General features: G+C 47.9%; 7 protein-coding genes across 10 annotated transcripts; 4 read left to right on the top strand and 3 right to left on the bottom strand.

Annotated features, from left to right (window-relative positions):
- Positions 1 to 3,282: 3,282 nt before the first annotated feature.
- REST (RE1 silencing transcription factor) lies at positions 3,283 to 17,704 on the bottom strand. Its single transcript, XM_009980804.2, is given in 5 exon segments — positions 3,283 to 7,659; positions 7,662 to 7,743; positions 7,745 to 8,049; positions 11,119 to 11,202; positions 16,801 to 17,704. Coding segments are annotated over 5 exon segments (2,685 nt in total). The 5' UTR covers positions 17,702 to 17,704; the 3' UTR covers positions 3,283 to 6,346.
- A 17,475-nt stretch (positions 17,705 to 35,179) lies between these two features.
- Positions 35,180 to 43,737, bottom strand: SARAF (store-operated calcium entry associated regulatory factor). The gene is given in 8 exon segments (XM_086612506.1): positions 35,180 to 35,381; positions 35,880 to 35,998; positions 37,859 to 37,967; positions 41,007 to 41,037; positions 41,039 to 41,079; positions 41,082 to 41,391; positions 42,627 to 42,802; positions 43,269 to 43,737. Coding segments are annotated over 8 exon segments (1,281 nt in total). The 3' UTR covers positions 35,180 to 35,355.
- On the top strand, positions 43,678 to 49,176 carry LEPROTL1 (leptin receptor overlapping transcript like 1). 2 transcript variants are annotated; one of them, XR_015222151.1, is made up of 5 exons: positions 43,678 to 43,751; positions 44,220 to 44,295; positions 45,510 to 45,696; positions 46,762 to 47,092; positions 48,719 to 49,176. XR_015222151.1 is itself a non-coding variant. In XM_086611572.1 (4 exons), the coding sequence occupies exons 1-4, from the start codon at positions 43,736 to 43,738 to the stop codon at positions 46,876 to 46,878; spliced, it is 396 nt and encodes a 131-aa protein (XP_086467698.1). In that variant the 5' UTR covers positions 43,678 to 43,735; the 3' UTR covers positions 46,879 to 48,458. The 2 variants fall into 2 exon arrangements, 1 of the variants encoding a protein (XP_086467698.1); XM_086611572.1 differs by lacking the exon at positions 48,719 to 49,176 and having other exon boundaries at positions 46,762 to 48,458.
- A 1,062-nt stretch (positions 49,177 to 50,238) lies between these two features.
- On the top strand, positions 50,239 to 67,121 carry SRP72 (signal recognition particle 72). The gene is made up of 19 exons (XM_086611993.1): positions 50,239 to 50,347; positions 51,554 to 51,674; positions 54,127 to 54,250; positions 55,030 to 55,173; positions 55,946 to 56,057; positions 57,555 to 57,586; positions 58,176 to 58,300; positions 58,391 to 58,448; positions 58,660 to 58,791; positions 59,206 to 59,334; positions 59,845 to 59,917; positions 60,704 to 60,768; positions 61,790 to 61,885; positions 63,018 to 63,121; positions 64,234 to 64,311; positions 64,947 to 65,084; positions 65,344 to 65,381; positions 65,696 to 65,855; positions 66,866 to 67,121. The coding sequence occupies exons 1-19, from the start codon at positions 50,239 to 50,241 to the stop codon at positions 67,038 to 67,040; spliced, it is 2,013 nt and encodes a 670-aa protein (XP_086468119.1). The 3' UTR covers positions 67,041 to 67,121.
- Positions 67,122 to 68,325: 1,204 nt separating this feature from the next.
- ARL9 (ARF like GTPase 9) lies at positions 68,326 to 78,081 on the top strand. Of its 3 annotated transcripts, XM_086611945.1 has the most exons (4): positions 68,326 to 68,466; positions 68,869 to 69,037; positions 72,110 to 72,285; positions 77,599 to 78,081. In XM_086611945.1, exons 1-4 carry the CDS (start codon positions 68,326 to 68,328, stop codon positions 77,776 to 77,778), a joined length of 666 nt encoding a protein of 221 aa, XP_086468071.1. In that variant the 3' UTR covers positions 77,779 to 78,081. The 3 variants fall into 3 exon arrangements, with proteins under 3 accessions (XP_086468071.1, XP_086468072.1, XP_086468073.1); XM_086611946.1 differs by lacking the exon at positions 68,326 to 68,466 and having other exon boundaries at positions 68,981 to 69,037; positions 72,191 to 72,285; XM_086611947.1 differs by lacking the exons at positions 68,326 to 68,466; positions 72,110 to 72,285 and having other exon boundaries at positions 68,990 to 69,037.
- Positions 78,082 to 80,222: 2,141 nt separating this feature from the next.
- Positions 80,223 to 87,999, top strand: SPMAP2L (sperm microtubule associated protein 2 like). Its single transcript, XM_086612505.1, is given in 8 exon segments — positions 80,223 to 80,228; positions 81,945 to 82,006; positions 83,020 to 83,160; positions 84,722 to 84,842; positions 85,141 to 85,260; positions 86,372 to 86,503; positions 87,026 to 87,201; positions 87,812 to 87,999. Coding segments are annotated over 8 exon segments (873 nt in total). The 3' UTR covers positions 87,927 to 87,999.
- A 1,664-nt stretch (positions 88,000 to 89,663) lies between these two features.
- Positions 89,664 to 93,005, bottom strand: HOPX (HOP homeobox). Its single transcript, XM_086612238.1, has 3 exons — positions 92,980 to 93,005; positions 92,569 to 92,745; positions 89,664 to 90,286 (listed from the first exon to the last, which is right to left on the bottom strand). The coding sequence occupies exons 2-3, from the start codon at positions 92,710 to 92,712 to the stop codon at positions 90,209 to 90,211; spliced, it is 222 nt and encodes a 73-aa protein (XP_086468364.1). The 5' UTR covers positions 92,713 to 92,745; positions 92,980 to 93,005; the 3' UTR covers positions 89,664 to 90,208.
- Positions 93,006 to 104,045: the final 11,040 nt, after the last annotated feature.

The following is a 104,045-nucleotide window of genomic DNA, read 5'->3' as shown; positions in this document are numbered from 1 at the left end:
TTGTTTTTTTTCTCCATGATTGCAGGGCTCAGGGATGCTGAAAAGAGCGCAAAGAGCCAGGCCAGATGAGAGGGCAGGTGAACAGGTGCTGTGCTGCCCATGTGCTAGCATGTGCCATGCAGCGAGCGTGGGGTGCATGCCTGCAACGCCGCAGGTGCGGGTGTGCATTAGGCGTGTTGCACAAGCACATGCCATGCTGCGAGCGTGTGCTCCTCAAACCTCCACTTAAAAATTACTGCCCCTTGGCAGCGTCACCTCCTGAGTCCCTGCTTAAGGCACCTGTGCCAGCACTCAGGAGGTGGTCCTGCCACTTTGTAAGCAGCCAGAGCGTTGCTGATGTCTCTGTCCTCTACATCCCCACCAAGGGACTGGTCACCGTTTTCCTTTTCCCACTCAACTTGTTGCCCAACTCTCCTTTGTCTGTTTGTGATGGAAACAAACCCAGCCACAAACCTCACCTGTGCCGTCAACTCCAGCATGGCCTCTGCTGCAGATGACAGCAGTTTGAGTGCTCTGACCTATACGGAGACCGGCAAGTGACAGGTTCAGCTGCCTGCCTTGAGCCCAAGGGTGTCAGACCACTGCCAGGACACGGCCTTGCTGCAGGTATGGTGCTTCCAGCAGAGGAGGGAGATGCAGGGAACTCAGTTTACCAAGCTGGCCACGGGAAGGGTTTTGTCCTTCTAGAATTACCTTTTCCTATGTATAGGTGATTCGTGAACAAGGTAAAGCCGCTTGTGTCAGCATGGCTAAGCTTTAAAACCAACCAACCAAAAACCAACCACCAAACCAAGATCAGGAATCTAGCATCTCGGCTCCTTCAGAGCATCAGCAAAGCCTGTGTAAGGCAGCTGAGTTGAGACACAAGCTTGCTCTGTCCCCACACAAGGCAGTGGGAAGGTAAGCCATCCCCTGCTTGAGCTCACTTATCTTTTGGGCATCTGGGTGCGTGGGCAGGAGCTCACACTGGCCTGCAAGCTGCCGTGAAGCCGTGCGCTTGTGCTCAGCTACCCAGTTCTGTAAAAAAGCAACTTAGCGTGGAGCAGCTTCTAAGCATAGTTTCAGCCTAGCAGGTTTTATCCCAGTTTTCTAGCAGGAACAAACTGGTTTTCTGCCAAGGTGCAAGGAGTTAGTCAAAGATAAAGATGAACTGACTGCAGGTTTAAGGGAAGATGTTTTCTCAGGTTGCCAGCCCGCTTTGCGTTCTCTGGTTTCAGCTAGCTTGTGCCCAGAACGTCTTTCTGGGGGTGGCGAGGCAGCACCAGCGGGTGGTACAAAGGGCAGGGCCTCCTCTATTGATCGAGTTTGAGATCATTAACTCAGACAGCCCAGGCCACCAGGCACATGAGTACCCAGCCCCTGCCGTCTCTCTGCCACACTCGCAGAGCATCTCCCTTGCAGCCTGTGGGCAGCCTTGGGTACCACTCCTGTCCCTTGTCCTCACCCCGGCTTCACCATAAAGTCCATACACGCTGTCTACAAGACTTTGAGGGGAGTAAACCAAAACCTGCCCCTTAGCCAGGTGATGACAGCCCCTGCCACCCTGCAGCCCTCCAAGGCTAGGTCCCGTGGTAGTGGTGCGCCTGCTCTTTGCTGCTTGACTACTAACTGCACAGCTCAGAAACCCAAATTCTCAATGACAGACTAAGACTGCTTGGTGAAGGAGGGCATTGCTTACAAGAAAACATTAAATCAGAGAAAATAAAAACTCACTTCTTATGCCTCTACAGCATCCCAAATCGTTCAAAGCTGCAGCAGCTGCATATACAACTTTCCCCACAATTTCCATGTTTTTTGCCTTGATCTCTTGGCATTTCTGCGTTAGCAGAAGGTAAGAATGACCAAACCCTAGAAGGCACATTAGCACCATGGGCTTATGCAGCTCAGGTATTCAGAAAGGGCCAGGCTGTCAGAGATGAAAAGTCTCCCTCACAGGCTAAATGGGATTCTGCAGCTCCCAAGACATTTTCAGTATCTATATAGACAGTATCGTAGCCATAGGGATGACAGGTGACCTCATTTTTACAGACCTACTGTTAATTCTCCAAAGGAGACAGCACTAGAGACCTTTTTGGAATGCAGAAGGAATTGCCACCTGCATTACCTCTGAAACTCAAATTTAAAAGCTACAGCTTCCCTCAAGTTGTATTTCTTCTCACGTCAGGGAATATGCATTTCATGCCCATCGAGCCTGTCCTGCCATGTCACAAACAGGTCCAGCATTAAGTTTGAACCTCATCCATATGAACGCATCTCCCACTTTGTGACCTGCCCTCACTGAAGCAGGCAGGGAAATGAATACAGTATGTCAAAATGGAAAAAGAACGTATTTCTGGAGCCATTGTCCCTGTCTGCAGTCAAGTCTGCCTGTGCTCGCACACGGCATCTACCTACTGGCTCCCCCAGACCGTGCTGGCTTCAGGTCTCAAAGAGCTCTCTCAACCACGCGCTTGCGCGGCTCCTGCCTTTAGTTACGACCGGCTTTCGTAGCCATTAATAAGAAGGAGATAGAAGCTGCAAGTTCCTTAATAAAGTTTATTTAATCATAACTATGCTTAGGAAAATACACTTGTAAGGGTTAATAGAATGCAATTTAGTTTAACTTTATACTACAGTTTGGACAAAAGACTTCTTATACATGTTTTAGGTAAAAACAGGATGTATGATCTGGCTTGTTTTACATCTATTACAAACACAGAAAAGACTGTCATGCACTACAGTAGAGACAGCATGAAAAAAAATTACCTTTGGTTTAATTCAGAGAATACAAGTATTGCACTGTAAAAGCATCAAACATGGTGCAACTAAACATCATAAACATGTTTCCATGCCAGTTTACAAAAGTTCGTTAGCTAGTGTAATTTTAGAGGGGGAAAATATATGTACATACAAAACAATTCCATTAGCTATTTGGATTCTGTTAATATTGTATGCATGCCACGTATCTACACAACTGACATTCAAGAAAACTCTTGAATTTGATTTAATACCTTTCAGCTACATTAAATCTGTTGAAATCAAATAAATCTGTTGAAATCAATGACATTACGATATCTTAACTGGCCTGTCAGTTGTTAAACATTCTTCTTTTTTAAACGACTAAAGTTCCAGCCCAGATCATCAAAATCCAGAAATAGCAATTACAATACCATGGATTATTATTAATGCCTAGCTACCCACTTCTAGATCATTTCTCAGGGCAGTTGCTTTGAGTGTATAGATTCATACAGCAAAAGCCCCAAACACTACATTGCTCAACCGAGGGCTGGCAGTGTAGGGCTATCAGTATGCTAATCCTTCCAACCACATATCGGAGGTTGAACATTTGTACAGGTATTATTGCCAAGAAACACAAAAATCCTAGCATTGGCAAAACTGACACAAAATAATTTAAGAATATTGAAAAAGAACAACAAAAAAGGCATTGTTTAAAGGCAGATACGGCAATGTAAGACCACCGTATACGGTGGGTTACCTGACCGGCACCACCCCTCAAATACTCAATATTAGCAATATCTAACATTTTAGGTACACAAAATGCATTACACATCCTTGCTGCCTTACCATAACAGACTCCCAAATCTTGGGTCTTAACCAAGCAGAGAATTCCAAAACAGTTCTGCACCAACATTAGGTATTTCAGGACATCGTTGATGGGTCTCAGATAGAAAGAATCGACTTTTCTTCTTCTCAATATGTTAATAATTTATTTTCAGTTTCTAATCTTGTGGTAAGAAACACTGTCGAACAGGAGCCGATCGTCATCTTTGAAGAGTTCTTGTCAGATCAAGCACTGAAACCTTGACTGCTTCCCAGAAACGTGCAGCAGAGTTATCTCAGAGAACCACATCTTTATCTCATAGAGAGAGATTTAAAGTCAGTCAACACCACTATTTTAAGAACAAACCAGAAAATTATCAAAATTATTTGAACACAGCTGAAGTCCTTGAAGTCTCTCACAAGATGGCAAAGGCTCTTCGCAAGGATTTGAAGGGAGCTATATAAAACCTCTACACGGTACTGGAATTCCCAGCATCTGCTCACATCGCTCACAAACGGTGGCAACATTATATATAAAGGAAACACTGTTATGAAGAAAAAAAAATACATCTAAGACTATTACAACTGGTTGTTTAGGAAAACAATTCAACTAGATTTATTTTCTTAACGATTAACATAAATATAGTTGCAACTTGATCTTCAGTTGACAATGATTGTCGCAGCCAAGGTAAGGACTGAACACTATCTAAGCACACAAAAACTCACTATACAATTTATTTCTGCCACGAGGGATGCCTTCCCTCTCACGTCTTTGGCCTCCTATTACCAATCTCTCCCAAAAGCAGAAGCAATGCAGCATTGCTGCTCTCTGTTCATTCAAGGCAGTGGGTTTGTTTGGAGCGGATGATGTCGCGGGGAACATGCAGAGAAGAATAGGGTTTATTCCAGAGCTTACATTGGGAGTATTTGCCATAAAGTGCTCTGACAAATACTGTCTGAACTCCTCAACTCCACTCTCCAAATAACACCTGCATCCAAAGTTGCTTCTTTGGAGTTGACAACCAGAGAAGCTGCCCCCAACCATTCCCACTGGAAGGTGGCTAATGACAGCCAGAAGAGAGCACAGATGGGACTGGAGGGTTTTGCTTTTTCCCTGCTGGTTTGGATTTTGTTTATGTTTTGCCACTGGCTGGCTACAAGCAGTAAGCATGCAGTCTCTCTTGTGTTTGTGTGTGCCAGAAATTAAATCTGTTTAGAATTTAAAAGTCCTGGTATGACATTTCTTGCGTGTAGACCTGAGATGACAATGTGATCACTTACGTGTTTCTCTCTGCAAAGACGCAGGATGATTTTATTAAATGAAGCTTGAATGAATAAGGAGCAGAAATTCCTACCGTTTTTAATGCCAGGTTTGTTGCTTACCAGTTGATTTATCTGTATTTGTATTTTTGGCATGTGAGATGATAGGTTTTGATGAACCATACCTATATCAGTGCTACTATTTTACTTTTTTAAGCTCTTGAAGCTTGACTGCTGTCCAATACAGAAGTGAAAAGGTGTGTGGGGGAAAATAATCATCTGGACTTGCAGAATCTGCAGACCGTTTCCATTGAGAGTGAGTATCTTCCTGTCTGGTGATCCCAATTTATAAATTAGAATTTATTACTCTGTTTGTGTATTCAAAATATCAGAAGTCGCATTTTCCTGATAAAACAAATCCTACAAAATAGTGTTTTGAAATTGCATTGGTATCCTTTTGCTCAAGAACTATACAATTTTAAAGCCAGTCAAAAATATATAGCCAAGCACTTCATAATTTCAGCAACTTCATGCACAACTAGTAATACCCCAGGAAAACAAGAAAAATCTGCAGCAAAGAGAATCACAGCAAACTGTCACAGAAAAGTGTCCCATGGTAAGCAACGAATCTGAATGCGTCCAAATAACAAAACAACTTAAACAAAACCAAACATGCATATATAAAGTGTACATGTAACTGCACAAGCACTATTCCTAAAGGATTAAACTGCATAGGTAAAAATCAAAAACAATGTGCAATATTTTAAGCCCTTAAAGCACAATCAAAAAAAAGCAATTCCTAAAAATAACAAACTTGCTCCCCCACAACAAAGCCAATTACATATCATAGTAATTAAGATATTAATCAAGACAGAGGTTCTCCAATCAAAAGTTGGAAGGACTACTCCCAAATTTTGGCTCACCATTCAAGCTTAGGGGATCTGAAATGTACGTTCACAATTATAATTATCTTAAACAGTTATGTTCATCACTAGCCAACTTTGATTTCTTTTACAAAGTGCTCTTTTATGTAATAGAAGCTATCTTCCTGGTAGAAAAAACGTCAAGTAATTTTACACTTTGAACATAAGACACATGAAGAAGAACTAAAAAAAAAAACAAACAAACAAAGGGGAAGGGAAGAGGGCAGAGAGAGAAGGAGTTGGCTGCTAGAACAAAAAGCAACTAATGCCAATGGCTCCATCCAACTTGTGTATTGTTAGCTACAGTCTTGTTCCTAAAACTCAATTTATAAAAGACTTGCATAAGCTAATAGTCAGCTTACACTGACTTTACAGGACACAGCTGCATACACCCTACTTGCCTTCTCTAATGAAGAGATCCAATAGTTAATGAGTTCACCATTACACAACAAGTTGTCCAAAAATATTTTCAACTTAAAAAAAACCCAAAACAACCAAACCAAACCCCAAACCAACGCAGACACTAAAGCAAACTGTGCTTAAAAAAAAAAAAATAAATCTACAATATATGTACATAAGCTGTATAAGATCTTACAAAAGATTTCCCCGAACCACAGCTATTTCTACTCCTGCCCTTTTGTTGCCTTCTCAAGATAGTACACATTGACTAAGTGACGGTTGAGGTGCTTGCTGTATTCACCTTCCTTTTTAAACGAGCGGTCACAAAAAATGCACACATAGTTCTCCCTGGCCACCGCAGTCTCTGCAGCTCCTTGTGACATCTTTGGACTTGTTTCCTCTTGTACGGAGCGAGCGCCATTTAACCCCGAGTCATCGCTTCCTTCGGAGATGTTGTCACTTATGTCGCTGCCTTCATGGCTGTGGATGCCCTCGTCCTCATCCATTTCCTGAGATTCATTCGCTGCTGTGTTATCCGGAGATGGTAAGGCCAGAGCTACTTTAGGGCTTTGCGTACACCCTTCTGGGGGCGCAGGTGCCAGCACGGCATCTCCTGTTGGCTCTGTGCCTGGCAGGCACGTCTTAGTCAGGTCCATCGGGTCTGAGTTACTCACAGTTTCCGCCACGCAACTTTCCTCTGGCGCCTTCTCAGGCGCCAGATCTGGTACCACATCCATAGGCACATCCAAGCCTTTTTCAGGAGACGCTGCATGGGAAGATTCCTCGGGGCAAGCGTCTTGCCCTCTGTCCGCCTTTCTCGCCTCCTCTTTAACACCAACAGTGTCTTCGCTGTCTCCTGCTGCAGCAGGCATTTCTTGGTCCTCTACCTCAGCATCTGTGTTTGCATCCTGAGTTGGCAGATGAAGCTGCCCGGGGTCCTGTAGACAGCTTCCTTTGGGATCGGTGCTCTCCCCATTGAGAGCACGGCCACCATCCTTGTTTAATGCCACTGTGTCAGTGGGATCTTGCTCCTTCTGGTCACTGCCTTCAGTGTTAGGCTTCACACATCCATCATCTTCTGTGATAGGACATTCGTCTGGCATCTCCTCATCCTCGATCTTCTCCTGATTGAGTTTACTGCTTTTCTTACTGTGCTTATTTTTCAGAGCTTTCTTTTTTCTGTTTTTCTTGAGGCAAGAATTTTGCTTTTTAGGCTCCTCCTCTGCTACATCATCACTTTTTTGAGTTTCCTGGCAGTCTCTGGGTTTAGTTTCCACTTTCTTTTTCTTTTTTGTTACTGCTGAGGTATCATTTGCAGGCTCTTGCTTTGAGGAAGTTACTTCTGCCTCTGCCTTTCTTTTGATCTTCTTTGTTTTACACGTTTTCTCAGTATTTTTCTCAGTTTTAATATCCACCTCCTTGTTTTCTGAAGCTGATTTCCGACTTCTGGTTGTCACCTGGCCTGCAGAAACATTGCTTGTCGGCTTCTTTTCCTTTGCCAAACTATCTTTTTTCTCCACTTTCACAATTTTCTCATTTTCTTTGCAGCTGCATCCCCTTTCGTTTGCTCCTTTTCCGCTTTGTCATTAATGCTCTCAGAAAAATCAGCTTCGCTCTTTTTAGGTCCGTAGCTTTACCTTCGAAACATCCATGGTGATGTCAGAACAATCAGGATGCCTGGATTTGATGTGATACTGCAGGTTACATTTTTTAGATGCTGCGTAATCACAAACAGGACAGAGAAACTGGCGCGGATTGACGTGGAGCTCAACGTGCTTTTTGAAATTGCTGCGGTCAGCTGTTTTGTAGTCACAGTGCGGGCAAGTCAGAGGCTTCGGCCCATTGTGAACCTGCCTTGCGTGACGGGTTACTTCATGCTGGTTTGAGGCCACATAGCTGCACTGATCACATTTGAATGGCTTCTCACCTAAGGAAGGAAGGGCGGAAGGGAACGATGGTGATTATTAAGCATGGGGGGTGGGAGGGAAATCAATTCCCACTAATACAGATACAGAAGTATGAAACTCAAAAAGAAAACAAAATTATCCATGCGCCTTTAAAAATAAGTAAAGTCAACATAAGAAATCCACAAATCACAAACACATTCACAAGACACCAAGAACAAAATACAAAAAAAGAGAGAATAGGCAAGGGTTGGGAGGAAGGGGATCCAAAACCAAACAAGCAGTAACAACGTCACAGGTTCTGGCTATGCATACATACCGGCAGAGATCTCTCTACAGTAATATTAGCAAATGGAATCCATACCCAACTGGTCCATTGAATGCATTGTAGAAAAAACGGAAATGTTACATTTGATGAATAACAGTTTCACACAAACGTTTCAAAAAAGTCCAACTTTACACAGATTTAGCATACTTCATGTTTGCATTGAAAAGGAAATGAGGGAAAAGCAGCTAGCAAAACCCAAAGCAAGTGAAAGGGACACGCTGCTCCGACGATCTTTACCTCTGATAATTCAATTCACTGTTATGCTGTGAATGCTGTCCCAAAACACATGACATACTGGCTGCAGGCTACTCTTGACAAGCCAAACATATGCAGCCCAAAGCCATCACATTACTACCGAAATCTGGATTTACAGTTTTGCAATGACTCTTGCAGAAGTGTTCCTGAAATGTCCTGCTTGGTGCATACCGCTGCAGCAGAAGTGGCTTTCCATTTACACATCAAAGCAAATAGGAAAAACACTTCTAGCACAACTCGAGCCCAGAAATACTTTGAGAACATCTGTGCACATGTAAATTTGGCTGAGGAATTTGGGATGCTCCTGAGCTCTGAATCAGCATCTCAAAACTGACCTGCAGAACTAAAGTGTGCCACTTCCTAAGCAAGTTGAAAATCCACTCTCTTCTGCTCACAGTACAATAGTATTTCTCCCAACTCTGCAACCCGCTGCCCCAACACTGCCCATGCACAACTCAGGAGACCAGAGCAGTCTGCAGCGAAATGAAGTCACTGTGACCGTGGTGTCTGGTTGCGTGTTAGCCACATGGCTGATCCGCAACGCCCTCACAAACTCTCTAGAGGCTGTGCTGCCTCCCTGTCAGGAAGGATGGGGACACTTGTTTAAGAGTCTAGATGATTTCACATCTGCCTGCAGCATCTCTTTATTATTTAAAGCAGGGTTACTTTGATTCTCTGTCATCTTCAGTCTATCTTCTTTCCCTCCTTCCTTTTTTACCCCCCACTTCCTGGAGACATTTTCCACAAGTTTAAGCCTAATGCGCTTCACTGGTCATCCTTCTTGCAAGTATGGACGTTTACTGTCTACACTTCAAGGAACAGTTCCATGTTACATAGAACGAGGACAGGAACAGCCTCTCTTAGATGCGCTTGAACAAGTACACAGCACTCAGAGGTGGCTGCAACAGGGCAACTCAAAGGTTGTATGTGAAGAGTTTTGTCTTCGTCACCTCTACTAAACCTAGGGGTTTTGTTGCACAAGTGGAAAGGACACGTACCAAGACGGCTAACAATACAGCTGCAGTTGTGCAGTAGGCTCTGAACAACTGTCATTCACTGCCTGACGTTTGAAGAAAGCTCCAGCACCAGTCTGCCTTAAAAGGCCAGCCTGTGAACTGCAGGAATCCAGAAATTGCCACAGAAAAGTTCAGCTGCCTGGGCAATGCAGCAAGACATGCAATAGAAGTTATGAGAGCTATTAATAAAGCACTCCGGATAGCAAGAGTCTCATGTGCACTCCCACTTTTGTCAGCACAGCTCACACCCTCCTTCCCAGACCTTTAAGGGCCAAGGGCAGATCCCACTCCTCATCTCCTTTGGATCTGGGACTTCCTTGCACAGGCAAGGGGAGACTAAGATGTTAACAAAATGGTTTCCAGGCTTAGTATTGACCAACCATTTGCAAATTCACATTTAGCTCAGAGATTCAGCCAAACATTATTTTTGATTCTGGAAGCAGAGTATTTAATTCACAAAATTCTCAAACCAAAATACTGGCATAGCATTTTAAAGGTAACTATCTTTAATGAGTCCAAACTCTGCCTCCACTACAGTTAAAATTGCCTGCCTTCTGGTTTCAATTAAAAGCCTCAATAGAAATTGAAAGAATTACTCTTCAGCAGACTTTCACTACTGTTTGTTAGGATTAGGAATTCATCTAGGTCTGGTCAATTCCAATATTTGCAAACCAAAAGCACAGGCTGAGATCGACCTGAGCTCCCCTAGGAGGGTCACAAAGGAGAACTGTGCTTGTATCTAGCATACCTATACTGCTATAACTCACAAAAATGCTATTAATCCATTCAAAAAGAGATTCGCAGGAGAAAGAGAGCAGGAGATGTTTGTAACACCACAGCTTATGACCAGTAATGGGAAATAAAGGCTAGTGAAAACTGCTGATTTGGCTTTTAGTGCCACAAGATCGAGTCGCTTGTGAACACTCTCTGAGTTCACTCTTCTCTGTGTCTGCTTGCCATAAGCAGACACTAATTTATATCTTTCTGCAATACTAAGCAAAAGCTAAGGTTTCCCTCAGAATCCCTGGATGAGATGAGATCGCAGACACCACAGGGGAGACTCAGCTGCTCAGAATTTTTCCAGCTTCATTGATTTGAACTGAGTTACAGCAGCAAACAGACGAGAATAATCTGCTCCTGTATCATCACAATGTTGTATTTGCTACTAAATTACTAGGACTACTCAGAATACATTTTGGAGAGTAAAAGGGAAAGAAAAAGATATATTCTCCTGTCATCACTTTTATTCATGACACTTAGCATTTCCTTAGCAGGTAAAGACAATCTTTCCTGTTAAAACAGGAGCTAAAGCTCAGGCTGTACTGGATGAGATGACATCTCACACAGACCTGGGCAGCCTGCAATAAGTGGCCCTGCTTGAGCAGGGAGGCTGAACCAGATGACCTCCAGAGGTCCCTTCCAACCTCAACCATGCTGTGACTCTGCGGACCACCCCCTCCTCCTGAGTCATGCTGCTGCCACCCCTTACCAACCTGAGTGGGTGCGCATGTGCCTGGTTAAATGGGTCTTCTGAGAGCTGGAATAAGGACACATAGCACATTGGTAGGGTCGCTCTCCTGCAAAAACAAACAGCAAATTAGTTACTGAAACACAGCCGATTCCTGAACTTGGTTACCAAGCCCTACATGTGAGGCTGTCACTGAAACCCAAACTGTATTTGAGGGCACCTTATCTCTCAGCAAAGAGGCACGGTGAGAAGCATATGCCCAAGCTGGACCAGTGCAATATGTCATGACTTGCGAATGAGGGTAGTGAAGGGGTAGAATATGACAGAGGCATATGCTCATGGCCATCTGGGGTCAGACAGCAACCTCAGGCAAAAGGTGATGAGGACAGCCATCTTTACAAAGCCCTAAGCCACCAGCGCCAACTTTCATACAGTATTTTCTCTCAGCACTCAGAAGATGCGCAAAAGATACAGTCCCTGTAAGAAACCAGGTATGTTCTTGCTTCACATAACACCTTACCTGAAACCTCCATGTTTAATTCAGATGAAGATGGGGAACAACCATCCACTCAGCCCAGACCTGCATTTGCTGGAACACAAGTGCAGACAAGAGACTGGATCTCTACTTCTGAAGTTTTATGGGCAGAGTGAAAATAGCTTTGAGTGTGGAAAAGCACGATGCCCTGCTCAGTGAAATTATGCTACTAGCAAAAGCTCAAGTGTAGCAGCAACACTTACTTTGAAGACTCAAACCGCTCTGTCAGCAGAGTCATTGTTTCTGGAGAACTAATGGAAACTAACTTGTCATAAATTAGGTCTCCACAAGGGACAGTTAGCTTGTGTAACTATCAGTAGGACACCTGAAAATCCTTTTCAAGCGAAGACAAGCCCCAGATAAAGGCAGACAGTTTTAGAATTTAGATCTTTTAGGCAGGTCCAGATAAGTACCAGGAGGGTTTGCCCCAAACTGCTAGCACAGCCAAGAGATCTCGGCTGCCTTGTCTCCACTACAAGTTGTAAAAACAGTTTTTAGTCTCGGGTGGATACCCCCAAAAGAAGAAGGGAGTGAAGTGAGGAAGGTAAAAGTAAGTGACTCGATTGCAATATTTATTCAAGTTACAGTTAGAACTACACTAGAGCATTTTGCTACATCGGTTGAAGCATACAACCAACGTGCTCCCCAAATCACTGAGACCAGGACGTCAGCAAAAGCCCTGCATCCAGGCTATTTGCTCACTTTCAGAGGCATAGCTCCATCTGCAGCAGCAAAGACCCTCATCTGCCAGCATGTGATGTGAGGCTCGGCCGCAGGCCTTTGCCAAAACAGCACTAGAAGCAGCCTTTGTAATGCAGACTAATCCCACATTTCTTCCTCCCATCAAACGTTCAGACTGTCGTTCTTGATTAGATCAGTAGTTTAAAGGTAAATTCACCCTAACAACCATACCCCCCCCCCTTCCCTTTCCAGTTACAACTAGGTAGGAGATTGGTGCAATACACACAGTAAGATTAAGTAATGTACAAGGGAGGGGTAGGCCTTTTGTTATAAAGAAATGGCTTTGGTTTTAAATGACTCCTTACAATCCGAAAATATGTGACCAAAGGTCCTTGAATATTCAGTCATGTTTCTTCCCATTACCTGAAATTTCCTATCTTTTAAGTTACCTATAACATTACCAATGTGGAAAAGGCTTTCTTTCAGGTATTTTATACAGGGCACAGCAACAAAACATATTAGATTTAAAGTATGACGTACACCACTAATTTAAAATGTGTTATTGTAACTTGGGAATTAAATGCCTGAACACATTGTAAAGGCTGTTTTATAAAATGCTATTTCCCAAAGGATTTTTATTGCAATTTTACAGGCTCATTATATGCAAACAAGCCACCAAACAAACCTCTCCACAAGACACTTAAAGAATAAGCCTCGACCTAGCAAAAGCTTAAGCAGGCACTTAGCTCTACACAAATGAACAGGCAGACAGGCATCAGTGAACAAGTTTAAGATCATCTCTTTATAAAGCTTTTCTTGTAACGCTATTAAAAGTTCTGTCTGCTTGAAATGAAACTGCTTCCACCAAACTTCTAACACAGTGGCAAGCAAGAAAAATCCCTTTATGACAACCAAAATCAAAAAACAAACACACAAACAAAACCCTAGGACTGCTTGAAGTAGAGGTCTTATTTATATAGCCCTGCAGATTATTTTCAATTAAGTTTTCTAGAAATTGCTTCTAAGAAGTAAAATGGAAAAAAAAATCAGAACAATGCTGCACTGTCTTGCACCGTAGTACAGTTTCAGCATCATCAGTGTGGTCAGTTGATGGGATAAATCAAGTCAAAACTTGGTCTAACACATCTAAGGAGCACAAACAAGTCCAGGTAGATCTGTCCCTTCACAAAGGCTTTTCTCTGCCCCATCAGCAAAAGAAGGGACAGCCCTTAACATCTCCAGCCACCTCCTCCTGGGCAGCAGATAGGCTCTTCTAGATGTACCTCTCCTAGCTGACAAGTGTATTGACCATCTGCAGGGTCCTTAAACCACCCCTTTGCCCAACGTCCCCCATATTTGTCAGCAGCCTGCCACACAAGCTGCAAGGTATCATCCAGTACAGGGCAAGTTCATGGACAACTGCTTTCTAACACAGATGCCAGCAGCAGGCAAGCAGATAACTTCTGCCTGCCCTCCCATGGTCCCCAAACATGCAGAGGACAGGTATTTTTCAAACCATGGAAGGCACTAGCACACAGGCCCCCTCCCTGCTCCTGGCCATGTGCTCTAGCACTTGCGGGTGTCCTTAGCAAGTCGATTCATTTCACTAACCAGCAGAAAACCAACCTGAGGAAGAGCAAAAGGAATATTTTACTGCCATTTTAGTTAGATGAATCAACCAGTCCCAGGATACGGGGAGAAAACTGAGACTGCCTTTCTCCAGCAGCAGCAACAGGGTATTGGATCCTGTAAAACTGAAATCTATACTCAGACAGTGCTTCAGAAAAATGCATGGCTCAAGCACAGCAGAATCCAATTCTCTGCAAGGCGGCATTTTCCCCACACAGAAAAAGCAGGTCAAGTACAAAAAACAGGAGAGAGAAAAGTATCTATCCAAAATTATGGAATCTATTAGCAATCGGGAAACTAAAGAAACAAACAATTTCAACTTTCTTCTTAGTATTCTGAACCCATAAAATAGGAAGAAAATGCAGTATGCATGTATTCCTCTCATCTGTTTTCAAAAAAATATTTTTCTTAAGTTTTAAATGAAAACTATAATCCAAAGATATTTTAGTATTATTCAGACAGTTTTTATTAAATTCAATACTGTTAAGTTAACAGTCTGCAAATACTTTTGACAATAAAATCTATGTGGGTGTTATTTCTGTTTTTTTTTTGGGGGGGGGGTTGGTTGTTTGGAGTGGTTTTGTGTATTGTGGTTTTGTTTTGGGTTTTTTTGGTGTGTGTGTTTGTGGAGTTGTTTTTTTTTTTTTTTAAGGCAATTAATTACCCATTAATACCAGCAGAAACTTTTAGCCTGGTGTACAAATATACCTGTCAGTAGCTTATTCATTCTTCTAATACTCTTTCTTCAGCTTTAACACTCTTTCCCACAAAATCAATGTTAGTAGAAACAAGGCACTTTCCTAAATGAATCTATTAATGCATTTTGAAGATTTTTATCAAGTGAGAACTGGCTGAAAGATCTTAACTTCCAGGTAAGAGCTAGCAAAAAGACAACTACCAGGGTGGACTAAAAAATGCTAAAATCATAATCACTCATTTCAGTTTAATTAAAATAATGAAAAGACACGGCAAACCGAAGAACCAGAAACCTTGATTGCATCACTCTTTTTCAAGGACAAATGAGGAACTGGACAATACCCCACACAGTTTAAAATGCTTAGTATTTTTTTTTATTTTAATACAGTTCACTGGTAAATCGGTCAAACGCAGTATATCAGAGTGCTTCCTCAGCAAACATGCTTTCATGGTTGGTTCCTGTAAAACTCAACAAGAGCTTTCAGAGATCAGAGGGGGAACCTAATGTCATGCGCAAACACAAGCAGGGATGAATTTAAAGTCGAGACAAATGTAAAACAGACAGGCACCACACCATGGGCTCACATTTGGCCATGTAGTTTTCTCCTAGTATTTTGTCATTTTTACCTGGTCTCTTTCCTGTTATCTCCCACAAGACACACGAAGAAAACAAACTGGAGGATGAATCACACCATTTTCCTAACATCTCTCACAATAATCTTTGTTTACTTGTTCGGGAAAAAAATATTTAAGACAGGACTGATTTTTAAACTGATAGTATCCTCTAAACAACAGCACGTGGCTATTGTTAAGAGAAGAACATGCCTTAACATACCAAAAAAATCCCAGCAGACCCTCCCAACTCGGCCAAAGCAGATGCTAAAGCATGCTGACAACACAAACTTCTGCACACTTGAGCTCAAGCCCAGCCCCGAGGCCGCCCGAGTCCAGCCCTCCCCTTCCAGACAGCTGCAGACAACTGAACCGAAGCCTCCAAACCATTCATGTCACTGCTGTGACAAAACGCAACTTCAAAGGAGAAATTCCCCAGCGTTTTGCTCAGCCGGCACAGCCTACAATAAAGGGGAACCGAGTCAGGCCAGCACGCCAGAAGACGGCTAGCAACTCTGCCCTCTCCTCAGAAAGCCTTGACAAGGTGGAAATAAAAGCTTCTGAGAAGCTGCAAGAAAGGTCTGAACTGTCCTCCTGCTCCACAAAAGGGATCCGGAGGCAAAGCAGCTGTACCTCACTGCCCGAAGGGGCAAGGTGGCTACTACATCCCCTCCTACAAAGGAGTCTCAGGTTTGGCTACCCTTCAGGATGCCCCGTGCAGCAGGCTGGAGAGGCTCTCTGATACAAAGCAAGGCATTTCCTAAATCACCTGTGGTCCCAGCTCACAGGATGGCAGCAACACTGAAGGTCCTCCGATTCCACTTGGTGTAAACCAGAGTACAAAAGGGCCTCACGCTTTTCCTCGAGATTACAAACCAAGGTTAGCAGAAGACAGGAAATCAGGCCAAAGCCTCTCTCCAAGGCTTCCTACAGGCCAACAGAAGTATGTGTCTACTTCTGGCTACTGCAGTGATGCAGACCCTAGAAGAAACGAGGCCCCTGTACATCAAGAGGAGCTCATTCACTAGGAACACTACTCAACTCTTATTCTGATTTTGCAGATGCTGGAGGGCTCCTTTGCTTGCGTGTATCAGCTCTTTCTTCTCTGAAATTACAGCTTAGTCAAGTTTCAGCTCAATCTGAATGTACCACTTTCAAAGCTACCTATGTGATTTAGGCACCTTTTGTCAACCTGCTTATTTTGTTTTTACAGTACATGAAGCGTTAGTGTTGTAGACCCTGACAATCATCACAGGCACAATTTATCCTGCCCTCTTCAAAAAATTAGCTTAAAATTACTGAACAGGATGCTCTTTGTCTCTTCTTGGGCCCCTAACATTGAGAGATTTTCTCAGTCCTCTATGACTGCAGGCTGGAGCTCAAACCAGAGCCACACTTCCATGAGGCAACAACCTGATAGTACTAAGACAAGAGAGTGCAGAGCTCTATCGGGGCGGAACGAATCCCGCAGAGAGAAGACTCTCAGCTTGCTTTGTTCATCACAGTTTCCCAGTACTCTTACCAGACTTAAATCAAAAAAGATGAAAGACTTACCAGTGTGAGTTCGAATATGTTGAATATAATTGTTCTTCCTGTCTGAAAAATAGGAGCATTGTGAGCAAGTATACACTTTCCTGGGAAAATGATTTCTTAGGTGTTTCTTCCAGTGATATTCACTGACGGTAGTGTACGTGCATATGGTACACTTGTAGACTCTCTCATTTTCCCCTGCTTTGTTGTGATGCTTCAAGTGAGCCAGATAGTGATCATATCTGTTAGTGTTATAGCCACATCGATCACAACGGATTGGGCCCTTAGAGAAATCCACCTCTTCTGCGGTGCAAGAATCAGACTCCTTCACCTGGGCTTGCTTTTCTGCATTTTCTTCCACAAAGAATTTCTTGGCACTGTGAACCCTGATATGATGCACAAACTCCTCTTCAGACTCTGCCTCGTACTGGCAAGGCTTACAACGAAACGGCTTGCTCTTCAAGCTCTTACACTTGTCCTCTGTGCTTTCTGGAGTACTCGGTGCTTCCAGTGAGACATCTTTGTCCACACTGGGAGTCTTAGGAGATGGGCAAGCAGCTGCACCTTGGGTTTCCACACTAGGAACTTCAGGAGAGTTTAATTCCTCATTTTCAGGTGCCTCACGGTCACTCTCCGTAGCCTGGGTATCTTCCATACCCTCTCCATCACTATCTGAGAAGTTGCTGTCCCCCACCGTTGTCAGTTCTGCCATTTGCCTCTCTTCTCCAACCAGGTAATCACAGCAGTTGCCATTGACTTCCCCCGTCAAGGCCACGTTTGCCAACATAATAAGCTGAGGAGCTGCCAGCTCAGCTTTAGAGAGGTCATGTAAGTCATACATGTCGTTGGACAATGCCATACCAATATTACCACTGCCAGGAAAGAGGCTGTTCCCACCAGACTGTCCCAGCACTTGAGTTGCCATGGCAGTGATTCTGTTGGAATAGGAAAGGAACACCTGTAAGCACCCGAGTTGTGGAAAAGCCTCCTCCGCTTCGCACTGACCAAGCAGCCCTCCAGTTAACACTAGAAAACTAAACTTTTTCACCAAGACGCTGGGGCAGCGGGAGGCAGAACCCGGGGCGAGGGCTCCCCTGCTACCACAGATCACCCTGGGTCGGGGGGCAGGCGGGGGTCCCGCTCCTCTCCCGAACGCGCTGTTCGGTTCCGCCCTACGCGTGGCGCAGGATTCCTCCGTGCGGAGTCCGGGCGGGCGGGGGGGGCACTGACAGCGGGGTCCCACGTCCCCGGTCCCCCGGGGCTCGGGCAAGGCTGCGGGCCAGAGCGCTGTCCGCTCCCACGGGGGCCGCTGGGACCCCCAGCCCCGCCATGTCAGACACCGGGGGCGGCGCGGGCGGCCGCGGGTGGGTGCTGAGGCCGCCGGGCCCCGCCGAGGGCCTCCGCCCGGCTGCCGGCCACCCGGAGGACCCCGCCGGGCCCACGGCCGCCAACAAAAAGGGGCGGCCCGGCCCAGACCGGCCGCCGCGCCCCCCCCCCCCCGTCTCCCGCGGCCCGGCGCACATCCGCCGCGGGAGGGCGGCCGGGGGAGCCGGGCCGGGCCGTGCCCCCGCCGCCGCCGCCCTCCCTCCCTGCCAGGCATGCGGCCATTTTCTGCCTGCCCACACAAAGCGGCCTCCCCGCGGCGCCCGCCGCTGCCGCCCCCGGCCCGCCCGCCGCCACCGCCCGAGGGCCTGGCCGGGCACGGCCGCCCCGCCGCTCCCCCTGCCGCTGGCCCGCGGGGACGGGAGGCGAGGCGAGGGCTCAGCTTCCTTCACCCCGCCGCGGAGGGAAGGGCAGGGCAGTGCAGGAGCCCCGATGCAGGGGCGCGGAGTGGGGGAAGCGGCTCGGTACCGGCAAGGTCACGGCGGCCGCGCCCACCTGGTGCCCGGCGGCGGGAGAGCGAGCAGCGCCCCGGGCCTCCGCCCGGGCCCGTGGCCTCGGGCTGCGCCCGGCCCGCCCGGCGACGGTGTCGCCTTCCGGCGGCGGCGAGGCCCGGCAAGCGCCCCCGCGGCCGGCGCGGCGCAGGCGGCGGCCGCGGCTCGTTAGCCGTGGTGCTGATCCCCCCGCGGCCCGGCCCGCCCCGCCGCCGGGCCCGGCCGCCCCCGCCCGCCGTCGGCCGGCCGCAGATCAGCCCTGGACAGCGCCTCTCGCCCGGCCCGGCCCGGCCCGGCCCGGCCGAGCCCAGCTCCTCCCTCCCCCAGGCCCGGGGCCCCGCCGGGCCCCACCGCACTCAACCGGCGGCGCGGGGCCCGCCCGGCCGCGCGCGGCTTCTGCGGGGCGCGGGGCGGTGCGCGCGAGACGGGGAGGCGCTGCTGGCGGCGGCAGCGCGGCGGGAGGCGCCGCGCATTCCAGCACACAGCGCGCAGCGGCGGCACCGCCCCGCGCCGCCCCGCCCGCCCCCCCCTACCGGCGCCGCGCGCTCCGCCCCGCCCCGCCCCGCCCGCCCCCATCGGCGCCGCGCGCTGCGCTCCGCCCCGACCCTGGCCGCGGCCTTGAGCGGGGGTCGGGGCCTGGAGCGGGGGAGCCCGAGGCCGACGGGGCGACCTGAGGGCGGGGGATGAGAGGGAAAACCGGGCTGTGGCAGCGGCACCGGGGGCGGACGGGTCACACGGGAGAAGGGGGCCCGGCAGGGCGGAACCCCTCCCGGCAGTGGCGTTCGTGGCCTCCACCCAGGAGACCCACGGAGAGGGTCCATCCTCAGGAGCGGAACCGGCAGCCGGGGCGGGGGGGGGGGCTGTCCGTGCCCTTCGTCCCGTTCGGGGAAGATAAAGCTCGAGTGACCCGTGCCTCGGTGTTGCCCGTGGAGTCGCCTTCCGCACGGGCCAGGCAACTGACTGTTATCCAAATTGCCCTTAATGTGTAAAGCACCTCGAGCAATTGTAGGAACCTAAACCTCAACAGTGACTCCTCTTGGTTCCCAAACTAGGGAAAAATCCCAACGGGCTCCTGTTGCAGAGCCTGGCCACGTGCTCACTCGCTGTAGCAGGTCCCTGCGACGGGGAGCGCGGGACCAGTGGCCAGTCCCGGTTGGGTCGACAATAAATCCCCATCCTAAATGAGGAACCCAAACTTCCTAGTAGTTCTTTCTTCTCTTGGGTGCCCGCGTGGCTCTTTGGCATTAATATCCGAAAAGTCACCTTGGGCCCAAAATTCTACAGGTTGAGCCCATTTGTACATCGCAAACCATTCAGCAGGAGCTGATGACACTGGGAGGCTGCAAGAAACCCTCTCCTTGTTTCATCTGGGTTTCCCTGCCCATGGCAGGGGGGTTGGAACTAGATGATCTTTGAGGTCCCTTCCAACCCAAACCATTCTATGATTCTATCTTGCCAGCTTCAAAACCTGCAGAGACGAGGGCAGCCTGCCTGGCTGGCAAAGCGGGAACTTCTCCGCAAACAGGGAAAGCAAATGGGGCTTTTCCTAGATAAAATATAATCAAAGAATTCAAACTATGTCAGGAATTGTTGAAGATAAAGATATATTGTCAGATATTTTGTCGAGTATTTAAATGGGGTATCTAATGAGTGTCCTCGATCTGTTCCTGTTTAGGCTGTATCTCAACAGGAATTTCAGCTCAGCTCAGCCCAGTTGGTGCTGATAGTCCTGGGCAGCTGGAAAGTTGTGGAAAATTTTGAAGCTTTTCTCCTAGGTGGCTGAGGGATTTCCTATGCTGATTTCTTCCCTGGGTTTTGAAAGTGGCTTCTTTCCTAACCGTTGTCAGTAGACGATATGATCGAACCAATCTCCCAAAGGCTTTAAAGTGGGGTTAGAAGAGTTCAGCTTCAAAGAAACTGCCCAGTATTTAATTTAGTCGAGTAGAACAGGTGCTGGAGTCAGGCTGCGAGTACCAGACCGCAGGATGCAAACCACAGCCTTGTAGCTCCTCCAGAGGCACTTGTAGCTGTGTTTGTCAGAACCCAAGCCCACCTATCTACTCAAATCGATATTTAGACAGACACCGAGATTTTAGGACTCACTCCAAAATGTGATGAATACACTTGCGGATGGTGAGTAACACCCTTCCCAGCCCGGACGGTGGAGGTTTGGATGTGCACCAGATGCACCTTGCTGCCCTCCTTGCCAATGCACCTGTGTCAGGCACGCGCTGTTACCCTTCGGTTTCAAAGACCGCCGCGGTCTGGTCACAAGTCAGCTCTTTGCATCTTTTTTTTCAGTGTCTGATGAAGACCTGTGGTGCTTTGGGTTTTACGCTGGAGGGTTTGTTTTTCAGGAAAGTATAAAAGTGGACTTCAGTGCTTTTTTAGCTGTGACGTTGCTCTTCCAGCTTCCAGACAGCTTCAGAGTAAAACTGAGCAAAGCACATAAATATCCTAAGAACCTAACTTTCTTTCAACAAGGCTTCATTTCTAAGTAATTTTAAAGGAGTTTTGAGGTTTCCCACCTCTTGAAAAATCTGTAAATGCCTTTTTCCAATTTGTGTTTCTAGAAGTGTTTCTTCATTGTGTAAGGTTGTTTTTTTTTTTCCAAGACTCATTCATTAGCAGTTACAGAAGTGCCAGCTGTGCTTGCAAACCTTCCCAACTGGCCCTACTTCTGCTTAAGTATCTCTGGATCCCAAGGGCAAGCTCCTTTCTCCAACCCCTGTATATATTGCCTGCTTGTCATTTTCTTCATTGAGAAGAGGAACTCTGTAATACAGGTATGTTACGGATTTATATATTTTTTTACATTTATATATGTATTTTTATATATTATTTTATGGACTTATTTGAAAGAGGCTGCCCTAAATTCTCAACTCTAGGTCCCTTGCCAAAACATCACATTCTTGCACCCTCTGTGTGTCTTTTCTCCTGCTCTGAGGATAATTCCCCCTAGTTCAGAGGGCGGTGCTTGGACCACAGCTGGGTGCTGGTATTAACACAGGCTGCAGCTCTGAGCTGCTTCTCAGGCAGAGAAACTTGAGCACATGGGAGGACAGACTCACATGAAAGCTTTGCCTTTCCAAAAGATACGGGTGCAACTGGCTCAGACTACTTGACTCTGAAAAATCTGTCGTGACTTTTAGTCCAGCTTCTGTGAGCGTTTTCGACATCGCTGTTGCCTACCCCTCTTCCTGAAGACCTTGCCTTATCTGCAGACAGCTCTTTGCTCAATGCTCTCCTTATCCCAGCCGAACACAAAAGATGAGTTTCCCCAGTGAAAAGGTCCTTAGAACTCTAAGTTGAACATTGCCCCTAAGTCAAGTCTGAGCTATTCCCAAACCCCCTTTGCTCTAGGGGCTGTCCCATCAGATTTATAGGTTAAAACTCAAGTTACACCACTCCTTAGCTGCGCCAGCAGTCAAGTGCTGTTAGTTCTCCAGTGCTTTCCAAAAAATCCCGCATGTGCACCCCAAGAAATCTTAACAGCTCACGGAAGTGGCTACAGCAATTATTTTGTGGTCGGGATGCTTTCGAGCAGCTTGGATGTAGAATAGTTCTGCAGTGAATATGTATCCTGAAAGAAATGATCCACATCAAAGCCTGTAATGTCTGAAAAAAAATGCAATAGTAAATAAAATCTCTTGCCAAAACAAGAAACGACATTAACACTAAGACAGCTTGTTTCCATTCTGGATCAGCTGGGGAGCAGGGAGTTGAAACTGGGTTTGTAATAGAAAGCATACTTCAATATTAACATCCATCTGTTATAAAAATAAAGGTGCTGCGTTTATAACTGCTAAAGCATTTTAAATGACTCGAGGTTCCTAAGGGAACTCAGGTTCTTTCCTTTGTGTATAATTTCACAATTGGATTTGACATAAGTGCCCTTTTAGGTTCATTCCCTGGAAGCGTTGGTTTTGGGTTTTTTTTTTCAGTGTCTGGTTTTCCTCATCTGTTGGGATTATTTTGAGTGACCAGATTGCTTAGGCTTCTCTGAAAGCACCACTATTAATGTTATCTTAATAGTATTTTAATGTTTATCACTTCAACAGAGATCTCTTCAGCCTTTCAGAAACCAGTCTGACCAGATTTCTCAACTTTTGTACTCTGCAAGTACGCCAATTTGCTGTAACTGTCTGTGTGAATGTTGTAACAATGTCTTTATGGTTGCAGTGTTCTAAATAACTTAAATACTAATTACTTCCTTGCCAGGAAAATAGACCCTATAAGCACTTGTTTTAAGAATACAATGCAGGCTCTACTGAACTACTAAAAAGCTATTCAGATATATACACTTTGCAGTGTTTTGCTCTTCAAGGACTCTGTTTTGGTGCTAATGGAGAAGAAGCATTGCTGCCTGGGTTAAAAAATGTCTCCATTTGTTTTGGTTTGCTTCATTTGCTGTGTATAACACATCTGGTGTTTGAAGGTTGTAATGGGCCAAAATTTCAAGCCCTATGCAGCATCACTTGCATTTCAGAAACTCTGGCTTTAATCCTTTTGAATAAGCTCTTTCTACAGCTTTCAGGATATGCAGGTCTCGTGATGAAAGAAATCTAATAAATTATTTTTTTCAAATAGTAAAACTCTGTGACTCGTAGCCAGTCCACCACGGCACCTCCTCCTTCCTTCCAGTGTGAAGGTTCCTGCATCTGTGTGGTGAGCAGGATCGGGAAAAAACACATATATTAAAACGACCTCTCCAAAAAGCTCCTCTTTGGTCAGCAGCGTTGGCTTATCCCACCTTGCAGGGTCAGTGGAAATGCCATGTTACCTCTTCTGCCTAAAAATGAATGTAATGCAGGGTCAGTTTGTGAGAATACCAGTTTACAGATGGTTCCAGACTTATCTACGTGTTTTTAGCTCTTTCAGAAAAGCACACAGAATAGATTGCATTTGTTACAGTTTTGCTACCTGTTTGGGTGGCAGTGGATACTGTGAAGGAGCAAACTTCAGCGAAGCCATGATTTCATACAGTACAAAATAATCACACTCAAGTAAGGCAAAGACTCTTCAGATAAGTACTTACTGAAAGTCATTTTTTTGCTCACAGAGCATTTCTCTACAAGCAGTCGGACATAAGATTTTCTCGACACGCTGGAAGGGAGGGATGCCATCCAGAGGGACCTTGACAGGCTGGAGAGGTGGGCCCGTGTCAACCTCATGAAGTTCAACCAGGCCAAATGCAAGGTCCTACATCTGGGTCGTGGCAATCCCAGGCACAAATACAGACTGGGTGGTGATTGGATCGAGAGCAGCCCTGAGGAGAAGGACTTGGGAGTACTGGTGGACGAGAAGCTCAATATGAGTCAGCAATGTGCTCTTGCGGCCCAGAAGGCCAACCGCATCCCGGGCGGCATCAAGAGGAGCGTGGCCGAGAGAGGTGATTCTCCCCCTCTACTCTGCCCTCGTGAGACCTCACCTGGAGTACTGCGTCCAGTTCTGGAGCCCCCAACATAAGAAGGACATGGACCAGTTGGAGAGGGTCCAGAGGAGGGCCACGAAGATGATAAGAGGGCTGGAGCACCTTTCCTGTGAGGACAGGCTGAAAGAGTTGGGGCTGTTCAGCCTGGAGAAGAGGAGGCTCCGGGGTGACCTTATAGCGGTCTTCCAGTACCTCAAGGGGGCCTACAAGAAAGATGGGGAAAGGCTGTTCAGGAGGGCCTGTTGTGATAGGACAAGGGGTAATGGTTTTAAAATAGAGGGAGGTACATTCAGATTGGATATTAGGAAAAAGTTTTTTACCATGAGAGTTGTAGAACACTGGAACAGGTTGCCCAGAGAGGTGGTGGATGCTCCATCCCTGGAGACGTTCAAGGCCAGGTTGGATGAGGCCCTGAGCAACCTGATCTAGTTGGAGATATCCCTGTTCCTTGCAGGGGGGTTGGACTAGATGACCTTTGAAGGTCCCTTCCAGCCCTAACCATTCTATGATTCTACTTATTTTCACATAGCCTTTCCAAAATGTCTTTTGACTCCTAATGTATGCCTGTTACCAACTGCTGTGGCTGTGATTTTACCAAGTGGTAAATCCAGCATTCAGGCTCCCGCTGCCAGACCTAACCCACCATAGCCACCTGTCTCAAAGCACAAACATGGCACGAACACGTCCTGTCGAGTCCCATTTGTTTCAAGATTCTCTGAACGGTTAATTTTGTGCCGACAGACCTTATGCAACTCCCGTTTATGTGGATGGGTTTTCAAATTATTTCAGACCACCGAAGGGAGAGCCGGTAGGTACCAAGTGCTGTGGAAAACCTGCTCTCAAGTTTGCCGCAGAAGCTGTGCAGTCAGGTGTCAGGATCAGGCATGTAGCACCTAACCCTCTGCAGTGATTCCCAGCTTCTAAACCAGACAAATAAAGTTGCCCAAGTAACTGTTTGGAGAGGAGTGTAATGTTGTACTTGGAGTTACAGTGCCACAGCCTAAACAGAGGTGCAGCTGCAACACATAAAACTTTAAAAGCCTTTCTTGTATGGGAGAAGAGGAGATTGTGCTGGTATAACTGGATTTGGAGGGGTACGTCTTTTGTCTTGGGCGATGGCAGGGTAGGGAATGGTGCGTCTGGTGTTTGACAACAGTTTTCTGGGTGAGCAGCTGTTTCTTAAGACACAGCCCTCCGTACTTTGCTACTGGCTAATTGACAGCAGCAGGATTACGTGGGGAGGAGAGAGGATGTAATGGGCAAGTACTGGGTAAGAGGAAGAAGGGAGGAGGAAGGCCCTCTTTAGAAAGAACATGCTGTTGCGCAGTGGGGCTCAGCTGACCACAGGTCCTATCCCTTGTTTTCCCCTTCATTCCCAGCAAGTCAGATTCTGTGCTGCATGGCTGCTCTCAATAACTCTCCTGCTGGGAAGAGTCTGGCTTATTCACCTCAGGCTCAGAAATTCCACCTAACTTTCCTAAACACCTCTGGGTTTAACCCAACTCGCTCTTGCTTCTCACCAGGCGTCCTGTACCCCCTGGCTTGGAAGTATCACTCAGCCAAACACATTTGGGATGTTCACCCCATCTTTAATTGAACACGTGTTCTTCCGTTCCCTCCTTCACTGAGTTTTTGCCATATCTTGCCCAGCATAGGAGACGCTGCCTGCTCTGGCTACCTCCCGCAGCACAAGCTCACCCTTTGACGACCAGGCAGTATTTAACCCTAAGTCTGACTTTCTGGAAGAGCTGTACCTTTCTAGTACCAAGGACAAAAGAGGTCAGAGATTGGAAAGTAGTGAGGGGAGGGCACCCTAAATCATGCCGAGACTTAAGATACATCCAGCATTAGATACAGAGATGCAGTAAAAGCATATTTGGTGCTTACTTCAGTGCACAGTTGTTTTTTTTTTTCAGAAGACATGAGGATGCAATCTCATTGTATCAGTTCAAGTCACTGTTCACTTCAGCCCAGCTCTCCAACCTTTGCTGTTTGCAACAGCGCAGCTACACAGGGGGAGGCAAATGAAAACATAGCCTAGATAAACATATAAACTATGTGTCCTTTCCACTTTGCCTCCAGTAATTGTTCAGTCAACAGAAACATCGTTTCACCAGCCTGAAATAATCCCTAAGAATCAGTGAAGTGTATGAGCATTTCCCAAGCGTACTCTCTGCACAATTCCCTGGAGTTTCACAGGGTTTTCCAGACAGTAAACTTGGTGGTGCTGCGGCTTTCAGCTCTGGGAAAGCCGCACAGGGCAGGGCACCCCGAGGGTGGTTTTTGCCTTCTAGCCCCAGGGTAAGTTGTGAGGTTGCAGCACAGTTTCAGGAAAGGTTTCACTGGTGCAGCCGTGCCAGTACAGCACTGGCTAATGCCTAGATTTAAGCAAGGCCTAATATTTCTTTTAAACATGGAAAATTCAATGCTCTGTGCAGAGAAAATGTCTTTTCCATTGTGTCCTCCTCTTTTTTTTTCCAATGGGAAGCCAGGAAAAAAAGCACCCCAAACTGATAGCTTTTGGTGAGAGCTGCTGCTTCTCCCATTGACCTAGATGGGCAGTTCAGTCTCAAACCCAGTTACGATGTTTGCCTTTTCATTCTTTCTTTCGAGTATCTCTGCAGCTCATCTCGGACTAACAAAACTCTGCCCACAAGGTAAGAAAGGAACTGGAAAACCTGCATCCCACCCGTCGCTGCAGGGTGATCCCTGCTCCCAGCCCTCTGTCTGGGAGCCGGGCAGGATGGGGATTGTGCCTTCCTGGGGCGATACAGCACCCAGTTTCCTCTCCCAGTCTGGGCTGCAGCCCTGAAGCGCTACTGCAGGACTGCAGAATAGGGAAACCAAGCCAGTCCTGTTAACAATTCCCTTGCCAGCCAGCCCACCCACTCAGAGACCTCCTCTGGAACAGATGCAGTTGGCATTTGAACTCAGTGGGCTTCAGCAGCAAGGCAAGTTGTCAGAGAAAAATAAGCTGAAAAAGCTTATTGAAGAAAAATAGTGAAGAGAAAGCTAAATTCAAGCCCCGTTTCATGCTAATAAAAGATATTTCTTCTCCCTACAGTTCTCACCTGGCTTATAAAAGTAGACTGTCATGGCTAGAACAAGCACCTGCAGCGTCCCTGTCTCGGGTGGAAACGCAGACTAGTGCACTGAGATTTCATTTGCTGACATCTATGAGGCCTGTTAAGATCTATGAGATCTTGAGATCCATCTTCTGTAGATCTAGATGTTATGTGACCACTGTAATATAGCACAGACTACAGCTCCATCTCTTAAAAGGCAAGTTAAGTATTTAGTAATTGGCTTTTTGTTTATTTAGGATGTCCAGTAAAAATGGCATAGTTGTCCAAAATGTTGACTATGCATTTTCCTTCGATTTCAGTGGGAAATCAGACCACTTACTGAGATGAAAGAATGTGGATTTTCTTTCATCACCAAGATCTTAACATTAATGTTTCATGCACAAACTTTCCTGGAAGACAGGTAATAATGTTACCTGCCCTCATCTGGCACTTTGAAAAATTAACACTTGTTTCGATGTTGAAATAGTGCTTTGCTGCTAATTGATGTCGAGTGTTTTACTGCCCCAAATAGATAAGGAAGAACACCGTGTATTAGAATGCGAAGGACAAGCAAACACTAGATGGTGATTTATTTGAAGGTCGGCAGCAAACAGAGCATAAATTGAGTTAGCCAAGACTGAATTTACACTGAACTTTTACTCATTAGCGTGGTGAAACCACACCTCCAGGGGAGAAAAAGCCCCCAGCCCACCTGGGACCACCCCTATCTGAGGATGCATGGTAGAGTATCCATGTATTATCCCTTTAAATGGAAGCGTAGAATTAGTAGGCCAACCAGTGCCAAGGACTGAGCATGAATAATGTGTTACCTGCACCCCTTTAAGAGTAGAAGTATTCTCTGTGCTGTGGAAGGTGTGCCAGCTTTGCAAATTACCACCTCTCACCCCTTTTCCGCGCAGAACTGGAGCAAAGCCATACCTTGGCTGTGCGCGTGGGTCAGCTCTCCCGGCACACCGTGCTGGGGACAACAGTCTACCAGTGTGGTCTGCCAGCGCGAAGGTGTCTGATGCAGTAAGGGTATCCTCTTATTCAAACCATCACTCTAATAGAAACGCTGAAATAAAGGGATGCCAACTATTGTAACTTTATTATTGTTTGGTCTACATTTAAATTTTCTGCCAAGAACATATATTGTGACAGGAATGCAAAATACCCGTGCTCTTCTCTCCTTCCACATACGAAAGCTCTAGTGCAATTGCAGGCATGCTGTTAGCAGAATTTCAGTGAACTGTCCTGGGAAAAGTGCCGAATCCTCAGCCAGCATTACCTTTCTGTACCAGGAGGCTGTGCCAGGAGACTCCTTGCAGATAAGGATGTAAAAGCTGTCACATTGCCTTGGAGGAAAGCTCCGCCTCCCGCAGTAACCTGACTCTGATGGAGGCCGTTAACACCTTCTGCCTCTGGAATTCAAGATCTAGGGATTTTTGAGCCAAAAGTCACATAATGGCTCAGCTGCTGATGTGTTTACCCCCTAAGAAATCGTCTGATCCTTTCCACCTCGTCTTTGGTTTTGGCCTTTAACAATGTGCCGCAGTAAGGAGTTTCCTAAACCAGAGAGCCTGTATTTTGAGCTGCACGTATCTCTGAGCTGGTAAGATTGTGAAAACATATGGTTAGGCCATACATTTGGGAGGAGAGGATGAGAACAGCAGGGACAGCCTGACCCAACAGCTGAATGTGTGAGTGTCTTCATAAGCCACATGCAGACTGGAGGGTGCAGCTCCTTCAGTGTGCACGGAGCACGAGAACACCCTCCGGTATGTCGACTGGCTTCGCTAGAGCATCCTACATCGCTTTTCAAAGTCGTCTGTTGCCGACTGTTCCTTGCCCTTGCTTCATTCGTCATTCCAGGGCATGAAACATTCCTGTAGCTCAGCTGTCCTTCCGGGCCTCTCCTGACATGCTGTCCAAAGGTCATCAATACAACCTTCCCTCGCCACAGCCTCTTGGCTTGGAGGGTCCGCCAAGCTGAGGCTGAGTGGTAGCACTCATTGCTCCACGAGGCCACTCAGGTGCTTGAGCAACAAAGACTGGAGAGGAACAGATGCCTCGGTAGCACACTCAGGCTAGAAACGCTCACCGGCTCCTGTCTGGGACTCCTTGCTCTTCCTGGGCTGAACGCTGTTGGAGACTGTTTGTGTTGCGTTTCTTTCTCCGCTGCTGCAGAAAGTTCTTGTTTCTCCGTTACGCACAAAGCAGCCTTGCAATGTAAAACTCAGTTATCTGTCCAAATCCTAACTTCTCTTAGCAGCTGCATCAGCTGAGCTACAGGAATGCATTAGTATCTAGGGTAAAACTGGGTCACTTGATTCAAGCCTGGTCTTCCTCTCATCGCTTATGTTTGCACCGTTTCAGCTCTATACACGGCTACAGCCTAATCCCCAGCTCCTTGTTAAAAAGGAAATAAATCCTTCCACCTGTTAGGAAGGACAGCGTGTAGAATTGAGCAGCCAAGCTTGCCAAGAGACAATTACACTGCACTGTGACCCAGGAAGCCTGGCTGGTTTTTAATAGTCAGGATGAGGATACAGGATTTGCCTACGTAAGGAAAATAGCCTTGCTGCTGACAGGAGGTGTCAGCAGCATCTGACGATTGGTGCTGAACAGGATCTTGACTCAAATGCACAGACAGGAAAAACTTTCTGTTTCAGCCTACTTGGAGCTTGATTTTTGACCTCTATTTTGGAGACGGCACAGATCAGTTTGCTTCTCTCTATGCTTGCAATCACATGACTTTCTGCACTGATCTGACTTGTTACTGCTGCCAGTTCTTTGCAGGTCGTCTATCAAACTACAGAGAGCCCCAAACAGGTCCAACTTTATTGAACACCAAACCTGGTACAGTCCTAAGTCTCCCACTCTTGCTGGAGTGGTGCAGAAAGCACTGGTGGAATTATACAAATCTACAACAATAATAAAATACTCCTCCTCCTGGAAAAAGATAAAGTATTCCCAGTGTGAAGGTCAGCTCTGCAGAATTGTTCCATCTCCAACATTTTATCTACATTCATTACGCTTTTCCTTTTTCCTCAACCGTAATTCTTTTCTGTCCTTTAAAGCAGATGTGATGCATTTACAGCTGCTAAATGACGTGAAAACGACTACAGGAGTAGACTGGGAGATGAATAACTCTCATTACTCAGCAGCGGCAAACGGTGTTTTGGATTGCCGGTTGTTCCAGTGCTGCCTTAATAAATACATCCCCGCATGCTGATTACAAGGGCACACGATGCCTACAGAAGATGGCTAGCAGGGACCATGATCTCAGGGCCATGACTCAGAGGACGCTGTACAATGACATCCGAGTACAGCTGTAGAGCAAAGACTGCACAAGAATCTCAGTGCCAGGGAAGCCAAGGGAAATCCAGTAAATGAGCAAAAATTCCCTGTGCGGTAACTTGGAGAACCTGGTCTTTAAGCAGGTGGTGATTTGTCTCTGCCAAACTTCACAGTGGATAGTTTGAAGGCTATGTCTCAGATGGTCCTCAGAGCAAAAAGTGCCAATACATATCACTGATAATTGCCCTTAGGAATTCTTTATGGATGCAGGATGAAACTTTCAAGCCCAGTAAAATAATCCTGATACAACTGCAATTAGAGCTGCCTGGTAGTTCCTGCTGTTGTGTGAGAAGAGGGAGCAGACAGGACGTATCAGAACAAAGACTTCACTTGCAAGCCTGGCTTTGGCTAACGCATGTGTAAACTTGCTACCCTTCACCATGCTTGCTTCCTTGGTGCTTTTTCCATTTCTGTCCTTCTCAGCTCATTCCAAGACACACGGCAGTGGGAAAGAAACACGGATGCAGGGCCAAGTCCCCTTTCTTGTGCTTGGCACTAGCACTGGGGCATTTTCAGAAGCATCTGATACCTTTAAACATACACCTAGCTACAGGATTTGCAACGGCATGCCTGTGGAGCGGCTGAGCTAGCACATGTTAGGCCAGCTTCCTGGTTATACGAAACAGCACAAGCCTTCTTCATTCCTCAGGTAGGATGGAGAGGATGTTTTCAGGTCTTCACGCTGTCAGTTCACCAGTCTCTAATCTGCCCCAGTCACCAGCTGCCAATACTGTACCCTTGACAAAAATTCTTCTCTGGCAGAAGGCTGAAAAAAGTTATTTTCACAGACATACTGCCCACCAAGGTCAATTCACAGCCTGATGGTTTGCTCCATTCCCAACTCAATGTACTTTTTGCAAGTGCTTGTCACTTCCTTGCTGAAGAAACATTGACACTCAGCAGGAACAGAGGGAACTATAAGATGGAAGGCAGTGGGAGAGAAGAAGTACAGGCCACACAAAGGGAATCTGCTGATTATTTTCATTAGAACTAGCAAAATACAGCTGCAATAGAAACGGAGATGTCAGAAAGTAAAAACTACTGTAGTTGGACACGGTATTGCAAAAGTAAGAGAATCAGCCCAGAGGAAGGTTTCAGCAAAATATGCTGATGGATATGGAGCCTCTCCCAAGCAGCACTTAACCCTGAACTGCCCCAATAGGTACAGGAGCGTAAGGGACCTGACATACGTTTCATTACATGCAACATGAGACAACAGCATTGTCTGTTGGTACAGACTGCATTGCCATGAGAGGGTTGGTGTGGTTTTTTTTTATTTTAGTGATTTTGCTCTATACTTTAGTGTGGAGCAGCTAGGCTATTTCTGTACCAGAATCACTGATTGATAGTTAGTCTGAAATTATCAAGAACTAATATTAATTCGCTTTAACTAAGGAGGGAAAACTACAACAATTGTAATTGGTGCTAAGTGGACACACTGTGTACAGACGCTGCATTTTCAGCTTTGAGATGGCTGTGCAGGCAGGTATTGCTTGCTACTTTATTCCAGCAATTTCTCTGTGCAACAACTCCTAGTGCTGGAAATCATGCCACCAGGGCTTAATTTCCTTTTGGGAACCTAGCAATGTAAAGTGATGATCACGGAAGATTCTTATTTTTAAAAAAAACAACATACCATCTCGCCTTGCTGGCAAGTCTAACACACACCTTGCACTGAGAGAAAAGAGCAAGTTGCATAGCATGACAATCTGCAGAGCTAGCCAAGATCTGACCTGGGAGCTGAGTCACAAGACAGAGTGGCATGGAGAAAGCTTATCTCTGTGCATCTTTTTTTCTTTCATCACATGCTTCGGGGGAAGTCAGCTGTAAAACCAGAGTTTCGTTCCTGTAATGAGCTTTAGCTTTTTGTGAGGATGTAAGCCATGTCACAGTGTAAGCAGAACTAGTCCCAGGTGCCAAGTAGAATTGTAATTATCCTACAACAGCATTTAACAGTTTAAGCATTTACATATGCCTTGCAACTATGAAGTTGCTGTGAAGATGCTGCCAAAACCCTGTCCGGGAGCAGAAGGAAGACTAGGTCCTTCCAGAAGACACGTTCAGAAGAAGCTCAAGGTCTCTCACCAGTACGACCTCTCAGCTGCCTTCCATGAGTTCTTTTCTTCCAGAAGCCTCACCAACATCCCGATCAAAGATCAAGGAAACTTTGATATCAGAATTTGCAGGCCTCCTTTTAACCCTACATTACACTGCCAAGAAGCTGAACTGCCTCTGTCTGTACACCATGTCTCTGTCAGCAGTGACACATTCTCAGTATAAACAGCAGATCGTCAGCTGCTACATCCAGGGTAGAGTTCTGCTATATCCACAACTGGGAACAGTAGCAGCGATGGTTGAAAGGCTCAGCTAATCGCTTTGTAAAACCAGGAACTCGCCAACATAATGGAGTTTTTCTACAGACTCAGATGTGGCAACCTTCATTGACAAGAAATCCTTCATTCCTTTACATCGTCCAGTATTTTGTTATTGAAATCCAATCAATAAAATAACTCTATTCCCAGTATTGTTCTATTTTGTTGCAACAAAACATACAGCTTACCAGCTCTGCATCTGGGAATAAAGGCTGTTATTACATCGGCTGGGAGCTGGTGATGAGACACAGCCAACCCTGAAAAACAGACAGCGCCATCCCTGCAGGCCTCAAGAGAGTGCTTTAAAGACAAGAATACTCCTTACTCACTTATTTAATTACTTTGACAAAGAGAAGGGGCAAAAATATTCTACAATCAGATTCAGAAACTATGGTAATTAATCAGGTTTATGCATCAAATTGCATTTCATGCAGAAACCACAAATACAAATGAAAACATTGTCTAAAACATTTCGTCATGTTTTAAGAGCAAACTTGAGCTTCAAGCTACCCCGTTAGCAAAAATTTCAGTTTCATTGTTACGTAATTAGTTGGCAAAGAGTATTGACTGGGGCAAGTTTCAACCTGAATAAACTTAGAAATAAGTAAAAACTCCACGTTTAAAATACATTATTTTGCTATGGTCAAAAAGATAATATTTATCATATACTTTTCCTCATAAAACTTTCTAATAGGCCATCAGTAAGGTCTGTGCCATTTCCCTGCTTTCTAGGTTGATAGACAGGCTGTTAATGATTTTCCCCCTAATCCTCAAGCAGCTCTGAGCAGCAAACCACTACTTTATCCTCAAGTTATCAATTTTATCAGATTTTCACATTTTCAGAGCAAGCTCTGCAGTTCTTTGTAGCTTCTGTTAACTTTCTTAAAGATTTCTATGTATTTTTTGTTTTGTTGTTGCTTAAGCCAAACATTGACTCGGGCTTTATCAATTGAGCCAATTATTTCTGTACTCACAAATGGACAGAGTTGCTTTTTGATGAGTAACACTGAAGTCACTTTCCTAGACTAACCATACCTGCTAAATCTCCTTGTGGAGAAGCAGCTTGTATCAGCAAAACAGAGCTCTTGCTTTTGCTGTCATAGTTTACATCAATTCCCAGACACAGTGTTTTCACAAGGATGAGAGCTATGCTTCTCAGGCTGCTGCCAGCATAGAAAAGCTGCACACACACACTTCTAAACTGTATTAGGGTGACTTCTGGAGAAGACCCAGTGGTCAAGCCGCCCATTTTTCACTCTTCCCACCACCCCCACTCCTGAGAAATTTCTGTTTTTTCAACAATGCCTGTCCCAGGGCAGAGACAGTCACGCAAGAACTATATGACACTTCACAGAGCACAAAATGTCATTACAGAACAAAGCAAGGCCTCTCCACTTTCCACTTCTTGGCAGCACTTTCTTTTTAGAAAGTACATTTGGGAAAGTTTATATCCCATTACACCTTGAATTTCCTTTCTCTGCCTAGTCTCAAGGCCTGCTATCTTCTAGAGATACTACCAGCTTTGGATTAAGAATGCTCCCTTCCCGTCTGTGAGAAGCACTTTTGGTTTACTGTGTCCCGGACACATCTGGCAGGACAGACAGGGACTGAGATGTAAGCCAGTTCACATCAGAAGTTTTCACAGCATTGCTAACATTCGCTGTAAAAGGAAAAATCTGGAGTCTCAATGCGTGCAAAGTGTCTGTAGCCACCTGAATTTAAATTATCTCAGTCTTCCAGAAGAAGGTCCTAATTAGAGAAGGTACATGTTGTTTCATTTCAGGTTATTATTATTTTTTTCATAATTTACACACAAAAAAATCTCCCGGGTTTGCACAGCCACTTGGATGAACCCTAAAACATGGAGTGTCCTTGAATCTGCAAATTTTGGCTCCAATACTCACATAGCACAGGTACAAACGTTATATTAGTACTAGTCTCTCTACATACAATTTTGTTCTTTTACACTAAGGAAAAACCCCAACACCCATCTGAGCAGTTGACTGCAGTTACAGTAATGTTCACATGAATTTTACAAAGACAAACAAAAGTAGCTTCAAAGAGCAGCACTCTTAGATATCAGGCGGATTACACACAAGATCTTTCACATGCTGGATCACCAAGAAAAAGAAAAGAAAAACTCAGATTCTGGATTAAATGAAATTAAGCCCAGAACATGAGTAAGCTACTTGCTTTGAAAATCTAGTAAGGCTACCGTTGCCATAATCCCTCAAGTACAGACAGATACATAGGCACAGTAATATCATGCTTCTTAACTTGGATGACTTTATTCTGTATCTTATAAGAAGCTGCTGCTGTGAAATAGTGGATGTTCCAGAACCTCTGATACCCTAAACAAGAGTGACAGCCCACATTTCCTCAGAGAAAGAGAGCAAGTCTTTGCCTAGTCCTTCACACCTGCTTCTGAAAGACAGATTTAGTTCAATCACTCAGATGTAATAACATCAAGGATTTCATCTGCGTTTTGTGCCCCCAAAGCCTGCAAAGGAGAAAAAAAAAAAGTGTTAGCTCCACCACAGCCTTTCCACTGGGCTCTTCCCCATTCTAAAACAGCTTAAAGTGGTAAGCAAGAGGTATTCACATACAGTAGAACAGCAAGCAACTCTTGAGCTAAGTGGCCTGAAAAATATTCTATTCTTGCAGATTAGACAACCTGCTTTCTACAAAGAAATCATGTTTGTACATGTGTGCTAGAGAAGGGCATGTCTAAAGCGCTCCTTAAACTAATGCACCTTGCAGATGAAGACAAACTCGGCGCTGGGGGTACCGTGCCCATTGTAGGCCCATGCGGATTTATGCCCCACAATGCTGCCCTACTTCCACAGGAAACAGCAATAAGGGACATGGTTACATGTCCACCTGTACCAAGTGGAAAAAGAAAACAAAGACTGCTTGCTGAACTGCAACTAACATCTGTGTATTTTTGATAGGTCCAAGTCTCTTGAGCTTCAGGAGATTAGGAGGTCTTTTGCCTTACCAGAAGCAGTTCTTGTTCCTGAACTGCTGTCTCGTGTGGAATTTCTTGACTGCGCGTTCATTGGAGGTGCATCTCTGGGATCTGTCCACATATTGTAAAATGAGGAATGTGGCTGTGCTCTGATGGGAAACAGAGTAGAAGGAAAGCTTCATTAGTTCCCTTATAAAAACTTAAGGAATCACCATTCCAAACAACAAGAGGACTGCATCTCTGAGGGAAAACTGTAAGGAGGCAGTTGTTTCAAAGCTGGAAATATCCCTATTTAATATAATTAACATATATGTTGATAGCAAGGATATCCAGTGTTGTCACAACATCTGTAGACTTCTAAACAAAGTTAAACCTCATTCTTCAGGATAAGCAATTCTAATAGTTACAAATGAGGGATTTTTTCTCTCTGAAATTCTTACCTTAGATTCTGTCAGACAAGAAAGTACATTTGACATCTGAAGCTTAAATGCATTTTGGCAACACCTGTCCCAGCCATGTGGGACAAAAGAAAATATTCCTCTGTTCTGTTAACTCTCTTGAAGGAGTTGTTAAGACTAGCACATCATGACCTTTGACTCACTGATTATTTTCAAAGACTGTTTTTATAAACAAAGAAGCCCAAGTTAGGAAGCTTGTTCATGTATTTGGACTGAAATATTCAGTTAGGCCTCTAATCCTGAACAGAAAGAGGCGGCTACTGAAATGGGGGTAGGGTGGAGGGAAGTATGGAAATAAAGGAACAAACTTGTATGTAGGTAATCATAAATACAATGCTTAAAGACATTAAGACAAAGGTAATGTATTCAAGACTTAAGAAATATCAAGTCAATACAACCTTTAACACATTATACCTGTTAAGAATTCTCACCAGGGTTAATAGAATAAAATATGACCTTTCAAACTCTAACCTCTACTTAAAGTGAATTTATAGAAAATGTATACTGCTGATGGCATCACCATCCCAGTTTCACCTTAACTGACTCTATGAGATCAAGACTGCATTTCAGACACTTTAGAAATTCTCTTATGTCCTGAGTTTTGCTTCCTTAATAAACAGGCAATCCTGGTAAGGCTTCTGTCATTACTAAAAAGCTTTACAACAGAGGAAGATGCTTTAACACACTCCTGTACTCATACTCTCTTACTCCCAGCCTTTCAATATATAAAAACATATGCGGTTATATTTAATCTGTTACATTACTGCACTCCTACAGGATTAGACTTGATAAACAGGCAGTTATCTGATAAACAGAGGAAACGCCTTGGGCTCAAAAGATTCCCTACAGGAGCCACAGGAAGCCACACATTTCTCTAGTGAAGCCTAAAATGGCAGCAATTGCCCCCTTTCAACTGTTTATCTAAACCTAATGCATTTTAAATGTATAAAAGCGTTCAGCAATATGATCAATAAATGTTCACTCCAGGTCTGAAACTGCTTTGAATGCTGTTTGTGTTATGTTTTTTCCAAAACGCTACTTACCTATGACCTAAAAATCCTTTGGAAAACCATGCCTCTTGGATTTCCATACACGGGCCATTAGGAGACCGTAGACTAAAGGCTGTTTGATCTGACCACACTGAGTATCACAGAAGAGCGGATGCCATCCAGACTGACTTTAGGAAAGATGACACTGATACACGAGACCTATCTACACCACGGTTTTATGCTTAATATTATTATCTGTGTTTTAAGGCAGTCTGCAGATGGATGTTTAAAATGCTCATTTTAAATTTGCAGGCCATCACGCCAGGTCAGAGTAACAAGCTAAAGCAGAATGAAGTACTTGAGGACTCCCAATTCTTCCTCCCCAAAAACATGTTTAAAATGTCTCTGCACTGGAGCTATAGATTGCTCCTAAAAGTTCTAGAGGTAGGATTTTCTAGCTTGAATGATACAGGCCTGAAAGCTTAGAAACAATGTCAACACAGTTTACGGCATACCCCCTGAAAGCTTAAATACTTAAAATCTGATAGCATGCATATTTTACCTGTGACTGCCAGTCAAGTAGCCTAGCAAGCCTCCTACTCCTAATCCAGTCCAAAATCCCGGTTGTGAATGGGTTCCATCACTGGAATAGGTCCCAAAGCCGTTGCCTTCTTAAACAAAACGAAAATGGAAAACGTATCAGTTAGTGGCAGCTAATCCTCAGGCCAGCTGTTGCAGCAAGACTCTCCCCTGTTCAATCTAATAGAAAATTAGACAATAACTCCTCCAGATTTTGGTAGATTCTTGATCAAGCTTAACCTGGAAGGCCTCAGTTTGAAAAGCAGGAAAAAACACAGAAACAAACACTAAATAATGTAAAGAGTTTTACGTTAAAAAATGTCTTCCACTGAATCTCACAGCCCTGATGTTTGCAAAACACAGCGAAGAGTCCCTGCCTGCAGATTTATAAACAGACAAGTGGAATTACTTTTTCTTCCATTTCCTTTTCTATGTTTAATCTCCTTAAGGTCACACAGCAGGCCAGAGGCAGATGCAGGAACAGAAATCAAGTACGTAAGACCAAACAGTGAAGTAACCACTCAGACACAGGGCTCCTAATCTCACCCAGAACAGCTGCACAGTTTGGGCCACAGTGGCTCAGCCTGACGGCTAACATTACCGCGCATTGTTTCTGGTAATCCTAGTCTGGAATTTGTTATCAAAAGACATGCTAACTGCAATCACATTGCAAAGTTTTTATCACGCATGAGTCACCGAGCCTGACAAATACCTTGATGAAACTGCAAGCATATCGAGTGGGGTGTGGGGGGAGGAGAGTCACAGATTTTTTAGATGTGACCTGCATAACGCGAGGTTCTGACTCAGAACTAAACGTCTTCCAGTTAGAAACACAAAGAGAAAATGCAAAACCAAAGTGGAACCGTTTTCTGGTCTAGAGAAGAACAAGAATGCAAGAATAAGCTCAACCACAGGTTTAACACATAAGGAGGTGTAAAAGGCAAGGACTGAAGGAGGAGAACATTACGGTTTCCTTGAAAATACACCCACTTAGACAGGTGGAGTAGAGATTTTTTTTATGTAAAAGTTATACAGGGCCTGGTTTGCCTTCAAACTGGTGTGGATTGCTTAAGGTCATGGAAGACAAAAAAAAAAAACCCAAATAAATAATGAGTTTGTCTACATTGGATTTGATATTGAATTTCATTTTGAATGCACTGGGAGAAAGACAAACTTATTGGGATGATACACCCATTAAGCTATGCTGATTTGAAACAAACAAACAAAAAAGTACTTCATTTACTGTAAAAACAATGTTAATCGAGGAGATGAACCAACTCATTTGTTCAAAAGCACCACGGTAAACACTGACTCAGAAAACTGAGTCATTTTTTCTTGAAATATCTAGAGTAAACATTAACGATCATGTCAAACCACTAAGAGAAAAAGCAGAATTTAATTAAGATAGTCTAGCTAAACGAGTTTCACAGGACACATTCTGCACGTTAAGGGGATTTTAAACAAGGCAAATTAAATATTAACAGCAATAAGTGAACAACATTGCTTTTCATTACCGTCCAGATTTTCAAAGACTAAGACATTCCCGGAACGCACGGACATACACACTCGCAGATGTGCTTTTGCTCTGCTGCGAAAATTTAAGGCAGACACTAAATGCAAGAAGTAGCCTAACACTTAATATTTTTAAGCCGGCTCCACATTCAGGAGGTTTTCCTCCTTGCTCGTTTGAAACTTAAGGAGAAATCATTGACACTTCATTATTTAAAATGTCATTAATTCAGCCTCATATGTCTCCCAACGTGTATTTTCAGTGTCTCAATTTTCAATAACAATAAGAAAATATATTTTCAAGGCCCTACCCTTGCTGGATTTCAGACTCCTGCAATGACAACTGCATTGATGCAATTAATGGACAAGGAACAGGACAGAAAAAAAAGAAAGTAACTCTTTATCTGTTTTGCCTGTGCCAAATATGACAGAGCCCTGTGTTACGACCAGGGCTCTTAGTAGCCACCGCAGTAAGGCCAGTGGCAAGTGGCACACACACACACAAGGTCACTGATGCACACACAGCACAGACAAACGGTCTCAGGTCTGAAATAACTACCTGGCAACGAATTTTCAAAGCCACTAGCAATACAGAAGCAGAACCCCTTTAATTTTCTGCTGCACATGCCCTGCGAAAGGGTATCCAAAAGAGTTATACTGGCACCCTCTGTTGGCCGAGTGGTTTGAGCAAACCCGGAAGAAAGCATTAACAAGCTTTACTAAATACAAGCTTTTGACTAAAAACCCTTAATCCTTGCTATTTATTTACTGAATAGAATCCTTTCTCTATCTCACAAAACAAAGAAAATATGGAGATTTTGCAACTTGTCAGAATATAATTTGAGGTCCAGTGCTGTGTTTCACACATTCACAGGGTTAAACAAGTTGGTCAGACATCAGATGAATAATGTTTATTTCCCTTAGACAACTATGACCATCTAAGACAGTCTATTTATTAAGTGACAAAGTCATCAGTTTTCCGGAAAGAAAAAGGCATATTTTCCTAGCACTGCTTACACAATTCCCAAACTCAGACAAAAGGCACCACATGAGATTCAGGTGCTGCACCTCTAATGATAGTTCACAGGCACTGTTCTCTGCTCTGGGAACCAAACCTTTCAACCACTGGGACGACACTGAAGCACCTGTTAAAAAGGTACATGATACTCAACCCATCAACTGCTCTGTGAATGGAATCAGGGTTCAGCAGCCCAATGGCTGAAAGATCCTTTTGTAAGTTTCCAAGCGCTACTTTGGCACGAGTTTGCTTCTGCCTGCGGGAGACTAACCTCTCTTTCAGACTACTTAAGAAAATTATTCTTCCCTGTCACAATCCTTGTATTTCACGGAGTATGAATAGAACACTTGCAGTGCATGGCGAGACAGGTTTTCCAAGGGCAGCTTGCTGCACGGCTTGCCCTGAAAGCCTGTGGGAAACCACCTTCTCATTTTCACTTCTGAACAAAGAATGGGATGCAAAGCTGGCTGCAGCTCTGCAGCCTAATTCAGCAGAGTGAAGTGTCAATGCATTAGTTTTAAGTCTACCCCACCTGCACTTACTGCGGATAAAGCAGGACATCCTGCTTGCTCTTTTGAGTACTATAAAAGGCTTAGAGCCTTACCTGTGAAGCTGTATTTAAAACCGGAGGAGGAGAGGTGCCTGCTGACTCTGCCAGGAAGGCCTAGTGAATCCACACCAAAAATCTGCTGAGGCTCTTTGTTACTGACGAAGAGCTTGTACGCTCCAAAAGCGAGAACCAGAAGAACGATTATAACAATCACTCCAGTATCAAAATCAGAAGAATCCTTCCTTGACTGATAATAGCCAGAGCCAAAGCTTCCAGAGTTCTTCACTCTCCTTTCACCTTCCTCCGTCAGCTCTAGCCTAAACAGCAAACTACAGGAGCCTCTTAAGATGTAAGGATCGTCCGGATAATCGTAGCCTTCACAGCTCACTTCCATTTGTCCAAAACGGTAGGTGTTTTCCAAGTCTGCTTTGCACTGCCACTGAAAAAATAAACACGACACAAAGTAAAACCTCCTGCTCCAGAGATGAAAACTCCCATCTGCTTCCCCAAATATGCTCTGAAATAAAACTGTAATTGCTAACAACTCATCTAAATGCCACAGGGTAAGAAATTTCTGAGCAGCCTTATTTTGAAATGGACTAGGAATCTGACGTTAGCTAAGAATGTTTTTAAAATTCTAGAAGCTAAAAAATCCTGATCTTTCAGAACACAGAGGAGTTACAACACTGGAAGATTTTGTTTTTCTTCATTGAAGAGGTTTTCGAAATACCCCTTCTTTAGGTATAGGAATACTTCTAAAAATAACCTGTGCCCTGTGCAACAGCTACTTAATAAATGCCTGTCCCACGTGAACTGGGTGGCAGCTACAAAAAGATGATATGGAAGCCTGACATGCAGTGCACCCAATCCCATTTGTGCCCACATGGAAATCAAAAGAAACTGCGACAGACACGATCAGGCAACACACAACAATCAGACTGCGATTCTGCAGTTGAATGTATGCAGATTCCTCAGTCTCATGTTTCCTTGAACTATCTGAACTTAGGTATCACCTCTAACTGTAAGTAACGTGCATTTCTTTTGGGGAGAAAAAAGAGTTTCGAAATTAACGATTCAGGACAGCGGTAGCAACTGCCAATTAAAATTTTACTGTACTTTTACAATACTGTATCAGTTTTAACAATTATCTTCAGCCCTGATTCCTGGTTAATCTATTGGCAGAAGCCTCAATAACAACTAACAAAAAATGAAAATGCAAGATTGTTTACTGACATAGTGACATGCAAGAGGAAGTCATCTAGTCTGAAATTTAGTTTTTAAAAGGTAGAGCTAAAGTGATGCAAATATTTATAACCCTTTCTACTCTAATAAAAATTGGAAATCCACGCAGCAATATCGAACCAAGAGTATCCTCTAGGATTCACAAGAGTTTGATTTTATAAACTCAAGTAACATTTTTAATTAAAACCAATGAAGGTTTGTTATGCACTGTTTTTTATATTAGAGCCTTCAGGAATATTTCAAAGCTATACCTACAGTAGATCTGGAAAATTAAAACCCAAAAAGTATTTTGGTCAAGTTTGAGTTGTCAAAGGTCCTCTAACAAAAAGCAAAGTGAACTGATACCCTAGCCCATTACTCTCTTCTCTTTCAAAAGTTATAAAGTCTGGGAGAATACGATTTCACTAAACGTTTAACAAGTTTTAAAGTTACCTGTACATCATAGCCGTCCCAACCTTTGTTGTAACACTGAACAACCTCAGGGACATGGGAACATCCAGCAGCGCCTCCTGTGCACTGTAACTGAGGAACTGCAGCTGTCCGCCGGGATGTCGTGTACTGACCTCTGTGGAGAGTGAGCGCCTGCACCTCCCTCAGCAGGACCCTCCCTGAAACAGGCAGCGCAAAGGTCAGCGTCTGTCCAGGTGCGTTCCCCTGAGCCACCAGTGCCTCCTTTCAGGAAACGGCCAGCAATACAAAGGCCGCAGCAGCGTGCTTCTTCAAGAGCTCTAAGAAGCGTCAGAGGCGCCGAAAGGAACAAGGCAGCGTTCCCTGCTTCCTTCGGAGGGGGCTCTGGGTGGGTTATCCACCACTGACCGCACAGCGGGACTGCTACTGCGGCACACGCCAATTTAGACGGAGCCCGAACCAAAACCCTTCTCGGCGCAGGCCCCGGCGGCCTCCCTCCCCCGAACCAGGCCACGGCTCACCGGGCAGCGCTGCGCAGCGCGCGGGCGATAGAAACCGCCGCGGCCCCGCCCCGCCGCCATGGCGACGGGAGGCGCAGCCGAGGGACGCGGGGCTCGGCCAGCCAGGAGGGCTTCGCGCAGACACCCCCAGCCCCGCGGATCTTACCCGGCTGGTCCCAGCACCACGCGGGGCCCGCGGCGGCGCAGAAGAGCAGGAAAAGCGCGGAGACGACCTGGGCCCACCCGGCGGCAGCCATGACGGCACTAAGGTGACTCAACCCTCCTTCCCAGGCACAGCGCCTCTCATTGGCTGACTCTACAGGAAGGGGCGGAGCCGCTGGTGCCGCCCTGAAGCCCCGCCCAGCAGCCTTCAGGGCCAATGGGTGACGAGGGAGCGGCGCGCAGAGGGAGGGGCCCTGTGTTGCGCGTGACGGCGCGGCGGCTTCCCGCGCTTCGGGGAGGGGGCGGGGCTGGCGCCGTAGGCCTTTCACGTGCGCACTACGTAGCGCGTCGCGTGGCCGGAGCGCGCTCGGCGCCTGCGCGCTCCCCTCCCGGAAGCCGCTCTCGGCCGAGCCTGTTCCGCTTCCAGGCGCGCGCCCCTCCGCCGGTGTGGCTCGCGGGACGGGCGGCGCCATGGCCGGCATAAAAGGTGCGTGGAGAGCAGGAGGGAGGGGTGGCTCCCCCTCCCCGCTTCCCCCGGTGGGATGCGCGGTGCCGAGCGCCCCGCTGTCCGGCGGAGGCCCTACGGTGGCCGGGCCGGCGTGGGGAGGGCGGCCCTGTGGCCCCCGCCGGCGGGGCCACGCCCTGGCCCTCGCAAGGAGGGGTCAGGGGGAAGCGGCCGCATGGCCCGGCTCGGGCGGGAGGAAGGGAGGGGCCGGCACCGCCGTGGGAGCCGGCGAGCCCCGCTCCGCTGGGCGGCCGAGGCCGGGCCGCCCGCCCCGCCCCGGGCCGGGGGTCGGTGGGAGCCCCGCCTCGTCCCGGGGAGAGCGGCGCGGCGGGCCCGCCCTGGGCTCTCGCTGCGGCACGGCCTCGGTCGCGTTATCTGAGGGCTGTGGTTGGCGTTTTATGCATCGTTACTGAGCCTGCCGTCTGTCGTCGGTTTGTGTTCTCGTTGTAGCCTTGATCAGCTTGTCCTTCGGCGGAGCAGTCGGGCTGATGTTCCTGATGCTGGGATGCGCCCTTCCCCAGTACAAGTAACGTGCATTCTCTTCCTCTTCTTCGTGTCCGTTTGCGTGTGTGTAGCTCCAGAACAACTTGCCTTTCATAATTCTGGGCTGATAAGTCCTGTGCGTGTCGGAGGGCTTTAGGTGGGGTTTTTGGGCTTCAGAAGACCGGGGCGGGAAAAAAAGACCATCTAGGACTTAATTTACCATAAAAACGAAGGCAACAGAAGTTAAATTATCAGGCCTGGCTGCGAACTGTTGCAGAATGCACTATCCTAATAAGCCTCCAATGTTTTCCCTCTGTGGCTGAAAAGCAGATAACATCTCCTGAAGGAGATAGCAAGTATGTAGTATCAGGGGAGCATTTGCATTTTCTCTGGCCACTTAGTGGCAGCTGGGCTGTCAGTGACTGTGGGGAGGAACCTTGGCAGTGTACCACACTGGTGATGTCATGTCTGGAGTAATTGCAGCTGCCATCGGTACTTCTGATCTGTTGATTTGTGGCTCTTAGTTCCCAGGAGAAGTGAAGTAGCAGACTGAAAGTTAGCCCTATGGCTTCGATCCTTTGCAAGTGAATGCTGACTTTATAGAAAGTGTTTTAAATTGACTTGCTTAATGTTAAATAAATATCAGATATCCTGTTGATAGTCCTGTTAGTGGCTGTGAATTGCAGCTCTCTACATACATGACTAGCTTTCTTACGCCAGCTTTTTTTGTTATAAAACCAGGGCTGGTGACTCAAACCCTTAGGAAGGAGATCGATATGCAGTCGCCCTCCAAACACTGCAGTAAAGTTTTACTGAAGCCTCAGTGCACCATGGTGGCTGAGGGCAGCACCCCGTTCCCTGCACGTGCACTGAAAGCTTGAGGGCAAAATGATGTGAAGGCTCCACAGAGGCATCTCTGCAATTCTGAAATGAAGCTGACGGGTTAAACTTAAGAGTTAAGCTCATCCCGTGAGGTGGTGTTAGATTCAGGCTTGCTTAGTGGAATCTTGCTTTATGAATATCCCGTTAGTGACCTCTCTGCTGCTGCTGCTGTTGAGGTCAGCTGAAGCTGCTCACGAGCATAGTCTGTTGGATTAATGTCAGCTTGTTCCAAAGCAAAGGATTTGCTTTGCCTGGGCTTGTGTCCGTCTTTCCTGAATATGGATAGTGGATGGGGAAAATGCCTTGCGTTGGTTTTTAACTTGATTTACTTTCTGTTCCTCCTAAAGTTAACTTTTCTTCTCCTTTCTTTTTCAGCCAGTACTGGCCGCTGTTTGTTCTGTTTTTTTACATCCTTTCTCCCATCCCGTACTGCATAGCAAGAAGATTAGTAGATGACACAGATGCTACAAGTAACGCCTGCAAGGAGCTGGCAATATTTCTTACAACGGGCATTGTCGTCTCAGCATTTGGGCTACCGATAGTGTTCGCGAGAGCAGAACTGGTTAGTAACATTTCAATCTATGATTTGTGTTTTTATTTGATAGAAAACTTTGTTCTTTATGTTTTTTTTTAACTGAAAGTAAAGCTCTTATGCACTAAGCAACTCTTATAAATACGTATTTAGGATGCTTGCAGTGGAAACAGAATAAAGAGTTCTTTTGGCTAGAAAAACTAACGCTGGAAACGGAAGCAGGGCATAGTGTCACGAGTGCCAGTTGCTTCGTGTGGTCATGGAATAAACCCCAACAGCCTGTATGCAATGCAGAGAAAACGAGATAGGAGATAGTGGGAAAGCTTGACAGGCAAGTAACCAAATATAAAAACATACAGAATACTTTGAAGGCAATTTGTGGAGTAGTTAGGCTAAAGAAGCATAAATAAACAGCCCATTTTTGCACTCACTCTAAATTATATTGGTGTTATTTGTTAAACTTCTGGGTTGGCATTACATCTTTTCTAGTATATGGCTTTTCACTAAAATCCTTTGAAAGATGACCTTGTTTGTGTGAATTTCACAGAGCACTGCTAAGTCAAAAAACATGGAGTGCACTTTCCTAAAATCTCTTTAGGCAAGAACAGCTGGGACGGTCGGTTTGAATGCCTCACAACGCCCTCTGAGTAATCCACTTACTCTCCTGTGAAAACATGCACCTCCTTTTTCATTACTGGGATATCTGCTGGCATTTTGGAGACCTGCATCCTTAAATGACTGTTTAAAACAAGTCTTACAGCATGGTTAGCAAGTATAGCTGGGCTGCACGTGTTTGATGCTGTTGCCGAGCTGTACTTCCCTATTTTTGGATGTTACAGTAAAACAGGGGTGCCTGCTAGCCAGAACTTGGAACACGGCTGGGAGAAACTTGCCGTGCTGCTTGGCTGACTGGGAATTGGACAAGTTGTTTTGGGTAAACCCGGCCTTCTTGGTGTAGCTACAAATAATGAGACACCACCTTCTTGCAAAGTTCAGCAACAGGTCCATGATGCAATGTGACATTAAGATATTGCCTTTTGTGTCTTGTCAGTGTTCAGTTCCAAACGTGTCTAACTAAATTCCCCTTGTTCACAGATATACTGGGGCGCGTGCGCACTCGTTCTTACGGGGAATACAGTCATCTTTGCCACCATCCTAGGATTTTTCTTGGTCTTTGGCAGCAATGACGACTTCAGCTGGCAGCAGTGGTGAAAGGAAGATGGAGAACTATCACAGGCATCTTGTCATGCAGTGGCCATCCATACAAATGAGAGAATGGGCAATAAAGAGAAGTAGCGTAGCAAGCCTCTTGAGTATCCTAGATACTCCTTTTCACCTTGTTCGTTCTGAGTGTACTACTGTTGCTGACAGGGATTCTACATTTTTTTATGAAGTGGAGAGATGATTGATTTCACTTTTACCTATGGTATGTTTTTAGGTGCTCTCCTGGTTTAAAATTGTCATCCTTCTGTTTGGTGTTTATGTGAAGCTTTAAATCTGGAACAAGAACATTTAAACGTGGCTTCAAAGAAGATTTAAAGATGTTTTTTTTTTTTAAGTTAAGCATTAATACTGTGTTTCAAAATAACTTTTTTTATATGGTGTTTAAATTACAAGCTGAACTGAGGTAAGAGATGTGCACCACCATTGTCAATTGCCAGATCAATAGATTTTTGCTGTATTTTAGCAGAGGCAAGGTGGGGTGGGGAGTACCAATTGCAGATTTTTCTTCTGCCCATACCTCAAACTGGGTGATGAATGTTGATAGCCTTCATTTCAGGAGAAGGCTGAGGAGCAGGTAGAGTTATTTGGGAGAAGTCTTAAATTTTAACACCGCTAGCACTTTTACCTGCTTTGTTAATCCTCATGTGGATGTGACATTCAAATACTCTGTAAATGTATCAATGCTACGACATACAAAACTAAATTGTATTGTAGGGGAAGGGAAAATGATGTTTCAATTCTGTTTTTTTAAAAAAATCTTTTGAACTCTTTGTATTTATAAGTATTGTATGGTTTTGAACTTTTGTGTTAGCTTTTTACCACAAAGATGGTAAAATGTTCATTTATGGAACTACTGGCCTGTTAATTTGAAGCATAGACAAAGCTAATTCCTCCTTCCTCTTTTTAATTTATTTTATACATAGTAAATATATATATAATGAAACAGCTTTTCAAATGTAGATTAAAACTTTGTGTTAAACTTGACTAAGAATGTGGGGTTTTTATTTTTTTTTTTCCCCCTCCACATAATGCAGTTGAGGCATGACTTTTTTGGAAGTCACTGGCTGAACCGGTTTCACTGACTGTTTTTAAGTTCTTATGCACTATCAGTTAGTAAGATTTGATGTTATGTCTGTAACTGTAGCTTGTGTTCTGTAAGATTGCACATGTAGCTTCAAAGATTTAAGACCTGTTTTCTTCATACCTCTCAATTGTCTGGATTTTTCATTTAAAGAAGAAATCTGCCATTGACATTCCGTTGCAAGATAGTTGATGAGTGCCAGTTAACCAGGTGTGATTGTACCACATGCAGTGATAAACTTGACCAAACATACTTCTAAACAATATTTTTGTTCAACTCTCTCTCAAAAAAAAAAAGTCTAGGAAACTTACCGTTCATAATGAAAAGCTGATGATTGCTTAGGTCTTGCTTAACGGTGGGGGAGTATGAAAAGGCACAGAATTGCGGGTCTTGGCTGTAGTATTTTTGCACAGATGTAAACGAAGTATAGAGCTTGAATGTTTGAAGTCAGATAGTGATAGTAGTTACTTACGTGCTGTGCTGGAGGGACTTAACGCCTACAGGCGGGGGCAGCAGGGGCGCAGCTACCTACATGTGCTGCTTTGTTCATGTCATGTGTGTAAAATAAGAGCTCAGTTTTACTTGTGCTGGTAGAGGAACAAACAGGTGCCAAGACCCTAGTGCAGAAGCCAGTCTACAGCAGATTGTCTTTCAGCCATAAGTAAACGCTTCACCAGACTGCCTGCGATGGTGACATTTGGAGGTGTGTAAAAGCTGTAGAATCACTCGTTTCATTGCTTTTTTCAGTGAGACTTCTGCATCCCTGCCCCCAGCATGATGGATGCTTCGGAAAATCTCCCAAGCCAGTGGCTAAATTTGCAGTCCTTGCGGAGGAGGAACGCTTAGGACTTGTACAGGTCTTCTGAATCTGTTACCGACTCCTTTTTTGTGGTCAGGAACTGTGTTTTCTTTCTCATTCCTGTGCTGCTAAGCCTACTTCTCCATGTGATGCTACTCTCTGGATTGCTGGGCCATAGAACTGACCATGTATGCACTGGCTGTGCGTTTTTGTATGTTAATTGCATCACAGCATTACCTTCTTTTGCACACTGAGTATGTGCAGTATTGCTCTGATTGACGAGCTAGACAACTTGAGAGGTATAATCCTTCCATATAATATGCACTGAGCGTTACCGTCCTTGAGGGAAAAACTTTGAACAATAAAAATTTTAAATAGCAACCTGAGTTCTGTATGTTTAATCAGAAGTACTCTTAATAAAAGAGGATTTTGTTTTGAGTAGTAATCGCTTTTTTTCTTTCTTTAATGTGGTTGTCATTCCTGTTGAAGAAACGTCACCAGATTACTCAATAGTCCTTCAGAGTGAGTATTTGTGTTTACTGTGGACTACTGGAGGAAAGAGTGTGTAGGGAGAGGCTTGGTCACCCAGTGCTGTACCAGTTGCACTGGGCTGGCTTTGCTGGTTGTATCTCAAAGCGGCAGTTTATCTTCAGTTTGTGTTTGAAGTATAAATTCTGGTTGTGTTGGCAGCATTATACAAAGTGACCGCCACCTTCACCTTCTGGTGTATTTTTTTTTTAAAAAAACCTCAGCCTTTATAATATATGTAATCATTCATGACACTTCTGAAATTTGAAAACTGATGACTGATTGTAGTCTTTTAGCAGAAGAAAGTAATGGAAGTTGTTGGAAAAGCCTTTTGGGAGGCAATTGCCTCCATCCCCTTTCCCACACACAGGTAACTTTGGTTGTATCTGTTTATTTTATTTTTTTAAGTTTATTCGGGGAGGGGAGCGGGAAGTTGGTTAAAACTTCTTCAGTTAAAACATCAGAGGTGGAGCTAAGCAATCTAGCAATAACCAAAATGCTACAGCTGCACGCCACCTTTTTCATGGAATCAAACTAAACCTGCGATGTCGTGCGTGAGAGCGAGAAGTCTGAGCGGAATGGAGAAAACCGCAGTGTGTCAGCCCAGCAGCTGGGCTCCCCGAGCCTCCTGTCAGGCGCTTCTTCGGGAGAACGCGGATGGCGGCGGGAAGCCGCGACAGGGACTATGGCGGCGGGAGGGGTGCAGGGCACGGCGGAGGGGCCGGGTGGCGGCGGCGGGAGGGGCGCAGGGCACCGCGGAGGGCGCAGGTGGCGGCGGGAAGCCGCGACGGGGACGATGGCGGCTCGAGGGGCCCCCGGTGCCGCAAGGCGGGGCCTCGCCCGCAGCTTCGCGACGTGGCGGCCGGAGCGCGCGGCCCTTCCGCTTCCGGGGCAGCCGCCGACCCCGCCCTCCCGTCGCGCTTCTCCTCCCGGTTTCAAGATGGCGGCGGCCGCGGGCGGCGCGGGGGCGGCGGCGGCGCTGTGGAGCGAGGTGAACCGCTGCGGCCAGAACGGCGACTTCGCCCGCGCGCTCAAGTCCGTTAACAAGAGTGAGTGAGTGAGGGTGTGAGTGCCGCCCGCCGCCGCCATGTCGGCGCCGGGCCGTGCCGCGGGGCCGCACGCCGCCAGGAGAAGGCTGCGTGCGGGCCGGGCGCGGGGCTGTGCCCGGCGTCCGTGTCCCCACCGCCTCAGATCTCTGCCCGCGGTCTGCCTGGGCGCGCTTGGCCTTGCGCAGGGGCGCTGCGGCGGGGGCACGGCTGCGGCGGGGAACGGGGGGTTCCGTCCGTGGGCTCCGCGCTGGGTGTCGGGAGAGGGGCTGGCGGCGGAGGGCGCCCGGCGGCGCCCCGGCACGGCTCGGGAGGTTCTGCTGTGCTCAGGGAGAGGCAAAAGCGGCTGCGGAGCCGAGCGGCGCCGCCGCCCGGGCCCCGCTCCCGCGCCGGGACCGTCGGTTGCTGCCGTTGTGTTATGTCGCCCTCGCTGTGGATCCAGCCTTCAGTTACTCGTGGGTTTGCCTTCAGTTTTGATCGTGAGAGGAAAGAGGGCTTTTCCTCGGGGAATTGAAGCGGTGTTGTGCGTATGGAGCAGCTGACTTGGGAGTAATAACTTGCTCGCGAGCGAGAAGCTACCTTGAGAGGTTTTGTTTTGATAGCTCGGCACCCAAAATGGGGTTGCGGTGTAAGGTATGTTATGGCTAAAAGTTCTCTCTTCGATGTTTGTAGGGAGTAGGGACGCATCTCCTGTCCTGGCAGATCTGACAGTTGGCATGACATGAAAAAATCAAATACCGAAACCTGTTTCTCTGAGTTCTCCCTCACTGTCTTCCACTGGCAGAAAGCATTGGCATAGAAAGTGATTACCTGTCTAGAGCCATACTGGTCTTCTCTATCAGGTGCTTTTCTTCCTGTATATCTTTACGTGGCACTCAGATTTTGGCACTGTGTTTTCTGCCTGGAAGTGAAATGCCAGTGAAAGGTTTGACCAGGTGTGTATGGCTCCTTTGGTGCAGCTCTGTTCTAGGCATGTTAGCACAGCGGTCGCTTTGGGTAAGTTCCGTATTCATACTGGATTCTTCTATGCTGACAGGATTTGTTTTGTGGCCTGAGCCAAAGCAAGCCATACGAGGACCCTTTTAGATTGATGTGACCACTCTCTGTGATGGGTTTCTGCCACTGTGACAGCATGTGGCTCTTACAAAGCCTTAATGTGTCTCGTTATGAGTTATTAGATTGTTTTGGTGAAACTGGTTTCTCCTCCAGTACTGCAGATCAGCAAAGATGATGTGACTGCACTTCAGTGTAAAGTAGTGTGTCTTATCCAGAACGGGAACTTCAAGGAAGCCCTCGGCGTAATCAACACCCACACTAAAGTGTTAACCAGGTGAGTTGTGTCTTCCTGTACTCTACAAAATACGGAACAGCAAGTCCTTGAGAAGCTGCTGCAGCCTCAGTGGAGGGGACTGATAGGCAGCAAAATTGTTGTGGTTTAACCCGGCTGGCAGCTAAACGCCATGCAGCTGCTCGCTCACCCTCCCCTACCCCCGGGGGAATGAAGAGGAGAATTAAAGGGGGAAAGGGAATGAGACTCCTGGGTTGAGATAAGAACAATTTAATAATAATTTAAAATTAAAGGTAGTGATGATAAAATAATAACATATGAATATAAATAAAATATGATGATAATATGTACAAACAAGGGATGCACAATGTAATTGCTCACCACCTGGTGACCAATGCCTGTCCTATCCCGGCAAGCGATCCTGAAACAGATGAGTCCCAACACTGCAATCCTGGACAAGTGAGAGGCCCGCAGAGAGAATGAGACAGGGATAGCACTCTGAGAGACGGAGAGAGTCCCCCCAGAAGAGAGAGAACTCCAGACTTCATGGTCAGCCCTCATCTGTGTACGGGATATGATGTTGTATGATATGGAATATTCCATTGGCCAATTTGGCCCTCAATCCTAAGTCTAAGTTAAAAATTCTAAGAGGAGTTGTGGGTCCTTTGTCCTGGCTATGCTTCCCCCCAGCCTGTTGTGTTCCTGCACACTGGCGAAACATAGGAAGCTGAAAAGTCTGCCCGTGGCAGGGAGGCTGGAACTGGATGATCTTTAAGGTCCCATCCAACCCAAACCATTCTATGATTCTATGTCTCAGCAGCAAGTATAAAAATCAGTGCGCTATCAATGTTTTTCTCATAACAAATGCCATACTGAATCCAAAACAGAGAGCTATTCTAGCTACTAAAATGAGAAACTAACTCTAACCCAGCCAAAACCAGGACAAAAATGATTGAGCACCATAGCTAGCACAAGGGAAGAGGACAGATCTCACGGGGAGTGAAGAGAGGAAGGAGAAGCCCTTGCCGGTTGCAGTAAGCTGTTAGCTTTGCTTGGCTGTCGTCGTACTGCTCCTTGGGGTCTTTTTCTTTGCAGGCCTGAAGGTACTGCTTCAGCTTTTGGGATGGTGCGCGCCCTTTGTGTGTGTTCTCAAACTCAGGACCTTGGAGACAGAACGAGTCAAGCTTCCCGTTTGTGTCATTAAGCAGGCTCTAATTTTCTTCCTAATAAAAATCCTCTTTGTGCAATGACTAGGACGAAAATTGCTACACAGGAATTGCCTGGCAGCAAAATTTTTTGTATATCAGATACCGCTCTTGTTAAGGCACTTCCCAGAAAACTGTGTTGTGATATCAGTGCCATGAAGCATATCCTCATTTATGTTCACATCTGGAAAAAAAAAAAATCAATTACCTTATTCACAAATTCCATCTTTCCTGGGATAGAAAGGGTTTAATTTAAGTTTTTTAGCTTTTTTTTTTTTTTTTTTATTATATGGTGAGGAGGAGGAGTAATTTCTCTAAATTCAACAGACCTCAGAGTTCTCCCTATAATGTCTTTAGCTTGGCTGTACTTTATGTCTGTATCCTGTAGAGCAGGGAAAGTGGAGGTTCTTACTCTGCTTTGGAGTTGTCCTGTCCTGCACTGACTGAGGCTGGCCTACTGCTTTGCTTTAGTTCTCAATACCATTCGTTTTCAGACTCCCCTAATACTCAGCTGGACTGAAATAATTTTAAATAGACATAGAAATGGCTGGTGACTAGTGGCACCAGTGATGAACTAAGGGAATCACTGATTAATTTTCCTTTGGCTTAAGTGGTAACTCAGAGGGTAGGTGAAACATAGCATTCAAGGCTCTGCTTGTTTGATAATGATTCCCTGCTGGTATGAGCTTGCTTTGAAGCTTTTTGTTTTATGTTGACGTCAGCAAACCCTTTTGCTGCAGTTCTGCTGTACTGATATTTCAAAACAGGTTAATGTTACCTTTGGCTTAGTATCAGGCTATAAGAGGGACTGTTTTACACCATTTCCTTTCTCTCTCCGAGTTGCTTGTCTATGCAAGTTTGCAGCAACAATCTTTTGCTGTGATGATATGCTTTCTCCTTCAGAAGGAGCCACATAATAAAGTTTGGCATTGTTTTACCTTTAAGTGTTTAATTTGCATAATCAGTAGGAGGCCGGAGCGGGAGCAGATTTGAAATGCTGTGTGTCTGGAAACACCAGAAAAAAGGAACATCTTCTTTTAGCTGAGGTTTTGATATTCTTTCCCTTTCTACTTTTGTCTAACACAAAAGTAGGTTTAAGGTATTTTCAGCACTCTACAGATACATAATTCAGTAATCTGGAATCATGTGCTCACCTCTGGTGTTTGGCTCTTTGGGAATGTAGCAGTGTGTGACTAATCAGGGCTGCTTAAACAAGTGTGTTCAGGTGGGTGAATGCTGTTGAATGAAGACTGCAGTGCCTACTCACAGCCTTTGTCTTGTTCTTGCAGTGACATTATTGCCTTTGAGAAGGCCTACTGTGAATACAGGTTAAATCGTATTGAGAATGCTCTCAAGACCATTCAGAGTGCCAGTCAGCAGACAGACAAACTGAAGGAGCTTTACGGACAAGTGGTAATTACAAGCTTTTCTTCCTGGTGAGATTTTCATGTGCTGGGTGCCTTGTCCCTCCTCTATTGTGGGGCAAGTATGGGGACAGAATTTCCTTCTCTGTCTTGAAGGTATGGAGAGGTACAGTTCCCAACTGCTCCAACTCCTGTGGAGCTTCAGTCACCCGTTTCTGGAGGCAGAGTCGTCATCTTACTGCCACTGAACAAAAGCAATACATTTGTGACTCCCTCTGCCTGATAATAACCATCTGGCTGAGGACATGGAGGATGGAAGAGAGCTGATGAGATTTATTTGTGGTTGAGCCATCTGTTTGCGTTAGATACCTGTCCAGGAATGATTTGCGAGACCTGACATCTCAGATGTTAGAAATGAAGCAGAAAAGAATTTGTGTTTCTTCCCTGGTTGATGAGAATAGTTTTGTGAAGAATTGGCTGTCTTCTCTCAGCTGCATGAAAGACCATTCATTTAATCTCTGGAGAGGTGGTCTAATCTGGAAAAGGACTGTTTGAGGACAAAACTGTGTAAACTGCTGCTTTTAAGAAGCTGTTTCAGGAGTAAGAACTGTGCTGTTTGTGTGCAGGTGTCTGGCATCATTGCTTGAGTCCTTGCAAATGTAATCTATAGAGTTTGCCCTTACAGGTAGATGCAAATATTAGTAATGTTCAGCTTAAAACATATGATGCTCTGCTGCTGCCAGTCCATGGGGAGGGAGGAAGAAGGCTGTAGTTACTAGCATACACAGGGAAATGCTATTCTAAAGGCTAATCCCTTCCCCCTCTCAGTTGTACAGGTTGGAGCGTTATGACGATTGTCTGGCTGCATACAGGGATCTCATCCGCAACTCCCAGGATGAGTATGAGGAAGAGAGGAAAACCAACCTCTCTGCTGTTGTGGCAGCACAAAGCACATGGGAGAAGGTCATGCCAGTAAGTAAGTGCGTGTGTGTATGTGTGTGAGAATGAGAGCCAAGGAATAAAGGACATGGAATCATAGATATTTAACAGGATAGAAATGGGTTCCTGTCCTTCATGAGTTCTGAGTGTATTGAACGTCACCTAATGGTTTCCCCTGAATGGAAGAATAAACACTGTAATTGTTCATGAGTTATAATTCATCTTTGATCTCTACGAGACTCGTATTAGCAGATGTCACAGCAGAGCAGGAAGCACGTCGCTCTGAGCCCGCATTAGGCAGAACACCCGTGGTGACTAGCACTTTCCTCTGTCTCATTACCCTCTTGCCCAGGGTAAAGCTAACTGCCTGGATCACCCAGCCACGCTTGGGAATATTTTTGTTAATGAGTGGTGCAGATTGTAATGTTCTCATTTTTTCAGTAATCTTTTTCCTTGGAGGTGTGTACAGCATGCTCAGCTTTCTGTTCAGCGCTGTGGATTGGCTTCCTAGTTCGTTAGAGTAGCGGTTCTTACCTGCCCTCTTTCAGCAGCCTGAGTACTCCCCAGGTTCAGGATAGAGTTTTGTTGCTGCCTTGTCAATCGTCTCTTTGTTGTGCAGTGTGAAGGAAGATCCTTTGCACTGTGATCTGTTTGTGAGGTGTGTGCCCTTTTACAATTGCCTCTAAATTGATTTTGCAAGGAATAGTTTGAACGTACATGAAAACTATAGTTTGTGTCTGTTGCCTGTGAAATCTGTGTAGATCAGTTGATGTTTACGCAGTGTTATGTTTGCATTTCACACTAGGAGGACTTGGGCCTTCGAGAAGCTACCTACGAGCTGTGTTATAACAGTGCATGTGCATTGATTGGGCAAGGAAAGTTGAATGAAGCAATGAAAAAACTGCAGAAGGCAGAAGGTAATAACGTGGTGAGGTGAGAGAGAAGATTTGTGTGATAGGCATAGTTACGCACTGTCCATAGGCATGCTTAATCAGAGAGAAAGAGGTTTTGAAAATTTAAAAACTGACCGACAGTAGGATTTGTTTTAAGTTTCCAGATGGTTCCTGACAGACTGCTGTTTTTGTAGAAGTGTTGCTCTGCAGCTCTTTTCCAGAGCCGTGTGGCATGTACCATCTCCTGGCTCTCTCACAGCCCCCTGATTGGCGTTCAATGCCTTTGAGCAGTTTTTTGAAGTCAGAAGTAAACATGAGTGTCATCTCATAGATTTCATAGATTTCTAGGTTGGAAAAGACCTTAGAGATCATCCAGTCCAACCGTCCCTAATCTCCCATTAAACCATATCCTTAAGTAGTTCATCCACCCTTTTCTTAAACACATCCAGGGATGGGGACTCAACCGCCTCCCTGGGCAGCCTATTCCAGTGGCTGACAACCCTTTCAGAGAAGAAATACTTCCTAACATCCAACCTGAATCTCCCCTGACTAAGCTTATACCCATTTCCTCTTGTCCTATCACCCATCACTAATGTAAAGAGCCCGTCCCTCACCTCCCCACCATCCCTTCTCAAGTATTTGTAGGCATCTCCTCTCAAAAGTGTGAGATGTTTCATCTATTTTGACTCCTGGTTTTGTTAGTATATGTATATATATAAACATACTACAAAAAAAAATTCGTGGTCTGAATTAGGTGTGAGATTAGTATAAGCCAATAAATGAGCTTTTTTGCAAAGAGGATTTTATTAATATGGGGTGGAAGGGGGATTTTGTGTGTGGTGTGTTTTTTTTTTTTTAAAAAAAAAGGCTAAGGCAGGTTGAACTAGGAAGAACTAGTTTCTTTCTGATCTAATTACTCTTGCAGATAAATAGATCAGTTCTGTCCTGATTTTGATGATAGAATAGCAGCTCTCCCATACAACTGGTTTATTGAGCATGTGTAATTCGAACCTGTGTGCTGTGATAGGAGTCCTTTGGAGAGCAAAACAAGTGATGATGTGGTGAGGTACATGAGAAAGTTAAGAAGTGACTGGCATCTGTACTGAAAATTGGTGGAATTGCTGCCCCAAAAAGGGTTGTGTAATCTGAATATTTCAGGCCTGCAGCACTTAAAATAACTCCAAAGATGGTGAGCAGTTGCAGCTGAGTGATCTCTATGGAAAAGATCAGGAGCTAAGTTTAAGAAAATTTGTTCAGGAGAGAAAATGAGCGTGTAACTGCTCTCAGAAGGCAGCTTTGGAAGGGACAGCATCTCCTGTGCATTTGATTTCTTCTTTTATCACCTAGTCTTCTCCCTCATGCTCAGTCCCATCTATCGTGAGACTTGTAGTCTCATGTGCCCTTGTAATGCTGCAGAAGTTTCAGGGGTACATGAAAAAAAGTATATGTCCCCATGCTTCTAGTCTTTTTTTTCCCCTAAAGCCTTCTAAACTGTGTTCTTCAATTTGTTTTTCCTTCTAGAGTTGTGCCGCCAGTCACTATCAGAAGACTCTGTAAGTTCTTGGTGTTGTTCTGGAAAGTGTGAACGTGTGTGTGGTTATAAGGTGTACTGCAGATAGCCAGAGTGTAGCCAAAGCTTGCCACTGCTGCTAGTACCCGCTTCTGAGGCTGGGGCAGCAGTCCTGGTTGTTGCAGAGGTGTAGCTGACACTGCAGACTGTTCGATGCTCTGCTCCTTGTACAGTTACCTGTGCTGGTGCAGGCAGGATGGGTACACGTTGTCTGAAAAACCTCACTGTGACCCACTCATGCTGTGAATGAACACACTGAGTGGGTGATACGAAACAGGAAATTTGTAATCACTGTTGTTCGTTCAAGCAGAGGGGCAGAGTCAGTGCACAAGTTAGGGGTATCTTCAGATTCTTGCAGAAGCAGGTGAAGCTTTCTTTTCTCCTGGTTTAACTCGGATATGCTTGTATTTGTGCTGTGGCTACAACCTTTACCTGTAGTGAGTGGCTGGGGTACTCTTCTGCTCATACTGCCCAAGAGAGCTCATAGACATTTGCCTGCAGAATGCTGAAGCCAAGGGAAGAGAGGTGAGATGGCAGCTTTTCCCCCCCTCCCCCCCTTAATTTTCCTTCAGGATGTGACAGAGGAAGACATTGAGGCTGAGCTGGCCATTATTCATGGTCAGATGGCTTATATCATGCAACTGCAAGGTCGTACAGAGGACGCTCTACAGCTCTACAATCAAATAATCAAGTTGAAGTAAGGGCTTTTCTAAAACAAATGCTCAGTCTTCCATCTAGAGAGACCACTGTTCAATAACAATGTGCTTTCTGCTTTTCTTATCTGCAGGCCAACAGATGTAGGACTGCTTGCTGTCATTGCAAATAACATCATCACAATTAACAAGGTATAGAATTACCTTCTATACCTTGCTATAACAAGGTATAGAATTTCAATGCAGCTCTTCCTGGTGGTTACTCAGCCTGCTTCTCTGCTTCTGTGGAGAGAAGGGGGATAATCAGGAAAGACTTTTTCCTAAACGGTAGTTAAATTGCAGACCTGGAGACATTTTCTTTTTCAAGGAATGTAGTGAAATCCGTGATGTGTGATTTCTCCAGGACCAAAATGTCTTTGACTCAAAGAAAAAGGTGAAGATGACCAATGCAGAAGGTGTTGAGCATAAACTCTCCAAGAAACAGCTCCAGGCGATTGAATTCAACAAAGCTTTGCTGGCAATGTACACTAACCAGGTAGGGGAAACTGATCTGCAGTAAGTAGCTTGCGATTTAGCAAACATTTTTCTGTTTGACTAGACAGAAATGGATATGGAGCTGTTCTGTGTCAGAAGATAAGACCACTTGATTTAGGCACATAATTGAGGAGGCAACAAAAAAAAATCATCCCTAAAAGAACAGACAGGCAGTTGTGTAGTGACTTGTGTTGCCGTAGGGAAGGCGATGTGGAGATGATTTAGGAGACAGAAGGGGTGTAGGGGATTCTTAGATGCATCTGAAGTGCTACTAAGAGGAATTGTTCTTGGTTCTGTATACCCATTTCAGGGAAGCCGTCACTACCATCTCTTCTTAGATACCACTGGTATGTTAGCCTTGTGTTGGGTGCTTGCAGAGATTGAGAAAAGTGTATTCTCTTTTCCGGCTCCTCAGGCAGATCAGTGCCGCAAGCTGTCGGCAAGCCTGCAGTCACAGAGCCCCGAGCATCTGCTCCCTGTGCTTATCCAGGCAGCCCAACTGTGTCGTGAGAAGCAGCATGCAAAGGCCGTGGGGCTTCTGCAGGTAGGTTAAGAGAAAGTACTCCTTTGGCCAAGCTCAATTTAAACTTGTGCTTTGTGTTCTTGTGTGCTGTTTCCCTTATCTTGTTTTGTCTGATTTAAATTTCCAGGGTTATCTGACTGCTTATTTTGGTTTTGTTTAAAGCTACTGGAAAGCATTTACACTCAACTGAATGATGCCACTTTTGAAGGGAAATAGTCCCCTTGAACCTCTAATTTTTAGATTTAGGAAGCTGTAGTAAACTTCTAGGGTAAGCAGTGGCCTCTGCTTGTAAGCAGTTCGCAACAGTCTCCTTTTGGAAGGGAGTGAGTGGCCTGGGACAGAAATCTGAGAGGACGATGGGCCACTGGCACAGTTTGAGGCCCTCTTCTGCTGCATGCTGAAGTCCACCTGTGCTGGAAAGCTTCCTTTGGCTCTTGTCGGCTTGCTGTGACTGAGCATGAGATATGATTCAGCAGAGCAGCAGCCTGGTGCACACAGGCATGTTGAATTGTTCTTTCCTCTGACTCTTAGGACTTTGCAGACCAGCACCCTGCCAATGCAGCTGAGATCAAGCTGACGATGGCCCAGCTGAAAATTGCTCAAGGTATCCAGTGTCCTCCTTTGTTGGGAAATGTCTGCACATGATAATGGTACAAGGGGTGAGAAGACCAGGCTTTAAGGCAATCTTTGCTGTAGTCACTGTTGTGACAGGGGTGCAGAGCAGAGATCCTTTCAGTTGTACATTCTATATATATGGCTATGGCAGGATGGAGCTCATAGTGTAAGGTCTGGATGTCCAGGCTTCACAGATCCCTGGCAGAGATCATAGAATCATAGAATTGTCTGGTTGGAAGAGAGCTTCAAGATCATCAAGTCCAACCATTCACCCTGCATTGTCAGGATCCCTAAACCATGTTCCTCAACACCAAATCCACACGTTTTTTAAACACCTCCAGGGATGGGGACTCTACCCACCTCCCTGGGCAGCCTGTTCCAATACCTCACAACCCTCTCTTGTAAAGATGCCCACAAGTTTTGTGAGTAATAGGGCTGAATCTGTTCTGGGGCAGAGAGGTCTTGGGAGCAGCATGGGACTCCCTGATGCTACCATTCCTGTATATAGTTGGACAGCGCAGAGTTGCTCCTGGAAGAGAAGACTGCTAGCCAAAGCTTACTACTGAACCTTTGCAGACTGTGGCAAGGGCAGAAAGGTCCTTTGTGTGGAGGTTCTTTGTTCCAGGAACAAAGGTTCTTTGTTCCTGGAAACGAGGGAGATAGTCTGAGAAGGGGATCATTATGTCCCCATTGTTTACCTTTGGCTGCAAGTTCACTGACAGGATGAAGTATTACTGTGCTACTCAGAGCCTGTTCCTCCCTGTCTCTCTTCTAGGCAGTGTCACCAAAGCCTGCATGATCCTGAGGAGCATAGAAGAATTGCAGCACAAGCCTGGTATGGTAAGCAAAACTCAGTCTGAACTGTGTGAGGTTTTTCCCTTGTAGCACAGCGTTGTACTGCCTGCTCCCTGTTGCTTCTTTCCTGTGGTTTTCACTTGACCTGAGTGTCTGCAGGGAATTTGAGTCCATCTTCTGTGTCTTGGACAAAGGTGGAATTATAACTTGCATCAGGTGGCCTGAACTTAGCCACAGAAGTAGTCTGCCTGTCAGCAGAGATGCTCTCTGCCTGCGCTCCCACTCTTTCATGATTCCTCAGACCTGCATGTTGCCTGAATTTACTTGCATAACATGACTGGAGCGGCTGCTTCCCTGGTAGGTACTATTGGGAAGTTTTTGAAGCAGCTTTAGGACAACAGGCACCTGGGGAGAAAGTGCCGTTTGTTCCATCCCCACAGCATCACCTCGGTCTGCACACATGTCCGCGTCTGGTATTTGGAAAAGCTTGTTGACCTCGAAAATGCTCAAGTGTACAGCATAAACGTCTTGAGCAGCAGCTGACAGTTGCAGGTCTGTTCCAATTGCAAGCTCGAGTGGTCGAAGTAATTTATAGGGGCAGTCAGCAATACCAGCTCCTTGCCCTGGGTCACCTCTAGTTGTGATTGGGGTGTAGAAAAGCAAATGGTGTCTATATCATCTCTTCAGTGCTGCTTTGTTTTTTTTCATGGCTCTTGGGATAGAGAATGGGGAAAGAAAATTGGTTTCTATTGAAACTCTGTCCAGTGGCAAGTAAAGAAAGTGCCAAGACAAGAAGGTCCTTTCTTTCTTCTTCACAGAAGACTTTCTGTGAAGCCTTAAGCTTGTACTGTAGGAGAAAAATTGATGGGTGACATTTCTTTGGGAGGGACCTGGGTAGAAGATCTCACCTCGGTATCCTGCCTGTTACCACAGCTGGTTTTTAGGGACAGTGCAGAAAGCTCATGTGGAGTCTGCTTTTAGGAAATCACATAATTTAACTGCTGACTCTCTGGCTACTGACAGCTTTTGTGAGGATCTGCTCTAAGCTGCTTTTGAATGTTTGCAGGTGTCTGCGTTGGTGACAATGTACAGTCATGAAGAGGACATTGACAGTGCAATTGAGGTCTTCACACAGGCTATCCAGTGGTATCAGCAATTCCAGGCAAGTCAGACCAGAGGACCTCATGCAGAAGGCTTTGTCTCAGTCTTTTCTAGCTAGTCCAACTCAGCTTTTCCTGTCGATGCACAGCCCCACAGCTCATCTCGTTAGGGTTTGAGAGACCTGTTTGCTTCTGTTGTGTGAGCATGCGTTTGTATCGCTGTTTCATTACTTTAGATGTGTTGCAAAAGAGAAGCAGCAGCTCCTGTCAGATTAGGAGAGTAGGGGCAGCGGGTGCCCAGATGTAGCAATCGGACCTTCTTCCTGATTAGAACACATTGTGGAGCAGCAAGCTGCCTTGTCCCACGCAGTTCTGCCTCACATCTGTACTGGTTTCAGTGGGATGGAATCACAAAATCGGTTTTCTGTTCCAAAAAGCTACATTTCTAAAGTAAGCTGCGTTCTTAAGAAGACTGCAGCATCTGATTGGGTGAGAACAAAGTTGATAAGGCACTTTGTTTTAGTTTGTAGCCAGCTGTGGTGTGCAGGTATCCACAGTGATTGAGGACTTTCCAACTTATTTTTGCTAACGGCCCAGATGTTCAACAACCTGCGGGGAGCGTGGTCAGGGTGGTTGTCACCTAGACTGGCAAATGGATATTCCATACCATGTAATGTCATGCTCACTATCAATTGGAAAGTTTGTTGGGGATGTGGTTTTTCTTAATGGTCGCTGTCCCTGGAGGGTTTTGCATTTTGCGTGTTACTGCTCCTGAGGCCTGCTTGCTCTCTTCTGGGATTGCAATTTCAGGATTTTCCTGCTTCAGGATTGCTGGGCTGGATATTGGTCAAAGGGTGGTGGGCAATTGCACCATACATTACTCATCATTATTACTTTCCATTTTATTTGAATTATTAAATAGTTCTTATCTCTACTCATGGGTCTTCCTTTCTTTTCCCAATTCTTCTTCTTGAGCAGGGAGGGGTCATTGGGTATAGAACAGCTGGCCATTGTCTAGCCCTGGATACAGGGTAAACGTAGATGACATCCTTGAGTGGAAAGGTGGTCTACTTTCTGCATGGCAGGGTGCTAACTTGGTTCTCCTTGGCCAGGTCTCAGGGGCATTAAAGCCAGCTAGAGCTGAGCTCCATGCTGTGATAACGAGGAACTAATTACATCTGCTGTGTCTTTCAGCCAAAGTCTCCTGTCCATTTGTCGCTGATAAGGGAAGCTGCCAACTTCAAACTAAAGCATGGCAGGAAGAAGGAAGCAATCAGCGACTTGGAGGAGCTCTGGAAGTGAGTTGAGTGGTTGCTGAACAGGAGATCTCCACCCAGAGAGTTCTGCAAGCTGCCTGATGCCAGGCAGTGTCTGACAATGTCGGTTGGCTGGTAGCCCTTGTTTAGAGCTGATTTTGCACAGAGGCTCCAATGCAAACCCATGTTTTGAAAGGAGAGAGGATCATTCATTTGATCTATAGCTGATGTTGACTTGTCCCAGAGGCCTCTTGTGTGCATTGAGGGTTGCTTTGGGGAGGGGGATGCATCATTTTTTCTAGTGCTGCATAAGCCATGAATGTCTAGGTTTTAGTTTTTATTATGCACTTGGTGGGATTTTTTGGGGCAACTGTTAAGTTGCCTTTGCTACTGGAACCTGAGGCATTTTCATCTTTCATTGTCTGCTTCATGGTACTGTGGAGATGTCTGCACCCTTTGTCCACACCAGTGACGTTTGGTGATGTGCTCTGGGGGAGACCACAGACTGACATGCCTGTCCTCACAGATAGCAGCTATGCTGCAGCAGCAAGCACTGCATGATGATGCATCTGGAATATTGTGTCCAGTTCTGGGCCCCTCAGTTCAAGAAGGACAAGGAACTGCTTGAGAGAGTCCAGCACAGGACCACAAAGATGATTATGGGAGTGGAGCGTCTCCCTTATGAGGAAAGGCTGAAGGAGCTGGGCCTCTTTAGCTTGGAGAAGAGGAGACTTAGGGGGGACCTCATTAATGTTTATAAATATGTAAAGGGTGACTGTCATGAGGATGGAGCCAGGCTCTTCTCAGTGGCATCCAATGATAGGACAAGGGGAAATGGATATAAGCTGGAACATAGGAGGTTCCGCTTCAAAATGAGGAAGAACTTCTTCCCAGTAAGGGTAACAGAACACTGGAACAGGCTGCCCAGAGAGGTTGTGGCGTCTCCTTCTCTGGAGATGTTCAAAACCCACCTGGACGCGTTGTTGTGTGATCTGATCTAGGTGGTCCTGCTCCGGCAGGGGGATTGGACTAGATGATCCTTTGAGGTCCCTTCCAATCCCTGACATTCTGTGATTCTGTGATACCAGTCTTTGGGATGAGTGTGTACCTTGGTAACTTGGTCTTTCTTTTTTTTTTTTCCCCTCCCTACAAAGGCAAAACCCGAAAGATGTGCATACTCTGGCACAGCTCATCTCTGCTTATTCCCTGGTGGACCCCGAAAAAGCTAAAGTGTATCCTTTTGGTGGTGGTATCAGAGCAAAGAAAGAGGCATTGCTTCCTTGGATTTCAGCTGTGTGGGAAATTGAGACCCACTCTTACCTGGAGAAAGGCAAGGAACGTGTCCAGAACAGCTACATGTCCCGGTCAAGTTGTCTGGAGCTACATTATTTCCCTAATTGGTTTCATTGCTGCAGGATCCCGGGACCCTTTTGTCTTTGGCCTTCTTCTCTCTGAGAATTGATAACTGAAGAGTAGATGCAACCAAAACCAGGAGCTTCTCCATCTTTTCTGTTGGAATCTTAAACCTGAGGTAGTAATGCAGGACTGTGCCTGATAAAATACGGCTAAGCTTTCACTGACCTGAAATACCAGGCTCACATACTGCTTTTGCCACCTTGAGCAGCTTTCAGAGGAAGTTGCTGATTCTGTTGCCATATCAAAGGAGGCAGATGATGATTAAGCAGCTCATCCCAGCTTGTGTAGAAAGCTGGTGAGAGCACCGGAACTAGCCCCGTAGGCCTGTCTAGTGTCTGCAATGCTAAGAGACAGAATTTGTTCATGCTGAAGTTGCCTGTTGCTATCTGAGCAAACGTGAATGTTCATCTTTTTGCTTGCTGGTTTGCATCCCTGAACTCTTCCCTTGCAGTCTTAGCAAACACTTGCCTTCCTCAGACACCATGTCACTGAACGTAGATGTTGATGCGCTGGAGAACTCCCATGGAGCAACCTATGTTCGGAAGAAAGCTGGGAAGCTCACTGGAGACAACCAGCAGAAGGAGCAAGGGTAAAGTGGGTTGCTGTAGCTCTGGTGCAGTCATTTTTTGACGTGGCACAAGAACCACACCTGGTGTGGTGGGGGCATTGCTGTAGAAGGCAGGCTGGTGGAGAGGGAGCCTGGTTAACTGCAAAGAACTTCAGGTAGCAGCAGACCAAGTTTTGAGAGAGATGGGAATGGTTTAGCTTCTTCCAGAGATAGTTTTTAGTTGACTTGTCTGCTGTGTCCTTGCAGTGTTACAGTGGCTGTTTCCCTTCTTACTTTTCAGACAAGGGGATGTGAAGAAGAAGAAGAAAAAAAAGAAGGGTAAGTTGCATTTCCTAGCTGTTGACACGACACAGCTCCAGAGAGCTTGCCAGATTGTTTCTTCAAATAGACAGCCTTCAGCTCCCCAGGAGCTGGGGCCCTTTGCTGGGACTCAGTCCCTGTGAACACAGATCTTCATGATAGCTTGTTTGGATGGGGCATTTTTCCACAGAAGTGAGAGGAACACCCTGATAGGACAATGTAGGTTGCTGGGCTCTTTGCACTTCCTGGCTACTGACATCCGGTGTGTATCCCTTGGTGATGCCTCTCTAATGTGTTGACCCCAACATTTCCTGACACTGGATGTTCTGCAGGAAAACTGCCTAAGAACTACGACCCCAAGGCGACTCCCGACCCTGAGCGGTGGCTTCCAATGCGAGAGCGTTCCTACTATCGTGGACGGAAGAAGGGCAAGAAGAAGGATCAGGTTGGCAAGGGGACTCAGGGTTCAACCACAGCTGGCTCCTCTGAACTGTAAGTACCCATTTTGTGGGACTTGGTGTGGGGAATCAGTCCTGGGTGGCTGGGAGGGCTGGGTTTGTGGTCCCTTTCTGTGGCTCTGTCACCACACCAACTGTGGGTAGCACAAGTGAAACCGCTTTGCTACTTGAACCTTCTGCCAGCTGCACTTCTTGAAGATCCCTATAGGTTGCTGAGGACCAAAATGATATGGTAGGCATGCTTGAAGGTGTCAAGGTGCCATTAAAATTCCCATAGTCTTTTAACGTGCTTTTCTTAGCTTTGATGATGAGATGAATTTTGCATGCTTTGTCTTGATATATTTGCTTTCAAGTCTTTTGGGCTGGGGAACCACTAGCCATGATTTGAGAAAACATTATACTTCCTTCTAAGTTGACAGTGATTATTTAGGCTGGCATCAGGGTTTACCATTATGTATGAGGCCTGACAGCAAGATGGTGGCTTGCTAGCATCTGAGAGAAGAAAGTACTTGTGAAATGATAGCAGTGCAGGAATTTCCAGTGCTGTCTGATAGTTTCTCTTTACACAGCTATGTCAAAACAGAAGCATGAAAAGCCTTTTGTGGCACTGTTGGCTTGAGCAGTGTTTGCAAGGAGAGCTGGCACAAAGTTGCCTTTGTGGTTAAGGAGAGAGAAGGGATGTTGGGTTTGCACTGCCTAAGTCTGGGGGCCGGAAAGGCTTCTCCTGTGTTGCATGAGCTGCCACCTGTCTCTTCAAAAGTTGGCCTTGCTTTTGTTGTTGAGGACTTACACTATCTAGTGAACATCAGTTTGAGGGTGATTGCCTGCCTTTTGAGGCACGCTCCCATCATCCATCAGCACTTCTATATATGTTGAAGATTGTTTAAGGTCCTCTTGCATTGAGTGCCCTGTCACACGCAGTGCTACCTAATGCTGTCTCATGAGGCAGCTGCTGCTTTTTGCTGTCGGCTTCCTGCAGCAGTGCTACATCTCACAGGTGATTGTGAACCCACATGGTATCTCTTTCTCTCATCTTCCCTGCAGGGATGCCAGTAGGACTGCCAGCAGCCCACCTACCTCCCCTCGGCCCGGCAGTGCTGCAGCTGTATCGGCCACCAGTAATGTCATCCCTCCCAGGCACCAAAAACCTGCTGGTGCCCCAGCCACCAAGAAGAAGCAGCAGCAGAAGAAGAAGAAAGGGGCTAAAGGAGGGTGGTAAAAAGCAGGATGTGTAACCTCCCTCCCGCAGTAGGTGATGCTGGTTGCAGAATAAAGGTCAAAAGCAAGTGCTGGCGAAAGACTCCTGACATCCGGATCTCTGTCCTGCCTGTCAGTGGTCTGGGGGGAGTTGGGCTGGTACAGGCACCATGATGTGTCTGCTCACCAAGTTGCCTTTCTCACACTTGCCCCACTGTGACTTGGGGTGTTGCCATGAAACTGAAGTGCAGCCCCTAAGAAATCTATCCACGTTGCCAAACATTTAAAAGATGTGGAATAATGAAGAACTTCTTGAAATGTAGTTTTATGCTCCTCCTCCCTATGTTAGTTAAGGCCTTCAACAGATTTATCAACGTGTCTGACTCTGTGTGATGCAAGCACTGTCTTCAATGTCTTGTCCCAATTAGTCATTGACCACAACAGAGCCCAGGCACAAAGGATCTTGGGCTGGATTATACAGGAGAAGATAATCCGAAGAGGGAGAACAAAGCTGTTAGGAGAAAGTGTGTGGTGGCTGACTCGGTGTCCTCTATTTTGCAAGCCAGCTGCCTTACTCTAGTGGGGTTGGCAAGAGTGAGCTAAAACAAAGTGTCTGGTTGTGGTGGTGGGCTATGGGGAAGAGGCTTCCACTTCTCAAGTGGAAGATGTGTCTGGTCTCCTAGCACTGCACAGGTAGCCCCCAAGCATTTCTTGAAACTCCTGGTTTGGTCTGAATGCAGCAAAAACATTTTTCCATGCGTGGACTTTGAATGGGTAGAAATAGCATCTCAGGTGGCAGTCCAGAGTCACTTGCTGCCGCGTGAGTGCTGAGTAGAAAGGATGGTTCTAACTGGCTTGTCTGGGTGATGTCCTTCTTAACCAGCAGCTGGTGACTACAGGAGAGGGACAGCGCTCTCCTGCAGCGATGCAGTTTCTGGAGGGCGATTTTGGGAGAGGAGATACTGGAGGAGAATGCAACAACGTGTTCTCCAGTCGTCTTCTCTGGTCAAACCTGGCTGAAGCGCTGGCTTGCGGCGCGGCGGGGAGCCCGGCGGTGTCCCTGGGAGTGGTGTCCCGGTGCGCCCGGGTAGGAGCAAGTGGGAGCGAGTCCCAGCGGCCGGAGGGCGGCAGCAGCGGTGGGGAGAGCGGCGAAAACCCACCCGCCCCTGAGACCCGCCGCCCTCGGCTTCGTTGGCCCCGGCGAGTTCGCCGCCTGACGCGGAGCGCCCGCCCGGCGCGGGGGGAGGAGCCGCGTGCGCGGGGGGCGCCCGGCTGCGCGGAGCGGAGCGGGCCGGTCCGGGGCCGCCATGGGCGCGCGCCTGCGGCCCGCCGCGCTGTGGGCGGCGGCGGCGGCCGTGGCCGGCGGCGCGGCCGTGGCGGCCTGGGCCTGGGCCCGCCTGCGGAAGCGGGCCGCGCCGCCCGCCGCCCGCCCTGCCGCCGCCGATCAGGTACCGGGGCCGTGTGGGGGGAGCGGGCGAGACTGCTGGGTCGGGGAGCGCCGACGGGGCCGTCCGGGGCCTCTCGGCGGGGCTGCGCCGCCCCCGGCCGCCGCCGTACCCCTCTCGCGCTCCCCGCCAGCGCGGCGGGGCCCTGGGCCGGGCGGCGGGGCCGCCCTCTCCGCTTTCCTCCGCACCCGCGTGCGATCGGAGCGCGGCCGGCGGGTGTCCCTGGCTTTCATGCGCCGTGCCGGTGCCGCAGGAGCCCAGCAGGCACCTTCTCCCTCTTCGCCGTGAAGCGGCTGTTGCTGTTCCCTCCAGACCCCGTGCTGCACCTCCTTCCCCCCGCCAGCCCTGCTGAGCTCCGCGCTGGCCCTGGCCGCCCGGCTGAGCGTGCTGCTCCCCGCTTTGCAGGGTAAAGGACGCAGCAAGCAGATACTGGTGCTGGGCCTGGATGGGGCTGGGAAAACCAGCGTTCTCCACTCCCTGGCAACTAACCATGTCAAGCGCAGCGTGGCTCCCACCGAGGGCTTTAATGCCGTCTGCATCAACACCGAAGAGTCCCAGATGGAGTTCCTGGAGAGTGAGTGAACCTGTTTTAGTACAGAACGTAAAATAAGTTCCTATGCTGTGTCCTAGGAATCAGGCCTGTATTTTAAAGCCTCCTTATTCATAGAATGGTTAGGGTTGGAAGGGACCTCAAAGATTGTCTAGTTCCAACACCCCTACCATGGACAGGGACACTTTCCACTAGATCAGGTTGCTCAAAGCCTCATCCAGCCTGGCCTTGAACACTTCCAGGGATGGAGCATCCACAGCTTCTCTGTTCCAGTGTCTCATATCCCCCAGAGTGAAGAATTTCTTCCTTAGATTTAATCTAAATCTTCCCTCTTTCAGTTTAAAGCCATTGTTCCTTGTGCTATCACTACATGCACTTGTAGAAAGTCCCTCTCCAGCTTTCTTGTAAGCCCCCTTTAGGTACTGGATTTCACTTGTGCCTACTCTGATAATGTGAAATTGTGATTATTTTCTCCTTGAGGATTCTGCTTTCCCACCCCATTTCTTGAATGAGATGATACACTTATGTTAGAAGGGATCCATGTACATTCAGCCCTGTGCTCCAGGGAATTCTACTCCCAGAGAGAGAAGAGTAACAAGCCTGATTGCCAGAAACCAGCCCAAAGCAGAGGTGATGTGGTCCATAGCCATTGTGTGTTGTACAGCTTCTCCTTGGTGCTCATGCCTGGCAAAGGGCAAGAGCAGAAGAGGAATGAATAATAAGATGAAAGAAGAGAGGGGGAGGAGCAAAGCTTTGTACTCTTTTTGTTCCAAAGCTTCATAAGTGGTATTTTCTAGTCTTTAACAGCTTTTGAATGTCTATAGGTTTTCACTAAACTGTCTGTGTTGTCCTTAGCACTGACTTTTGGGTATTGTCTGTGCCTGCAGAGAGCATCTCCTGTGATGGTTTTGGGGTGTCACAACTGTTCTAGGCGCAGCTAGCTGATGGGGAAAGTAGAGGCCCTGGAGTCAGGTCAGTCCCTGGTACAGAGAGGCTCACATCCTAGCCTCATCACTGCCTGCCTTCTGTGGAGGCAGAAGCTGCCCTTTGCTTCCTGCTGTTTCTGCACTGTGCTGTGCCAGTGCTCGACTGGCTCAGTTGGCAGCTAGCGCACAGACGCCTCCGTACCTTTGGCAGCAGGCCTAGAGGAGTTGTGCTGTTCCCAGATAAGTCTTTGGGATGTGAGGACAAGGCCACTAAGGCAGAGTTTCATTCCCAGTGCTACTACTGTAGGAGGCTCCACAGTGTCTTAGGGAAATCATATCTCCAGAGATGCTTGTAGCCTGTACCCTTCTGCTAGTAGGTGTGAGACACTCGTATATCCTACTGGGAGGTGCTTTGCATAGCTGAGCCCAGGGAAACCCACAGTATCTCTGCTCCTGCCCGGGATAGCCTGGGCCCAGTGCTGCACACCCCACAACAGAACTTCTTGTTTCTGAGTCGTCCTTCCCTCTCTGGTCCGGGTTGGTAGTGACCGAGATGTGATGGCTGCCATCTGACCCATGGGAAATGAAATGTCTTAGGCCAGTTTCAGCTGGGTAAATCCATGCCTGGCTCTCTAATCTGGTTACTTATCCAGTCTGTACCATTGCCTAGTCTAGGGGTCAGCAGCCTGTGCTGTGATCACGTGGCACAAGGTGATCAGCAGACAGCAGGGTTTTTATTTTGCTTGTTTAGACAGATAGAAGACTGTTCCATCTTTTTATTTGTACCATCATATAGATAAGTGGATGGTATCTTGCCTCTGCAAGGGATAGGAGCTCCTGGCCTCTGCTGAGTTCCTTCTGGTTTGGAGGAAAAAAGTGTTCTCTGTGAGGTTGCTGACCCTGGGTTATGCTATGCATGAATGCACTTAACAGAGGGAACGGTGGTGAGCCCCAAAGTGTCACAGTACAGAATCAGAGGCATCTGTCTGAAGCGTGATGTGTCAGTCACAGCCCTTTGGCTCTTTCCACAGTGGCAGACTTGCAGTTCTGCCTGCAGATTCGCTGGGGCTCTGAAGTCAGGCACGCCCTAGTGGGAAATGTTGCCTCCCTTTCTATGTTATTGAAACTGCTGAATTGTTTTGACTTAAGTGAAAGCAAAACTGCTTTGAAACAGAGCAGAGTCACTGAGGGCAGTAAAAGATGGCTGACTAACAAGTCAGTTTTCAGAAGAACTGTGTAAGGCAGGAGACAATTACAGGGAACCCCAAACATATTGCCTTGAGAACTTGCTACGTTTGGAGACTCCCCCTTGCCTTTTGGTCACCTCAGTACTCTTAATCGAGTGGTTCTGCAGTGTACCTAGGAGAAGACCTGGAGAACTGAAAACACATCTGAAATACTTTGTATACTGTTGCTACTCCTGCTCTTGTCAGACTCAGCAAAATACCAAACTTTTTTTGTCCCCGGATAGGAAAAAGAATCTCGGGCAACTTGCTGCATATGGTTTCACCACAGAATTGTTGTAAGAACTGGGTTTGAAAGTGGACAGCTTTCCTCTGTATCTAGCAGAGAGGGGATCAGGGGTATGCTGTGCAAAGATTTCTCCCATCACCTAAGGATTGCCTAAAGAGTCTGCTGGGACTTGATTTTCCTCTCTCCCTATGCTCCTCTGCTTATTTGCAGTATGAAAGCTGTAGGAGTTTTGAACTAGTCTCTGGTGTCATACAAATCTGATGAGAGTCATCTCCACCTGAGAGCTAAATTTCTTCTTTGGAAATCGTAGGCATGTGGAGATAGGTTATATGGGGACATTCTCACATGGTGTTTATAGACACTGAACCTCTTTCAGCAATCCCTACTAGCTTGAGAGCAAGAACCAACAAGGCAAAAAGCAATGATAAAGAAACTGAACTCAGAATCCTCTCAAAGTAAGAGCTTAGAATGGATTTTTTTTTTTTTTTCCCCCCAGAGCACGCACGTATTACTTGCACAGTACTTGACTGGGGAAAATAAAGCCATTTCCAGTCTTACGTAGAGTAGCCCAAATACTTTCGAGTCTTTGTTAACCCAGATACCTTGAGTTTCCAGCCCAGGGCCTCCTGTCCACACCTCTGGGAGCAGTGCTGCTTGGTTTACTTGGTGAATATTGTGCTGCTGTCTTCTCTTCCAGTCGGGGGCAGTGAATCTCTGCGTTCATACTGGAAGATGTACCTGCCCAAAGTGCTGTTGCTAATCTATGTCGTGGACTCGGCTGATCATGCCCGACTGCCTGTGGCGAAACAGCTGCTTCATCAGCTGGTGCAGAGCAACTCCACCCTACCCGTGGTGGTTCTGGCCAACAAGCAGGTAAGAGTTCCCTGCTACTAGCTGAGCTTGGGCTGGCAGCAGCTCTGAAAACAGCAACAAAGCCTTTCAAAGGAGGCTTCATGCCTCTAAGGAGGCTACATGGCTGGGAGCTGGGGGTCTTTCTGGGACACCTGTTGACTGCAGAAGAAAAACTGAGGTTGAGTTTTGGATCTGCAGGATGTGGGTCCTGTGCTTGGAGACGATGCAGAGCTGTGGGTGGAAATAAAGGTGCAAACTGCAGTAGCGTTGCAAGGTTTGAGAGCTGCAAGGGAGAACACAGACCTGCAGTTAGGTTTTTGTTCTGAATGCCGGTCTAGAAGTACCACTTTACCTAGCAGCAGCCGGGAAGTGAAGCACTGTTGTTTGCCTTCAGATTGCTTAGTTGCTCCTAAGGCTGCTGCTGAAGCATGAGAGAAGAACATGACCAGGAGTGCGGCGAACAGAGCGGGCAAACAGGGCATGGTGCGTCAGCCAGGGCGCTGCGTGGCAGTTTGCATGGAAGGGCGCTGAGGTGCTGCTCGCCCAGGTCAGTGAGGAATGATGTCCACTCAGCAGAGACCTGCTGCCTCGCTAAGAGCTACACCCACCGTGACCAATGCAACTGCACAAACAGAAGCGCAGTGGAATCACGCAGCCGCCCTGGTGTCAGGCTGCAGGGTGTGCCCTGATATGACACTGGTACAGGACGGCAGTGGTGAGCATTCCTGTGGGAGATGTGCCCAGGTAGAGGAACTCCTCCGACTAGTGACAGAGCTTCACGAGGAGGTGGACAGACTGAGGAGCATCAGGGTGAGTAAGCGGGAGATTGATTACTGGGACAGCATCCTGTCTTCCCTGGGACAGACCCCGCTGACTATAGAAACAAGATACTGAAGGCTTCCTGTCCCGTCTTCACCAGGGTGAACATAACGATCAGGATGATGAGGGGCAATGGCAACAAGTTCGTGCCCAATGTGACAGGCGTATTGCCTTGTTGCCTTAGCAAGTCCCTCACCCTTCCAGGTGACTGTAAGTAATAGATATGAGGCTCTGCAGGTTGAGTCAACTAACCACAAGGAAGATAACTCATTAAGAATGGAAACTTCAATAAGGATCAATCAAAACAAGCCTAACTTAAAAACTGCTCCAACAAAGAAAAAACGTCAGGTCATTGTCATAGGTGACTCTCTTCTGAAGGGAACTGAGGGCCCAATATGCAGACCTGGCCCACTGTGCAGGGAGGTCTGTTGCCTGCCCGGGGTCCGAGTTAGAGATGTGGTGAGGAAGCTTCCAACTCTACTGATTATTACCCGCTACTAACGTTCCAACTAGATAGTGATGAAATTCCCCAAGCAAGAAGCCTGAGAAAAATCAAAAGATATTTCAGGGCCCTTGGGAGACTGCTTAAGGGATCAGGAGCACAAGTGGCGTTCTCCTCAATCCCCTTAATGTCAGGGAATGAAGAGGGAATAAACAGAAAGACCCACCAGGTCAACACCTGGCTCCAAGCCTGGTGTCTTGCGCAGGGCTTCGGGTTCTTTGATCATGGGTTGCTTTATACCGCACCAGGTTTGCTGGTATCTGATGGGGTACACCTGACACATAAGGGGAGGAGGATCCTTGCACAGGAGTTGTCAGGGCTTATTGATAGGGCTTTAAACTAGATTTGAAGGGGGAAGGGGATACAGTCTGACTTGCTGGGACTAAACCTAAGAGCTGCATATCATTGTTAATCGGACAGTGTCCCAGAGAGTTATGTGGGTATGCTGCACCAGCAGAGACTGAGTGCACTATGTTCAGAGATTGGTCAGACACAATGGTCACTGGCCTGCCAGGAGTCGAGGCAGTGACAGGGAGAGGTCAAGCAGGAGTCAGGCCTTCTCCCTTCAAGGAAAAGGCAAAGAGATCACTAGCCCAGTTAAAGTGCTTCTACACCAATGCACGCAGCATGGGCAACAAACAGGAAGAGCTGGAAGCCATTGTGCAAAAGGAAAACTGTGATATAATTGCCATCACGGAGATGTGGTGGGATGATACACACAACTGGAGTTGGATGGCTACAAGCTCTTCGGGAGAGATAGGCCAGGCAGGAGAGGAGGGGGAGTGGCACTGTACATTAGGGAGGGTATTGGATGTCTGGAGATCAGCAGTGGTGATGGAAGGGTAGAATGCTTGTGGATCAAAATAAGGGGGAAGGCCAATAGGACTGATGTCACAGTAGGAGTCTGCTATATACCACCCACCCAGGAAGAAGATGTAGATGAAATATTCTACAAACAAGTAGGGGAAGTCTCACAATCACAGCCACTAGTTCTTGTGGGTGACTTCAATCTACCAGATATTTGCTGGAATTTGAATACAGCAGTGAGGAAACAGTCCAGGAGGTTCCTAGAGTGTCTGGAATACAACTTCCTGGTACAGCTGGTGAGGGAACCAACCAGGGAAGGCTCCCTGCTGGACCTGCTGTTTACCAAACAGAGAAGGACTCATTGACAGTGTCAAGGTTGGAGGCTGTCTTGGACATAGTGACCATGAAATAATAGAATTTTCAGTCATAGAAGCAGTAGGGAGAGGGGTCAGCAGAACTGCTGCCTTGGACTTCCGGAGGGCAGACTTCAACTTTCTTAGGAGACTGGTTGGAGGGGTCCCTTGGGAGTTGGTCCTGAAAGGCAAAGGGATCCAGGAAGCCTGGACAATTCTCAAGAGGGAAATCTTCAGAGCCCGGGAGCAGGCTGTCCCAGTGAACCACAAGACGAGCCGGAAGGGCAGAAGACCAGCCTGGCTGAACAGAAAGCTCTGGCTAGAGCTCAAGAAGAAAAAGGAAGACTATGACCTATGGAAGAAGGGGCTAGTCCCTCACAAAAACTACAAGGATTCTGTGAGACGATGCAGGGAGAAAATTAGAAAGGCAAAAGCCCAGCTGGAGCTTAATCTGGCAGCTAACATAAAAGACAATAAGAAAGGTTTCTACAATTACCTTAACAGTAAAAGGAGGGTTGGGGAGAATCTCCACCCCTTGCTAAATGCAATGGGAGGAATAGTGACTGAGGATGAAGAAAAGGCTGAGCTACTCAATGCCTTCTTTGCTTCAGTCTTTAATGGTCAGACCAACTCAATGGGTGATATGCCTCTAGAACCAAATGGTGGAGATGGAGAGCATGATCAAGGTTTCTTTCAAGAGGAAATGCTAAATGAACTGCTGCACAGCTTAAATGTGCAGAAGTCTATGGGGCCAGATGAGATCCACTCAAGAGTTCTGAGGGAGCTGGCGAAGTGCTCACCAAGCCACTTTCCATCATTTACCAACAATCCTGGCTGACTCATGGAGCAGATTATCCTTAGTGTTATCATGCGACATGTACAGGACAGTCGTCACATGATGAGGCCCAGTCAGCATGGATTTATGAAGGGCAGGTGTTGTTTGACCAACCTGATCTCTTTCTATGATAAAATGACCCATTTAGTGGATGAGAGAAGAACTGTGGATGTTGTTTACCTCGATTTTAGCAAAGCCTTTGACACTGTTTCCATAACATTCTTCTGCAGAAGCTGGCTGCCTATGGCTTGGACGGGTGTACGCTTCGCTGGATCAAAAACTGGCTGGATGGCTGGGCCCAGAGAGTGGTGGTGAATGGAGTTAAATCTAGCTGGCGGCCAGTCACCAGTGGTGTTCCACAGGGCTCAGTGTTGGGGCCTGTTCTCTTTAACATCTTTATCAGTGATCTGGATGAGGGGATCAAGTGCACCCTCAGCAAGTTTGGAGATGACACTAAATGGGGAGGTAGTGTTGATGTGCCTGAGGGTCGGGAGGCTCTCCAGAGGGACCTGGACAGACTGCATCGATGGGCTGAGGCTAACTGTGTGAAATTCAACAAGACCAAGTGCCGGGTCCTGCACTTGGGCCACAACAATCCCCTGCAGCATTACAGGCTTGGGGAAGTGTGGCTGGAAAGCTGCACAGCAGAGAAGGACCTGGGGATGCTGGTCGACAGCCAATTGAACATGAGCTAGCAGTGTGCCCAAGCAGCCAAGAAAGCCAACGGAATCCTGGCATGTATCAGAAACACTGTGGCCAGCAGGAGCAGGAAAGTGATTGTCCCCCTATACTCAGCACTGGTGAGGCCACACCTTGAGTACCGTGTCCAGTTTTGGGCCCCTCACTTCAAGAAGGACGTTGAGGTGCTGGAGCGGGTTCAGAGAAGAGCAACAAAACTAGTGAAGGGTTTAGAGAACTTGTCCTGTGAGGAGCGGCTGAGGGAGCTGGGACTGTTTAGTCTGGAGAAGAGAAGGCTCAGGGGGGACCTTATCACTTTCTACAATTACCTGAAAGGAAGTTGTAGGGAGATGGGGATTGGTCTCTTCTCCCATGTTATGAATGACAGGACGAGAGGGAATGGCCTCAAGTTACGCCAGGGGAAATTTAGGTTAGATATCAGGAAAAATTTCTTTACAGAGAGGGTTGTGAAGTATTGGAACAGGCTGCCCAGGGAGGTGGTGCAGTCCCCATCCCTGGAGATGTTTAAAAACCGTGTGGATTTGGTGTTGAGGAACATGGTTTAGGGACCCTGACAGTGCAGAGTGAATGGTTGGACTTGATGATCTTGAAGCTCTCTTCCAACCAGATGATTCTATGATTCTGTGTTTCCTCACAAGGCAATGCTTTCCTCTAAGATCTTTGTGAAAGTGTCAATGACTGGTGCTGTACCTGGAATGGAATTGTACCTGTGGTATGGTCAGATGACGGGACGGAACAGCCCAGGTTTTTTAAGCCCAGATTTTGTTTTAGGAGGGCTATGTGCTCGGTTTGCTCTACGTTGTTACCTCCTAAATTTCTAGTACCGTAGGCATATTACTCGTAGTTGTTTGCGTTACTCTTGAACGCAAGTGCAGGGTTTGGCTTCATCACAAACACTACTACTGATTCTCTAGGTCCTGGAGTCAGAAACGCTGGTGGCTGAGAAGGCACACAGGAAATGACTGTTGTATGTTTGCCCCTGTTATTGTAACTCTGTGCTGGGGGCTTGGGGTCTTGGGCCAGCAAGACTTCAGTCTGCCTGGTACAGGTAGTCTTATGTTGTTATCAGAAACACTGGAATTACTAGAAACAGAACTGTACCCGTATTTCTTTGGGAAGAAACTAGGTTAAGGATAATATTTTTTTTTTCCTCAAAGCATTTTAGGGCATAGGAACTTGATCTCATAGAAGGTATGTAAGAATGGTGCCCCCAGAGCCTTCGAGACCCTTGCCCTCCCTGGACAAAGGCAGTGGCTCAAGGCAGGAATGGTACTGCCACCTCTTGCAACTAACAGGCTCTTTCTGTTTTTGTGTATCAGGACCTCGAAGGTGCATATTGCATCACCGCTATCCATGAAGCTCTGGCACTGTCTGATATTGGGGATGAGAGGAAGATGTTCTTGATTGGTACCCACGTGGCAGAAGACGGCTCTGAGATCTCCTCCAGCATGAAGGATGCCAAGGAGCTGATAGCGCAGCTGGTTTTGGATACACAGTGACAGCTCTTTTCCTGCAATGCAATGTTTGCAGCTGAGGGAGACGAGGTGTTAGTGTATGGTTAGTGTGCCGCATGGCCACTGAAATGTACAGATATTTTTCCTTGTGAGTGTGGAATTCCTCTGAAAATGGTGTCTAGTTGGTAAGAAAAATCTATAGTGGTTTGAAAATACATTTGAAAGTAGTCTATTTTTTAGCGTGTTTGTAGGGGGAAAATTAGTCTTAGACAGCAGAGCTAAAGGGATGTATAGCTTAAAGATGAGATGGCTTCTTGCCAGGTGGGAATCAAGTGTTAACTTCAGTGGGAAGAAAGTTTTATCCAGTGAATTTAACCCTGGCTTGATGTCTCAGGCTTAAATTGAAATATGTTTACTTCACAGGTTATACAGAACCCTGTGAACAGTATTCTGTTAAAAATGAGACCTCACTTCTGACAGTGTCAGAAATTTAAAGTGCTGCGACTAGTGTTTTTGACAGTGACAGTTTTTGTCGTTGCTAGTATTGGAGCTGGCTTTTAAGGAGTGGAGAATTAGTAGTCTCTGGAAATTGGGTTGATTAGTGCTTCTTTAGTGGGTAAGAAGAAGAACATGAAGCAGTAAGACATTCTTTCTTTGCCTAGAGGGAAAAACCAAAACAGTGTCATTCTGGGGTAGAAGATTGGAAGCATTAAGTTAAATTGGCACCGAAGGTGGGAGACTCCTCCATCAGATTTGAGCGGCTTGTTTCAGTTTAGTCCCAGTTGTCCCTCGAGCAAGGCCGTCCTTACATGTGAAAAACCTGTTGTTTTTGGAATTGATTTCTGTTAGGCAGCAGGTGAGGAAGACGAGGTGCTGACAAGCATCCTCGTAATTATACTCCAAGAGCGCGATCCAGGAGCAGTTCTGTAAAGAAACCTGTTTTGCGACCTCATTTATTCTGTGAGGGTTTATCAGTTTTGTCCTTTGGAACCGATGCCTAAAGCAGAAAATTCTACCCCTAACCACAGTGGTCCGGGCGTCATTACCCGCACGAGGAGCGCTGCAGGAGACCTCGAGGCCGTTGTCCTCGCAGCCACCTTTAAAAACGGGCCTTTCCACCCGCCGGGCTCGGGCTTCCTCCCCGGGGCCCCCCGGGGGAACCGACCGCCGCGGGAACGGCTCCTTCCGCGGCGGGGGCGGGGCTGCGGGCGCCGCCGTTGCCGTGACGACGGGAGCGCTCGCTATGGCGGCGCGCCGGTGGGTGGGCACGGGGCGGCGGGGGCCCGGGGGGAGTGACGGGGCCTGCGGCCTCGGCGGGGGCTCCTCCGTGTCCCGGCCCCTCGCCCGCCGCGGCGTTCGGGGCTCCGCCAGCTGCCGGCGGGAGGGCTCCCGGGCACTGGGCGGCGCCGGCGGGCCCCTGGCACCGCAGCTCCGAGCGGCTCCCCGCAATCCCGCCTGGTTCCCCCCAGTGTCGGTTGTCGCCATGTCTCTGTTTTTTTCTGTCGTCCCTCTTCTTAGCCCCTTAAAACGCGGCGGCTTGTTTTGTGCTGCTGCGGAGTCCCGGTTTAATACGGCCGCTAGGCCCTCGAGGCTCTCAAAATGTCCCTTGGAAGTTACGGAAGGCGACAATTAGGGGTGGGCTGCTCTGAGCCAGGCGGGAGCCCACAGGTCTGCAGCGGCGCTGGTGCTTGTCGCAGGAGGGGTATGGTGGTGAGGGGACATGGTGCTGGGGATGCGCCGTCCTGCAGCCTCGGGGCCGCCAGCACCCTGGCAGGAGGGAGCAGCCACTGGAGAGGGGCACCCCACGTGCAAGTGCAGCTGCACTGGGAAGGTACCAGGGGAAAACAGTACAAATAACTGCCGTGCAACTGGATCGTAAGGAGATGCATGAGCTTCATCAGCCTCGTGATTATTTCACGCTGAAAAGCAGGCAGCCGAGGCTGCAGGTGTTACCAAGCTCTACATTCACCTCTTCTTGCCTTTGCGGTTTCTTGTTACCTGTCTGCACGCTCACACAACACGTAGGAAACCCTCTGAGCTCCGGCCTCCCGGCTGTGTGTCCAGGCCATGCTTCAGGTCTTTTGGAGAGGGTTCAGTAGAGCATTTGTGCCGAGCAGCAAGACAATATATCAGATAATGCTGTGATAAACACACAGAGGAAACGATGCCTGATTTGGCCCTTCCCCCTTCTTCTCGTGACAGACAATGCCTGACTGTCCTGCCCCTTAGAAATCAAAGCTGTGACCCTTTACTTTAGAAGGAATTGATCTCCATGGGAGTTGATCCCACTTAAGCAATGAGTGTGTGTGAGCTCAAGGCATTGGAGAGGAGTCATTTCTGTGTTTGGCTGCAGCCAGGCTTTGTTTTCCCAGCTGGGAAGCATGAAGGGGAACCAGAAGGCAAAAGGCTCCTCAGGGCTGTCCCCTTGTCAACGAGGTGACTTAACTCCTGCAAGTTGCAGAGCTGCTGCAGGTGTTTCCTGTGTGAGCATGCCTGTATGTCTTTTGCCATGATAAAAAGATAGAAAGTCATCTTTTTTTTTGTAATTGGAAAAAAACAACCTTAACGATTGTCAAGTGAGTTGAGGGACCTGGTTGGACGTACGTGTGACTCATCCCTTGGCTGGGCCATGATGCAAGCTTTGCAGAGCAGTGACTGGGCCAGCAGCGTGGGGCACTAGGGCGGCGTGTGCTTTGTGCTAGCTGTGGCTGTGGCTATGTGGTGGAGCTGTGCAGCGGTGGAAGAAAAGAGATGAGCCTGCCTGCAGAGATGATGCCAGCTCTGGGAGGCAGCTAGGTTCAGGGGGGACCTCTGTCTTTGTAGTTATCCTTCAACCCCTTGCACCTTTGCAAGGAAAAGCCTCTGGGGAAGTGCTTGGGAATGAACAGCTGAAACTGTTGTTTGGCTCCTGAAATGACAGCATGTCCTGTCTTTAACTGGTGGCAGGGGGCTAAAGTCCTACAGGCAGTTCCCTCTGTGGGATCTCAGTGGGGAGCCGTGTTTGCAGTGTTGTGAGCCGCGGTTAGGTGTGATGAGGAGATAAATCAGCCGGCAGCTCGCAGGGAGCACACAGCAAAGATGTTCGAACAGCAGTCTGCCATTGCAAGGATCTCTGTGGTGCTGAGCTCTCTAGCAAGTGTTTGCTGGGGCTCGGCATCTCACCAGAGGTATCAGCCCCATCAGAGAAACCACAGGTGTGTCCCCAAAGCACAGAACCGTTTTCTGTCAGCAAACATCTCTCTCTTTTGGTGGCCCTGCTCCTCTCTAGGGCTATGCTGCCTTATTGCCGGGTGATACTAAGCAGGGAGGCAATGCCTCAGGCTTTCACTTGCTGTGCTTTTTCCATGCTGGGGCACTTCCACAGCTGCCCACATCGTGCGGTTGTTCCCCAGCTGGCTGGGGACAGGCACCTGCAGCCCCAGTGGGTAGGTACGGGCTTGGTCCATGAGACCGGGGAGTTCTGCAATGCACTTGTGGTGCTGGTGTCGCCTAGTCCTCCTGTTTGTACTGAGGCTCACAAAGCACAAGTGCTTCCCAGCCACTGGGGATTTCAGGCCTGGACACTTGATCAGCAGGAGCAGACAGCAATATCTGAGCTTCTTGAAAGGTTTTGGTCTGATGAATATTCAGTAAAAACATTTTTAGTGCTGCTCCTAGGGCACAGGCTGTGTATGTTTCTGTGTCTCTATACCATCTAAGACCTCTGTGCTAAACCGACTGAAATAGACTGATAAATAAAAAGTATGTCTTCACTTGTGCTCCTAAAGCCATGTGGGAACCAGTGCTGTCTCCATGGTGCCTTTTAGTAAACTACAAGAGTGTTGGTAACAGGTGTTTCTGTTCATCTGGACTCCTGTAGGCTGGGAGATCATCCATCTCCTACCTACTGGCGTTGCATGGCATGTTACTAACCAGAAAAGTACCTTCCCCCTCTCTCTGCCATGTCCAAAGAGACCCTGCAGTGAGGACAGAATTGCAAATTCATGTCTCTGCAATCTAATATTACAAAAATCTGTGGGCTTGTGAGTCCGCCAGATTAAATGGATGGAAAGTTACTTGGAGAGAAGAGGTCTTTTAAACACACTCCCACAAGGGATGGAGGCAAAAGCACGGGGGTTCAAGAGTGTTTATGGCTTTGAGTACAGCAGTAGCTTCTTTATGCATTGTTGGTTTAACTATATGTTAATGGCACGTTTGTCCCTTTTCTGCAGTTTTTTGACAGGATACGAGAACTTGCAGAACCCAAGAAAGCTGCTTGTGCAAATGATCGCAGGTAAGGAGGTGCCCAGACAGCCCTGTCTCGAGGGCCGAGGACTGATGGGGCCTCAGCTGGTGCGGACCCTTTGTATTTGCCTTGCTACAGCTTTCCTCTCAAGAGCAGAAGTGCTCCAAAAAAAAACGATTGAGCTGTTTGGTGCACGAGGGGCATTCTTCAATTTACCTTTCTTGTTTTCAATCCAAAAACTGGGCTTGGCCCAAATCTTGCCTTTGCTTGCCCGTCTGAGCTGCCCCACTGAGATGTTGCAGGATAGGATGGTGCTGTGGTGCAAGGGGACCGGACCTCATTGGAGCCGCAGGCTGCTGTATCCTGGAGGACATCATCAGGCTTTAGGAGCAGAATTACTGTCTGCATTACGGGTCAAGCTTATGGCTCAACAAGCCAGGGCAACAGTCTCTCGAGAACGTCTTTTCTCCACTGTCTGGATGGGTGTCACTGTGCTTAAAAAGGTTCCGCAAACCCATTGTCCTGTGGTTCCCTGTCCTGACTACCCTGGTACCCTTTCCCATCATGGCCACTCTCTCAAAGGGGATGAGCAACTCCAAATTTGCCGTGGGCACAGGAGAGTAACCACTAACATGCTGCAAAACCTCACCCACTTCCATGGCACACCCTGACCATAACATTATTATTATTTTTACTGTCATACCTGTGGTATAGTTGGGTGGTAATAGTGAGGCAAGAAAAACGCAATCATGAAACTCCCCCAGGGGTTTCAGAGATGTAATGAAATGACCCTTTCCTGCACATCCACTGATAACTGTAAAACCAGACTCATCACTTGAAGGCCCTTCTCTGTTTGAGTTGACGACACCACCTGGACAGTGTTAGGAATTCTGGTGCCAGAGAAGATGAGTGCTCAGGGAAAGGCAGTGGCACTGTACAGCTGTGGGGAGCCATAGGGACTGTGCGTGTGTCGCATACTAGGCAGGGAGGGATAGCCCCAGCAGGCATATTGCACATTTGTGCATGTTTCTAAAATTTCACACCCTTGCTGTTCTTGCTAGGCTCGTGTGGGGAAACCAAGAGACGATCTGGACCCTCTCGCAGAGTGCTATGACAATTCAACCATCTCCGAGAACAGTGGCACTGGCCAAGCCCAAGAAAGATTTGGCAAGCACCAGTGCAGGTCAGTGATGTGACAGCACATTCTGGGAAGGAGGCAGCTCAGATGGTGCTCCTCTCATCAGGGGGATGTGCCGGCTTCCAGGGGAAGGGGAGGTGCCGTCTCCTCTCCTGCCACCGCTACCCCACAGGAAGCTCTATGCCACTGAGACCCACCGGGCTGTAGTGCATGCTTTGAACAGGGGACTGTCTGTAGCAGGGAAGAATGTGTTATGGGAGCATAGTCACCCTGAGTGCTTGACTTCTAAAATGAGGAATATCTGTGGGGTGCTGAGTTTTGGTGCCCTTTTATTTCCTCATATCTGCTTCCTGGCTGTGGGAAGGGCTTTCTGCCACACATGTTGGTTGCTGGTCTGGTTAGAGCTCTGGTTTCGGATCAGCTGCCATAGGAGACAGACTTAATCTCAGTCTCTAAGCACATGTGAGCATGTTCCTCTACTGTAACCAAAAAACCCTTAACAAACCAACTGCTCTGCTTCAGCTTGGAAGCAGAGACATTGCGTGCATGCATGTGTGCCTTAATAGAAACATGTATGTGTCACACCTGTGTGTACAGAGGAACTGTCTGTCCCTAGAGTGTTCCCTGTCCGTACTGGGGCTGATGCAGCCTAGCCAGGCACCTGGACATAATTAGTGATCCCCTGCATCCTCTTGGAACCTGGCCTACATTTTGAGGGTAAAGGTTAGGAAGTGCTATGAACAGAGAAATCCAGTCAAAGCAGTCCACGTTAGGAACAGGAGTGAAAATTGATGTAAAAAAATGTAAACTTCAGTGGGGCTGGGTGATGTGCATTACTTGAAGCAACTCATCTGTAGCTCCGTTGGAGGGGTTGGAGCTCTTTCGGAGACAGGATGGTGGTTTGCTAGTCTGTAAGAAGTCCTAGCAATGAGAATGGAGATGAAACCATGTTGCACTCCCAGCTTTCCTCTACCTGGAGGGATGTCAAGACGTGTGTCTGTAGTTTTCTCTCCTCTGCCACTGTCATCGGTTCAGGGGCTCTCATTCGCCTGGGAGCTTCTGCGTCTGACTAACGGTGTCTGTCTGACAGCCCTCCCTGCCTTTCTGCGCACCTCACTCACCTCTTCCCTGGTGGTGACAGCTGCCAACAGCTGTGGCTGATGGAAAGCTGGATGAGCATGCGCTAGGCAAGCCTGGGGACATCCCAAGATGAAAGGATCTGGAAGAGCACAAGATGCTATTAAGCCACTGCAACAAAGAGGTTTCTAAACTGGCAGAATTGAACCACAGAGATGCTGCCAGGTTTGTGTTGTGGAGTGGCTTTTTTGAAATGGTCATGGGAAGGCCTAGACTTTTTAAGCACTGAGAGTGCTTAAAAGAGGACTCTGCATATGCAAACACATTTGCCTTTAAAGTCAGAAATCTCAAGCAGAATGCCCAGTTGTTCATGGCTTTTCCATGTGCACTGGTGCCAACTTTTGTACATGAAGCAGGCATGGATGTTCAACCAGACTTAGGATACTATCTGCCAGGATCACATTATCTGGCAGTTGCCTTTTACTACTAACTCTTCTGTGCTGTTCCTCCAGACCCCTCTTCTTGTACAGCTGTGGACGGGAATCAACGATCTGGGAGCGTCCTCTGGTACCAGATTTTCGCGTCCCTTCTGATCGGCTGCTGAAGTTGTCTGAACCTAAAAAATATCATGCTGCTTACCTGCAGCAAAGGTGAGAGTCTAGAAAGTCTGTAGGATGCTATAGGGTAGGCCCTTGGTCTGGCTGCATCAGTGCAGCCTCAAAGTAATAAGTGCAGGAACAGAGGATGGGTACAACAGAGGGCAAAATGCAGAGCAAGGACTCTGCTGGGATTAGGGGACCTCTGGACTTATGGTTGTGAGTGGGTTCTACACTGGCAATGGCCACAAAACAATGCTGCCTTCTACTGCAGCAAACATGAGGCTTAAACATCCCAGCTGTAGCTTGGTTTAACCAGTGTGGGTTAATATATATCTGTGAGTAGCGGTGCCATGACTCTCTGCTTCCAGACCTCGCGAGTCCCTCAGTGGCCTGTGTCGCGAGCTGCACTGAGCTATGAGGCCTCCCCGCGGATCCTCGAGCTTGCACGGCCAAAGGCGCTGCACCCAGAGTTTCTGTGGGCCAGAGAGGTGAGGAGATGGTTGAGTGAGATTTGAAGGGGACAGTGATACAGCAAACTCACCTGAGCTTTTTCACCTGTGTCCTGTCCCTGGACGTGCCCAGTGTGTGCTGTGGAGGCGAGAAGCTGTCTGGTTCTGCTGGGGTTCGAGATACTGAGAAAAACTGCCTTTTCGAAGTGAGATGCTGTCTTTGAAAATCTCCCTGCTGAGAGACAGAAAACAGCCAGGCCGGAGCAGCCTAGAACAGCAGGAGAGCCAAGGGAGGAATCTGGGCTGCATCCCTTGATAAAGCAGGCTGGGAAAGTGGAGAATCCTGATGGGAATGGCCTGTTTAGCTCCTAGGGAATACAGTTGTGTTGTAGTTGGATGGATGTGTGCCTATCTGTGTATAGAGGGGGGATGAGCTTGCAAACGCTATGTATATTTTAACTGTTTTACCAGAAGCCTTGTTTAGAGATGTATTCTGAACTGCTCCTTTTAGGCGGGTCATTGCTTTGGCAGGGGTGAAAGCGCTTGGGGCAATCTCAGATTACAGTCATTTCCATGGCAAAGGCTAAGTTTTCTAGCTGCAATCTCTGGGCTGGGAAATAAGGGAGGCTGGGCTGGAGCAGACCTTGGCATCAGTAACCCTCTGAAAAACAGAGGAAGAAGTCTGATGCTGGAGCAATAATCACTTTTGCTGTAGGAGTGCAGTTAACTGCACCAGCACATTTACCCTCAAATCCGTGTGCCTCTCCGTAGCAAGGAAATTATTTGATTCAGCCAGGAAGATGAGTATGAAGAACATTTCTCTACTCTGGAAGACATTTCTCTGCACTTTTACCTGGCTACGCAGGCATTCATTACAGGCATTCCTCTCCTGGCTGCAAGTGGGTGACAGCTGGGGAAAGAAGTAATATTGGCTAAGGTGTACAAATCCCAATAGCACCAAAATGACCTTGTAGTTCAGGTGAAAGAAAAATAACAGTTGCTGGGAAAGTAAGAGCGCTCCTTCTTGCGTCCATATCTGTAGAGGAAGGGTGCTGAGTGTGCATTGCTTTGGAGAGGGAGTGTGTCCCGGTGGGCCGCTGTGGACGAGCTCTTTGTCTGCACATCCCTCCCTCATTCTGAACCTCTGCAGGTGCCAACACGGGTTACAAATGTTGCGGCCTCGGCCAGAGCATCCTCGCGGTTACAGCGTCTGGCAGAGCCCCGGGTCAGGGAGGTGACCTGCTTCTATGAGGACAGCTTTCTCGAATCTGTCATCCGTCCGGTAAGACGGCACTGCCCAGGACCGTGCATGTCAGGGACGCCAGGCACGACAAGGACAAGGGGCGGGCAGTGGGCATGCAGTCACTGGTGGCTTTTTTCATGGCAGCCCTGGATGTGCTGCTCTCTGTGAGGCTGGCATTACTGCTTCCGGGCTGGCAAGCAGGGCTCGTCCTCCATCCCGATTATGAACTGGCTCCCAGCAGACATCCCCAGAGAAGGGCAGACCTGTGCCTAGCCTGCAGTTGTGGGGATGGAGAGAGATGTCTAATTGGGATCTCCAGTGCTGGAGGATGGGTTGGACAAAGGGTTATAAGCAAGAGGAGGTTGGAGAGCAGGTTGTGGGACTGGCCAGGCAGTGGTTTCTCCTTCCACAGCTTGTCTGGTGCCAGACACAGCTGTGGACAGGATCATGTCCCATCTGTGCCTGGTGAATGACTGTGAACCTGGGTACGCTGAGTTGCAGGCTGGTCACCCTTGCATGCCAGGAGCCCCTGTAAGGACCTTCCTCCCCATTCTTCCACAGGTGTCCAAGTCGGCTCAGAAGGCAATTGCAAGCCCTCGGACCCTGGAGCTGGCTAGGGCAAAAAGATTGCATCTTGACTATGTGCCTCCACGGGACGCTGCGTGGCCAGTGACGAAGGCTGCAAAGCAGGCAGTGGCCACACCAAGGCTTGTGGAACTGGCCCAGCCTTGCAAAAGGTAGATGCTACTTCCCTGCCGTGGGGAAATGATCAGTTGTGAGCCCGTTTTGTGCAGGCCATGACACTTTGTTGATTTGGGTTTGGCCAGTGTGATTAAGCCACTGCCCTTGCACTTCCAAAATGCATGGATTTTATATGGCTGGATGTGCTAACGCTAGATAGATCGTGGTTTTTTACAAGCATTTTTGAGGTGGAAGGAGAACCAAAAGAGAAGAAATAGGATCTTTCTAATTCCAGCAGGAATTACTGGTTGGGACTTCTTAATTATTGACTAAAAAGTAACCAGTTGACACATGGTACAGTGTAGCACATTCATGTTGCCCAGCATGATGCAGCTGACCTCAGCCCGGGCTACACGAAATGCCGGGTAGGACATTTCATGGAGAGTGAGGAAATGCCTGGCTGTAGCAGCTGTGACAGCTTCAGGGAGAGATGAAGCAGCCCCTCTCACTAGTGTTCTGGTGACAGCAGTGAAGGCATGACTGCTTTTGTCCTTCCTTGATAGAGAAGGGCAGGCAGGGCTCAGGTGGAGGTGTGTGAGCTGGTAGGCAGCTGGGAGAGCTGGCCCTGCTCTGCTCGAATTGACCAGCTCTGTCCTCACTCCCTAGGCCTCCTATGAACTTGGCTCAGTTCAACCCAGATGCGTTCACAGTGAAGGAGGCTGCTAAGAAGGCAACTTGTTCTGCTCGGATCCAAGACCTGGCTCGTCCGATTAAGCGCTGAACTCCCTCGGAAACACTACCCGCTGCTCATGCCAGCTGCACCCCATCACCCCTTGGAACATCACCCTCTCTGAGCTGTGCTGTGGCTGGGAAACCTGCTTGAACACGGTGCAGAGGCAGCACCCAGCAGGACAACTTTCTTACGAGCAGCCACTTTTACTGGGCTTATCTGAGGAGTTAAATAAAATAGTTGTTCCTTAAGAACAAAATAGTCACCAGGGGAAGTGAGCAGAACTTGACTTAATGTGGGAAGCCTGTCTCCTAGGATGGGTTATGTCTGGAGTTTATCACTCGTCTGTTTTTTCACTATAATAGTTAAAGTAGTAATGAAACAACTGGTGGGGGAGCCAGCACAGGAACTGTTCTTTCACATAAAGAAGTGTGGCAAGCTGATGGCTCGCAGTAGGTTGATGCAACACAACAACTGACCTTGGGTTTCAAAATTTTTGCTAAAGTTGAGTGATCTTAATGATGCTGAAAGTTTTGTGCTTGTGACAGAAGCAGAAACACAACAGGCTGCAAAACTCCTGCGCCAATTGATAAGGTGCAAAGCTTTAGTACAGGCTTTGGAAATGCTGAGGCAGCATGTGCGTTGAGTTGGCTTGGATGTGGGGCCTGTTTTCTCAAATGCCTGGAGAATGGGCAGATCCAGCCTTTTGCTTTGCGTGCATCTTTGCTACAAGTTACACAGGAGGGTTAAATCTGTGTGGTTCAGATATTCAGTCGTGTGACCCTGGGCAAAATAATGGAGCCTCTGCCTTGGGATTTTTGGATCCTAACTCAAAAAAAGCAGAGTTCCTCTCAGCGTAAGGGAGAAGGCATGCTGCAAAGACTAAGAAGAAAACAGATATTGGTGCCAGACTCTGCAGAACAAACTCTGAGCTCCAGTTGGGTCTGAGGGTGAGTCAGTTTGGCAGCTGGACTGCAGGGGAACACCACAACCTGTGAAGGACATGGCACAGGGAGATTGCTTTTATCTGTTTTCTAGGAGTTTGGCATGCTTTGCACTGGCAACCTAACCGCTGGCAGTGGGATGGAGGTACTGAGGCAAGAGAGTTGCTCTCCAGCAAGGGACAAGAGTCATAAATGAAAGCATGTGGCAGTTTCAATCCGACTGTATCTTAATCTTCCCTGTGTTAAGCTGATTCTCCTTCCAAAGGAGCAGAGGCAGGTGACCACAAACCAGAGAGGATTAATCAGAGGATCCGCTAATTGGTTCAATAATCCACTAAGCAGAGGACTTTTGAACCCTTTCAAAGAAGGTAAGGACACTGGGCAACGGTGCTAGTTATTTTTTAGCCCATGTGTTGTCCTGTACCAGGACGGATGAGAGCTGGGGCTTTGTGCAAAAGCCCTAGTGCAGCTGCGTGCCTCAGGCTTGAGAATGGCCAGAAGGAGGTGGATCTGCCCCCCCACACCCTGCAAGGGAACCCAGCACCAGCCCCTGCCACTCTGGGGCTTGGGGTGAGTGTGGGACTGCGTGGGCTGCCAGGGATGGACCCATTTGTGCCTAAGAAAGGAGGTTTCCCATGGCTGTGGGCTATCCCTGTGGCAAGAGGGAAAACCCACAGTGCCCACTGAGGTTGCCTTGGAGAAGCATTGCCCTCCCAGAGGAGGGAGTCTGCCTCCTGCCATGGGGGCAGGGAGCACAAGCAGTGACATAACACAGCTCTTCTCATCATAAAACTCTGGTTTTTTATTAATGCATTGGAAAAAAAAAAAAAGACCAGTTCTTTCCCTTTGGTGACCTTTAACAGAAATGTGAGAAAGGCATTCAAGGAGGGCTTGGTTTGGTCTGATTATGGTGTAGGCACTTGGTTTGCCAATATCCAGAGATGACTCAGGTATCTTGAGCTAACCAAGATCACCTGAACACTACATCTGGTTTTTCAGGTGCCCTCCTCTCTGGATGATCTGTATATTAAAGCTAGCACACATACTTTGCCTGTGGGGATCATAAGGATAAGAAATCTTTTTTCCTTGCTTCTATGTTTGAACCTTTCAAGACAGCTTTTCTGCAAGCCTGGGACAAGGGCGTAAGATTGCCTTGCCCTGTGCAGCTGCTGTTGAGGGATAGGATTCATTAGACAGGTTACGCAGCCATCAGAAGCTGTATACACATATATATATAATATTTTTTCCTGGTTATGTACACTTTAAATAAAACTTATGTTAAATAGCAGGGTATTACTTTGTATCTCAAAACATATTGCAGCAGAAGAACCCCACTCTGAAGAGCTTCATCATCATTTACAGCAGGCATGGGGACCGGAGCAGCATCCTCTAGTCCCTGACAGACCCACTTTCTGAGGGCAGCCCTTCAGACTTCCTCCACTCTGCCAGGCGCTGCTTGAACCATTTCTGGAGAAAAAAAAAAAAAAAAAGACAGACTGAGTGCACTGGACTGAGCAAACACTTTGCTAAAGGTGCAGACATCACCTGGTCAGCAGGCCAGCAGGGACCAGGCGAGGGAAGGCGATGGCACTGCTCTCTTCTAGCAAGGTGCTGCACTGTTCCCTGGCAGCAGGACACCCGCTCGTGACCAAACGGTCTTGTTACCCATGTGTGCATCTCTTTCAAACTCCTTTCTCTTGCTCGCTTCAGACCTTGACAGCATGGGTGAGTCCTCATTTTATTGCTGTGAGCCCAGGTTTTTCTTGCAAAAGAGTTAAGAGATTGGCTAAAGTGTCTGTTGAAATGGCTGGAGCAGTGAAACAGTCACTACAGGTCCAAAAGCAACAGGAACCGAAAGTTAACTGCTTCAGCATGAGTGGGACAACACAGTGGCTCTCAGCAAATTTAAAAACAAATAGGTTTAAAAAATGGGTTAGAAATGATCTTAGCCTTCAAGCAATACACATGGCTACATTATTCTGTAGTAACTTAGCATCTCTAAGCCAACTCCCAGAGCTGCTGATGCCACTTCAACACAACTTCGATTTCAAGTGTTAGATAAGATGCAGCTGGATAAAGCCACACTGCCTCCATAAGAAGATACAACTCCTATGTGCCGGAAGCACAGCTCAGCCTTTTGTTTTGGAATGTGCCTGTGATCTGCTTTATTGCTGCTCATTTTGTTGCTATATTTGTTCAGGGCTATTTTTGAAGCTATTGTGGTCTGTGATGATACAACCACAGTGCTCTCTACAAGTGGTTCTCTCGCACTAGCACTGCCTTAGAACACATGCAGTCAGATGATTGCCTGCCTAGCCTCCTCCCAAAAATTTCACTTCCTATCTTAAACCATCATCTCCTGTTGACTCAGTACCTCTTTGCATCTCATTTTTACTAAGTTTTTTATTAAAATGGCTGCTATATCTAGCCAATAAAGCACTCCAGATGTCAGGAGCGATGATGCTCTGTGTCATACCCAATGCAGGCACTTTGCAGCTCACCATCCCCATCTCAATCCTGTCCCTAACGTGACCTTCATCTCCAGATCTCCAGGAGCACCCTGCATTCGTGGAAAAAGATGACTATCAAGGAAGATTTTAAGACATCTCCAAAGGTGTCCTAGGCATATATGGCCTGTGCTTACAACTTGCTTTAGGCAAAAAAAAAATGGAGCAGCACCATTTCTAAGGAGGAAAAGGTATTTCAGGGGTACCGCTGCCTTGCTGCCTCAAACAAGCAGTGGTGCCTGCCTGTCACCAAAGCACAGTAGAAGAGGGGTCTCCTTTCCCACTCCAGCCAAGGACTGTCAGTGCAATGGATGTTATACCAGCATCCTTCCCTGGGACAGGATAAACGTTGGCATTCCCTGCTCAGCTCTCACATCCCTTTGGCTTTGCCCAGGGAGAGGCTGTCTCGGCAGCTCTTGGCAAAATGCTGCTAACTTTTCAGTGGGCTGGATTTCTTTCCCATACCCATAAATGCTGCTGTGGGTCTAGTAGCTTATAAAACACCTGCACCAAAAACGGCTGCACTGCAGCCTGAAGGAATTGGGAAGGAGCTCTTTGCTTTCGAAGTCCGGGGTAGCCTGCAGGTAGCCAAACAGAGCACAGGGCTTGGTGGGAGCCCCAGACAGTGGCACCTTGTCCCTGTGGTGGGACATTTGGAGGCCTCTGTGTCTCCTGGACAGGCTGACAGGCTTGCCCAATATCTAGGCTTGGGAGCGCTGAATTAGCTAATCATAGTGAGGGGGAGCGTGCACAGCCTGAGCACATCCCACAGCACGTGTGCTACACAGGTGGCTGTGGGATGAAGGGGCTACGATTACAGGGGAAGGGGCTTTGGGGCTTTGGGGCAGGAACATGTGGGGTGTAGGGAAGATGTGGGGTACAGGGAGGTGCAGCGGTGCAGAGGAGCTCTGTAGGTGCAGAGTGGGGTTGGGGGTGCACTGGAGGTTGCAGAGTTGCAGAGGACACTTGTGGGTGCAGTGTGGGGTGCAGTAAGGAGTATGTGGTGTAAAGAGTGGTGCAGGGAGTGCAAGTAGGGAGCGCATGGGGTGTAGAGGGGTGCAAGGGGAACATGAGAGGTGCAGGGGGTGCAGTAGGGAGTACGTGGTGGGACAGAAGGGAGCAGGGGGTATGACAGCCAGCCAGGGACAGGACAGGCAGGAGATGTGGGGGGAGTGTGGGGCACAGAGGCATGCAGGGGGAGCAGGGCTGGTGCCAAGGCAGGGGCGAGGGATGCACACTCACCAGGGTCTGCTCCTCGGAGAGCCCGGTCTCGGCCGCGATGAGGCACAGCGTGGTGGGGTCAGGATGCTTGTTCACCTTGCAGAAGTTGTACTCCAGGATCTCCAGCTGCTCCTCAGTGGGAGTCACCGGCTTCTCTGTGGCCATCTCCTCCTGGGGCAGGGCTTATGGGGCCAGGCACTGCGGAGAGCAGCCTGTGTCATTGCCCAAGCTGGGAGTGGCTGGTGGGGCCACACTTGCTGAGCCCCAGATTTGCCATCCCTGGCCCCACCAGTCCTCCCCTCCCTAGTGGCCTCTGGGCCCTCCCCTCCCTTCCCAAAGGCATGCCGGGGAGCTCAGCCAGGAGCCCCGAGCAACTCCCGCCTCAGTTTCCCCACTGTGGCAACCCACACACCGGCAGCTGAGCTCTCTCACCATCCTTAGCCGGCAGGAAACTGTAGCCTGGCCTCTGCTCAGCACTCCGCTGTTGCTGTATTTATAGCCAGCATGAACCCCGTGGGGACAATTCCTGTTTATAGCCATATTTAGGCCTGGGCGTCACTTGGGAGTGATGTCACGGCAATGGGCATGTTGGGGGGGTTAATTTAAAGAAATTAATGAAAAAACATTATTTATCCTCTGGGTGAGGGGTCAGTATCTGGCACGCAGCCTAGTGTTTTGTTTTTTTTTTCTTCTCCCCAGCCACCAGCCAAGTTTGTGCAGGGGAATCAGAACCCAGAGGATGCAGGATCCTTTGGGAGCATGGGCTTGGACCCAACAATCACCCCTTTTTTCCTCCAGGTCAATGTCCTAGTCCTCCTCCTAGCAGCATGGTGAGACATCACACAAAGCTGGTGATGAGCAGGTGAGCTGCTTTGTTTTTGCTGATATTTAATGTTATCAGGCATGGGCATAAACAGTCAGTTTCATTGTTCCTGAGCATCGCTAAACAGTTTGTTTTTCAGTGTGTAAGTGAAGGGTCAGTTCTCAGAGGACCGCAGCCCGTGTCTGTTGCCCAAGCGCTCACTGCAGTGAGCTCCCGGCAATGGCACAAGCAAGGAGCCCACATTCTCCTCCAAAGTAACATTTGTCCCACTTGTGCTTTGCACGAATCTCTGGCAGACTTGGCACAAAAGCACAAGCAAAACAAGTAAGTACACCTTGGGTATGTCCCACACCTCTCTTCTGCAAGGCTCCAAGTTTGCTCCTGTGTGGCAGATGGTCAAGCCTGCCAATTCAGTCAACTAAAACACGAGGCGTTGCCCCCACAAAGTGTGCAGAAGTCCCTTGACACTGAATCATCTTGGTGTTTCCGAAACCAAGCTGTGGGGTGTTGGCAAGGGAGGAGCTGGATGCAAAAATGTGGCCTTTCTTGATCTGCTCTCCTGCTGTCCGAGCTGCCTGGCTCATCTCTGCCAGGCAGACTGGTTGGTGTTGCTGGCTCTGCCAGGACCCCTTGGCCCACTGTGGGACTCCTTTGGGCCATCCATGCCCCTCCTCAGCTGCAGACCTGCCCTGCCTCCACCTTGCAGTCCAGCTTCTTCTTCCCTGTGGCTCTGGGATGTAATTCAGGCACCTCCATCATGCTGCACCACTACTGCGTAGCTTTAAACCCAACTGCTTTCCTGGTTGATGGATAACTCACCTTAAACCACTCAGTACCCTGGGCTGTACCGAATGCCCCAGGGCTCTCACTTGCTGATAGCACCGCTGGGATGGGGCTCAGCTCCAAAACTGCCTTGCAGCTTGCAGAGAGCCAGCTCTCCTATTCATGAGAGGCTGGAGAGATCCTCTTCTTTGAGCTTCACCTCAAAAAGCAAAGGCCCCACTGAGCCTTGGCTGCAGGAGGTTGCTTTGACTAATGAAAAGATCCTTTGGCATTTGAGTAGGGGCTTATAAATAGACCAGAGCTGGTTGTGAAACAGCCCACTCTGCTTGAGTCACTTGGGAAATACCGATTGTAACAAAATGGTTGCGTAAGGCTGGAGAGCCTCTGAACATGATGTAGTGGGCTGGTGGACAGCATCATCCACCACCCTGGGTGGACTGGGGAAAGACCACCTTTAACCCCAGGTGCTGCAAGCTGAGCGTTGTCTGCAGAGTGTTGCAGCCACAGATGTGCGGCGACAGCTGCCCGGGCTTTCCTGGCATCACCTCAGTTCAGAGGTGTCCATATAGGAAGGGGGCAGACAAAGTTCAGTCCCTCATGCGTGTGAGCTGCTAGAAGTCAGAGGAATGCTGCTCACTTGGCTGGAGGCCCTTTGGGGCTTCCTTGGGCATTTGGAGACCTCTGGAAATGATGCAGGAGGAGAAGGAGATACCCTGGACTTGAGGTGCTGCTCTCCAGCACTGTGGCTGCCAGACTTTCCATGAGGTCAAAGTGCAGATGAGGCCAGGCTCAGGCCACAAGTCCTTCTCTCCTCCTTGATCAGCACCCCACTGAGCCACCTGCCCTTCTCCTACAAAGCCCAGTCACCACAGGGCTCCTCATCACCTCTGGATCATGCATCTAGCCTGAGCCACCAGCAGCAACATGTCCTGGCGATTCATAAATCATCGTTTGCAGCCTGCTGCATTAATGTATGTGCATTGATTTGCATAAGGAACACATGCTTCAACTTTCATGTTTCATCTGCACAGCTGTTTCTATTTCTGATAATCTCCAGGTTTCTGAGGTGTTTCCCTGCAGGACACAGTATCTTCTACTTGCTGGCAGCTCAGGGTGCCCAGCATGCAGGATGCAATGCCTGATGGTTTTCCCTTGTCTCCCTTCTGCTCCTGCTCTGGAGGAAGAACAGTTCCTACCTCTGAAGGCTGAGAGATGGCTTTCAGGAAAAGGTCAAAACCCTGAGGGTCCTGGAAGGCTCTGCAGGTCTCCCCACATCGCTCCACTGGGCCTTGGAGGTCTCCAGGAGCCATGTGGCTGTGTGCAGTGTGTGGCACCCTGCACTTGGCACCTCTTGGGTGCTAAAAATTGGGGGTATATGACAGGACTTGAGGGCACCAGGAGTCCCTACACATCCTGTCTGGCCGTATCTGGACCATTACTCATCCACTCACTACTTAAACAGAGCTCTGGTTAAGCCCAGGCTGGGATCCTTGCCTTCAGGCTGCACAGGACCTCTCCCCTATACAGGAGAGGTGTTTTTCTTGCTTACATTTCTTTAAACCTGGCATAAATATGGAAAATCACAACTGTTTTGCTCAGCTGCAGAAAAGCACCGCTGCTCACTGCTTTTTTTTTTTTTCCTAAATTTTTGCAGGCATTGGAAAAAATAATTGACTTTTTCAAGTGCAAAGGATATAAGCCATCTATTTGGCTTTCAGAAAAGCTGAAGGTTGTGGTCATCCTTCAGCTCTGTGAGCAGTGCCATGCCCACTGCTGTCTCCCTGGGCAGCACAGGGGTGGAAGTTCGGTAGCAGGGGGTTATTCACCCAGGCAGAAGCGATAATGCCGGCTGCACTGTCATGGTGAAACCACAGCACTGGTGACACCTGCTCTGTCCTACATGTCAAGCTAAAACACTCTGGTGAATTCACACTTGCCTGTGACTAACTGTCTTGGTTTTAGGTGGAGCAATGTGAGAGCAGCCACCAGCTGAAGCTTGCAAGGGGTTCATTGGTTGCCCAGGCTGCGGGCAGCTCCAGCCAGCATTGCTGTGTACAGGGAGGCTGTGCAGGCAGCACCTGGTGCTCATAGTGTCACTAATGGGGCTTTTAAATGCACCTCCAGGGCCATTTTCAAGCAGGCAGACAAAATGAAATGGCTGGTGGACAAAAGTTGCAGCAACATGAAGTCTTATTAGATATTGGGAAAAGAAATCTTCATAGTGTGTGTGGGTCCATCATGGGGACAGGGACCAGAGAGGTGGGAGCACCTCTGTCCTTGGTGATCTCTAAAAATCAGCTGGACAAGGCCCTGAGTGACCTGACCTAAATAAGAGGTAGGAACAGCGGGCTGGAGAGAGACCTTCCTCCACAATTATACTTCCCATACCCTATGGTTTCACCCAGCTCCTCAGAGACACCCTGGGGTTACTAGCAGGGCTCTCAGCTCTGACCTGAGATGGGAGAGGACATCTCTCTCTCTCTCCCAGCATGCCTGCCCAGCACCACTAGTGCAGTCAGCACTTACTATCCTGGCAGAAAGCAGCCACTTTTCCAGAAAAGATGTGATCTCTGTTTGCTCAGCTTTGCTTTTTTGAACGGCAGACACAATAGCTGGCTGGCTGTGCAGCTTTCGAACCATTTACTGCATCCAAAGCCCCTGGAAAACTCTCTGAGCAGTAGCTCCTGCCTAGCTGATGTGGCCCCATAGTCCCTGCCAGGCTTCTTGACCCCTTCCCCAGTGCTGTCCCCACTGTCATGGCTGGGATGCGACTGGAGGCATCTGCGTCTGGTTTTCACTTGCAGCTATTTCCTGCCGCTGCAGGGATCAAAATAGCAGTTCTCAATGCAAACGAGTCCTCCTGCCCTCCCTTGCTCTGCTGCAGAGCCGTGACCTGTCCCAAGCTGCGCTTGGCCTCCTGCTGCGGGGTGGCTGTGGATAACATCAGCCAGCATGGCGCACAGGATAAGGTGGGACGGAGGCTTTAAAAATAAACCAGACCCTACCATAAATAAGGAAAAACCACCTGTCACACATCCTGTAAACTACCCCTTCAGCCTTTTAGAAGACAATATCAGATGGGAACAAAGCAAACAGGAGCACAGCAGCTGCCGAAGCAGAGGCACGTCCCTGTGGTACCCCCAGCCTGGGGTCCCTGCCTGCCCGTGTGCCCCTAGCCCTGCCCCAGACACGAAGCTTTCCCACCACAGCCCCGCTGAGTGCTGCTCCGACCTCCCCAGCATCAGTAAGCGCAAGTCAGCTCCTCCCTCCATCCCCCCCTTCCCCCCCTCCATCCCCAAATCCACCCCAGCACCCCGGCTCAAAGCCTGCGCTTACCTGGAGCTGGCAGGGACCCGAGGTGTGCAAAACGAGAACCCCGCAGGTCCGCGGGTGACGGCTTAAGTAGCCGGGTGCGTGTGTGACAGGCGGGGACCTGCAAAACCTGCCGCAAATCACAGGAGCTCCCGGCAGCCGCAGCCACTCTCTGGGCTGGTAATTCAGGTTTGGCACCCGCTCTCCTTGGCAGGGCTCGACGCGCGGTTGCAGGCGCTGCGGGGCTCTCCGGACGGGTGGCACCGGGAGCCGTCGGGGCCCGTCCCGCTGCGCTCCGGGCTGGGGGACGCGGGCCTGCGGGCCCCGAGCGAGGGCCGCGGGGGCTGTTTCCTGCGGGGGTACAGGAAGGGTGAGGGCGGGGTGCGGCAGAAACTGCGCTCAAGCCCTTCGCCTGAGCTCCCGCCGAGCCCACTGGCCCCCTCGGCGCCCACCGCTGCCCCCTCGGCCGGGCTGCCGCCGGCCCCGCTGCTGCGGGGAGCCCCGCTGCTGGCCTGGCTGCTGGAGCACGGCGGCGGTCACTGCTGTGCAGGGCTGGCTTCTCATCTCACTTTAGTTCCCTGAGGATGATTTGTCCAGGTTTAAGGTTCCTGACTGTGTTGTTGCTTTAGCCGGCCCTCTCATCCCGCCGGGCTGGGGATAGGGGCAGCACTGGGTGCTCGATCTGACCTCCTGCTGTAGCCCCAGTGCCCTCAGAGGCACAGGGCAGGAGCCTGGCTGGGGATGGGGAGGAGGACAGGGCATCTTCTTCTGCCAAAGACCTATACTCACCTCGATTAAAGCACTTGGGAGCTTGCAGTCCCCAGTGGGGTGGGCTGGGAGCATTCGACAGCAGCTTAAAAAGAGGCAACTTGTGGGGTGGGGTGCAGTGGGGAGGAGCTGATTTTTCTCTAGGCTCACAGACAGCTGGAAGGGGATGCTGGAAAATCAGAGGGGCTCATCAGAAACTGAATATGGGTTGCAATGGCTGAGATTATCTGCCAGAGCAAAAGGAAAACTGGCACTGGATGCAAAAAGCTGTGGAGCTGGCTGGAGCCAGGGGCAGGGAGCCCTGCCCCTGGGAAGAAGCGGCTGGACAAACGCTGGCAAGAAACCTGCTGTATGTTTAGCAATGAGCCAAAACGATCCCGAAGATTGAGTGGTTTTGTAACGTGGAGGGGAGACATGTGCCAAGGCAAGGGGATTGCAAAGAGATCTGCCCCAAAGAGCAGGCAGACCTGTGCCAGTTTTCCTAGCAGGATGATGTTGATCAAGCAAAAGTGCTTTTGCTCCAGGGAGAGCCTCGCTGCCTGATAAACCAAGCGGTTCTGTTCAGTGGCTGCCAGAGGATGTTTTTGCAAGAAGACTTGATCCTGCATGCCTTGGGCAGGCATCTGGCCAAGGGGATATGTCCTGTTTATCACTGGTGCTAAGCGACAGGAGCATGGGTAGCAATGAGTGGGGGCAAGCAGGTTGGAAGATGTGTCTGATGGGATGGCCCCAGCAGCCGTGGCTGGAGGGGTCGGTGCGCGTGCCAGGGAGCAGACCCCTGCAGGAGGACACAGCCCAGTGTGAGATGTCCAGGCAGAGGCCCTGAATTGCATACTGCTGTGCACTTGGGGGAGCTCTGGTGGGTATTGCTACTTACCTGCCCCATGCCTGTGCTCTGCCCTGGCATCTGCTCTTGGCCACTCTTGGAGACAGGACAGATGCGAAGATAGTCTGGCCCAGAAGGATTTTCTTATGTTTTATTTTCTTCCATGCATGTGCCCCAAGCATTGCAAAATGTGAGTAACCTGGCCTGCGGCAACAGGATCAGCTCCTCACTTCCCTCGTTTATTACTGTCAACACAAAGAAAGTCTTTAATGTGGAAAAAACCCTTTTCCCTTAGCCTGTGAACCCAGCGCAGACTTGCACTGGGAGCACTGGCAGCAACGTGTTTCAGGCTGAGACATGCCACTGAAATGGCTTCAGAGCTGCTGGGAGTCCTGCAGTGGCAGGGAGAAAGTCATGTCATGAATCTGTCTGCTTCTGGCTGTCAAATGCTACTGCTTTTCTGATCCCAAAATTTTTCAGGCCCTATTTATCTTCCCAGCAGAGTACTGCTGGAGTTAATGCCTCACCTGGTATGAGGAGATCCAGGCCCCACAGGATGTCTCTTTGTCAGGAGAGTTAGATTAAATAGAAGCAAAATGCAGGGTGTATCTGGGCCCATCACAGAGTCTTCCTCCTTACAGGGGAAGAAATACAGCTGTTGTGATGTGCATTTGACAATTTTTTCATAATCCTGTGGCATTGCAGCAAGGAATTGGCTGCTGCAGCCTGTGTTCAGCATCCCACTCTTCTGGACCTCTCCTGCAGAGATGTGAATATGTCCAGTGCTGGCACTATGCCTACATGTTGGCTGCAGTCACTTTCTGGAGGGCAGTGGGCACATAGCTCATGGCCATCCTGGCCCAAATGTTGTCCTACCGCTGTGTGGAGACAGGATGGAAAAAAGATGAAGAGGAGAGTGGGGGAAGCAACTTGTCAAGCCATCAGGAGAGAATGGGATATAATTCAGCTTTTCTGACTTGTTCATGCTGCCTCCTTTGCATGCATGTATCTCTCCTGAATTTGGCCATGTTTTCCTTCCTGAGAATGAGGCCTAGTACCAGCACCTCTTGTCTGGGCATTAAGCAGAGATTTTTTTTCTCTTTCTAAGTATATGAGTTAAAAACTGCATGCTGTCCAGAGACCTGCCCCCTCCTCCAACCTAATTGTCAGACAGGGGGCAAAACCTTCCCTTCTCCCCCTGAACACACCAATGCAAAGGAAAATTGCCAAAGCTATCTTTCTGTTTTGTTTTCCAGTGTTTTTTTTTTTTCCTGATGTGCTGAGGTTTTCTGGCTACTAACCCAAAAAATGTGGCTGGAAACAAGGCTTTACAGAATTTGTTGGCTTCCATTCTGTTAGAGAAAAGTTTCCTAACCATCCAGTACTGACTCACAGGGTAACTCTTGCAGCTAATCAGATGAGATTTCTACCTGCAAAACCCTCTTGCCCCAGAATAGCATAAGAGATGGGTTGCTCTGCAGGGTGCAGCTAACTATTGCTTTTGTTGGATACCCCAGAACATAAGAACCTGACTGAATCATTGATCTTTTGATCAGTTTTTCCCTGGGAGAGCAGCAACACTAGTTGCTAGTAGTCAGGCAGCGCTCAGATCATGTCTGTGGCAGGGGAAAGAGGAGGAGGCGGGCACGGCAGCTCCTTACTGCCCTTGTTGCTGGAGCAGGGCTGCCCACTGCCCACCCAGGCTCAGCAACTGCCTTGGCTGCACTCTGCTTTGTGCATTTCATTTTAGTAGGCAGGGTTCAGCCTGTCGCTCCTCAGCACCAGATCTGATTCATGCCAGACAGATACGAATCAGATGTGACTTCCAGTAAGATCCCTGCCTTTTCTTTGTCCATGGGATACAGCCGTGTGGATGGAAACGATGGCGTTTTATTGCTCCTCCAGTTGTTCCGATACTTCTCAGAGAACAGTGTCATCTCATCGGTATTTCCATAGGCAATCTCTGCCTGGGGTACAGTCTTCCTCCCTCCTCTCCCTTTTACTAACCAGATTGTTTTGAAGTGACTAAACCAGGCGCTGATACTTGCAGTTCCTTGCCAGGAGGCTTTTCAGCAGTGCTGCTGTTGCTTGTAGGCAGAGCGTGCCCTAGCATGTGGAGAGAGCTGGCAGGGCATCACATATGTGAGCCCAGGACAACACGGGGCTCCGGCACTGCTGAGAGGCAGGGAAGAGGCTAGAGGAGACACACAGATCCACTCTCTACTCCTGGAGTGCTGGAGGGATGTGAAGAGGAGCGAGCGCCCTTCCAGAGATTCAGATGGCCATGCAGCGGTCCCTGTGGTTTCTCTCAGACCAATTTGGGTGGGTGGCACAGGGCCATCCATCTTGGGTGCCCGCTGAGAGGTGACCCCCTTGCCAGCGGGTGCTAGGGCATCGCCGCAGCCTCCGGGGCTGTGAGCAGGATGGGACATCTCCCTGCGACATGTGCCACAGCCCTCTGGGCATCCGTGGGGGTTCTGTGGCCCTGGCAGGGTCACCAAGGCGACTTGCAGATTGGCAGTGAACAGGGATGGGATGTAATGGAGACTGGCCCTCTGCTCTGGCTGCAAAGTGTTGGGGAGATGCCACAGGGGCCCTGTGCAATTAACTTAAAAAAAAGTTTTTCCCTGTAGCAACCCGAGTTTTGCTGCCCTTGGGAAGCCGGCACTGACGAAGGCATCGCAGTTACCTGGTGCTCGCTGCCAGCAGCCTTCTTTATGCAGCTGGGTGAGCACAACGCAGCTGCTCACGGCTGGCTCCCCCGCTGCCCTGACAGCCTCGCTGCCCCGGGGAGCGCGTCACCTGCAGCTGGACATCCCCCCTCTCCTGGGAGCTCCCTGCTGCTCCAGCTCTGGTGGCTTGGACACTCTGCTGTCACAGGGTTGGTTGTGTCCAGTGTGTCTGGCAGAGAGGCCCTGGGCTGGAGGAGGACGCTCCTTGCTGTCTCCTTCAGGATGCAGTGACTGGGCAGGAGGATGGAGGTGCTTTCCAGGGAGGAGGAGTGGGAGCAGTGTGCAGTGCTGCACAGGCAAGCAGTAGGAGAGTGCTCAACGCAGGGGAGAGACCAGCAGGCTCAAACAAGCACAAACACCCCAACAAACCCAGGCTAAAGAAGCTGTGCCTGCACCACTGCTTAAGTAAGTCCCACTCTTGTCTGTGTCGTGTGGTTTTGTTACTTGTCCTGCTGGAGAGGAGTGGTTTGAGGGACACAAGAGGCTGGGAGTCCCAGTTCCCATCGTCACAGCGGGGCTGAGTGGAGAGAGCCCACTGGAGAGCTGTGTTCCCAGCACTGTGCTGCTCCTGCTGGGCAGCGCTGGCCTGTCTGCGTGGCGAGGGAGCACTGGACCAGGCTGTCAGGGCTTTCCAGAGCCCACTTCCCTTGAAATACACTTCACTTAGCAAATACTTTGTTTAGCAAGATACTAATTCTAGCCTCTGCTGCCCATTCAGCTCTTCTGCACATAGACATGGCTTTGCTGACTTGTGAAGCTGAGCTAGCTTTAAGTCAGAGAACAGCAGTCTTGAGTTGTCCTGACTTGATTTCTCCCAGCTTGATTTCTTCCCCACTCTCATCCTCTGTTGGGTTGTGGCACTGGGAAACCTCTGCCAAAACTGAAGAAGGGACAACATTGTGTCAGCCAGGGTGGCAGGATTTGTCCAGGGTATCTTACTGCTATGCTGTACCACCACCTCTGTGCTAGATCTCTGCACAACTTCAAAAGAAACAGTTCATGCCAGTGCTGTAGAGTGCTTCTAGCTGCTCTGGACCTTCTCTGCGCTGGGGGAAAGCAGGGACAAAGAAGTTCTCTCTGGCTGAAAATGCCGCTTTGCTGACCCTCAGCTAGCAAGCTGGAAGGGCCATGAAGTCTGGAAGAGAAGGAGCAGGTGACTAGAAGGAGCTGACATGTCCCAGTATCAATCACCCTGGATCACACTCTGCTTGTCCTTATCTTGTCACTCCATGCTTCCTCCCTTGGTGCCAGGAAGGGAGGTCCCTGCAGCTTGTACATCTCACCCTGATGCAGAGCTCAAAAGTGAGCTCTGGGCCTTGGCTGCACTCATCCTGGTGTTCACAGCGACACACTTCTCGACCCTCTTCAGATTCAGAAATGAATCGCACAGCTAGAGAGCAACCCTGCATGCCTGAGGAAGAGTTGTGCCACATCATTATTCCCTGGGATGACCAGAGTCCTCCCAAGGCAACTTGTCCAATTGATTGCTGCTGATCTTTTCCTGATATGCAGCCCTGGTATGTGTAGCTCCCCATTTTTGAGGATGACTGCAGGAGCTCCCAGGGCACAGAGTGAATCCCAAAGCTTCATACTCCATCCTTACCGGTCTGTTGGAGGCCTGGCTGAACTCACTGAAGATGTGCATCACCGTATTCCATGCTGAACAGTTCTGGACACTGGAGCTGAACTGTTCACCTGCCTGAGGGAGATGGCAGTCATTGTCCCTCCTGTTTGAAAGCCAAAGAGAAGCTGCTCTCTCACGCATCCAGCCCTTATGTCCCTCGGAGAGATGACAAGGACACAGAAGAACCCTTCAGTGCTGGGATCACTGCTGTGCTTTACAACTAGGCCATAAATTGACGCAGCAGAACACAGGCACCTGCTCTCTCTGCTCTGCAAGCTGTCAGTGATTGCTGGGAGCTCATCATCCATGGCCCTGACAATGCACTGACACTTTTCCAAGTGGTCCCAGCCACTGCCCAGTCTGGCAGCAGTGTCACCTCTTGGCATTACCTGTCCTGGGAAGAGGAAGAAGCAGGGAAATGTTTGTCTGGGTTATACTCAAACCAGCAGCCCACTGGAATGGCCCTGCCAGATTCATCCCTTAGGGAAAATTTTTTCTGCACATGCCACCTGTTCATAAACCATCTCCCCTTGCCACTGGGGTCTCATTTGCTGAAAAAGAGAAGAGGTGTGCATTGAAGCAAAACTCAAATTCCAGAAGGGATTCGTCAAAGCTCCTGTGTTTTACATA

This window comes from Tauraco erythrolophus, chromosome 5, assembly GCF_009769465.1.
Source record: "Tauraco erythrolophus isolate bTauEry1 chromosome 5, bTauEry1.pri, whole genome shotgun sequence".
Taxonomy (NCBI): Eukaryota; Metazoa; Chordata; class Aves; order Musophagiformes; family Musophagidae; genus Tauraco; species Tauraco erythrolophus.
The sequence above is the reverse complement of the archived record's forward strand: the minus strand, read 5'-3'. Positions and strand labels throughout refer to the sequence as shown.

Bases quoted from the DNA above. Each gene is read 5' to 3' on its own strand.
- LEPROTL1 (XM_086611572.1), top strand. The intron at 44,296-45,509 runs GTAACGTGCATT...TTTCTTTTTCAG, and splicing joins TGCGCCCTTCCCCAGTACAA to CCAGTACTGGCCGCTGTTTG. The intron at 45,697-46,761 runs GTTAGTAACATT...CCTTGTTCACAG, and splicing joins TGTTCGCGAGAGCAGAACTG to ATATACTGGGGCGCGTGCGC.
- SRP72 (XM_086611993.1), top strand. From the start codon at position 50,239: ATGGCGGCGGCCGCGGGCGGCGCGGGGGCGGCGGCGGCGCTGTGGAGC. The intron at 57,587-58,175 runs GTAAGTTCTTGG...ATTTTCCTTCAG, and splicing joins AGTCACTATCAGAAGACTCT to GATGTGACAGAGGAAGACAT. The intron at 59,335-59,844 runs GTAGGTTAAGAG...TCTGACTCTTAG, and splicing joins AGGCCGTGGGGCTTCTGCAG to GACTTTGCAGACCAGCACCC.
- ARL9 (XM_086611945.1), top strand. From the start codon at position 68,326: ATGGGCGCGCGCCTGCGGCCCGCCGCGCTGTGGGCGGCGGCGGCGGCC. The intron at 68,467-68,868 runs GTACCGGGGCCG...CCCGCTTTGCAG, and splicing joins GCCCTGCCGCCGCCGATCAG to GGTAAAGGACGCAGCAAGCA. The intron at 72,286-77,598 runs GTAAGAGTTCCC...TTTGTGTATCAG, and splicing joins TGGTTCTGGCCAACAAGCAG to GACCTCGAAGGTGCATATTG.
- HOPX (XM_086612238.1), bottom strand. From the start codon at position 92,712: ATGGCCACAGAGAAGCCGGTGACTCCCACTGAGGAGCAGCTGGAGATC. The intron at 90,287-92,568 runs GTGAGTGTGCAT...TTTTTTCTCCAG, and splicing joins TCTCCGAGGAGCAGACCCTG to AAATGGTTCAAGCAGCGCCT.